Below are 144179 nucleotides of genomic sequence, written 5' to 3'. Positions count from 1 at the left end.
CTGGCTCAAGCTCCAGTAAATCATGATCCTGACACTTTTGCAGAAGCTTCAGGCCATCCACATTGGGAAGCAGCTATGAATGAAGAATATCATTCATTGATGACAAATGATACATGGGATCTTGTTCCTCTACCAAAGGGACGCAAACTTGTTAGATGTAAATGGGTTTACAGAACCAAGTATGGACCAGATGGGAAAGTTGATAAACATAAAGCTCGTCTCGTTGCTAAGGGCTTTTCACAGGTTGAAGGCATTGACTACACTGAAACCTTCTCCCCTGTTGCCAAAATGAACTCTATCCGCCTTGTTCTTTCCCTTGCTGCCTCTTTAAAATGGGAAGTCCATCAGATGGATGTTAAATCTGCCTTCTTGCATGGGGACTTGCAGGAAGAAATCTATATGGAACAACCCATTGGCTTCATACAAACAGACTCCAGCCTTGTTTGTCGACTTAAGAAATCCCTTTATGGCCTCAAGCAAGCTCCTCGGGCTTGGTATGCCAAAATAAATAGCTTTCTTTTAGAATCTGGCTTTTCTAGGTGTCATTCTGACAATACTGTCTACACCAAGAAAGTGGGCAACTCTCTTATCATCCTTGTTCTTTATGTTGATGATCTTATTCTTACTGGTAGTGATCCCAACCTTATAAACCATGTGAAGTCCAGCCTTAAAAAGAAATTTGAAATGACAGACTTAGGACACTTACACTATTTTCTCGGTCTTCAAGTCTTGCAATCCCAAGAGGGTATTTTCCTTTCCCAGTCCAAGTATGCTTGTGATATTCTTCGTCATTTTCACATGGAAGACTGTAAGCCAGCCCCTTCTCCCTTTCAGTCTGGAGTCAAACTTTCAGTCTCTTGTACTTCTCCTGAAGTTGATGCTACCTTATACCGTCAACTTGTCGGAAAACTCTTGTATTTAACCCATACTCGTCCTGATCTTTCCTTTGCTGTTGGCCTTGTTGCTCGTTTTATGCAAAACCCCCGTGAAAGTCATTGGAAAGCAGCTAAAAGAATACTTCGTTATGTTCGAGGTACAGTACAGTTTGGGATTCATTACAGTGCCAAAGCAGCTCCTCTGTTAGTTGGTTTCACTGATTCTGATTGGGCTGGTGACCCTGATGATCGGAAGTCTACTGCCGGTTATGTCTTCACTCTTGGTTCAGGACCTATTACATGGGCTTGTAAGAAACAGGCTGCCATTTCTCTTTCATCAGCAGAAGCAGAGTATCGTGGTGCCGTGGAAGCTAGTAAGGAAGCCTTGTGGCTTCGTCAGATCCTATCAGAGTTTGGCTTTGAGCAGCAGCATCCAACCACACTTTGGTGTGATAATCAAAGTGCCATTCAGCTATGCAAAGATCCAGTTCAGCATCAGCGCAGCAAACACATTGAACTACACATGCACTTCATCAGAAAGCTCATTCATGACCATGTTCTTGAAGTGCAATATTGTCCAACAGATGATCAGGTTGCAGACATCTTCACAAAGGCTCTCACAGAGGCGAAGTTCACTAAACTTCGATATATGCTTGGAGTTCAGGAAGTTGTCACTAAGGGGGGATAGGCTCTAGTGCCTCCTTCCTTCTCCTATTGTGTCATATTTGTAAATCCTTCAATCCTATCCCAAGTTGTTCTTAAGGGGGGATGTTAGGATATTCCGACACATAGGATATAGTTAAGTTCAACTTGGTCTAGTATAGAGTTAGGTTAGAGTTAGGTAAAGTGTGTTTCTTTACCGTTGTACATTTTGTAACTTACAATCCGACGGTCACGGTATGTAGTGATCCGACGGTTCACTCTCACCTCGGTATTACCGACACTTGATCCGTGGCTTGACACCCGATTGGTCCATGAGTTCTATTTAAAGCGCATGGAGGGTCATTGTTCGGGTAATCCGTGCATGAGAGAAGCTTATGTAAATTTTCATTCTTTGATTAATAAATTGCCTGTAGTACCCACATTGGGACAGGCCGTGGACTGTTTCCCTCCTTGCACTTTGAGGGTTTTAACCACGTCAAAAATACTGGTGTATTGATTTGAGATCTGGTTGTGAGCGGTGTCCTTTTGGTATTCTTTCTGAGGAACTTACCCTGTAAATTCCTACATGATGTATGGTGTAACGATGTGTCTTGGAACTTTTTCTTAATTCAAAAGCCTGCTAATAGGCCAGCACATTTTCGCACATGTATTGTAATTGTTGTAAGACTAATATTTAACACTTGTGATGCATGTTTCTTTAACCTGTGTTCTACATTTGAACTATTTCACTTTTTGTAATACATAATCCATTAATGAAAATTTGTTGTATATGCTATTAACATTGTCTCACCCATGTAGACTATTCTCCCGGACATCAGACAGACCTTTCGCATAAAACTTGTTGTAAAAAACCTTTGCACTTGTGTGGACTAATCCACTGAGTGTTATATGTGTTATCTTCCCTTATGTGTTGTGACTGTCGCATCCGTGTCGACTGCTCCGCCGGAAGCTGTGCACATCCTGTTGTGTCGTGTGTTCTTAACAGTGTTGGGACTACTCCCAATCGACTTGGGACTCACTTTCATCCTCTCCCTCAACAGTGAAAGAACCATTGACACAAGTGACACTACACTCACCAGGCATGCAAACCTCACTTCTCTAAGACAAAGCAGACCACTCTCTTGTGCTAACAAGCAAGAGTTTAGGAAAATCCTTAAGATAATGGCAACCGGGCCATCGTACTGGATGGGACTCCCACACCAAATGATGTGAGGTCTAGTTGGGACTTCATACCGGGGTGATCCCCTGAATGTTAGCAGGTCCAGCACCGTCAACATTTCTGGTGCTAGAAGGAGGGAAACCAGTTGTATATGGCTGAATATCCCCTCACACTCATTCATCAACCATCTGGTCAAGGCAGTAACTCGCACTCTCTCTCACCTAGACGTGACTCTGCGGTTGGTTACTCCTCACCTCCGAGGATTGAACACGAGATTCTGTATCATCAACTTCGCTCCATCTGTCCCATCACTCACCAATTCACGAAAGTAGTCGGACTAATCCCAGACATACAACATCTTCCATACACGTCAAGGAAGCCAAAAGCCACTCCTACAGGAGTTGTTGTGTCATCGATGGAAGAAGCAGTCCTTACCACACTTGAAGGTCTAGAAGAAGCTATTGAAGGTAGAGAGGAACCTCTGGTCTTCTGGCAAGGCGAACAGGACACTCTTGTGATCTTGAGATCAGAATCCGGTACAGGAGGCAGAGGGGAAGATTGTGGAGGAGGCGGAGGCGGAGATGAACCAACAGACTCAGAGTCGTAACCATCAAACTTTGAAGGAGAGGAGAAGGACAAAGAAGAAGAAGAGATGGGTGACCCAAATTTGGAATGGATGACTCAGGGACCATTAGCTCTCTTGGCCGTTTTGCACAAGATGTCGAAGCGAGCGGAGAGAATGAACATCAAGTTTAACCTTGACAGCATTGTGAAGGCAGAAGATCATTTGGACAAGTTCTACCTGCAGTTGTAGACCCTTGAGGTACGGTATGACGACGTAGCATGTAGATTATTTCCATGTACCTTGGACGGTCGCGCAGCTGCATGGTATCACAACCTTCCACCGAACTCTATAAAGAACTGGGGTGCATTTAAACACATTTTCCTTAAGAAGTTCGCTGATGACAAGATCCCAACCATGCTACTCAGAGAATTGGGAAGCCTAAAGATGGAGGTAAAAGAAAAGGTGAAAGACTTCAATCAGAGATTTACATGCATATTGAACAAGTTTGCAGCGGACACTAAACCTCATGACTTCATCATTGTTGATTACTACACGTCCACATTTTCGATTAGCATTGTGCAGTTCGTCAAGTGAGCTGCAAAACCAACACTTCTGGAAAACTGCGAAGAGGCTATTACTGTTGAGAAAGACCTGCGCACAATTGGAGTCATCAAGGATGACGAATCAAAAAAGGACTCCAAGGATGCGAACATGAATTCCCAAGAAATGGGGAGCAAGGGTAGAGACAAGGAAGCAACTGATATTGACACCCTCACTCGCCTTGTCAAAAACTTGACTGCAGAAGTGTCCGAGCTTAAACAACGAAACACAGACACATTTGCAAGTAGTCATCCACCTAGACAGAGATAGGCAAGCAGCTCATCAGGCAGTCACTGGTCTACCTCAAAAACTATGCAGAGCTCTATCTTCCAAGTCGAACAGTGTGCAGATCCTAAGTTATGTTCGTTCATGAAGAACATTACCTAGAGAACTCTTGTTCGGACTGGAAACAAGTCGTAAACTATGTATGTAGTCATACATTTGATGCTAAATATAGTATGCAGGAGTAGTCAGAAGACACTGATGATGATGAGGAGGTTGCACTTAATGAACCATCAAGTTCTAGGCATGTGGTGAACGCATATCAGTGCTCGCAAACGATGTTGAATATGAACACCGAGAAGCAGCTCCCAAATAAAAATGACTGTTATAATCTTAGGAGTAAAGGGGCTCTCCCTACACTTGGGGAAATGCAAGAGAAGATGAGAATGCTGATGAGGAAGGTCGATCCACCGACTGCCCCAAAGAAGAAAACACAAAACAAGTCTGGGAAGACAACAGTGGATAAAAGTACATCCATGAGCAGCCAGTTGTAGAACACCCTGTTGGACAATACAAACATTCGTTCTACCCCGAACACCTCAGTGATTCTACCATCTCTGGAATACAGCATTGTAGATGACATGAAGAAAACTCGAGCAAACATCAATTTGTTCGAGTTAGCTAAGATCTAGAGTTAGCGAGACATCCTGCTGCGTGCATTGGGATAGACAGCAACGAAAAGCGCAACCTCTACCAGCAAGGGAGAAAGCACACCTCCCAGATCACTTTCTACTGTGGTCAATGCACTCCAAATGGAAGAAGAAAACGCAGGTTGCCTTCCATTCCTGCTATCATTTGAGATTTTTAACTACAATGTTCACAACTGCTCGGTTGATTCTGGCGCGGCCGCCAACGTCATGCCACTCTCCATTGCAAAAAATATCAATGCACAATGGAGCAAGACATATGCGTGAATCATCCAACTTGATCGAACATCGATACTAGCCATTGGTGAACTATGAGAGATGATCATCCGACTATCTCATGCCGGTCGAGTCCACTAATGCATCAACATAGTGGTTGTGGACATACCGGAAGCATACAATCTACTACTCAGCAGAGACTGGTCCAGCAAGCTAGACAAATATTTTCCTACAGACTGGTCTCACATGTGGCTTCTGTACAAGGGAAAAAGAAACCAAATCTGGGTAGTGTTTGAGAGGTACATGAAGCACAATTTCATTCCCATTAACGAGGAAAATGAACCGTTGGCCTTCACAAAACTCATTTTTGGCAACTTCCTCGTGGAAACAACATTGGGGTGTTATCCTGCATGGCCAGCTCCAACCCCACCAGACACACAGTTGGGACTCCTTCCTTGACTAGCTGATGGTAATGAAACATGTTCAATGCATTGTACCAATAATAGAAGTAGCAGTGGCAACAGTACTAGCATATCGAACAATCCGTGTACAGATGAGCTGTGGGCCATGGATTTTGACGAATCAAAGACACATGACGGCTCAAGGACCGGGTATATCTCAGTCACCCAAAACAATATGAAATGCATGATTTCAATATGTTTGAAGTTCGAGTGCACAAACAGAGTTGCTGAGTACGAAGCACTCGTGTTGGGCTCACAAAGGACCATCAGCCTCAATGTGGTCGCACTCAAATTGATACTGCACCCCGTAAACAATGTTAATGATTTCAAGGACATAAAAACTGATGAACGTGAGCACGAGTAGGCCCTGAAAACTACAGCTAATGGCAAGAAAAGCAACCTCATCCCCTAGGGTGTGGTTTCTCTCAACCAGCTCTATGATTTGCAGAAATTCTGTCAAGGGCTGAGAAATAGCAGAACACACAGACCCACCACTACGAATGAATAGAGAAACCTAGGAACCAACCATGATCTGAAGATGGCCAGTCTCGATACAAACCATACACCACATCAACGACAAGTCTTTGGATGCTTGATCAAACAGTATCGGGATGTGCCCGCATGCGCTAATGATGACCTCAGTTCACAGAGACGCAAATAATACAACACGATATTCCAGGTAAAGGAGGAGCCAAGCCATTGCAGCAAAAGTTAGGTAAAACACATATGTCATTTGAACTCCTCATGTAGAAAAGATTGACTGGGTTATTAGATGTTTGGATTACTGACAAATTTCGTCACCATACATGGGTTTCTAACTCAAGTTATGTATGTAAGAAATCCAGGGAAATCCGATTATGCATTGATTTCAGAAACCTGAACCGCTCCCGGAATAAAAACAAATACCCCGTGCCATCTGAACTGCTCCCGGAATAAAAACAACTACCCCGTGCCATCAACAGAGCCTATGTTGCATGCAGTATCTGAAGTAGTAGTGTCATCTTCACTTAAAGGTCTTTTGGGATATCGCCAGGTTCCAGTAGTGGAACCTAACAGTCTCATACTGGTCTACAAGAAGCTTGACCCACACACATACCATCTGCCATTGCTTGATGGGAGGATTGACAATCTTCCTATCAATGGCCAAGATCTCAAGCATCAATTCGAGTAGGTCACGCTCGTGCCATGTACATAGTCTGCTTGTTGTTTATTATTTTTTCATTTTGTGTGCTTTGTTTATTATCTTTGTTTGTTCTTCTTACTATTTTTGTTTATGTTTCTTTTGTTTCCGTGGTATATTACTATTTTCGTTTCCGGAAATAAGTGTTGCCAACTACTACGTTTCGGCTTTTGAATAGAGTATGTGGCTGAAATTTGAAGAGACTTGTGACATTGCAGCTCTTGGCCAATCTTGTGTCCTTCTTCTCTGTGCTTGGTTACAACCTTCGATCGATGAATTCTTGACGGAAAATACAAACCATCTGCAAGGGGAGTTTTGGTCCAACCATGAGCCTGTGTCCACACTGGGAAGCCCTCATGCCTGTACTTGGCCTTCTGCTCTGTGCATTCAAGCTCATTCAATGAGTAGAAACAGAGAAGGGGAAATCTAAACGAGCAAACATATGTTAGAGGTCTTACATGCTTCTCTGAAGGAACAACCTCTTCTGCTCTCAATAAGTTAGGATCCCTCTTCCGCCCCAAAAATAAATAAGTGCATATGCATAGTCCCCTTGAAAAATATAAAGGCAAAAGAAGAGAAAGGCTTCCTGCGCAGAGAGGTGAAGCATGCAACTCCATCGGGGTACTAACCAGGCTCGCTGGTAGTGGAGAAATATGTGTGTTCCTGTGTGAATCCATCGGGTTACTGTCCAGGCCTGCTGACAGCGGAGCAACACTAGAGATAAAAACTTATACTCTGAAAATCTTCTACTTGCGAGCTAAACTACACTTCCCAAATTCGAAACATTGTGATCAAGCTGAACTTTTGATTGTGTTTGACTGAGTTAGCAAACGGTGAACCATGTATGTACATGGGGTAAATGGGGAAGCCAAAGTAACCCGCACAATGATTCAATAATCCCTGAAATACCAAGGCCCTGTGTTGTCAATGAACCAAAACAGAGAAGCTGGAGTTCTACCAGTGTGTTGCCAAGTGTTGTAGCAGCTATAACCACCCTCCAAAATTCTGGCGTGCACCCAACTTCGGAGCCTCCCTTGAGAGTTACATTTGATGGTTGCACACAGTCGTGTTCACTCCATGAGCTCATGTGAGCCATCATATTCACCTTGCTTGTTCATTTCACTGAAGTTTCGCATGTTGATGTCAAAGTCATGCTTGCGACCATGTTCTGGTCATGATCCAAGTCTTTGCCTCGTGTGTACTCGTTGTGTTCGCTATGAAAACATCTATCGCACTCACACACAAGATCACATTCACTGTCGCGCAAGCGTCGTCATAGTCAATCAATGATCAATCAAACAAGTGTCGCGCTTGTCGCTCACACCGTCGGTCAGTCATGTTGAGCATGTGTCTCTGGATGGTTTGAGTCGTCTCGTCGTCAAGTCATGTAGGTGTGTGTTTATAAGATCACTTTTTCATCTTTCACTCATTCACACACTTCGTCATTTTGCTGAAGTTTTGATGAGCAGACTCCCCTCCAATAGTCGGACCATCACCCCACTATCGACTCAATTGATTGTCACCTAGAACAGTGCAGAAGCACTAAGAAATCTTTATCCCATAAGAGAGATATGGTTACCATTTTTAGAATTGGTTACTAGGCATGCTTCCTAGGTATTATGTAATGGTTTATCATATGTTATGGTCTTGGAGCATAATATTTGTCTTTTGGGGCTCATGAGTCATGTGGAGGTCCCCAAGCCATGATACATGTCTTATATAGGGAATCTTTGTCATGTAAGTTTAATATGACAGCAATTATAAGGTTTTCTGCATCATGGATGGTTTTCATGGCATAGTCCAAGGTCTTTTTAGTCATATCATTTATATTTTGGCTTCATGTACTATGCATGGGCATGTAAACCAACATGCAAGCCATGCAAAAGGGTATCTTTGACTTGTATTCAAGATTTGGTGGCCATTTTGAGGTTTGCATCATCAAACATACTAGTTTTCATAGAGTAGAACATTGTCTAGGAACAAAATCTATGGTATTAAGCCATAACATTTTCTTATAAAGATCATAGACTATGTGTAGGGATCTAAGCCATCACAAAATCTCTACATAAAAAATAGGAATGAGGAATTACAAGTTAGTGAATATGGAAATCAATCATTCAATGATTCATACTCTTTAGAATAATTTCATTCTCAACTAAAATAATTACAAAATCTCTACATAAAAAATAAAGATGAAGAATAACAAATTAGTGAATATAGAAATCAATCATTCATACTCTTTAAAATAATTATTCTCAATTAATAAATTATAGTATAAAACCATCTTATATAAATTCCTTAAATGAACAAATAACATAAATATAAGAAATATATCTTTCAATAAAAATCTAACCCAAAATAAATAAATATTAAAAACATATATACATATAATGATAATGTAAATTCCAAAATATATACCTATAATGATAATGTAAATTCCAAAATATATACCTATAATAAAAATAATATTTATTCAAATATTTTAAATAAACAATTCTAATGAAAACTACGTGTCTTCCTTTTTCTTAAGCCTTGTAACAACTTTCATCAAATGTCAGTAATATTGCTTAATAAATTGAATTAATAAAATTCCCAATGTAGTGATGGCAAATAAAATTTAGATTTTAACTTAGCCAAAGAAATACCTCACCACAATCTATTTTTAACTTTCCAAAATTAAACTTTGAATAAGTCATGTAACAATAAAATAATAAAGTAGGTTATATTTCTTTCTTAAGCGTCGTAACAATTTTCATCAAATACTAGTAATGCGGCTTAATAAATTAAATTAATAAAATTCCAAATGTAATGGTGGTGGCTAAAATCTAGATTATAAGTTAGAGAAAGAAATACTTTGACCTAATGTATTTTGAACTTCCCAAAAATAAATTTAGAGTAAGTCATATAACATTAAAATAATGAAATAGGTTATATGTGATGTTATGAAATAATTTTTGCAAGTTTAAAATCTCTTCTCCTTTCCGAGTAAAACGAATTGATGTAAATGAACTAGGCCTTCTTTGATTATTTTAATCCTAAATTAAATTTATTTTGGAGGAGGCTATTTATAACATAATGGGTATTTATTGTTATATTTATATTTATGTTATTAAATTTAATAGCATCTTCTTCATTTACACGGTGAAAGTGAGTTGTATTGTTTTGATATAGTGTAAACCATTTCAATTAGATAGCAGTAGTAGAGTTGGAATGGAGTAGAGTTGATAAAAAAAATTATATAAAAAATATACCAATTTTACATTTAAAAAAAATTTGATTTAGTGCAAAACATATAAAAAGTAAGTATTGCTAATTGATGTTGAGGAATTTTTAATATGTCAAGCATGCAGTGAAACAGTGTAAAGTTACGTGGTGTAATGATAAAAAATATTTCATCAAATAGTTAGATTACAAGGAGAAAACATGTGATAATGGGATAATTGCCATTTTTAAAGTTACTAATATTTACTATAAGGGTAATAGAGATATGGTCGCTTCTGATTTGAGATATTTCTTTATTGGGAAGATACACTCCTATATATTTGAAAATCTTCAAAGTGGTTCACACTAAAGTCAGGAGGTACAAATTGTGGTTACAAGGTGATGAAAGCATTGTTATTAATCATGGTAATGGATTTAATATGATTAATACTAATAGATATGTATTGAGTAGAGGGTATATGTCTTTTCAAGTCAATGTAAATAAGCGTTTTATTAATAGGTGCCGGTAAATCATATTGGGTATTTATTGTTAAATTTAAGTCAAGATGAAGGATTGTAAACTATGTACCAAAAAAATAAATATAGTCATGAAGAATATCAAAATATGAAAAAAAAAAAGTGTCGAGCCACACATATCCATTAAATAATTTAGGATGGATATGTAATAAAATTTATTTAAAGTTAATATTTTCGCATTTTGAATTATTATTTAGTTCTATAATTATATAATTATATTTGTCTATTGTATGTTGGCTTTAATTGTATGGTTATATTTGTTGGTTTCTTATTGCGTCGTAAGGCGCTCTATAATTTGGTATAAGGTGGATGTGTGAGCGTTAGATGTGAGATGTTAGACATTAGATGTGTAGGCCTTAGATGTGAGATGTGAGATATTTTTTAAATTCAATTTTTTTATATTGTAATTTTGTTTTTTATTAATAAAATTATACATATCACATATTTTTATTAAGAAAGTATAATATACATATCACATTAAAATATATAACACATAAATAGTACTTATAAATTAACATCCATTTTACAATATAAATCAAAATAATGATTGCATAACCATTTTTAAATTTAATTAATAAGCCAATAAAAAATAAAATTTATAATATAACAAGATCTTTAATCATGAATATTTACCATGGATATTCTTAACTTCTAAATAGGTTTTTCTACAATACCATGGGACAATAACTAGAAGAGAAATATAGAGAGAGGAAGGGATAGAGGGAGAGGAGGGGGAAAAACCATAATACCTGATGAGGCTCATCAATGGGTAAAATATATGGACCTTAATACACCTCCAGCTTACTAAAATCAACTCATCTCATAATTCTTTACATGTTTTAATTATATTTTTCTTAATGAGATGAGTAAAAGTAACATGTTATGTCTTGTGCTCTAATGTGCATTGATTGCAGGTTTTTGGAGCAAATTATGGCTAATTAGGATGCAGGAACTCGAATGAGACAAGCATGAGACATTATAGGAGATAGGATCTCCCTCCTTAACTCCTCACTCACTCGAAGATCCCTCAATCAAATCACACCATCTAGGAGTTGCAAGCAAATGAGTCATGAGGATCATTGGCAGCCAAGCTAGTGACAGTTAAGAACCAGTTAATCTCAAGATTGGGAGCCAAGCCTCCCTATATTTAAGGAAGTTGTTGGCAACTTCAATTGTATAAATAAAGAGGCCTAGAGCCTCATTAGGATTCATATTTTTTGTGCAAGATAGCTAAGCAATTTTTGAGTTGAAGGATTGCGACAAAACATTTTGATGTATGTTTGATATGTTAATGAAAATGAGCAACATTCCCTTGATCCAACACTGAGTTGACTCAGAGGGCTGAAGCTCTTGGGTTAGGTCCCAACCCTAGCAGCAGAGGTTCCTCTTACTGTACTTGTATGCTTAGGTTATCTCATAGATTAGTTGTTAAATTGATTTTGGTGTTGTTAAATTGCAAGTATTGGTAGATTTGATTAGTTTGCTTCCATTTGTGAATAGCTTTAACGGTAGCATCATAAGGATAATAAAATTTTCAAAAAGGGATTATAACAGGTGGATCTTACCTCATTCCTCCCTTCCTGGGACCATGGCTTGAGGAACAATTCCCATTTAGCCCAAAAAAGACAGAATTCTAGTTTCTTATGAAATTTAGGGTTTTTTCTGCTAATTAGGTCATCATCTTTCAGTTTTAGAAGATAGGTTGCAATTGACATTTCTGATATCTTAGGTCTTGTATTGGATTTCATGTTGCTTTCATAATGGTTTCAAGCATTCCCATGCATAGACTTGGCAAATGAAAGATGAAAATTTTGTTCTATTCTATTTTACCAACCCTTCTTATTTTGAGACGAATTTATGGACAAATGCCAACAATGATGTGTATGTTGCAGGAGTTTCTATATTGCATGAAGACCTCATATCATTAGCCTCAGCCTAACCATATCCACCCATGATTGCCAAAAGACACGAAGTTCTCAATTTGGATTCTTGTTTTACAAGGAAAACTTACCATGCTTCTTGAGCAAATCCAACCATCGTAAAGCTTTGGTTTGAGTTCCGAGTGAGTGCCTACCACTCCCTTGCCTTATCTCCTCCTTACTCACCTTCTCCAAGCCCCATACCACCTTTTCAAGAAACTCCCTATGCTTTTAGCCTATTCCTGTAGGAAAATAGGGGATCCTGTTGGTGAACTAGGACATCCAGTAGGAAAACCTGTAGTGGCCTATTTTGAACCCGAATTGTGAAAAAAACATCATGAAAGCCAGGAGTAGACCCCTGCTTGCCTCCCAAGCCATCGAACCCATTTCACTCATCTCCCTCCACACCTATCTCACTTGCCATGCAACCAAAAAGGTTTAGCATTCACATTTTTACAAAAAGATAAAAAGAAAAAGTCTTTATATTCATTCATGCACACAACAGTTAAGTGCTTGTTTAGATCATATTTCATGCTTAGGTTAGTTAAGACTTCACATGTGTTAAATTAGAATTATTTTGAAAGCAAGGTATATTAACAAATAGCTAGATGAGTTATGTGTTTTGTAGGCATTTCTTTCAGTCTTTCATTACTACAGTAAGTAGCATTTCAATTCTCTCAATTAGGGTAAAATTCTTCTCTCTCAATTGGTAATCAGACTTCTTCTAATCAATAGAAGGTTGGTTTGAGAAACCCTAGTGGTCTATTGCCCCAGCTCAGCAATGACAAAAAGTGGACCCATTACATCTATTTATGTATACATCACTGTCACCTCCAAGTTTGTATGAACCTCGGGTTGATGAAGTAAAGTTGGTAGCCCAAGAGTTGCATCCTTGCTGCAATACTGGTGCTCATCGCTTTTTTGCATCATTACCGGGGAGGTTTCTGAGCAGATGCGATTTCTGATTTCTTTCTTTCATTTCTTATCTCTTTCATTCTGTTATTAGTTCCATTCTACAAAGTAGTTGTAAGTTGGTTTGCTTTCTTTTCCATTCTGCAATTGATTCTATTTAGCAGTTAGTTTCAATTTAGTTTGTATTTTCAATTTTGCAATCAGTTTTAAAGCTTGAAAAACAAAACAAAAAAAACTCCTTTCATGCCTCGTAGGAATAGGGATAACTTAGGAAAATTTCTACCAAATACCCCCACCACTTCAAACATCCAGCCTCCCCTATTCTTCGGTGGCTGTGAATTACAGGACACCTTAGGTGAACAACCAGATATTTTTGAAGAGCCTATAGGGGAAGAAGAAGAAACCATTCCAACTAACATAATGGATGAAAATAGAAATGAAAGGGGAGATAGAGAAGAATTGAGGGTGCTTTTCCCATCAAAGAAACCAATGGGGATGCCAAGATGAAAAACATAAGCCCCTATGCTCTTCGTCACTTCCATGGCCTGACCTTAGAAGATCCAGAATTTTTTTTTTGAATTTGTTTTCATATGTAGAACTTATGATTACACCTTTGATGATCAGAAATTAAAATTATTCCCATCCACTCTCAAGGATGCAGCCCTACGCTGTTTCATGGGTTTACCTGGGGATAGTATCACCACCTAGGCTCAGATGCAACAAGCTTTCAACAACAAGTATAGGGATTGCTGCAGGTCCAAAGATACTAAAGAGGAAATTTTTAGAATGACCTTGGGACATGATGAGTCCGTAGAGGATTATGAGGAAATATTCCAGCTCAGTTATAAAAAGGCCAGGTGCACACTTGATCCTAAGTCACTTAAGTTAGTCCTTTTCATGGGGATCAGGGAATATCTTCTAGAAACCCTAAAAATTCTATCAGGAGGGGACATCTACCAGCTACCCTATGAGGATATCAAGACCATTTTTGAGAACCATTCCATGGAAGCTAGAAAAAGGGGCAGGGTTAGTCAAATAGTGGTCAGATCATCCTCTTCCAACACATCGATAAAAAGTGAAATTGGGAACATGTTGGAAGATTTTAAGAGTGAAATGATGCAAACCATTGCCCTGCAGATGGACACTATGCAAATCAAGAGGAAACAAGAGGAACCAGAGGGAGCATTGGCCATCTTCTACCCTAGATGCACAAGGAGGCACCCTAGGAATGAATGTTCATTGAACCTTATAGAAATATGCTCGGTCTATGAGGAAAACCACTCCACATACAAGTGCCCTTCTCTTCCTGGACTAAAAGTTGTGTATCAAGGAACTGAAGGGGTGACTGAACAGCTCTGCTACATAAATCAAAGGACGCCTCATGGGCCTCGACCATACCTGCAGGGCATGCAAGGGTCATCCTATTCATATTAAAACCCTAATCAAAACACATCCATTCCCTCTTGGTGACCCCCAGCTCATCCCTCCTATTCTACACCTTCTCCCTGATCTTTTGCACCTCAATACCATCCCCAGCCAACCAACCAACCATTTCAACCATATACTCTTCCATAACCTCAGTGGAATGCACCAACCCAGGGGTGGAGGCCCGCATACAACAACGCTCTAGATTTATTGCCTTCACCTACATCTCAACCATAGCTTTTACACCTTGCTCCACCTAAACAACCTCAAATTCCTGCCCAACCAAACTCGAACCCGAACAACAGACAGGCACAACAGTTCTACAGTGGAGAGACATCCTACCCCGTTTATGCTGTGGAAATTTAGGAAATCAACCTTAGATCTGGAAGAGTACTCCCAGATAACCAACCTCCATCTCCACCTAGGGAGAGTGAGGAGGAAAGAGAGGAAAGTATGCCTAAAGTAAATCCACCACCCTTTCCTCAAATATTAACCCATCTAATTCAACATACATTAGAAGAGAATGAACTTCTGGGTGAGTTGAAAAATCTATGTATCAAAATCCCACTTCTCCAAGATATTAAATATATGCCCATTTACAGCGAGCTGATTAAAGAGAAGTGTTTCAAACATCCAGGGAGGCAAAAAAGAGACACCCCTACCATTAATGTCATTCGATAACTGTTCGACTTAATGTTGGAGTAGGTAATTTGCCCAAAGTATTTAGACCCTAGGAGCCCTTTAGTAGATGTACACATCGATGGCACCATTGTTCCCCATACGTTGATTGATCTTGGGGCTGCCATCAATTTAATGACTAAGGACACTATGCTCAAGTTGAATCTCCAGGGATCATTAAGAAAGACTGCGACAATCTTGCATCTTGCAGACCGATCCACAGTAGCCCCTAAGGGGATTGTTGAGGATGTCATGGTCTCCATTTATTCTTGGGAATACCCTGCGGACTTCTTAGTTCTCCAACCTAAGACCAAATTTAATGGTTATGCTCTCATCCTTGGGAGGCCTTGGTTAGCCACTGTCGATGCCTACATAAGTTATAGGGCTGGAAATATGACTATCAAAAATGGACATCTATCCAAGTAGTTGGTCCTGTACCCTCCTGCTTAGCCATCTCTAGAACATGAATTACCTTTATGGATAGAAGAGGAGGAAGAATATGAATTCTACTCCTCCCAAATCTATACCCTAGAAACTACCATAGGAGGAGGGAAGCTTGATGAAGATGATTTGATTGAACACATCCTCCAAAATCCAACTCCCAACACCATGTATCTGGAGGAAGTAGTGAAGGAAACCAAGGACCACCATTGGGTTGATCTATGCTTAGTTGACTCAAACCATTCTCGTGTCAAGACAATAGAATTCGGCCCTGAAAGAGCATTGACAATCAACCCCTCTCTCTGTACACCAAGAAGAAGAGTTATGTAATATGCTAAGAGATAATTTGGATGCCTTTGCTTGGAATTACAAATAAATGAAGGGAGTGCAACCCTTGGTTTGTACTCGCCACATTTACATCAAAGAAGGTTGCAAACCAGTCTGATAACCCCAAAGGAGAATGAATCAAACTCTCAAGGATATAGTCAAAGAAGAGCCGCAGAAACAGTTGGATGCGGGAATTATTTACCCTATCTCAGATAGTGAGTGGGTGTCTCCTCTAGTTCTGGTTCCAAAGAAAAATGGAAAGTGGAGGATTTGTGTTGATTACAGAGAGTTAAACAAAGCAACAAAGAAGGACCATTTTCCTCTACCTTTCATTGACCAAGTGTTATATGGTCTAACAGGCAAGAAGCTCTTCTCTTTCTTAGATGGGTTCAACGTGTACAATCAAATTCAGATCAGCACAGAAGACCAGGATTAAACCACCTTCACCTGTCCTTGGGGTAATTTCACTTATAGGGTCCTTCCTTTTGGTTTATGCAATGCCCCTGCCACTTTCCAGAGAGCAGTCCTGAGTATCTTTGCAGAGCTAGTCCATGATGTGGTACAAATTTAGATGGGTGACTTCACACCCTATGGGTGTGATTTCTAGGAGGCTCTCTCTAACCTGGGAAAGGTGCTAAAAAAATGCATTGAAATGAACTTATCCCTTAGTCCAGAAAAATGTGAATTCTTGATGACTGCAGGGACTGTTCTAGGTCACTCAATATCCCAGGAAGGATTGCAGGTAGACCCAAACAAGATAGCCATCATCAAAAGGGTACTGACTCCACAAAAACAGAGAGATGTCAGAATCTTTTTAGGATTAGCCGGATACTATAGGAGATTTATAAAAGATTTCAGCAAGTTAGCTTCTCCCTTATTTGGGTTATTGGCCAAAGACTCCGAAAGTTTATGGTAAGAAAGCTTCCAAGAAGCCCTAGACACCCTAAAGGACAAGTTGACTACTGCACCTACTCTCCGAGGCCCAAATTAGGTTCTTCCTTTTCATATTCATGCCGGTGCCTCTCACAAAGCTATAGGAGCTCTAGGCCAAATAAATGACAAACTCCCTTAAGCCATCTACTTCATCAGTAAGAATATGTCAAAGGCCGAGCTAAACTACACAGTGACTGAAAAAGAGCTCCTAGTTGTTGTGCATTCATTGAATAAGTTTAGACATTACATTACTGGTTACCAGACATTTGTACATACTGACCATGCTGCAATTAAATACTTGATGAATAAACCTGATGTAAATGCCAGATTATTAGATGGTTACTTTTACTGCAACAATTTGATTTAACTATTATTGATAAGCCTGGCAAGGAGAATGTTGTGGCAAATCTTTATCCAGATTGACTTTGCTTATAGGGGATGAAGGAATGGTTGATGATCAGTTACCAGATGAACATTTATTCGCCATTTTAGTTCTCTCTCCATGGTTTGCTGACATAGAAAACTACTTGGTATCTGCACAGTTTCCTCCAAATTTGTCCTCTAAGGAAAAGAGCAGAATCATAAGGAAAAGCACCCCATTCACTTGGATTGGGAGCAATCTCTTCAAGCTAGGTCCAGATCAAATTCTGAGAAGATGTGTCAGGGAGGAGGAAGTCTTTGACATCCTTCTGGCCTGTCATGATGGGCCTTGTGGAGGTCACTTTGCAGCCAAAAGAACAACATTCAAGGTACTACAAGTTGGTTATTATTGACCCACTCTTCACCAAGATGTAAGGAGGTATACCAACCAGTGTGATCGGTGCCAAAGGATGGGGAAACCTACCCCAAGGGATGAGATGCCTCTACAACCTCAAGTGACTTTCGAGCCATTTAACAAGTCGGGCATGTATTTCATCGATCCCATTGACCCTCCATCCAAACAGAAGCAGTACATCGTTGTGTGCACTGACTACTTAACAAAATGGGCTGAAGCCAAAGCCATCAAAGTAGCAAAATAAGAAAAAGTGGTTGAATTCTTAAGGGAGAATGTGTTTTATAAGTTTCGGTACCCTAGAGAGTTGGTCACTGATCAAGTCAGTCAATTTACATCTCACATGATTGAAAATATGTTAAGCCAACACATAATCAAGGACAAAAAATCCACCCCTTACCACTCACAGAATAATGGGCAAGTGGAAGTAACCAACTGAGCATTGGAAGGCATTCTGACCAAGATGATTAGCAACAACAGAAAGGATTGGGCAGATAGATTAGTTAAGGCCACCTGGGCCTACAATACCACCGGGAAGACCACCACTAGCTTCACTCTTTATGAGCTAGCCTATGGGAAGAAAGCCCTGTTTTCCATTGAATTTGAATACAACACCTTGAGGATGGCAACACAACTGGATCTAGATATCATAAGGGAACAACAAGAAATATTGCTCCAGCTGAATGGGTTAGATGATTTTAGGATGCAGTCCCTCTTGCACACAGAATTGACTCAAGTTCAAAGGAAAATCTGGCATGACAAGAATATAAAAGATAAACAGTTTCAAGAAGGCGATTGGGCTTTGCTATATGATTCCCAGTACAAAGATTTAAAAGGAGAGTTAAGGACTGGATGGTTAGGGCCTTATGTAATAGAAAAGTGTCATGATAATGGTGTTATTCAAATAAGAATCGTTGATGCAACGACTATCTCTTTACTTGTCAACGGGTACAGATTAAAAATCTACAAAAGGCCCTTATCAGAGCAGGAATTCATCAATAGCATCAGTAAGACAATGATGGTGGTCGAGCAAGTATTAGATTCCACACCACCAAGTCCCTGAAGAAAAAAAAAAAAAAAAAAACACAAAAAGACAAAAAAATAAAAATAAAGAGACTCAGGTGAAAACCTCCATGAGGCACCTGAGTACCACTGTTGGGTTGAAAACCTCTTGAGGCGGCCCAAGAGTGTTAAAAAAAAATAAGAATAAAATATATCTAGGTGAAAACCTCGTTTGAGTCACCCAGGGTAGGCAACTAGGATAAAACCTCCTTAGGGGAAGATAAGTTGTTTTTCAAAAAAAAAAAGAGAAAAAGATACAAAGATGAAAATTCTATTTTGCAGGTCTGCAAGAGGAAGAGAAGCACATCATGTAGAGGAAAATAGGACCTACAAAAGCCATGTTTTACTTCACCCATCTCATATCCTCCATTATCCCCCTACTCCATTATCCTCTATACTCCACTCCAGATCATTTCAAACAGTTCTGTGTTTTCTACAGGATTCCCTGTAATCCTACAGGAGTTTCCAGTAGAAATTACAAGAGGTCTTGAAAAACACAAGAAAAGAAGTCCAATGGAAAGGTGGCGACACAAGCATGTGTTTGAATGTGAAAAAACCATTTACCTCACCACACCACATCCAATACCTTTCATAACCATGTCGCCCCTATATCCATCAAAGAAATCAAGTTCAATTTTTTTTTTTTTTATAAAAAAATAACAAAAAAAAAGAGAGAGAAAAGAAAAAAAGGAAAGAGGAGGCATACCAAGAGAAACATCCCCCACCTTCCATTCCATAACCCCATTCTCCACTCATTTCAACACCCCTTCTACTTCAAATTTGAGGAAAATGCGAGATTTTATGGGAAAGGCAACTATAGGACATCCTATAGAAAATCCTGTAGCAACATATCCCACAAGAGAGACTACAGAGTTTGCAGCCATATTCAGCACAAGGACTACAAGGATGAGAAAGCTTCTCCAGAGCCTAGCAGTAGCAGGAAGATCAACAGCAACAAGGTCCAACACCTGTACATCATCAAAAGGAATAAGGCATCAAAAAAGGGAATACATAGTGAAAATATGCAACTCGAAAAGAAAAGCAAATTAGCACCACGCTCCAGCATGCATCATCAACAAATCAAAGGACCCACAGGTATGTTATCTTACCAATACTCTCTCATAAGTACGATATGATCAAAACTGTAAAGATTATGTGGGAGTTGATTTTATAAGTGAAGGTGGCCAGTTAACTTGGCCACCCTCGGTTAGATAACGAGAAGAAAAGGGTTAGACCACTACACACGTGGCAAGGTCAAATCAAAGGAAAAAGGGAATGAATCCAAAAATGGTTAAGTTATGGAAGATAAGAGTGGCAGATGATTACGAGGCAAGGAGATATGATGGAGTGGTAGTGGGACCAATGGTCCAAAAGAAGGTGCTCGTACTCCATCAGCCAGAACACCACCCAACACGATCATCCATAAATACAAATAAAACATTGACTCCCATAAGAGAAAGGTAGAGGCAACTTCAAGGATTCATCAAACGAAGAGGTTAATCTCGGCATTCCTGAAATAGCACCTACAGGATACAGTCAACATCTACATCAAGCAGGAAACCTATAGGATATAGGGAGATTAGCCTACAGATCTATTAATGGACACTAAAGGCAATCGAATCAAGGTTTATCATCACTAGAACATAGCAAAGTGAGTTAAGTGCCATACCTTCTATATTTTCCATTTGAAAAGAAGAAACCCTCAATTTGATTAAGAATTCACAGTGCATATGTTGCATTGCATTTCAATCAAAGTTACATTCCAAAACTTCCTCACCTACCAGAAGTCTTGAACTGTATCAACCCAAACCTCAAGAATTACCAGGGAAATATGATAGGAGGTTTCAATAAAAGAGAACCCACCAACACAGCAAAGATCCACCAACACCATCCAGTGGTGGAAATGTTTACAAGGAATTAATGGATGGGGTTCTTTGAGAGGATGAGAGGATACGATGATGATGTGGCCAGAGAATTTTCCCTGTCACTCATACCCCTCACTAGAGCCAATGCCACTGTTGTAGTGAAGGGTTTATCAGTAGCAATTACCCATGATGCTATAAGCAGGATAACTACACTTCCCCTAGGGTTACCATGGATAAAAGAGGACAAGACTAACAACACCCTTGCAAAGAAAAGTTTCTTTTTGGAAGGAGAAGAGCCAATTGAAGACAAAAATGGGGTTAGAAGGGAGAGCATTCCATACCCTTGGAATGAAGCCAATTAGCACATCATCACATATATTTCATGTGAAGGGAGATACAGTGTAGTTTATGGATACCACTTCAGACTCCTCCAAGAACTGAGATTTGGAGAGAAAATACCCCCTCATAACAGACTGAATATACCCTATTTTCTATTACAATCCATGATAGACATAAGCATCGAGCTGCAAGAGGGAAAAATTAGCAACTAGCCCATCATGGGTTGATCAAACTCATCCTTGAAGATGCTCTACACAACTTAAGAATCCATATTGCATGGACAACATTTGGAGACATGCAGGAAGAAGGAGAAATTAAAGCCATTGAATATGACAAAAGCCCTAATTATAGTGAGGGAGAAGAAGAAACAAAGGATGTCAAGGAAGAAGAAACAGAGGAAGAAAATGAAGAAGAAACAGATAAGAAGAATGAGGAAAAAGAAGAGGAAGAAGGAGACAAAGAAGAGGATGAAAAAGGAAGTGGAAAAGAGGATGACGGATAGAAAGATGAACATAAGTCTGCAACTTAGAGCAGAGAGGAAGAAGAATCACCAAGAGTGTCTCTAGAGCCTACAGAGAAAGAGGCAGCAGCTGCTCTAACTGCCCTAAGTACACCTGTCAAATCAAAGGGAAAGAGACAAAGACAAACCCCACTTTACTTCAGGACAAGAAAGAGCACCAGGATTAGACAAGGGAGACCTCAAACCCCTACCAAAACTCTAATTGTCATAGAATACTCACCAAAACAACAAGAGAAAGCAGTCCCTCTAAGGAAAAAGGAAGGATAAGGAACATCAAAACAAGCTTCTCCCAAGTCTCCAATCACCTATGTTAGGAGGCCTGTCACCAGGTCAGCCTCATCAAAAGGAAAAGGTCTCCTATAGGAGACACAATCAGACCTACAGGAGACACAGTCAGACCTATAGGAAGCAGAGACAATCCTACAGGAAACTCTGTCAAACCTACAAGAAACACAGAAAAGAGACCAGGAAGGAATTACTCAAGAAGAAATAGAGGAAGAGGGCCAAGAACTGAAGGAACCTAGCCCACAGCCAAACCTCAGCTCCTACTACAGGTTCATTGAAGGAGGTAGGGTGATACCACAGAAGTTTTCCATTCCTCTATTCTTCGAACTTGAAAAAGAGAGGGCAAGGACACACAGGTGGATGAAAATTGCTAAATCAAAAGGGGTAGAGGATGTAGGCCACATGGAAGAGAAATTGCAGGAAATGGGCAGAGAACTAAGTAGCATGAGAGACAGAGAAGCAATAATGAAATCTCAGTTAGAGGTTGAGAACACATGGCTAAGGAAGCAACTACAAGAAAAGGAAGGGCAATTAGCAACTATGGCCAACTTATCCATGGAGGCAATCCAGTGCAGGATGCCAACAAAGTCATATGCCTTATACCTCAAGGAGCAATGGCTACAATTCCAGATAAAGACCCTAGCACAAAGAGGAACTATGCCTTTCCAAGACTACAAACAATTCATTTACCTCTGTGATCAAAGCACCCTGGAGGATAGAGCAAAGATATCTGAGTTCTACCTACACAATTTAGCTTTGACAAATTTAAATGTGTGGGACCCAAATCCAAAGCTAGGGGACTTGCAATTAATGGCCTTGACATCTTGTATGAATCATGAGGAAGCAAGAGCTACAAAGATGAAAAATGTATTGGCAAAAGAAGAGGCAGAACCCCTTATGATCAGAGTAGAACAGTCTAACCCAATGGCTATTATCAACACTCACAACTTCATTGCAATTGATCCAAGCTTGCACCAAGGTACCTTGTTGTACAAGAACAAGAAGTCACACACTTTGAAGACATGCTAAGATTGCTAGGAGATGAAATCTAGCAAGCCTGCCAAAGGAGATGGAACACCTTACCTTACAACCTAAAAATAAGAGAATATCATTCTCCTGACAGAATGAGCGGGGCACTAAATAGAACCCCAATGTATAAGAATGCATTACAAAGACTCAAATTCAATTGGATTGGCTCGAGGCTCAGCCCACCATTTCTTTTAGAAATGCTGGAAGGAAGAAAAGAAGAAGAAGAAAGAAAGCAGTGGGAGGAGATAGAGAAGAATGCAAGGTTTTATTCACAAGAGGAAGAGACTACAATAGAAGCATGGGATGTCAAGGAAGCCACCAAAGAAATGAAGGACATGGACATATATTGAGTTTCTCAGAGGATGAGCAACACTTTCAGTAGGGGGTGATGATGAGGCTCATCAATGGGAAAAATATATGTACCTTAATACACCTCTAGCTTACTAAAATCAACTCTTCTCATAATTATTTACATGTTTTAATTATATTTTTCTTAATGAGATGAGTGAAAGTAAGATGTCATGTCTAGTGGTATAATGTGCATTGATTGCAGGTTTTTGGAGCAAATTATGGCTAATTAGGATGTAGGAACTCGAACAAGACAAGCATGAGAGATTATAGGAGATAGGATCTCCCTCCTTAACTCCTCACTCACTTGAATATCCCTCAATCAAATCACACCAGCTCGGAGTGCAAGTAGCTGAGTCATGAGGACCATTGGCAGCCAAGCCAGTGACAGTTAAGAACTAGTTAATCTCAAGATTGGGAGCCAAGCCTCCCTATATTTAAGGAAGTTGTTAGAAAATTCATTTGTATAAATAAAGAGGCCTAGAGCCTCATTAGGATTCGGATTTTTTGTGCAAGATAGCTAAGCAGTTTTTGAGTTGAAGGATTGTGACCAAACATTTTGATGTATTTTTGATATGTTAATGAAAATGAGCAGAATTCCCTTGATCTAGCATTGAGTTGACTCAGAGGACTGAAGATCTTGGGTTAGGGCCCAACCCTAGCAGCAAATGTTCCTCTTACTGTACTTGTATGCTTAGGTTATCTCATAGATTAGTTGTTAAATTGATTTTGGTGTTGTTAAATTGCAAGTATTGGTAGATTTGATTAGTTTGCTTCCATTTGTGAATAGCTTTAACAGTAGCATTATAGGGATAAGAAAATATTCAAAAAAGGCTGATAACAGGTGGATCTTACCTCATTCCTCCCTTCCTGGGACCATGGCTTGAGGAACAATTCCCATTCAGCCCAAAAAAGACAGAATTCTGGTTTCTTATGAAATTTAGGGTTTTTTTGCTAATTAGGTCATCATATTTCAGTTTTAGAAGATAGGTTGCAATTGACATTTCTGATATCTTAGGTATTGTATTGGATTTCATGCTGCTTTCATAATGGTTTCAAGCATTCCCATGCATAAACTTGGCAAATGAATGATGAAAATTCTGTTTTCTTCTATTTTAGTAACCCTTCTTGTTTTGAGATGAATTTATGGACAAATGCCAACAATGATGTGTATGTTGCAGGAGTTTCTATATTGCATAAATACCTCATATCATTAGCCTCATCCTAACCATATCCACCCATGATCACCAAAAGCCATGAAGTTCTCAATTTGGATTCTTGTTTTACAAGGAAAACTTGCCATGCTTCTTGAGCAAATCCAACCATCGTAAAGATTTGGTTTGAGTTCTGAGTGAGTGCCTACCACTCCCTTTCCTTATTTCCTCCTTACTCACCTTCTCCAACGCCCATACCACCTTTTCAAACCACTCCCTATGCTTTCAGCCTGTTCCTGTAGGAAAATAGGGGATCATGTAGGTGAACTAGGACATCCTGTAGACATCCTGCAGGAAAGCCTGTAGTGGCCTGTTTTGAGCCCGAATTGTGAAAATAACATCATGAAAGCCAAGAGTAGACCCTTGATTGCCTCCCAAGCCATCTGACCCATTACACTCATCTCCCTCTAGACCTATCTCACCTGCCATGCAACCAAGAAGGATTAGCATTCACATTTTTACAAAAAGATAAAAAGAAAAAGTCTTTCTATTCATTCATGCACACAACAGTTAAGTGCTTGTTTAGATCGTATTTCATGCTTAGGTTAGTTAAGACTTCACAGGTGTTAAATTAGAATTATTTTGAAAGCAAGGTATATTAACAAATAGCTAGATGAGTTTATGTTTTGTAGGCATTTCTTTTAGTCTTTTATTACTGCAGTAAGTAGCATTTCAATTCAATTAGGGTAAAATCCTTCTCTCTCAATCGGTAATCAAACTTCTTCTAATCAATAGAAGGTCGGTTTGAGAAACCCTAGTGGCCTACCGCCCCAGCTCAACAGTGACAAAGAGTGGACCCATTACATCTATTTGTGTATACATCACTGTCACCTCCAAGTTTGTACGAACCTTGGGTTGATGAAGTAAAGTTGGTAGCCGAGGAGTTGTAGCATCCTTGCTACAATATTGGTGCTCATCAATACCATGGGCTAATATCATGATTTATCAATACCATGGTCCATATAGGCTTTTTATTATTATGTTATGGATCTAGGATTTTAATTATTCTATTACAATACCCTAGGCCAATACCATGATCGTTGTCTTATCAATACCACATGCCCAAAAACCATAACGTATTTCAAAATCAAAAGTGAGAGGATGGAGAGAGAGTGTGTGTGTGATGGAGAGGAGAGATAGAGGGAGGTGGGAGGGAAAGGGAGAGAGAGGAAGGAAAAGAGAGGGGAATTGAGAAAGAGAGAGAGAGAGTTGGGGGGGGAGAGAGGGAGGGAAGAATAAAGACATTGAGAGATAGAGGTGGACAGAGAGAGGGAGTGATAAGGGAGAGATGAAGATGGAATGAGGAAGAGAGGAGACGAGGGAAGGGAAATAAAAGGAGAAGATAGAGATAAGGAAATAAGGGGAAGAGAGAGAGAGAGAGAGAGAGAGAGAGATATGGAGGGGGGAGAGAGGGGTAGAGCAAGAGAGAGAGAGAGAGGGAGATAGTGACAAAGTTGGAGGGTGGAGAGAGAGTGTGTGTGTGTGATGGGGGGGAAAAACGAAGGGAGGTGGGAGAGAAAGGGAGAGAGAGGAAGGAAGAGAGAGAGGAGAGAGAGAGGGGGAGAGAGATATGGAGTTGGAAGGAGAAGAAATACATAGAGAGAGAAAGGTGGAGAGGGAGAGGCGGTGACAAGGGAGAGATAGAGAGACGGTGAGGGAGGGAGAGAGAGAGAGAGGTAGGGAGAGGGAGATAGATAGATATGGAGAGAGAGTGTGTATGTTTTTGGGGTGAGAAGGAGAGACAAGGGGAGATAGAGTTATAAATGGAGAGGGTATAGAGGGCAGAAGAGAGAGGCAAAGAGAGGGAGGGAGGAAGAGAAATAGATATGGAGAGAGAAGGGGGAAGAGAGAGAGAGGAAGAGGGAGAGAGAGAGAGAGAGAGAGAGAGAGAGAGAGAGAGAGAGAGAGGAAGAGAGAGAGAGAGAGAGAGAGAGAGAGAGAGAGAGAGAGATGAAGGTGGAGGGAGAGATATAGAGAGATAGATAGATATGGAGAGAGTGTGTGTATGTTTGGGGGTTGAGATAGAGATATAGATGGAGAGAGAGAGAGAGAGAGAGAGAGAGAGAGAGAGAGAGTGTGTGTATGTATGTAGGCCGATATAGAGATATAAAGAAGGAGAGACATAGGAGATAGAGATATAGATGGAGGGGGAGAGAGAGAGAGAGCATGGCATGTGTTTAGGGGGTTGAGATAGAGAGACATATAAGGAGATGTGGTGGGAGGTATAGATATAGATGGAAGGGGGGAGAGGGAATAAGAGAAAGATAGAGAAAGGGAGGGAGAGGTGGAGAGAGAGAGATAGAGGATAGAGGGGGGGGGGAGAGAGAGAGAAGGATAGAGGGAGGGAGATAGACATTGAATGGAAGGTTGAGAGAGAGGTAAGAAGAAAGAGACACACAAAGACAAATACAGATATAGAAGTTAGATCTAGAAAGTCATGAATATTTTGGCTTTTCACTAAAATAGATGTATTGCTTTCAATGTAGTTATTGATTTATAATCTAATTTGATCGCTTGCACTAGATGCATTGATTTCAGTGTAGACGTCAATTTCTAATCCTATTTAATACCTTACACTAGATGCATTGATTTCAGTGTAGATTTTAATTTCTACTCATATTTGATTATTTGCACTAGATACATTGGTTTCAATGTAGATATTGATTTATAATTTTATTTGATCGCTTGCACTAGATGCATTGATTACAATGTAGATGTTGATTTCTAATCCTATTTAATACCTTACACTAGATGCATTAATTTTAGTGGAGATGTTGATTTCTACTCTTATTTGATTGGTAGCACTACATGCATTGTTTTTAGTGTAGATATTGATTTCTAATCCTATATGATTGCTTGAACTAGATGCATCTATTTCAGTGTAGATGTCAATTTCTAATCCTATTTAATACTTTACACTAGATGCATTTATTTCAGTGTAGATGTTGATTTCTACTCCTATTTGATTGCTTGCACTGAATGCATTGGTTTTAGTGTAGATATTGATTTCTAATCCTATTTGATTGCTTTCAATAGATGCAATGATTTTAGTGTAGATGTTGATTTCTAATCCTATTTGATTGTTTGCACCAAATGCATTGATTTTAGTGTAGATCTTGATTTCTAATCCTATTTTATTTTTTGCACTAGATGCATTGATTTTAGTGTAAGAACATCTCTGCCACCTCCATATATATCTCTATCTCCCATTGTCTCCCCTTCTTTATATCTCTATCTCACCCCCTAAACATACACACACTCTCTCAATATCTATATTTATCTCTCTCTCTCCCCCTCCCTTTTCAGCTCCCTCTCTCTCTCTCTTCCCCTTCTCTCTCTTTCTAACACTCCTCTCCATATCTATATCTCTTCCTCCCTCCCTATCTTTTCCTCTCTCTTCTTCCCTCTCTCCCCCCCTCCATCTATATCTCTATTTCACCCCCAAAACATGCACACTCTCTCTCCTTGTAAGCACATAAATATTATTCATGACGTGAATTGACTTCCATGTTACAGTAATTCAACCATAAATACAATAATTGAATTTTCATCCTAAATAAAATGTTCACTTACCCGAAATGTCTTCTTCATGAAACTGTAAATTATTTGTAATCTTCTTATTATTCCCATTTTCCATCATTCAACATTGTTAATCACTTTGCATTCAAATGCGGTAATAGAAAATAACTAATAGGTGTGACAATAAGAACAATAGAATAAAATAGTTTCATATTGATCACAATGAAGATTGTTTGTAATTGACTATATTCTTATTATTCACATTTTCTATCATTCAACATTGTTACATTGTCACTTTGCACTTAAAATTTTTATTTCATCATTTTTCATCATTCAAGTTACTAACAGTCTCTCTCATCTCAACAAATTGAGGTAACTAAGCAAAGTTAAAATTAAATTGACCAAATTAATTTTAGACATATTTATCATATTTAAAATGATCAAAATAATTAGATGTTCAACAAATTTTGTATGACCCCACATGATTGAAACCAACCTAGATCTATCTTAACCTCGGATCTATCAAGCACCGAGAGGGATCAAATCTATCGAGGTGCAAACCTTTCCTCAAGTTTTGCACTAAAAAACGAGGTTTGCACCTAGAGAGATTTGATACCTCTCGGTGCTTGAGAGATACGGGGTTAAGATGGATCTAGGCTAGTCTTATATTAGCTCATGAAGAGTGAGCATGCCAACAATGCGATTTGAACCCTAGTTGGGAGGATAACAACTTTATTTCTCTATCACTAAAATTAGACCTAATTAACTTGATTACTCCTACTTACTCTAATTTGACCTCTAATTAACCAAAAAAACACTTAATTAATATCTAATTCCCTATAATTACCCATAAATAACCCCTAATTGACACTAATTACTTACACTTACCCCTACTTACCATAAAGTATCCATAATAATCCATCAATTACCCCCTAATTACGTCATACTAGTTTGTGAACTAGACAACTAATCACAAGCTAATTCAACTAATTCATACACATTTTCCAAAAATAAGTTGCGATAGTTCTTACAAATAAAAGACAAATATGTGAATCCATCGTGAATGGATTTATGTTATATTCCTATTTTGCAAAAGAACTTCCTTTTAATCTTTATGCCAATTCATCCTAGTTCCTCATCATTTTCATCAATCATGGCAATGGAAACATAATGTAGACATGATTTTAAATGCCCAATGCTCTAATACATTCATAATTAAAGGATGTGTCAAGTCCACAATGAAATGCTTACCAAGTTCCTTGATCTTAAGACTAAAGAGAAATAATAAACACAACACAATCATGAGAGAATGGTTTCCTCTGGAAAACCTTATGGGTGAAAAGACTCACGCTCCAAAGAAAGGTTATTGTATTTTGGAGTGACTAAAAATGGTGTTACAATATAATTTTAGAGTTGTGTTTAACAAGAGTAATGAGTGGTAAACTCATTCTCTTGGCTTACACCATACACTCAAGATTGCACTGGCCACCTTGCCAATAAAGGTATTGGTGGCTAGTGCAATTTCATAGTGCATGATGTAAGTGAAGAAGAATGATCTAAGTGCCCATTACTCCTATTTAGAATAGATCTACAAATGTATTGTAATCATTGTTAGTTTTTGAGAATTACATTCACCTTTCTTTGGAGCGTGGGAGTTTTCTGCGAAAAGGGTTTACCCAAGAAATCTTTGTCTTATTATTGTGTGAGTTGTTTAAGTTGTTTATCATTTCTCTTTAGTTTTAACATGTGGTATTAGAGTCTCGAATGCCTAGACTCTCACTACCCCAAATGCTGAGAGAGTGATTTGGATGTTTTCTAAATAGAGGATTATAAATTGGTAGCTAGATAGAGAAATTAAAGCAATGGTACATGTGCATATGAACCATGGTGAATAGCAGCTAGGAATCCATCAGAAGGAATGACATGGAGCATGGGAAAAAGCACACGAAGGAATTACTTATTGAATGATCATAGATATATGAACCATGGTTAATAGCAATTAGAAATGCATTTCAAGGATTGACATGGAGCATAGGTAGAAGGGTATCAAGGAAGAAGTATTGACTAAATGATCGATTGATTGTATTTGGAGTAAGAGGGGTACTCTAAATAAGTTGCATAGCACTATGTGCTTTGGTATACAATAATAAATAATTTTGTGGAATTGGATTTCATCACATATAAATAGACATATGGTTGTAAGACCTATTTATGCGTAACAACACTTGATAGTTCATGGGTGAGAGCATAGACATAGACCTAGGTGATGGCGGGGTCGGGGAGGGACTCATGTTGTTTTCCGATCCGTGAATAAATTTTGAAAGATGTTAACCTTGACTTGGTCAAAAAATAGTTAAGATAACCATGATACAATTAATAACAAGTTCATCATTAATGATTTATGAGCCCATGGTATTGGATATGTTGTTTTCCGATCCGTGAATAAATTTTGAAAGATGTTAACCTTGACTTGGTCAAAAAATAGTTAAGATAACCATGATACAATTAATAACAAGTTCATCATTAATGATTTATGAGCCCATGGTATTGGATAAACCACGGTATTTACCCATTGTATTACTAATAATGAAACATATTTAATAACTTTATACTTTTTTCCAATGAAACAAAATTGGAGCCAATTCCATGGCAGTAACCTTGTCAAATAAAAAAAAATAGCTTCAACTCCTTCCTCATAACTTGGAGCTTATTAGCATTAGCCTGTTCAATTTTGAAGCTTCCATAACCATCAACCATGTTTCATATTGAAATCACCATAATTATTAAGGATATACTGTAACTCAATCCCAGAATGTCATTGTGTGTTAGTGATGTACCATCCCTAAAAACAGTACAAACAATTGTACTATGATTCATCTCCACAGTAGTGCTGGCAATTTCAGCATCTGTCAATCTCAAGTCTCCTCCGCCAGGTTTTTCTCTCTTATGCTCAATTATAAATGCTCGTTCAATTTTATTTTAGTTTTTTTCTTCTGGTTTGTCATGGACTACATTATTTATGCTCAAATAAATTTTGTGGGTTCTATCTGACTGAGTACATGCAATTGCTCTAATGGATGAAATGACAGGGGAAAGCGTTCTTTTACCGTAACAAAGGTATTTAAGCAAAACTCTCTAAATAATATGGGAAGGACATAGGTATTTAAACAAGACTCTCTTGATAATCTGGGAAAAACCCAAATGAAAGTGAGGAAGGAGCTGAGATTTTCGCGCTTAATATCAACATATCATCATCTGCTACACTTTCAGGCTAGAATCTTCCTTTGCATTGCCAGAATTCACCATAAAGATTTTGGGATCTGAAAATTGGTTGGTTGGAGAAGAGTAGGGTTTGAAGGACACAATACTAAGCAAAGAGACGATTGGCTTCTGTGCCATTCACTTGGACACAAAGACCCATTCTTTTGGATCCTCAGATGGTTCCATATTCTGTAAAACCAAAAGCCCTAGGCAATCGAAAGTTCAAGTTGCTGCAAGGGGGTTACTTAGATTCAATGGTTGGTGCTTTTGAGTACCAAGGTGAATTAGGTTACCATCCTTCTGAAGAAGTGTGCGAAAACCCTAGTGGAGGACACCTGAGATTGACCATTGCTGAAATTGCTAAAACTTTTGTTGAGGCAAATCATAGTACAATGGTACCATTTTGGGGGATGGTACATTGTGAACCACATAAGAACATTTCCAAGATTGAGTTACGGTATATCGTTGATGACTTTGGGGACTTCTATACTGAACTTAAATAAGATGATGCGAACCAGAGCAGAGTGTTGCAGAAGGGGCTAGAGGATATTCCCAAAGGCTATGGTGGAGTTGGCTACTGAGGAAGATGCCCCTATTTTTCTTCACAGATCACTGGAGTGCTACCCATTGCATGTTGAGTTGTGGTCTGCATTGACAAGGCTTGAGACATATTGCCAATGCACAGAGTCCACAAATCATTGCATGTTGAATTGTGGCCTTCGTTGACAAGTGCTGAGACATATGTTTTCAATGTCGCGGAGCTGGTAAGGCTCGGGCGTGCTCACTGCTGTGTGAAGTATGGTTTGGAGTTGTTTATAGATACATAGTCTGTATCCGACCAAGAGAGATCCATACTTTTTTACAAATTAATGAATTTTGTTTAGTTGTATGATCTTTGTTTATATTTTGGTTTTTTTTTTTTATATTATTTGTGAGTATAAATAGAACTGATGAGTTAGTTTATTATTTGATGGAGTAAACTTATTAAAAACTTTGACATACTATGGGAAAAATGATTGATTTAAAAATATATAAATATATATTTTGTGATGTGTTTTTATGTCTTTATTTAGTTATTATTATTATTATTTTTTATTTTTTTTACTTTTAATATTTATTTGTATTTCTAATGAAAAGGTGTGTTTATAAAGAAGATGCTTATGGTGGAATGACGACATAGGATCTAGGATCTATTCTAACTAATGAACATGGTATCATGCTCTAATTGAACCTATATTGTAGGATGAACATGGTATCATGCTTTAATTGAACTTATATTGTATTATGAACAATTTCCAACAAATTGTACATGTGAAAATTTTGGTTGTGTCCATTTTGATAATGTTATTTAGCAAAATAATAAAAGTATTATGTAATTGATATTTTTAGTACATTTCATAAATATGAATAGATTTTTAAATATTTAAATATTTTTATATTAATTTTATAGATTTTATAGATTTTTAAAAATCTAAATATTTTTATATTAATTTTTTATTTCATTTTTTTAATAGAGAGTACTAAATAATAATATTTATATCAATTTTTTATTTCATTTTTTTTTTTTGTAAGCTAGTGCGGTACTCGATTTCCATTACTATAAAAACATTGGACAACTACATAATATGGACAGGTCATCGCCCGCCCTTAAGGGAAACCAGGCTAACCATCTGAAATGTTTGAAAGCCATCCAAAAACAAAAGATGACCAGTATTTCTATCCATGCGATATAAACAACTAAGCTTACTACTAAGTCAGAGTCCTTGTCTTTCAGCATATATATAAACAAAACAGGAAAGAACCAACCAGATTAAAAAACTGCTGCACTACTGCAAACATGGTTGTTAATACTGGGTCTCCTGCAACGGAACCTCTTGCTCCTTCGTCGGCAACCTCTCCTTCTCCAGCTTAACCCCCAAACCGCCCGTCTGTAACAGCGCCACAATGTCATCCATTTTCTTTTCTTGCATCATAAGAATAATCTGAATATTTTTCAACTCTTTCTTCATGGTGGGAATGCCCTGAATCAACTCTGCCATCTCAAGAGCCACCTGTTCCATGGCTTTAGCTAATAACCTCTTCATCCCCCAGTACACATGCAACGACTGTTTGTAAAGTGACCGTCTGCCACGGGTATGCCCAGGATCAGGTAAGTATTGTTCCCAATCGCCCATCTCAGGCTCTGAATAACCCTGCAAAGCTTCATCTTCCATTTGTTCAATCATCGTGCGGATATCCGGATGAGTATCTGTGACATACGCAGCTTCTGCCTCCTGCAGTCGATGCCTGATATCCTTCTTGCCCCGTTTATATCGTCGGCCCTCAGTGGCAGCCCCCTCGCCAAGATCATCCAACTGAGTTGCGCTTCTACGTCCCCCACCACCACGACCTGCTGGGCGACCTCTCCCTCGCTGTGACCCTCTTCCTCGCATTACCCCACGACACCCTCGTTCAACATCACTCCACTCTTGACTGTCATCCTCACTATTCTCCACAGTGGAGTACTAAATGATAATATTTATATTTCACATATGTTTACTTTTAAATGTTTTGATTTATAGCCAAAAATAAATAAGTATTATATTGTTCATAGTATTTTATAACTCTTTTTTTCATAAAGATTTATTATAGGGACATTGTTGAGAAACCTTTTAGAATGTGTTCTTATTTTATGGGCATTTGCTTTAAAATATGTTTTTACTTATTTTCTTAGGTATTATGTAGGTCTTTTATTACTAATGAGATATCTCCTAAACCTTATTTTGATTGGATCAAATAATAATTTCTTTTATTAATCAAATAATAAGAGGTCCCTAGGTTGGAAATATGAGGGAGTGTATAGAGTAGTACTTTGTTAGATGTTAATTTTTTAATCCATTTATTTGGTTATTGATACTAAATAAGAGTCTTCAATATTCATAATATTTTTCTCTTTATAGTATCTTAATCAATAAAATTGGGATTAACCTTAACTTGTTTTTTAAAGTGATTATTAGGAGCTAGTTCAAGTGGGCATTAGTCATGCCCAAACCAAACTCGTCCAATCCGTTAGTAATGTTATAAAAATCTCATTACACTAATCAACTATTTCACTAGCGAAATGCTTCGAAAACACACATTATAAGTTAGTTCTCATTTCCATAAACATTAGTTACACTACTAAGGCTTCAATGGCATAAGCATGCTATTATATATTGATAGCCTTTAGTAATTGGAGTCTTTGTTGTTAATATGGAAATGGGTATTGAAATAAGTTAGGGATTTAAGTGCAATTGGGAAAAATATCACTGAGTAATTGAGGTGTATAGTTCCCTAATAAGAGTTAATCTTATGAAGGTTCAAATGGAAAAATGTATCAATATTGAAATCTTAGGTGTATTTGCAACATAAGTTAAGACTACTATGGAAACCTAAAGAATCAAGGGTTAAAACACCTGCACAAATCCTCATAGATTAAAATTATGAGTGATTGTAGAGATGGAAATAGGTTTTTTAAGTGTCATTGGGAAAAATATTGATGAGTAACTATGGCATATTATTAGGTAATCATAGTTCATAAGTTATCACAATGAAATATAAGGATTCAAGGTGATAAAATATTACCTAATTCATTAAGCATGTAAAACAATTGAAATATATGCTTCGTCAAGTTCAAATCATAGGAAGTGTACCCTTATGATTGTTATCTAAAAGATAAAAGTATGACTTACAAAATTGTTAGGTGAATCGTGTAATCTAAATATTTATATGAATGTTGAAATGGATCACTAATATGTGCCAATTATTTTTATAACAAAATTGATCATTTAACCACTATGTGCAAAAGCAAAATTTTGATTATAAACTGTCAGGCCAGGGTAACTCCTCATTGAACGAGAGAAAACACTGATTGATTTTTATTCATTAGCTAGCACTTTATTTATACAAATACAAAACGGATCAGTTCATCTTCTAGATGACTGTCCGGCTTCACCTCATCCATTTCGGATTAGGTGTCAACATTCCCCCCCTTAATCTGAAGGGATGTTGGTCAGTCCAAGCATCATTCTGAATCTTTCAAGCTTTTCTCTTCCAAGCGCTTTGGTGAAGATGTCTGCAATTTGCTCGTTTGTGGAACAATGACGGAGATGGATTGTTTTGGCCTCAACATGATGTCGGATCAGATGATATTTAGTATTGATGTGCTTAGTACGATCATGGAACTTTGGGTTCTTGGCCAACTTTATTGCAGATGTGTTATCAATCATGAGTGGAGTTGATTGTATTTGTTTTACCTGCAAATCTTCAAGAATTTTCCTGAGCCACACAATTTCTTTCGTTGCTTCAGCTGCTGCCACATATTCTGCTTCTGTTGTGGAATTTGCTGGTACTAATTGTTTGCGTGATCTCCAGGAGACAGCTCCTGATCCAAGACTCATAGTATATCCTGAAGTAGATACCCCTGTTTCTTTGTCTCCATCGAAGTCTGAATCAGAGTATCCAATCAAGTTGAAGTCGTCCACCTGTGTATACTTGATTCCAAGGTCTTGAGTTCCCTTCAAGTACCTTAGAACTCTTTTTGCAGCAGACCAATGTCCCTCACAAGGCTTTTGCATAAACCTGGAGAGGATTCCAACAGCAAATGAAATGTCTGGTCTGGTAGTAGTGAGGTAGATGAGACTTCCTACAAGCTGTCTATACTTTGTTGCATCCTCAAATTATTTTCCTTCAATAGATGTGAGCTTCAAGTTTTGTTCCATTGGAGTAGAAAGGGGATTGCACTCTGTCATGCCAAATCTGTTTAACAAATCTCCAATGTATTTCTTTTGAGAAAGAAATATGGACTTTGGATGTTGGGTTACTTCAATGCCAAGATAGTAATGAACATAGCCCAAATCAGTCATTTCAAAAAATTTCCTAATTCTTTCTTAATGGATGCAATATAGCTTTCATTGTTCCCTGTAATTAAACGATCATCTACATATACCACAAGATATACAACTGTTTTGCCAACTTTCTTGACAAATAAAGTTGCATCATCAAGATCAAAATGTTTGAAGTTGAGTTTCAGAAGATGCTCAGTTAGTTTTTCATACCAGGCTCGTGGTGCTTGTTTGAGGCCATACAAGGACTTCACAAGTTTGCATACTTTGTGTTCATGTCCTTTCACAACAAATCCTTCAGGCTGGGACATAAAAACATTCTCTTTTAGATCTCCATTCAAGAATGCAGTTTTTACATCCATTTGATGGACTTTCCAACCGTTCTGAGCAGCTAGTGCAAAGAGTGTCCGGATGGTGGCCCATTTTGCTGTGGGAGCAAAAGTTTCCTCATAATCGACCCCTTCCTTCTGTGCAAAACCTTTTGCCATAAGCCTAGCTTTGTGCTTGTCAAGTGAGCCATCAGCTTTGTACTTGTTCTTGTAGACCCACTTGCAGCCAATTGGTTTGGTTCCAAATGGAGGATCAACCAGCTTCCAAGTGCCATTCTTTATGAGGGCATCATACTCCTTCTGCATCGCTTCTTTCCATTCATCATGAGAAGCAGCTTCTTTGAAGGAAGTTGGTTCAAAATCTGTAGACAAGTTCAATTCACAATCATAAGTAACATCCATATCAACAGGTGAATTAGAGTTATCTACATCACCTCCATCTTGTCGGTTTGAATTTCTGGTTCCTGTTTTTCCAATTTCATCAGGATGAACACTTTCAAGTGTCTTTGTCAGCCACTTTGGGGGACCTTTCTGAGATGGTCCAGGCTGTTCTGTTGATTGAGTTGGGTCTGAATCAAGATTGAGTCTCCCAATTCTATCAATTACATCACTTAAAGCATCATCCGTTGTTGGAGTGTCATGCAAGGGAGATTGTTCTTCAGAAGAAGATTCCACATGTTGATCTAGTATAGGAATCCCCCCTTCAAGATGTGGAATCTGATTATCAAACTCTTGAAATGATTTCGGTTTTGTGAATCTATCCAAGCGATCAAGTTGCCGCTCAACAACACTGTCAGATTTGGATGATTCAAGAAAAATGACATCTCTAGATAAAACAAACTTTTTATTTACTTCATCATAAAGGCGGTATGCTTTAGATGTGTTTGAATACCCCAGGAAGATACACTTATGACTTCTAGCACCAAGTTTGTTTCTATGTACCTTTGGTATTAAAGCATAACAGGTGGAACCAAATATCCTGAGATGTTTTACCGAAGGAACATGTCCATACCACAATTCATAAGGAGTCTTGTTTCTTATAGCACTAGATGGACATCTATTCTTTATATATGCAGCACATAGAACATCATCAGCCCAAAACATTGTCTTTACATTTTTGAAGAAAAGCATGGATCGTACCATATTCAAAATTGTTCTGTTCATTCTTTCAGCTACACCATTCTGTTGAGGATTATAAGGCACAGTTGTTTGATGTTTAATCCCATGTTGGCGAAGATAGTGTTCAAATTCATTTGATGTATATTCTTTTCCATTATCAGTGCGAATAGACCCAATATGAGATTGTGCATCATTTTCAATCCACTTATGAAAATTCTTGAATGTTTGAAAAGCATCAGATTTGTTCTTCAATAAGTAAACCCAACACATTCTGGTGTAATCATCAATAAATGTCATGATATATTTATTTCCATTTGCAGAAGGAACAGGCATTGGACCACATAAATCTAAATGAATAAGTTCAAGCTTCCTATGTGCTCTTGAATGTGAATCATGAAAAGACTGTTTGCTATGCTTTCCTAGAATGCAAGCATCACATTGTTTATGTTTTCTAGGAATTGTAGGCAAACCAGCAACACCATTTTTCTTCAACAAGCGGAGACTATCATAGTTTAAATGTCCAAATCTAGCATGCCATAATAAACTTGATGGAAGTGTACTTTCATCATGATGAGAAACATATGAAAAATGTTGTGCATGAGCAGAGGTTCCTTGCAGTTTAAGGAGTCTTTCTTCTTCTATACCCCTCATGACAAGTGAGTGGTCAGATGCCTTTCTTACCTCAAGCTTTCCATCAAACATGTGAATGGAGTGACCTTGCTGGCGGATGTGGACCAGGGACAGCAAGTTTCTCTTCAGCTGTGGGAGATATAGAACATGATCCAGAAGAAAGTCTGGAAGACCAGGCAGTTTAAGCCTGATTGTGCCAAGCCCTGATGGCTTGATTTTTGACTGATCTGCAAAGTATACTGCTCCATCAACATTGTCAGTGAAATCTTCAAAGAAATCTTTCCTATGAGTCATATGACAGGTTGCTCCTGAATCAAGCAACCAGTCATTTTTTGAAGAAGCAAGTGAAGCATTAAACAAATCTTCATTTACTCCAATGTTACATTGTGCCTCAATATAGTGAGCGGATTCAGGTGCTTTACCTTTGTCTGTGTCATCAGTTTTACCTTTCTGCTGGTTTCTTCTCTGCTCAACCTTGTCCCATGGTAGCTTGCATGTAGAAGCATCGTGTGATCCATTTCGTTTGCAGCGAATGCAATGCAGATCTGACTTTTCTGCTTGAGAATGTCTGCCCCCCCTGCCTCTGAAGTATCTTCCTCTTCCCCTTCGTCCACCTCTTCCTCTTGCAGAATCTTGAGCAGGATGCTTTTCTTTGTGAGCAAGGCAAACAGTCTCTTCAGAAGATTCAGGGACTGTTTTATTTCCAAAGGCTTTCTCTCTTTCAGCAAACTTTTTCACAAGAGAGTCAAAGGGTATATCTTTAAGGTTTCCATTTGCTTGTAAAGACTCAAGATAATTAGAGTAGGTAGGATAGAGTGCTTTGAGAAAGGCAATAAGAGAGATATCCAGCTCAACCTTAGTGGATTTTATATCATGCATTATAGACTTTATTTCAGATGCAAGAGCAAGAGGATCATTATTTTTGAGTTCAAGAGTGAAGAGTTTAATCATGAGCTGAACAACTTCAAGTGCAGAATGTGTATCATAGAGTTCTTTCAGCTTTTGTAAAGCTTCAAAGAAAGTGGAATAGCATGAAATATGACGACTTACTTCCTCATTTACAGATGCTGCGATCAATGCAAAGGCTTTGCTGTTCTTGTTTTCCCAAATGGCGAGTTCTTTGTCTGATGTGGGCTGCACAGTGTCTTTGTCTTCTTCTCCGACACACACTCCTTTCCATAGCTCATTGTAGATAAGGGTGTGTTTTACCATCCGGGACCATTCAGAATAGTTCTCCTTGCCAGTGAGAACTATTCCGACCATAGAAATGATTGAATGCATTCTGTAAAAAAAAATATCTCTGCCAAAAACTTCTGTAAACAAAATCCTTCTGAAAAAAATATCTCTGCCAAAAACTTCTGTAAAAATATCCTTATATCATAGCCTTATGCATTTTATTCTTCTTCTAACATTTCATCAGCATGTCATGAGCATTTCTTATATCACCATCACTTCCATAATATTATGTTTTTTTTTTTTAAAATACGAGGGCGCTCAAATATATATCACTGTTTTTGAAAAAAAAGAGAGGGCGCTCAACATATATCACTGTTTTTGAAAAAAGAGAGGGCGCTCAACATATATCACTGTTTTTGAACAAAAGAGAGGACAGCATAATATATATCATTTCAATATATATTATTGATGTAAAAACTGCTCAAGAGGACAGCGTAATAAAAACTCGGCTCCATTTTTATTTGTCAAGCCATAACTGTTCCGCTGCTATCTCAACGCTAGTTACAAATAACTCCTCCCGCTCACCACTGGCCTTCTTCCCTACAGGAATAGTAAACAATACGCAGCCAATACCAATAGCATTCTTTTTACAAACAATACGCAGCCTCTATCAATAGCATTCCTTTTACAAACAATATGCAGCCATACCACCGTATGTTGCCTTTTCTTATATTTGCATAAAGGTTATACCACGTATGCAGCTTACAAACTTTTCTTGCAATACCACAGTCTTTACAAAAACAACGCGGTAATAGCATTTAAATGTATATCCACAGCTAAAAAATACGCAGACCACAGTTTACAGTCTTCAAACGCAGTCACAAAAAACGCAGTTCTTTATAACAAAAAACGATACCACTGGATTGCTGGATTGAACGCAGTTCTTTATAATAAAAAACGATACCACTGGATTGCTGGAATGAACGTAGTTCTTTATAATAATTTCACAGTTTACAGTCTTCAATAAAGCAGTGTTTTTTTTTTCTTAGCGGATGAAGGACTCCGCACCATTAAAAAACCGATACCACAGTTCTTTACAAAAAACACAGTGCAGACTTCAATATGACACAGCGTAATTTCAACATAGTCATAAAAAACGCAGTCACCAGCGTAATTTTGGAGTGAGATAGGTTTTACCTAACAGTGGAAACGCATATACCATTTTGCTGGAATGAGGTAGGTTTTAGCAGAAACGCATCAACGTACAGTTCCACGGACAGAGGGCGCAGTCTCCATGTCAGAACAGAGGGCGCAGTCTCATGAGAGGGCAGTGTCAGGCCAGAGGCGTTCAGGACAGAACAGACCAGGAGTTACAACCAATTTTGGGACCTGTGCTCTGATACCATGTCAGGCCAGGGTAACTCCTCATTGAATGAGAGAAAACACTGATTGATTTTTATTCATTAGCTAGCACTTTATTTATACAAATACAAAACGGATCAGTTCATCTTCTAGATGACTGTCCGGCTTCACCTCATCCGTTTCGGATTAGGTGTCAACATAAACCAAGAGATAATCATGATGAATACATGTTAATGGGAACATGTATAGGTGCCAAATTAATGTTAAGAGTGTACCATGGATTAAAAATTAGGAGTGCACTATTAAAATAATATTGCATATCTCGCTTATAAACTTGTGAGAAGAAATGTTGGCCATGCTCATCATAGGATCATGCACTTAATATCAAACCTTTAACCACTTTACTCACACTTAGTTACCTTAATGAGTGAGAACTGATGTTTTAAAGGTGAGGATTGTTGATGAGAGGATTAAAGTGGAAGTTTCTCACCTTTTTTATTTGCATGCAGGTTGTCATAAGCAATAAAAAAGTCATAAACTCTTTTTTTTTTTTAGTTCCATCATTGTCTCAGAAAAACTCAAATTTGTTTGTCCATTCTCATTTCTTATGCATAGACAAGTTTGAATACTTAAGATTGACTTGCATCCAAAAGGTAATGTCATGAATGAAACCTTTCCTCATTTGAACATATTTTATAGTCATAGATGAGAATCTAATATCCCACAATATAGGCATATCCCATTGTTGTTTGACATAGACACTCCCACACAAGATGCTCTACAAATAAGGAAGGAATGTTGTGCAATAAATATTCACCCCACAACCAATCAACCTTTATGCAATTAGGAGATGTCATTTGTTGTTATGTTATTAGGAGACATGTTATCGATTTATAAGAAATTAGTTGTTTCATAACATATATGTTATAACATATATAAAATGCATGTTCTACACATATTTCCACTTAACCCAATTAAAAACAATACCATCTGCTAGGAGTATCATTCATGTGTTTCATATATGTTATAACATATATGAAATATATTCCATAGACATATATGAAATTAAACTTATCCAAATAAAATAAAAACTTCATTCTCCTTTATTGACACTCATGTCTAGCCCAACCTCAAACCCTAACACTCTGATAGAGACATACCCAAGCCCCAAATTTTCCTATGTGGACATTCGTATAAGGTTCAATGTAAAACCATGGCATTGTAGTAAAGACAAACTAGACCCATAGCAAAAAAGCGACATAGTAACTCATGATGACTTAGAAAAATCCCAGAGACATGGAAATGAGGGATGACTAAAGGAGAAGAATAAGCATAGCAAAGGACCCATATTAAATTCAAATCCAAGAAAAAAAAAATGCCACCTAAACAAGTAAGCAATGGTTTAATCCCAAGGGTTTCACTCTTTCATTCCTCTTGCAAAAATGTTGATACAAAACACATCGCCTTCCAACAATTTTTTTTACCATATAAGGGTTTTGGTCATAGTTCTATCAATGTCCTCATGATTATCTTATCCGCATTTTTTTCATCTTCAATAAACCCAATGACTCCATGACCAATAATGACCATTTTACAATGATATTGTGTAATGGCAGCAATCTCATGGAAAGGAAATATTTCTTTAGTAGTTTCATATTAGATTCGGTATAAATTCTATTTATTGTAAACCAAAGTAGACATCCCAAAATATGTTATGTCAAATAAGTTTGGTTGTTTCCTTATATTTTGTTGTATACTTTCGCATATGAATTGTGGTGCATGATTTATTTCATACGACATTTGTATATGGAAGTCAACAATTAAGATATATATATGCCCATCCCTATGATGCCCATTTTTTTTTTTACAAACAAGAGTAGCAATCAAGTTACCAGGTACATGGAGCAATTCATATTTAAGTTGTGATATTATAATAATAAGTAATCATTTCATTCAACTAGTCATTTGTTAGCCACGCCCATTACGAAGTCATGCACTACTAAAAATTACATCAATATTGAAAACACATAAAGTTGATATGCGTATGTCAATATCCATAAATTGCAATTCAACTATCAAAACATTCCTTTTACAATCTAGTCATTATAAATGCATCGATAATCATAAAATAGAATTTATGAATACACAAGGTATTGTTCACCAAGGAGAGGAGTTTCGGTTCTCAAACTTGTTGTTGCTTGCACTCCCTTTTTGTCGTCTACGTCCATGTGTGGATGTTGATGCATCTCGATCGAATGTTCGTGACTTATTGGTTGAACTCCCAACCTACTCCTTGGGTACTCTTCTTCCCCACGGACCTCCGAGCTGCAATGGGGTTGTAATAGCCATAAATTTGAGATGCATACTCTGGTTCGAAGACACACACACAGATATATATATATATATATATATATATATATATATATATATATAGATATATATATATCTTCGAACCAAAGTATTGATTAAATGGGATGTGTAAGAGGAATTCATGTTTCAATGTCAGAGGTTGTGGGAGGTTGTGATTGTTAGGGACATTCCCAATTTCAAAATAATATTCTATCATCTAGGCTCAACCCGACTCGATTTTACCACACAATCATTCATTAAGGTACTTAAGTAACAACAAGGGGATCGGGATATGTAAAATAATCAAGCAAAATAAGAAGCTAACAAACAAATTAACTAAAAATGTAATAAAAATGTAAATAATTACCAATTGCATTCTAATAATGTACATGATGCATCCATTATAGTAAGAGTATTGCTTGAAAAGTGAAAATGCTATATTGGTCAAAGTTTTAAAAAGAGTTGTGAAACCAAGTCTCATTGCAATAAGATCAAGTTATCAAGAGCATAATGTTCAAATAAAAATTATTAAGATTGCAATGAAATTTTTTATTGAAGGGAATTTACTTCTAATGGCTTTCAACTATGATAAAGTAGCAGTGAAATCCTAATTATTCAAATTCTTGAATGGATGATTCAACTTCTTTCTAATGTTGAATTTCTACACCAAGACCATTTTCTAAGGCTTGAAAGGAAGCTTGTCAAATTAGGACATGTATTAGTGTCAATCAATGGTACATTATCCATTTATGGCTTGCATTCAAAACATGAATGGTCTATAAAGTTCTCTCTTGTCAAAAAAGACATATAAAAAACACAACAATCATAAGTGCAAGTTAATTTTCTTTCCTTCGTTTTTGTCCGGATCACATTTGCATCATAAGAATCCTCCTTGGCACTCACAATGCCACATGCTTTAAAATTTCTTTTTCTTGTGCCAAGGGTGAAAATCTAATGCAACTATATGAATTGGAACATTTTCAATCAATGATGTTTCTTAAAGCCTACTTTATCCTAATTCATATGCTTGATGAGAGATTCACCAGATGGACCTAATACAATTCAAACAAGAGTTTTGTGAGATTATTTTGCACACGTCCAGTTCCCTCCACTCACTACCTATTCTATATTGAATCATATATCATTGATTAGCATGTATTGATATTATTAAAGTTCCACTTTATTTGAATGCCTAAATCCATTACTCACTAGTTCACTTTGGTATTTAAGTTAACTTTTTAAAGGTTGTAATATGTTCATGGATTATATATGATCATGCTTAGTAATTGATCTATAAATTGTCGTGGATAATCCATTGTATATTTTGTCACCATTGGATAGTTTGTCACAACAAATCTAATATAATATATTCAAAATCCAAAATCTATACTAGGAGGGTTAATAAACTAATGACTCCCAAACCATAATTTCTCTCACCTTATTTGGTTAAGATAAGTACAAATTACTCAAAATTAGAAAACATTTAGAATATTCTTTAACCTCATTTTCTCATGCCCAAATTAGATTGGGAAATTTCATAATTTGGGTTAAATTAATTCTCTCAAACAATCCAATTGTGTGTCTCATTGCACAAGCATGTAATTATTATAGCCCCAAGAATTAGTTCAATCATTTGATACCATTGTTTCCCAGATGTCAATGGTAATCCAACGCAATGTGTAGGTCCCAAGTTAGATCCCACAAGGTTGGGAACACTAAGTCTCCATAGCCTATCTTATAATGTTTACCATCCTCAAAATGGGGGAAGTGATCAAAAGTTTTTCAAAGAGTTATTTCCAAGAAAAAAACATGTGATTATTCTTCATTCCACATAGTGGATTCATGTTCCAAAAGGTTTTTCTCACTGTTATCAAGGAATTTCTCTTTCCATGCTCTTCCAATATTAGATTTCTCCCCTTTATATTTTTTTCAACAAATGCAAAGTCTTTAAATGATAGTTTTTTCTATTTTTACTTTACATGTTACACTCGATAATGTACAATGACCTTTTCATTCTTGGGTCAAATGTTGATAATTCTACTAGTTGATCATGTAATGGTTGACTTAGTATTAAAAGTTTCACTAACCTAGAAGTGATACCCTTGCAATTCTTCCATGTTCTCATTAAAAACAACATTTATGTTGTCATCGTGGATTTATTAATCTTTAAATTAGACAAATTATATCATTTTAATATACCTGAGGGTTAGCTCAGTTGGTCCCTGACATTAAAGCACATGTGTTATTGAGAGGTCATGGGTTCAATTTTATCAACACTCTCAGGGTAGGCTCCTCAGTTGAGCCAACAAAAAGTGATCCTTTCGGGTAGATATGTCTGGTACAGATATTTTGTGGACTTAATGGTCATTGATCTCTAGGGGCCATGAACCACATAGAAATAAAATATCATTTTAATCCTCTATCGTAGCCCATAAATATACACTAAATTTTGAGTTTATCATCGAGCTTGGTTCACTTTTAAAATGAATCAACTTATAAGTATCACATTTAAACACCATATATACGAACATGTTCATGCATCTCTAAGATTCTTTCAAGATGTTGTCATTTAAAACATGTTTGAGTAATCTATTATTATATTGTTAAGTTGTATAATCAAGCATCAAAACCTATTCATGCAATCCTACACAAAGCTTTTTCTTATAATGCCATCATGTATCAATTTGTAAATTCATATTTTATTGTCTAAATAGAGATGTCCTCTTCCTAAAATGTCCTTTATTCATTCTTGTAAAGACACTCAAACCAATTCCTTTTGAGAAATCATTGATAAAATTAACAAATTACTCATTCCCTCCTTTTACATACGGCTTTGGCTAATCTTCATACATTTCTATGCAATATCTATAACACGTGCATTTCTATGCAATATCTATAACACATTTCATGCGCTTTAATTTTGTTGATAAAGGGTTTGAAAGACTTTTTTTTTTTTTTTGTGTGTGCTGAAAAGCCCCGTCATAGCCGTACATAGAATCTACTTTTCAACATAATCATCATGTCTAGTGAATGGAACTCGGGTGGGGAAGTTATCATTAAACCGTCCCAACCACCTGGGCTATACATCATTGACCAAAGACATTTAAGTTCCTATTATCAAACAACTCATGGAACCTCATATCCTAACTGGTCTCAATCGAATTCAATACTATGATAATCATATTTTGACTCAATTATTATAAGATTTGGTGTAATAAATGTTTAAATTGTTAATTTAGGAAAGCATAGGAATTATTAACCTTTATTTTCACATCAAACACTTCTCATTCATGGACTAAATCTATCCTAAAATATAATGATCTAACCTCATCTCCAACCTCTACAAGCCAATATTGCTAAGGTTATCAATGAGTAACATCGCTTTTAGAGTGTAAATAGCGACACTTTTTTTCTAACCTCATCTCCCACCTCTACAAGCCAATATTGCTAAGGTTATCAATGAGTAACATCGCTTTTAGAGTGTAAATAGCGACACTTTTTTTCTAGAGAGCTTTCATCCTTCCATCATTAAACATTACATGTAAAGCAATACTTCAAAAGATGAGGATATTAAACAAAGAAAGGAACATTTATATTTTTTTGAATAACAACAAAAACACCTGGCAGTAATGTTAAGAGTGTTGGTAGGTAGGAACATTAGTATAAATTCTCAAAATTTGGACATTTTTCCACCATATTATAAAAGGGGTGGTAAGATAATTGTATTTTAATTTATTCCCTCTTACAAAGACGTTTTTAATGAGAAAAGAGTTTAAGCTCATGGAAATAGATGAACATGCGAATGTTTTACATATATTTTTGTATAAATGTAAAATCTCACTTAAAAACACCATATTATAAAAGGGTCGTAAGAGACCATAATTATATCTTAATTTATTCCCTTTTACAAAAATTTAAAAGTTTTTTATTGAGAAAAGAGTTTAAGCTCATGGTAGTGGATGAGAATGCAAATGATATATATATATATATATATAATAAATGTAAAATTTCTCTTAAAAACAAGTTTAATTTGTAATATTGTTATTTAGTATTTATTTTTTATGAAAAAATTAAAAGTTATTAATAGCAACCATATATATATATATATATATTAAAATTTTGTTAGCTTCAAATTAATAAAGTAACAAATGGATTTTTATTAAAATTATAAAAATATAGAAAGTTTATAGTTATTAACATTTTATTATGTGAAAGTTTTAACATAGTTTGAAATTTATTTGCAACTAGTAGACATATGGTGAAAAAGTAACGAATGGATTTTTATTAAAATTATAGAAATATAGAAAGTTTATAGTTATTAACATTTTACTATGTGAGAGTTTTAACTTATTTTGAAATTCATTTGAAACAAGTAGATGTATGGTGAAAATAAATGTAATTAGGAATTTTTTTACAACATAATGCATATTCATTTGCAATCTATTTCAACCAGTAAACATATGGTGAAAATAAATGTAATTAGGATTTTTTTACAATATAATGCATGTGGGCAGCTATCCACGTATCATTCTGTTGTGCAAAGTTAAGAATGTTTTTAGATTTTTTTATTTTTTAATATAATTTTTATATCTTATAATTCAATTTAAAACCACATAAAAATAATCATCAACTAATTAAAAAAAAATTACATTTTAAAAAATTACAATTTATTTTTTTAATTTTCCAAATATTCTATTTAATATTTATTTTTTTCACAACTTTAATAAATTTCATAAACTTCATCAAATCTGTTTAAAAAATTTAAAACTAATTGAAATTCAAAAATATTTTATTAATAACTTTTTAAAATAAGAATATTTTATTTTTATATTTAATCATATTATATTTAATTAATTATTATATATATATATTTATTTTTTTATAAGAATTAAAATAGTTTTGAAATGATATTAAAAAATATAGGCTTTATTTGAAATGTTATTCAAAAATTTAATGTTCACGTTTTTTTAAGTTAGTTTTAGATATCAGTGATGTCTTTTTGTATTTTAAATAAAAAAATAGTTGTTTTCCAAGTCCACTAATTGCCATTACAAATGATTTCAGAGGGGTATTTTTATGTTGATTATTATTCTCTGAATATTTGGGAATCAGACGGACATGAGCATAGGCACAGTTAATTATTTAACTGAACCTATATCTTTCTGATTACTGAATATTTGAGGAATCAACAATCAACATAAACTCAAAGCTTCAAAAAAAACCGAACTTCACACACACTATCAAAATGTTTATATTTCCACCAAATTTGTGTTCACATTGTCATAATAATATTGACCAAATTTGTGGATTCTCTCCTTTGAGAATCTGTACGAACAAATATAGAAAATGAAATAAGAATGAATCGTTGCAGTGAAATGTTGACTTTGTTGTAGGCTCAACCTTACAGAGAGTAGACTCAATCTTGACTTTGTTGTAGGCTCAATCTTCAATTATTATATTCGCTTCCATTAAAATAGGATTTATTCTAACCAGTGAAAATGGTGTCATGCTTTAATTGAACCTATATTGCATTCTGGAGAATATTATTTGACTTAATTATCATATTCCATTCGAGAGCAAAATGACAACATATCCATTAAAATAAGATATATTCTAACTAGTGAAGATGGTATCATACTTTAATTGAACCTATATTTCTATATAAACTATCAATCTAGATTATACATGTGAAAAACTCGATTATATATATTTTGATAATGTTATACAGCAAAATAATACAAATATTTTTTAATTAATATCTTGATAATACTCCTTAAATATTATTTAATAGATTCTAATAAAAACCTAGATATTTTTCTAATAATAATTTATTTCATTTTTGTTACTCGATTCATTTGAAGTATTGAGTACTAAATGGCAGTACTTATATTTGGCCATGTAAGTTTTCAGAGATGTTTAAGTCCGGCTCCTACATACAATTTATATTCCAAAATAAAGGTAAGCATTACTTATAATGTATTTTTTTATTCTATAAAAAAAATAGAATAAGGATTTAATATAAGGATATTGTTGATAAACCCTGTAGATGTCGTTTAATTTTATGGGCATTTTTTTAAATATGTTTTTTTTTAGGTAAATGGTTCTCTGGTTGGAAATATGAGAGAGTGTATACAATATTATTTTATAATAGTAATTTATTAGATATTAATTTTTTAATTGATTTTTTTTGGTTGTTGAAACTAAATAACATTCAAGTTTTTTTTATAGTATCTTAATGAATAAAATTGGGATTAATTTTAACTTGTTTTTTAAGATGACCATTAAGATACTAGCTTTATCAAGAGGGCATTAGTCATACCCAAACCAAACTCATTTAAGCCATTAGTAATATTATAAAATCTCATTGCAGTGATGAACTATTTCACTGGTGAAATGTTTTTGGAGAACACGCATGATAAGTTGGTCCTCATTCCCATAAACATTAGTTACACTACAAAGACTTTAGCAATATAAGCATGCTATTATATATTAATAACCTTTAGTAATTGGAGTCTTTGTTGTTAATATGGAAATAAGTGTTGAAATAGGCTAGGGATTTAAGTGCAATTGGGAAAAATATCAATCAGTAACTAATGTGTATAGTACTACCCTAACAAGAGATAATCTTATGTTCTGGTTGGTAAGCTTCTCTTTCTATCTATTACTTCTATCTTGAAGATGGATCCACGTTGGGATTCGAAACGTCGACAACAAGAGGCACACAATATTGTGGATAATCCAAATAAAAAATCCCTAAATGACAGCGATAGAAGCTTAAAATCTAACAAAGAGATAATCTTATGAAGGGTCAAATGGAAAAATGTATGGATGTTTGAATCTTAGTTGTATTTGCAACATCAAGCTAAGACTAGTGTGGAAACCTAATGAATCAAGGGTTAAAACCTCTCCACAACTCCTCATAGGTTAAAATTATGAGTGATTGTAGAGATGGAAATAGGTGATTTAAGTGACATTGGGAAAAATATTGATGAGTAAGGCATATAATTAAGTAATCATAATTAATGAATTGTCACAATTAAATATAAGGATCCAAGGTGATAAAATGTTACCTAATTCATTAAGCATGTAAAACAATTGAAATATATGTTGCGTTAAGTTCAAATCATAGGACATGTACCCTTATCAATGCTATCTAGAGGCTAAAAATATGAGTTACAAAATTGTTACATGAATCACACAATATTTATATGAATGTTGAAATGGATCACTAACATGTGCCAAATAATTTTAGAATAAAATTGATGATTTAACCACTATATGCAAAAACACCATTTTAATTAAGCTAATAGATCATCTTGATAAATACATGTTAATGGGAACATGTATAGGTTCCAAATTGATGTTAGGAGTGTACCATGGATTAAAAATTAAGAGTGCACCATTACATAAGGATTGTATATATTGCTTATAAACACATAAGAAGAAACGTTGACCATGCTCACAATAGGATCATGCACTTAATATCAAACCTTTAACCACTTTACCCACACTCAATTGCCTTGATGAGTGAGAATTGATGTTCTAATGGTGAGGATTGTGGCAAATAAGATTAATGTGGAAATTTCTCACCTTTTTGTTTTGTATACAAGTTGCCATAAGCAATTAAAAAGTCATAAAGTCATAGAGTTTTTTGTACCTACATCACTACCTTGGAAATTACCAAGAATTACCCTAATTCACCATTATTTAAGCATTAATCGACCCTTAGATAAATTATTTAGTTAATTTCATGATGCTCCACAAACATTTTTTAATATATTTCAAGGGCAAGATTTTTTAATATATTTCAAGGGAAAGATTCTAGTAAAGACTTGGATATCTTTAGACTCATGTGTGTTACTTCCTTCTTGTAATCACTTGCATTGAAAAATATGAAAGCCCCTAATTTATTTTATGTGTTTATGACATGGCCACTCTTATAATGAGATAACTAACTCATTTTTCTTTTCCTCATTTTTGTTGGCTCACTCATTCTCATTTGACTAAGTATTTGGCCATTCCATCATGCAAATTTATGTTCAAAACCTCAACATTTTAGGGGGGTGGCCTATTTTGTACAAGGCAAAGAACTAAAGTAAATGGAAACCCCAAATTTGGTTTAATGTGTTTCCTTTGGTTACTATGACAATTATTTATGAAAATGTGTGCCATACAATAATTATCTTATAAATATTACGTTATTGCTAACAATATTAAAGACAAGGGGAAAGTATGAAGCCCTAATTTTAGATGACAAGATATTTGTCACAATAATAAATTTTTGAATGGAACAAAGAGTTGTTGGCTCAGACAATCCCTACCATTCAAAGAACTATAGTTTGTTGTTTAAATTGAAAATGATAAAACATTGTAATAACTATTTGATGTCAAAACATATTCATGTCAAAACCTATATAGAGTACTAGTGATAGTTAGTTTGGGTTCTCTTATCCATTTAGTCTCAACACCATGTTTAAAATTCAATATATTATCATTCCTAAGGCTATAAATCATCATCCTATGTTATGCTCCAACAATATGCTACACATCTCTATTATTGTACCCTTGAACATTTTTTTATGAGACTATAAATTATTGTCTCTAAAACCCCACCTTCATTCATCACAAACTACTTAGGTTTAGTTCTCCTATCCAAATATAAGTTTATTTCCATGCATTTTAAACAAATCGATCATTGTTTTCTTATTGACTACACTTCGTTGGTTCACTAGGTCTTGTTGCGTTTAGCATTTGGTAATGTCATGGAACAACTTGCCTTACATACCCCAATATTTTGAGAGGTAAAATATAATGGCCCAGTTTGACAAGCCAGAGAACCCAAAAAAACGAGAAACCCAAATTTGGTTTGTTTCTCTTCTTGATTTTGCATAGAAGAGTGTAAAATCTAGACTCGACTCACCTCAAATCAGTGACATCATGAACAATATCTCTCCTTATTTGACCTTCTACTTTCCATATCATCAAACTAACTATTGTTGTGTTGTTTCCTCCACTATGTCAATTCACTTATCCACTTAGCCTCCTATTTTGACTTTGGACTTTGGTTGTCTTGTGGTGCAACTTAGCTTAGACACCTCGATCTTAGAAGAGGGGAATATGAAGGTTTTTTTTTCTTCTTCCAATCTACGCCAAAGGAGCTAAACAAAATGGAAACATCAAATTTGTTTGTTCATTCTCCTTACTTAAGTGAAAATGGGTTTGAAAAATTAAGATTGCCTTACATCCAAAAGGTAATGTCATGAATGAAACATCTCCTCATTTGAGTAGGTTTTATAGTCATAGATGAGAATCTAATTTCCCACAATATGTGCATGTCCCATTTTTTTTAACTAAGCACACCCATACAAGATGTCCTACAAAGAATATAGGAATGTTATGCAAGAAATATTCACCCCACAACCAATCGACCATTATGTAGTTAGGAGATGCCACTTGTTGTTATCTTATTAGGACACATTATATTGACTTAGAAGAAATTAGTTGTTTCATCACATATATGTTATAGCATATATAAAATACGTACTATGCCCATATATTTCCACTTAACCCAACTAAAAACAATACCATCTAATGGGAGTATACTTCATGTGTTTGATTTATGTTATAACATATATCAAGTATATGTTATATACAAATAAAATAAAAACTTAATTCTCATTTATGGACATTCATGTCTAGCTCAACCTCAAACCCTAACATTGTGATATATACATACCAAGCCCCAAATTTTAATAGGTGGACATTCGTGTTAAGTTTAATGTAAAACCATGACATTGTGATAGAGAGAAACTAAACCCATAGCAACAAAAGGAAGGATAACTCATGGTGACCTAGAACGATCCTAAAGACATGGAAATGATGGAAGAGCAAAGGAGAAGAGGAAATGTAGCAAAGGACCCATATTAAATTCAAATCCAAAACAAAACAAAAAACAAAAACAAAAATGCCACCTAAACAAGTAAGCAATGGTTTAATTCCAAGGGTTTCACTCTTTCATTCCTCTTACAAAAATGTTGATACAAAACACATCGCATTATTACAGTTTTTTTAAATCTTGTAAGGGTTTTTTTCATACTTCTCTCAATATCATTATGATTATCTTATCCACCATTTATTTCATGTGCAATAAACCCTATGACTCCATGACTAATAATGAGCATTTGACAATGTTATTGTAGAATGGCATCAATCTCATGGAAAGGAAATATTTCTTTAGTAGTTTCATATTAGGTTGGGTATAAAGTCTATTTGTTGTAAACTAAAGTAGACATTCCAAAATATGTCATGTCAAAAGAAATTGGTTGTTGCCTTATATTTTGTTGTATACTTTCACGTATGAACTGTGGTGCACGATTTATTTCATATGGCATTTGTATAAGGAAGTCAGCAATTAAGGTGTTCAAACCGAAGTATTAATTAAATGGGATTGTAAGAGGAATTCATATTCAATGTCAGAGGTTATGAGCGGTTGTGTTTGTCAGGGACATTCCTAATTTCAAAATAATATACTATCATTTTGGCTCAAGAAGACTCAATTTTACCATAAAATGATTTAGGTGGATATTGGGGGCTACCCACCTATTCCACTTGGAACCCCAACATTGTTTCTTTCAGTTTCCTTAATTGTAGCACAATTTACTATTTTTGGCAATTTTCCGAATCTTGGACTTTTAGAGCCATTTTGAGGCCCTAAATGATGTTTTTTTTTTTAAAACGGGAAGACCTACAAGTTTTCAATCGAAAGTTGTATTCCTCAGATATATATTTCTATTAAGTTATCATACGCATCAAATGGAGATCATATGCCAAAGTTACAACCCCGGCAAATTCATGTACCAATTTACCCCAATGGGGCCCTCATATTTTTGGTCCTTCATCTCCTAGGGTTAGGTTTTTAGATGTTTGGGGTTTTCCATTATTTCCCAATAATAAATAGGCCTTTGATCCTCATTGTAACACATTTTAGAAGGCATGTAGTCACATATCTCTTCTCAAAGATAAGCTACCATCGCTCGAGCTAGTCTATTTCCATTCTGCATGTAAACAGTTTGCAGTACTTTGTTATTAATGAATCGAAGTTTTGTATTAATTATAGATATGTGTTTCTATCTATATTTGTATTTCATTTCATTCCTTCATAAATTTTGGCCAGTGGTATCATAGCGGTCTACTCTTTCTATATTTTTTTGTGCATGTCCCCAACGAGGTCAGGGTATAAGGAGTTAGGGCTTGAACTGGTTGAATCTTTGCAAGGCCAACCTCATTGGCCCCAACGGATTCCCATGGAGGAAGGAAAGAAATATGAGGGATCAGGAGATCCTTTCAATATATTGCTTAAGAAGCCCTTGAGCAACAAAGGAACAAGATTATGGACAAATTTTCCGAGATCCTTCGACAGATGCCCACAGGCAACACATTTTCATCCAGATGCCACCTTGGAAGTGCCACTCCCTTTAAGGTACAAGTCAACTTTGAAATTCCTTTATTTGAATGTCAGATAGATGCAAATGCCATAGATAAATGGTTAAATCTATTGGAAGCATATTTTTTTGTTCATGATTTTTCCAATTGGGAAAAGATCACTTTTGCACTCCTCAAAGCAACTCCCCACGTCAAGGACTGGTGGGAAACCTATTATGAGCATAGGGACGAGAGGAAACCCTCATTTTTTTTAGCTGCACCCACTTGGAATTCTTTCTGGGATGCCATTAAGGATCAATATTACCCTGTCAGGAGATATGAAGATAAGTACATAAAATGGACCACATTGCGGCAAGGAAGGGACCAAGACGTGTCGAAGTTCACAAATATCTTTCATACCCTTTGCACAAAGTTGGATATCAAGTATTCTGAGTGGAATTTGGTACACAAGTACCATGGTTGTCTGCACAAATACATCCAAGATGAGATGGATTTCCTATACCTCTCCTCGCTTGGCACCACATATTGATACACTGTCAAGATCGAGAAAAAATTTAAATAGAAGAAGTGAGACTTTGGATTTGCAAATTTGAAGCAAGGAAAATGCACCCCCAAATTGTAGAACAAAGGAAAAATCCAAGGCAATGTGACCCGGGACAACCCATCGAATCCGCTAGCAAATAATAGCACCATGAAGATGAAGAAGGACACAGGGAAGTGGTATGAGTTCCACAAGAGCCCCACTCATAATAAAAGAGAGTGGCGCACCAAGCAGTCACTAGTGGCCGAGTTGAAGGCTTCAAATTCATATGTATGTCCCGACTCTGAGTTAGACCCCGAAAATGGGAACGAAAAAGGGAAGCAAATTATTGATGCAGATCCCAACGCCACTGTTACCACCACCTATGTGTAGAAGATCGATATCGAAGATCTAGAGGAAGGGGAGTGTCTCTTCCACTCACATATGTGTGTGAAGGGGTATCTGTTGCAGTTCATTGTCAAGAGCGGGAGCCAAAATAACCTCATCTCAGTAAATGTCATTAAGCATTTGGGCCTACCGACCATACTACACCCACATCTATACACCATCGGGTGGCTCCACCAAGGACGAGATCTTCGTGTCAGCCAACAGTGTCATCTTCCCTACAGCATCAAACCCTTCACGGATGAGGTATAGTGTGACATTGATCCTCTTGAAGTTTATGATGTATTATTAGGCTAACCATACTTGTGGAAGTGTCATGTTGTGTATGAGTCTATGCCTCACACTATTCTTATTACTTTTGGAAATAAGTTAAACAGGATACTAGAGGTAGCCGTGCCTATTTCCATCTCTTTGATCTCTGCTAAGAAATGTAGTAAGATCATCTCCCTGAATGCAAATTTTTTTTCTTTTTTATTCACTCTCAAAGTAAGGGGAAGATTGTGGCCACATCCATGGCCCTCAGCAAGGGTTTCTCCATGAAGCAGAAGTAGGTGGATAATGTTGTGGAATAATATAGGTACATCGTCCCCTCACCCACAGGGGTGCCCTTGCATTGTCAGGTCAAGAATTTATCGACCTAATCCCCGAAACACTTCTACCCAATGGGCCAATATACCGTCGCTCCATTCTGGAAAATGAAGAGATCAAGCAACAGATCCAGGAGCTGCTACAAAAAGGGAAAATATGACTAAGTTCCTCACCTTTTGGGAGCCTGATTATACTTGTACAGAAGAAGGATGGAACCTAGAGGCTTTGCATTGATTATCAGGCACTAAAAAAAATCATTGTTAGGAACAAGTATCCAATCCCGCAAATTGACAACCTTCTTGACTAGCTCAAGGGGGCCAAGTATTTCAGGAAGATCTATCTGAAGTCTCACTATCACCAAGTTCTAATAGATCCCACAGATATATGGAATACCACCTTCAAATCCAAAGAGGGACTTTTTTAATGGTTAGTCATTCCTTTCAGGTTAACAAATTCCCCTAAAACTTTTATGAGGTTGATGGATGACATATTACAGCCCTTCACCAACTCATTTGTGGTTTTATATCTAGACGACATTCTTATCTTTAGCAAGAGTTGGGAAGAGCACTTACAACACATTCGATAGGTCCTTCAAACCCTGTGACATCAAAAACTATGCGCCAACCTGGAGAAATTCACCTTTGGCATGAATCAGGTCCAATATCTAGGTTACATCATAGATGGACAAGACGTGCATGTGGATCTTGCTAAGATCCATGTCATTCAGGATTGGCCAGCCCTGACCATTCTAACAGAGCTTCGCAACTTTGTTGGACTTGCAAATTTTTATTGGAGGTTTGTGTTGGGATCCTCCCATATCACTTGACCTTTGAGTTAGGTCACCAAGGGTGGAGCGAAAGAAAAGTTTTCCTAGTCTGAGTCCCAACATAATGCGTTCATTGAGTTGAAGCATTGCTTCTTCCCTGCACACGTAATCACATTTCCAGACCTACAATGATCATTTGAGATCAAGACAGACGCATATGACTATGATATTAGTGTAATTCTCACCTAGCATTGAGCATCTACTGACCTATCACAGTGAGACACTTTCTGATACAATTTGGAAGTACCCCACCTATGATAAAGAGATGTATTTTATCATGCAGGCTTGCTGGTAATGGAAACATTATATTCCTGGGAAGGAGATGATCATCCACATAGATCAACAACCTCTTCAGTTTATACAAACACAAGGGAAGATGTAGAATGATTTCCATTAAATATAAGAAGGGAAGCACCAATCATGTTGCAGATTGCCTCAGTCGGCCCCCAGTTGCAACACTAACTACTATTCTCAACTCTTGTGGCCACAAGACATTTGGATGGTCGCAACTGTACAAGAAGGATCCAAATTTCACCACCACGTACCAGATGCTAGTGGATGGAAAGAAAGTTCCATATTTCCACCTCCAAGACGCATTATTATGCTACTTGTGCCACCTTTGTGTTCCTTCAAGCGAGCACGCAAAACTAATTTGTGAGGCACACTACAGTCATGTCACAGGACACTTTAGTGTGGAGAAAACTATGGTCGTACTACAAAAGTATTTTTATTGGCCAAGACTCCAACAAGATGTTGGAAAATATATCAGATCATGCACTGTATGTGTCATCACCAAGCCAACAATCAAGAAGAAAGGCTTGTACACTCCTTTGCCTACTCCCTCCCAGCCTTGGGAATCCATCTCCATGGATCACCTATCTGGCCTCCCTTCTACCAAGCATGGAAATGACTATGTATTTGTGGTTGTGGCCAAATTTTCTAAAATGGCTATATTGGCGGCTTGCAAGAAGAGTATCATAGTAGGGGATACTTCCAAACTCTTCTTTGAAAGAGTGTGGGTACATTTTAGGATCCCATAGACCATTATAAAATATCGGAATAGCAGGTTCCTCAACACATCTTGTTCGATCCTCTATACTTTATTAGGCACCAAGCTCACCAAGTCGACTGCATTCCATCCCTAGACTGATTGCCAAATAGAGGTCATCAACAGGATGATAGTACCCATACTACGCATGTACAACTCTAAGAATCCATGAACCTTGGATGAGAGCCTTCCATATGTGTAGCCCAATTATAACAGAGCTCTCCATAGTTCGATTGGTCGTAGTCCCTTTCAAGTGGGTTTGGGATTTCAACCATTGTGTCTTATTGATGTTGTCATGCCTCACGTGACTACATAAACAGATTCTACAAATGTGCAGTTTGAGGTTGATAAAGCAACCAAGTTTATTGAATGCATCCATCACATCTGACAACATGCGCATGAAATCCTAGATAAGTCCAATACCAAGTACAAGTAGCGACATGATCAACATCAGGTGCCACATAAGTTTCAGGTGGGTGACAGAGTTTGGTTGCATTTACAGAAAGAACTCCTTGCAGCAGCCCATTGGAAACTAACACTTCAATACATGCCTTAAAACATCACCAAGAATGTGGGATACATTTCTTTTGGGCTCAAAATCCCCCAATTCCTCAGCCTACACCCAATGTTCAATATGGATTGCCTTCAACCGCACTTTCCACCAGTGTTGGACACATCAGACATTGCATAACAACTAACGCCAACAGAGATCAAGCCAAACTGCGTGGAACAAGACACAACTAATCAAATCATGGACACACAGATCAAGAACACTCGCCAATAGAAGATCCAATTGTATCAAGTTGTCAAAGTTGGCAAATTCCTGCACCAAGGCAAGTGGCTCACGAGGGACCAAGTTCAGCAGAAGTTTTTCCATCTCATGGAGGCACTCAACGCAATGGGAACCATTGCTTCCTAAGGGGGAAAGATTGATCTAGGTGGATATTGGTGGCCACTTACCTATTCCATTTGGACCCCCAACATTGTTTCTTTTAGTTTCCTTAATTTTAGCATAGTTTACTATTTTTGGCAGTTTTTCGAGTCCTGAACTCTAGAGCCATTTTGAGGCCCTAAACGATGTTTTTTTGGAAAACGAGCAAACATGTACTTTATGATAGAGATTTTCATTCTAAAGTTTAGTCCTCAAATAAATATTTCTAATGAGGTATCGTAAGTTTCAAATGGAGATCATATGCCAAAGTAACAACCTCGGGATTCAAGTTGATGTACCAATTACCCCAACGGGGCCCACATACTTTTGGCGCTTCATCTTCTAGGGTTACGTTTTTGGATGTTTAGTGTTTTACATTGTTTCTCAATAATAAATTGGCCTCCAAGCCTCACTACAACACAGTTTAGAAGGCATGTAGCCGCACATAACGTCTTAGATATAAGTTACCATCACCCGAGCTAGTCTATTTCGATTCTACAACAGGTTTTAGTACTTTGTTATTAATGATTTGAAGTTTTGTTTTCGTTGTAGCTATGTGTTTATGTTTATATCTATATTTCATTCGTTCCTTCATAAATCTAGATCAGTGGTATTAGAGTGGTCTGCTCTTTGTCTTTTTTTTTGTGCACGTCCCCAACGAGGTTGAGTTATAAGGAGTTAGGGCTTGAACTGGTTGAACCTTTGCAAGATTGACCTCTCCGACCCCGACGACATCCCATCGTGGAAGAAAAGAAATATGAGGGATCAGAAGATCCTTTCAAAATGTTTCTCGAAGAATCCCTTGAGCGACAAAGGAACAAGATGATAAACAACTTTGCCCAGATCCTTCGGCAGGTGCCCACAGGCGACATGTCTTCATCTAGCAGCCACCTTGGAGGCACTACTCATTTTAAGGTACAATTCAATTTTGAAATTCCTATATTTGAATACCATATAGATTTTGATGTCATAGATAAATGGTTAAATTTGTTGGAAGTATACTTTTTGGTTCATGATTTTTCAAATAGGGAAAATATCACTTTGCACTCCTCAAAGTCGGCCCCCACATCAAGGACTGGTGGGAAACCTACTTTGATCAAAGGGATGAGAGGGAACCCTCACTATTTTTAGCAACACCCACTTGGAATTCTTTCTGGGACACCATCAAGGAACAATATTACCTTGTCAGGAGTGATGAGCCTCAGTATTGCAACAAGAATGTTGCAACTCCCAAGGCTACCGACTTTTAATTATCAACCTGGGGTTCGTACAAACTTAAGAGGTATCGACACTATATGTGCAGCATACAATGTGTCCTTCCTTTGTTGTCATGATGTAATGGAGTGCATGTACTGAAATCAAACCCTAAACTAATTGCAAAAAATGAACTGAAATGGAAACCCTAACCTATTGCAAGAAATAAAGTACAAGGAAAGAAACATATTCTAATTGCATAAAGATCATGAACTAAATGTAAAAGAAACCTAACTTAACCCTATTTATCACATGTGATGATTTAAACTAACTGAGCATGGAATCTGATCTAGAGAGTGCTAACTATTGTGTGCATGAATAAATATAAAATAACTTTTTCCTTTTTATCTTTTTGCTTGAAAAATGTAAATGCTAATCTTGCTTGGTTCTTTGGCAGGGGAGACAGGTGTGGAGGAAAAGGAGTACAATGGTCAAATGGCTTGGAGGGAAATTATTTTCCTAATCCTGGATTCTAGTGATGATTTTTCTCAATTCGGTCTCAAAACATGCTACTACAGGTTTTCCTACAAGATGTTTACATGAAGTACTAGTTCCTACAGGATGTCTACAGGATCCCCTGTTTTATTACAAAAAATAGGTCGAAAGCTTAGGAAGTGGTCTAGAAGGTGGAATGGAGCTTGGGAAAGGTGGATAATGGAATAATAAGGCATGGAGGTGGTGGACACTACCCAAAACTCAAGCAAGGGCTTCAAGATGGGTAGATTTGCTCAATGGAAATGGCAATTTTTGCTTTGGCGACATGGGTGGATGAGGCTTGGATGAGGCGAATGAGATGAGGTATCCCTGTAATGTAGAAGATCCTATAACAACACACATTATTTTCTTCATCTATCCACAAATTCATCTATACATGGGAAAGATTTATTAAATAACGGAAAATTACTTAGTCTAAAAATCAGAAATTTGAGAACTAGTGAGCTAGTAAATCTATCAAATGTCTAACCTAATCAAGTGAAAATGCAATGGGGTAAATTTTTTTATTAAATAGATTTTTTTTTTATCTAATTCAAGTGGAACCAACTCGATTGAAGCTAGTTAGCATGCTATAAAAAATAGCATAAATTTATTGTTCTTTGCTAAAAAGGAGTTCCAGAAATCTAGATTTGGGAATAAGAATACTAATCCAAGTAGCTCAATGATTAATATGACCTTCCAAAGATTTTAAAAGGATGAAATGATGCTTATGATCCTGAAAAAGAACTTACATCAACCATTTAACCCAATCCCACAACAATAAATCATTAATGCTAAATGCATAAATGGAAAGAAATAAGAAGAGATGCATGCGAATAAGAAGTGAAAAGAAGAAAAGAAAATGATACAAAAAGGGCTCTGAGGCTCCTGGGATGGCAAAGCCTAAGGAAACTTAGAGACCTATGGAGGAGAACAAGATTTAGAAGCTAAACATGACACCAATCTTCATTATTTTCATCAATACAATTACATCCCTGCAAGAAAATACAATGGAGCTGCAAAAATACGAGTTCTCTCCACAAGAAGACTAATCAAAATCTCTACCTAGAGGAAAATTCGACTTGGTACTTATAAAAAATGATTAGGAATCATTCCCCATGAAAGGAGGAAGCTTTCCCCACCAAAATCCCTTGATTAGTGGATTTGGTTCCCAATACTAGGAATATGCATTAAATGGCAGGGAACACATTCCTAGATTTTCTCAATCATTGGAGTTTCACAATTTGTGCCATAATTCCATAATATCTTGTTGATTTATTATTTAATATTGATCCTCCTGTAGTAGGGAGCAAGTCCCTAAATTATCTCCTCCTCAAAATCTTCATAATCTGCCCAATATTCTCATAATATTCCACAAAAATAAATAATATTAGGCACAAATATGCAATTATTCATAAACCTTCCTAATGAATATATTAAAGCTAAAAATACATTATCTAATGCAAAAAGAGAGGTTTAATATGCCGAAGGATGGTCAGATGGACCTTAGTTTACATTTAATTTAGAAGCATGGGCCTTAATTTATGTCTAATTTAGAGGCCCATCAAGGAGCTATGAAGATAAGTACATAAAATGTACCATACTACAGCGAGGAAGGGACAAAGACGTGTCACAGTTCACAAATATATTTCATACCCTTAACACGAACTTGGGTATCAAGGATTCTAAGTTGCATCTGGTACTCAAGTACCACGACTATCTGCGCAAATACATCCAAGACGAGGTAGATTTCTTGGACATCTTCTCACTTGGGGTTGCATACCAATACGCTATCAAGATCGAGTTGAAATTTAAACAAAATAAGTGAGACTTTGGATCTACAAATCTGAGGCAAGGAAAAGGCACCCCCAAACAGCAAAATAAAGGATAAATCCAAGGCAGGTTGACCCAGAAAAACCCATCAAAGCCATCAGTAAAGAATAGCACCATGAAGATGAAGGACACAGGAAGTGGTGTGAGTTCCACAAGATCCCCACCCACAACGCAAGTGAGTTTCACACCAAGCAGTGACTGGTGGTTGAGTTGAAGGCTTCGGATTCAAATGAATATTTTGACTCTGAGTTAGACCCCAAAAAGGGGAATGACAAAGGGAAGCATATTATTGATGCAGATCCCAACACCATTGTTGCCAACATGAAGGTGTAGAAGATCGAGCCCAAAGATACAGAGGAAGGTGGGCGTCTCTTCCACTCACAAATGTGGTTGAAGGGGTTGAACCTTTGTAAGACCGGACTCATCAACCCCAACGACCTCCCATGGTGGAAGAAAAGAAAGATGAGGGAGTAGGAGATCCTTTCAAAAATTTGCTTGAAGAATCCTTCAAGCGACAAAGGAATGAGATGATTGACAACTTTTCCCAAATCCTTCAGTGGATTCCCACAAGTGACACATCTTCATCCAGTAGCCACCTTGGAGGCACCACTCCCTTTAAGGTATAGGTCAACTTTTACATTCCTATATTTTAATTCCAAATAGAAGCAGATGTCGTATAAAAATTTTTAAATATGTTGCAAGGATACTTTTCACTTCATAATTTTTTCAATAGGGAAAATATCACTTTTTCACTCCTCAAAGCCGCTCCCCACGTTAAGGACTGGTGGGAAACCTATTATGAGCAGAGGAACGAGAGGTAACCCTCACTGTTTTTCAACTACACCCACTTGGAATTCTTTCTGGGACACCATGAAGGAACAATATTACCATGTTGGGAGCTATGAAGATAAGTACATAAAATGGACCATACTATAGCAAGGAAGGGACCAAGATGTGTCGAAGTTCACAAATATATTTCATACCCTTAACATGGACTTGGGTATCAAGGATTCTAAGTTGCATCTGGTACTCAAGTACCGCAACTATCTGTGCAAATACATCCAAGACGAGGTAGATTTCATGGACATCTTCTCGCTTGGGGTTTCATACCAATACGCTATCAAGATCGAGCTGAAATTTAAACAAAATAAGTGAGACTTTGGTTCTACAAATCTGAGGCAAGGAAAAGGCACCCCCAAACAGCAAAATAAAGGACAAATCCAGGGCGGGTTGACCCAAAAAAACCCATCAAATTCGTCAGTAAAGAATAGCACCATGAAGATGAAGGACCAAGTGATTTTCGCACCAAGTAGTGACTGGTGGTTGAGTTGAAGGCTTCAGAGTCAGATGAATATTTTGACTCTGAGTCAAACCCTGACAAGGGGAATGACAAATGGAAGCATATTATTGATGTTGATTCCAACGCCATTGTTGCCAACACAAAGGTGTAGAAGATCGAGCCTGAAGATCCAGAGGAAGGGGGGTGTCTCTTCCACTCACAAATGTGGGTGAAGGGGTTGAACCTTTGTAAGACTAGACTCACCAACCCCAATGACCTCCCATGGTGGAGGAAAAGAAAGATGAGGGAGTAGGAGATCCTTTAAAAAATTTGCTCAAAGAACCCTTCAAGCGACAAAGGAATGAGATGATTGACAATTTTGCCTAGATCCTTCAACGAATTCCCACAAGCGATGCATCTTTATCTAGTAGCCACCTTGGAGGCACCACTCCCTTTATGGTAGAGGTCAACGTTGACATTCCTATATTTTAATTCCAAATAGATGCAGATGTCAGAGATAAATATTTAAATATGTTGCAAGGATACTTTTCACTCATAATTTTTCCAATAGGGAAAATATCACTTTTTCACTTCTCAAAGCCGCTCTACACGTTAAGGACTGGTGGGAAACCCATTGTGAGCAGAGGAACGAGAGGGAACCCTCATTGTTTTTCACTGCACCCACTTGGAATTGTTTCTGGGACACCATGAAGGAACAATATTACCATGTTGGGAGCTATGAAGATAAGTACATAAAATGGACCACATTGTAATAGCAAAGGGACCAAGACGTGTTGAAGTTCACAAATATGTTTTATACCCTTCAAATGAAGTTGGGTATCAAGGATTCTAAGTGGAATCTCGTACTCAAGTACTGTGGTTTTCTGCACAAATACATCCACGAAGAGATGGAGTTCCTGGACATCTCCTCGCTTGGTACCACATATTGATACACTGTCAAGATCGATCAAAATTTAAACAGAAGAAGTGAGTCTTTAGATATATGAATCTGAAGCAAGGAAAAGGCACCCCCAATCCATAAAAAAAGGACAAATCCAAGGTAGGGTGACCAAGCCGCTAGAAAATAATAGCACTAGGAAGTCGAAGAAGGACATAGGGAAGTGGTGTGAGTTCCACAAGTGCCCCACTCACAGCACAAGTGAGTGTCGCACCAAGCAATCATTGGTGGCCAAGATGAAGGCTTTGGATTTATATGTATGTTCTGACTCTGATTCAGGCCCTGAAAAAGGGAACAAAAAAGGGGATCAAATTGTTGATGTAGAGCCCAGTGCCACCATTTCCACCACCAAGGTGCAAAAGATCGAGCACGGAGATCTAGAGTGTAACAACCCCTCCTCCCAAGTCCACCCAAGCATCCAACCAGTCGAGAAAACATGTGATGAGAGAGGTTACTATAAGGAATTCAATCTCCTTAGTGAACTTAATGAAATGGAATCGATGGAACATCACACATAGCCATCCAACATCATCAACAGAACCCTCAGGAGACAAGTCAATCAGTCATATAGCCTGTCCTTGGGTCCCATTGATGTTATGTATCTCTTAGGAAATATTCACTCTCATGATATGGGCAAGGGAGTGACCAGCAACCTAAAGTCGCTCTCATAGGCATGGCTGCCAACGACTGTGGACCAAAATTGCTAGTTTTGTGCCAAAAACCCCGAGATAGCCACTTTTCTAGCCCAGAATCCCAACCTTTTCCTAGAACTTGCTACAACCTTTAGAATTCATTAAAGACATGATAACAATGTTGATCAATCAAAATCAACCTCAAAACTAGTCCTAAGCATCCCCAAGCTGGATTGACATTCTGTCAAACACTTGGCATCAATGCAACCTACAGGTCTAAGATATAAGACAGAGCATAAATGATTGAAACAACTTACAAAACTTAACCAGAAGGATCACCTCCTTCTCCATTGAACTAATACCTCATCAATTAGGTCTTGCATCCATCCATTTAACAGTTAAAAGTAAATACATGAAATAACCATGACATGAACCAGTCATTTAACCTTGCTTATAACCAGAATAAATGATGTAAATATCAAACCTAAGATAACCATTAAATCCACATATAAATCAGTGCAAAAGTAAGAGAACTTAGCTTTCATTAATAATAGGAAAATCTGACCAGGTGCGGGACTTCCACGTACCACTCAACGATAGACATGGCTTAACCAAATCTCTCTTTCATCTAGTCACCCTTGTGCCATATTCCAAGCATGAATGTGGGATCTCATAGAACAACCAATCCAAGAACAGCCAAGGGAATCCAGAGGTTAAACCACCTCCACCCTCATCAAACAACGATCACACCAAAACTGGTACTTTGATCACAACCAAATAGAAATTCGAATGCCATCTGAAATCCATCACTATCTTTGAGGAATTTTTTGTCTCCTTGTATCTCAGGTTTTACTGCAATCCAAACTCGGATCATTAGACCCTAAACTGAGACATCTCCCTTAGGCTTTGCCGTGTGTCCTACCAAAACCAATCAAGGGATTCCTAGGCCTTTGGGAATGGAACCTGAGACCACCTCCACCCTGGATTCTGAAATCCATGTGGCAAACCAAAGCTCAAAAACCAAAATAAGCATCCCAACATACCATGGCATCCAAAAAAATGCAAAGCTAGGCTAAAAACCACTGTCATAACCCGAAAAAAACCATGCCACCGACATCAAGATAACCATACACAAAAATGCATGTCCAAACTAGCTAGGAAATCACACATGAAAAAGGTTACCTGCAAGTATTCCTGTTGAAGTTTCTTGATCCTTCTTTCCTTTCCTTGACCCTTGCTTGCCTTCCTTTCCCTTTGCTTGCTTTTCCTTCCTTGGTCTAAAGTTAGAGTGCTCCAAGAAAACTCTAAGTGACCAAGAGAGTGAGAAGAGATGTAATAATGAGAGAGCTCCAAACTTGAACTTGACAAAAGCCATGAACTAATCCTTAGAAGCATTTTTATGAATGAGGTCTCTAATTTCTTCATTTTCCATTATTTTCCTTCAATTTCCTCCTCACATGCAACCTGTGACCTTTCACCTTACTTTTCTCCTAATTTCCTTTATTTTCATAAATAAATGTGCCAAAAATGTCTTTTTTCTTTTAATTCCTTTACCTTAGTCTTTGTTAATTTCCCTTAGCCAAAACACACATCCAGTGATGCCCACTAGGATATATTTTCCCAACATTCAGCTAGGAATAAGTGTCCCTTAACCGTGGCCTTATTTTTCCTTTACTAACTTTTATTATATGAACTTTTCACCAGGGTTGTTACATAGCCCTCCCCCTTGGGGAACGCCATCCTCAGTGTTAAACCACACCATGACCTCAACAAAACCACTGAAAAGCAAACATACTACCCATGGAGATTTATAACTGAGCTCGTTGCAGTATTTGCAATGAAAGACCTGCTCAAAATCAAAACATCATGACAACATGACAATATAACACCCATAATAATATGACACCCATACCTCTTATTGGAGCTTTATAACTTAGCTCGTGGTGTTACTTACACCTATATACATATACATACATATACCAAAACATCAGAAAGACATATGCCAAACACAAACCAATATCAAACCAAAATTTATTTGCCTCAACCGGTAAACAATGAAGGATACAGGGCCCGCATATGATCTGCCATCTCCCATGTAGCTTCTTCAGGCCCAAATTTCTTCCATTGCACTTTAACTTTCTCTATGGCTATGTTCCTTAGCATAAGATGTTTCCGCTACAATATGCACTGAGGCTCTGGCTGGAACTCTCCTTCTTGCTCCACCTGCAATACAGACCACTAAGTAACATGATCAACGTCCTTTGTATACTTCTTAAGCAATGAAATATGGAAAACATCATGGAATTTCACTGTTGGAGGCAGTGCAAGTCGATATGCCACCTGTCCAATCCTCTCAAGGATCTCAAAAGGCCCACAATACCATGTTGCAAACTTGGCACATGAACCAATCCTCAAAGAGATTTTCTTGGGCTTGATGTGCAAATACATATGCTCCCCAACCTAAAACTCCTTGAACAACATGTTCTTATCTGCATAGCCCTTCTGCCTACCCTACGCTTCCTTTAGATTCCTCTTTATAACCTACATTTCCTGCTCCATGTCCGCCAACATATATGTTCCAATAAGTACTTTGTTCACTGGATCACTCTAGTTGATGGGAGTGTTACAACTCCATCCATACAATGCCTCAAAAGGTCTCATCTTCAATTATTCATGATATCCATTGTTGTATGCGAGCTCAACCAAAGGAAGATACTCCTCCCATTTCCTCTGTTGGTGCATCAAGTACATCCTCAACATATCCTCCAAAATCCTATTGACCCTCTTTATCTATCCATCTGTCTACGAATGATAAGTTGTACTGAAGGCAAAATCTGTACCCAAGCCTACAAATAGCTCCTTCCAAAACTTTGAAGTGAAATTTGCATCCATGTCTGACACAATCTTCTTTGGAACACCATGCAGTCTAACTCTCTATCTGATGAACACATGTGCTACCTCACTGGCTTAATATGTAGTCTTCACTGGAATGAAGTGAGATACCTTTCTCAACCAGTCAACCATGACCATAATAGAATCATGTTGCTTCACTGTCCTCAGAAGACTTGCAATGAAATCCATGGAAATGAGCTCCCATTTATATTCTGGAATTAAAATATGTTGTAGTAAACCACCTGGATGCTTGCATTCCATATTTACCTATTGATTATCTAAACATATAGCCACAAACTTTGCCACTTCCTTCTTCAGATTTGGCCAATAGTAGAACTTATTTACCTCCGTCAATGTCTTATGATATCCTAGATAACCAGAGTATGGCTTGATGTGAAACGCTCTCAAGTTAAGCTTCTTGATCTCACTGCAATTAGGCACATAGATCTTGCCTTCAAACCTCACTAAGTCATCTGTCATGAGACGATAGTTTGCATCCTGATCACATGTACCTATACCTGCACCTATACCTATACTCTATTGTAACATGTGCATGATCTCCATGTATTTTTCATGTTGTCCTGCCTCCAAGATCCTATCATATAAATCTATCCCATAAGAGCTCATAGCTGCTATATGATTTACTTGTACCTTCTTGCTAAGAGCATCTTCAACCCAGTTCTTCGTCCCTTTGATGTATCTGATCTCGAAGTCAAACTCACTAAGGGTAGCCAACCATCTAGCTTGGCTGGCATTCAGATTTGGTTGGTCAAAAAAATACCTCAACCCACTGTGATCGCTCATCAGTACAAATATCCTGCCAAGAAGATAGTGCCTCCATATCTTCAATGCATGTATGATTGCTGCTAGATCAAGATCATGCATCGGATGATTCTTCTCATGCTCATTCAATTTTCATGACTCTTATCACACTAGTTGTCCTTCTTGCATGAGAACTCCACCAAGTCCTCTCTTGCAATCATTTGTACACACTACAAATGCCTGGTCTGGGTCCACAATCTTTAGCACTAGTGCATGTTTCAACAATTGCTTAAGATTCTCAAAACTATCCTCACATTCCACTATCCATTCAAACTTCTTAACTTCCTCTACAATGATGTGATAGGGTATACAATGTGTGAGAAGTTCCTGATGAACCTCCTGTAGTAACCTGCCAATCCCATAAATGATCTCACCTCATCTACATTCTTAGGAGTTGCCCACTCCATGATGGCCCTTATCTTTTCTAGATCTATTGTAATGCCTTCCTTGGAGACAACATGTCCCAATTAGTGTACCCCAATCTGAAATAAGTTTCACTTGTTAATCTTAGCATAAAACTAATGCTTTCTTAGCAACCTTAATGTTGTTGCTAAATGTTCACCATGATCTTCCTCATTTTTAGAATATACCAATATGTCATTAAAGAATACAATAAAAAACTTGTCCAGATTAGGATGCAACACACTATTCATCAAACACATAAATGTATCTAGAGCATTATTGAAACTGAATGGAACAACAACAAACTCATAATGCCCATACTTGGTCCTGAACACAATCTTGAAGATATCCTCTTCCTTGATGCATACCTGATGGTACCCCGATCTCAGGTCGATCTTAGAGAATATTGTTTCTCCCTTTAACTAATCAAACAAATCATCAATCCTCGACAAAGGTTATCTTTTCTTGATTTTTACTTTGTTCAGTTTCCTGTAATCAATGCACAATCTAAGAGTACCATCTTTATTCTTTACGAACAACATTGGTGTGTCCCAAGGCGATACATTTTGCCTAATGTATCTCTTGTCAAGTATCTCCTTGAACTTGAACTTTAACTCTACCAACTCAGGTGTGCTCATCCTGTAAGGTGATTTTGATGTTGGAGCCGCCCCTGGGACTAACTCAATAGAGAAATATAACTCCTTGTGAGGTGGAAAATTTTTAATGTCCTCAGGGAATACATCCTGAAACTGCTGCAAAATTGGGTACCTTCTCAACACATCTGCATCCTAAACCTCCTTATCCTTGTCACTAGAAATGTGCATTGCAAACATCACACAATGATCTCAATGATCGATGTCTGATGATCTGCAAGCTTGTTGTCCACAGCTGCATAGATCTAAGGAATGCTATGGCCAACATCACCAATTGTATGCGCCTCCTTAGCACTATAGATATGGGGTCTACCACCACTCGTATACTATGGACAATCCTTCTTACGATAATCCTTACCACATATCCAACACTGCAATGGTTCTCTACCACCACCTCTAACCTACTTCTCTCCATGTCCTTTCTCAGTTGTATTGAATCTCTTGTAAGGGACTGCATTTTCTTTCTCACATGCATATTGAGGTCTTCCTCACTTTGGTGCCCATTTTCCTTTAGCTTTTGAGTTTCCTTTCAAGTCACGCTTCGGCTCAACTTTTCACTTTGACTACTCATAAAAATGCTTCAACTTTTGGATGGCCTCCTCCAATGATCTAGGCTCATTGAAATCAATCTGGTCTATGTATGCTACTGGTAGTCCACTGATGAATCTCTGAACCCTGGCCTTCTCCTCCTTGAGGTAAGGCACATATCTCAACATCTCTAAAAACTTGCTAGTATACTCATCATCTATCATAGAACCCATCTGCAACTCATAAAACTCCTTAGCTCTGTCATCATAGTACCTCGCTAACAAGTACTTCATCTTGAAGAGCCTTTACAATGCATGCCAAGTCAAATCATCTTCATGAATACCCTTAACATTCTTCACATCTTCCCACCAAATATCTGTGTTACCTTTGAGATTGAAAAGGGTTATCCTTGCTTTCATGTTTTTTGAATAGTCATGCAATCTAAAGAATTTCCTCATACCAAGCAATCATGTCTCCACATCCTGTGATTTCTTCATCTCTCCATCAAAGGTAGGTGGCTTTGATTTCTTGAACTTGTCCAGAAAGTTTCCCCTATCACCTCTCCTGTAAGGATGATAGAAATGACGATCATGATGTCTATTAGAACCAGAACTATAATAGTACCTGTGTCTAGTACTTCTCCTATCTAGAGTGTCCAACAACCTGCCATCTTTGATCGTGACATATTTATCTAACCTGTGCCCACCATAAGACCTATGTCTACTAGGAGACCTACTACCATATGCCCCATTATTTTTTTCCTCTTTCCCATGGTTGATCCGAATTGGCCCCTGTCACTGCAATTTTGACAAACTCTGAAGTAGTATTGCATTCACCTCTACTGGTTTCTCTTGTGTCTACATGATTTTATCATTTCCCACTTTATAACTCCTTATTTCTTCCTGCAATCTTCTCAATGTATCTGCCAATTCAAAAGAATGCCCCATGCCACGCTTCTCATATGATGCATAGGGATACTCTATGTAGTCTACCACCTTGCTAGCCATTTGGTCTCTTTCCTACAAGGCATACTATGTTAGCTCAATCAATTACAATAAACCAACGTACCTTAGCATAATTTGGGGAGGATACCTTGTCTTCAGTATCATCAAATTAGTGTGATACATATATACCCTAATCATAATAGCATATAGACATCTATTGAATAAATGCATCAACACATAAACATCCTTCTAGGTGGGGTCCAGTCATCAATGCAAGGCCATATCAACAATGCATGCTATGACCTTATGCATGATAAAAATCGTTATTCCGTCGTACACATTGCCACATGCAACCATCAACATGCATAAGCAATTCGTAATCAACTACACATACGCATAACTGCATGTAGTTGAGCATAAGCAATCAATTATTGTAACCAACCTACAAGACTGATACATGTAATCAAACAATCAAGAGTGCAACCCAACATATAAGGATGTAATCAAGTTGCATATAATCAAGTTGTGTAAATGCTGCATATAATCAAGTAACCAGTCATTTACTTATGACGTTACATTCCACAAAATCCTATCAAGCTCCTCATGATAACCTTACTACAACCATGATTAACATGGTGCAATGAAACAAGCACATGGAACAAAAGTGTAAGAGACACACATGCAACTAACATGCATGCATGACAAACACACACAACCCATCCAGTCCGAGGGTTGAACCACGCTTTGATACCAATTTGTAATGGCCCCTCCTCCTAGGTCCACCCAAGCAGCCAACCATTCGGGAAAATATGTGATGAGAGAGGTTAATATAAGGGATTCAATCTCCTTAGTGACCTTAAGGAAATGAAATTGATGGAACATCACACAGTCATCCAACATCATCAATAGAACCTTCAAGAGACAAGTCAACCACTCAGATAGTCTATCTATGGGTCCCATTATTGTTCTTGATCTCTTAAATCATATTCGCTCTCATGCTATAGGCAAGGGAGTGACCAACAACCTAAAGTATCTCTCACAGGTCTACCTGCCAGTGACTATGGACCAAAATTTCTAGTTATGTGCCAATGACCCCGAGGTTTGAGCTACTTTTCTAGCCCAAAATCCCGGCCTCTACCCAGAACTTGCTACAACCTTCAAAATTCATTAAAGACATGATAACAATGTTGATCAATCAAAATCAACCTCAGGACTAAGCCTAATCGTCCCTAACTAGGACTGACATTATGTCAAACACTTGGCATCAATGCAACCTACAGGTCTAGGATATGAGACAGAGAATAAATGACTGAGACAACTTATGAAACTTAACCAGAAGGATCACCTCCTTCTTCATTTAACTACTACATCATCAATTAGGTCTTGCATCCATCCATTTAACAATTACAAGTAAATACATGAAATAACCATGCTTATAACCATCATAAACCATGTAAATATCATAGGTAAGACAACCATTAAATCCACATATAAGTCAGTGAAAAAGTAAGAGAACTTATATTTTTATTAATCATAGGAAAATCTGACCAGGTTCGGGACTTCCACGTACCACCCGACCATAGACATGGTTGAACCAAATCTCTCTTTCAGCCATTCACCCTCGTGACATATTCCAAGCATGAATGTGGTATCTCATAGAATAACCAATCCAAGAACAACCAAGGGAATCCATAGGTTAAACCACCTCCACCCTCATCAAACAATTATCACACCAAAACCAGTGCTCCGACCACAACCGAGCAGAACTTGGAATGCCATCTAGAATTCATCACTATCCTTTAGGAATTTTCCATCTCCTTGTCTCTCAGGCTTTACCTCAATCCAAACCCAGATCACTAGGCCCTAAACTAAGACATCTCCCTCAGGATTTATCATGTAGCCTGCCAAACCAGTCAAGGGATTCCTATGCCTTTGGGAATGGAACCTGAGACCACCTCTAACCCATATTCTAACATCCATCCAGTAAACTAAAGCTCAAAAACTAAAATAAACATCCTAACATACCATGGCATCCGGAAAAAGGCAAGGCTAGGCTGAAAACCACTGTCATAACCAAGTAAAGCCATGCCACTCACAGCAAGAGAACCAACATGCAAATCCATGCATGTCCAAACCAACTAGGAAATCATACATGAAAAAGGATACCTACAAGTATTCCTGTTGAAGCTGCTTGATCCTGCTTTCCTTTCCTTGATCCTTGCTTGCCTTCCTTTCCCTTTGCTTACTTTTCCTTCCTTGATCCAAAGTTAGAGTGCCCAAAGAAAACTCTAAGTGACGAAGAGAGTGAGAGAGAGAGAGAATAATGAGAGAACTCCAAAGTTGAACTTAACAAAAGCCATGAACTGATCCTCAGAAGCCTTTTTATGCATGAGGCCTCTCACTTCTTAATTTTCCATTATTTTCCTTCAGTTTCCTCCTCACATGCAACCTGTGACCTTTCACCTTACTTTTCTCCTAATTTCCTTTATTTTCATAAATTAATGTGCCAAAAATGTCTTTTTTCCTTTTAATTCATTTGCCTTAGCCTTTTCCAATTTTCCTTAGCCAAAACACACATCCAGTGATGCCCACTAAGATATATTCGCCCAACATTCAACTTGGAATAAGTGTACCTTAACGGTGGTCTTATTTTGCATTTATTAACTTTTGTTACATGAACTTTTCACCAGGGTTGTTACACAGAGGAAGGGGAGTTATCTTCCACTCATAGATGTGGGTGAAGGGGTCTCCATTGCAATTCATTTTCGACAGTGGGAGCCAAAAGAACCTCATCTAACCAGAGGTCATTAAGCAGTTGGGCCTATTGACCACACTCCACCCGCAACCATACACCATCAGGTGGCTCCACCAAGGACCAGATCTTTGCATTAGCCAGCAGTGTCATATTCCCTGTAGCATCAAACCCTTCACAAATGAGGTATATTATGACGTTGATCCTCTTGAATTTTTTGATGTATTATTAGGCCAATCATACTTGTGGAAGCGCCATGTTGTGTATGAATCTAGACCTCACACTGTTATTGTTACTTTAGGAAATAAGTTATACAAGATACCAAAGGTAGCCCCACCTACCACCATCTCTTTGATCTTTGCTAAGACATGTAGTAAGATTGTCTCCCAGACTGGGAAATTTGTTTTCTTTTTAATTCATTGTCAAAGTAAGGGGTAGATCTTGGCCACATCCATGGCCCTCAGGAAGGGCTCCTATACGCAGCATAAGCAGGTGGATAAGGTTGTGGAAGAATTAGAGAAATTTTGAGGTCTAAAATGGGCCTCCTAAGGAATATTATAAAATAATAGTGGAAATAATAAAATAATATTAGATTACCTCATCAAAAAGAAAAAAACTATTTTTTCGACTCGTATTTTCGACTTACATATCCCTACGATTTTACTCAAATTTTGAGCAAGAGCACTCATTGGACGCGGAATGTAATTTTTTTTCTGAGTACCCATGTTTCATACTTTCGAGGGACCATACTACACAAAAATGTGTGAAATACATGTAAAAACGTGATTGCAATCACGTTTTTCATGTATTTCACATTTTTTGTGTAGTAGGGTCCATCAAATGTATGAAACATGGGTACTCCTTGGATACAAATTAAATTTTGCATACAATGAGTGCTCCCTCTCAAAATTTTAGTAAAATCGTAGGCAAATAAGTTGAAAAATAGTTTTTCTTTTATTTTTTTTATTTTTTCATATTTTTACCTTTTTACTCCAAAAATGGTGAATCATCCCCCATGGCTGACATCATCATATTGAATCCTATTAGTTTTCATGAATTATATTTTTGTTGTACATTTTTGTTTGTAGGCCCATTTTTAACCTCAAAATTTCTCTAATGAATATAGGGACATTTTCTCCTGACCCACATGGGCGCCCTTGCACTGTCAGGTAAAGCATTTGATAGATTTGACCCCTAGATAACATCTACCCAATGTCCTAATATATTTCCACTCCATTATGGAAAATGAAGAGATCAAGTGGAAAATCTAAGAGTTGCTACAAAAAGGGCACATCCAACCAAGTTCCTCACCTTATGGGAGCCCGATTCTACTTGTACAAAAGAAGGATGGGACCTGGAGGTTTTGCATTGATTATTGAGCACTGAACAAAATCAATATTAGGAAAAGGTATCCAATTCCACAGATTGATGACCTTCTTGACCAGCTCAAGGGGGCCAAGTATTTCAATAAGATCGATTTGAAGTTTTTCTATCACCAAGTTCCAATAGAGCTCACAGATGTATGGAAGACTGCCTTCAAATCCAAGGAGGGCCTTTTTTAATGGTTGGTCATACCTTTTGAGTTAAAAAATTCCCATGTAGATTTTATGAGGTTAATGGATAGCATCTAGTGTCCCTTAACCAACTCGATTGTGGTTTTATATATGGACGACAATCTTATCTTCAGAAAGAGCTGGGAAGAGCAACAGTAACACATTCAACATGTCCTTCAAACCCTGTAGTAGCACAAACTATGTGCCAACCTAGAGATATGCACCTTTGGCATGAGCTAGGTCCAATATTTGGGTTACACCATAGGTGAGAAAGGCATGCAAGTGGATTTGACTAATATCCAAGTCATTCGGGATTGGCCAGCCCCGAACACTCTAATAGAGCCTCGCATATTTTTTCCCAATTTTTATCAGAGGTTCATGTTGGGATTATCCCATATCACTTAGCCTTTGAGTCAAGTCACCAAGGGTAGAATGAAAGAAAACATTTATTGTTCTGAGTCCCAACAAAATGTGTTTGTTAAGTTGATGCATGTTCCTCTCCTTTGCACCTATAATCACATTTCCAGACCTGCAAAAACCACTTGAGATCGAGACAAACACCTCTGACAATGTTATTGGTGTAGTTCTCACCTAGGAAGGGAATATGGTGGCCTATCATAGTGAGACACTTTTTGATACAATTTGGAAGTACCCCACCTATGATAAAGAGATGTATTATATCATGCAGGCTTGCTGGAAATGGAAACATTACATTCTAGGGAAGGAGATAGTCATCCACACAGTTTAGAAACCTCTTCAATTTATAAAAACGCAAGGGAAGTTGCAGAATGATCGTGTTATGTAACCAACTCACAAAATAGAATAAAATATAGATCAACGACTTCAAAATCATCCTCTTCGAGGGGGAAACCTCCTTTACATTACACCAATGAACAATTCTTGGATGATACAAATGACAAAACCTCCTTTCTATATATAGGATTCTAAGGGTCACAATATAATCAAATATGACATAACAATAATAATATAAGGGCACAATAATAACAATAAGGGCTACAATGACAATAGTAATGGGGAAATCACTAGTATTATAGTGACCTAACATGCCCCTCTCCTTCAAAAACCTGTTGTCCTCAACGCTTGATTAGTTATGGATGCTTTTGTATAAAATTCTCATCCTCCCATGTGGAATCTTCAGCGGGTAAGTTCTTCCACTTGATGAGATACTCTGAAATTCATCGATTTCGTAGCTGTCGATTTCTTGTTTATGTGAATTCTTCAGGTTCCAATATGATTTTTCCTTCCTTGTCAAGTTATGGAAATATTGTTTGAACTGGGATCTTGTCACCTATAACCTTCTTTAAGCATGAAACATGGAAAACTGGGTGCACTCGAGAAGCTCGGAGAAGCTCCAATTTGTATGCCATAGTGCCAATATTTTGCAACACCTTGTACGAACCATAATACTTTGGTGATAATTTATTATCCTTCTTATCTTGCTTGAGGGACATTTGTTTATATGGTTGTAGCCATAGGGATACCCAGTCACCTACATCAAAACTTATTTTGCTGCAATGTTGATATGTCTGTTGTTTCATTCTATTCTCCGCCAAAGTGAGGTTATCCTTTAAGGGTTGGAGAACTTGTTGTTGATTCTCGATGTGATCTTCCACTGCTTTAACCTTAGATATTTCTATTAAATATGATGTGATGGACGGTGGATGATATCCATAAAGTGCCATAAATGGTGTCACTTTTGTTGCAGTATGGATGGAAGTGTTATACCACCATTCAACCAGAGGCAACCATTTGACCCATTGTGTATGTTTATTAGATACAAAGAAATGAAGATATCCTTCCAAACATTTGTTTACTATCTCAGTTTTCCCATCAGATTGAGGATGATAAGATGAGCTATGGGTTAACTGAGTACAAAGACAAGAAAATAATTTTGTCCAAAAATTTAAAGTTAAAATGGGATATCTGTCACTTACAATAATCTTTGGGTTTCCATGTAGCTTTTGAATTGTTTCCATAATTGCAGTAGAAACTATACTAGCTTTAAATGGATGTGATAATGCACAAAAGTGTGCATACTTGGTAAGTTTGTCAACTACCACCATGATGACACTCTTTCCTTTGGACTTGGGTAAAACTGTGATAAAATTCATTGAAACCTCCTCCCAATGTTGGCTTGGAATGGATAAAGGTTGTAGTAGACATGGGGTCCTAATTGTTTCAACTTTATTTTTTTGGTAAACCAAAAATTCCGCCACAACTTTTGAATATCCGATTTAAAGCCATCCCAAAAAAATTCCTTAACCCTGTCACAATTTTTTAAAATCCTAAGTGCCCTCCTAAGGGAGAGGTGTGCAATTCCATAAGAATCTTTTGTTTGAGTTGGGAATTCTTACATAGGTATAAGTGATATTTGTACCATAACGAATCATTTATCTAGCTAAATGTGTCATATGTAGTAGGATCTTACTGTAACTTTTGAATGAGTGCCCACACTTCTTCGTCATTCTTCCATTCATCCCTTACTTCGTTTATCCAATCTAATTGGCTAATAGAAATAGCGCAAAACAATGATTCCACATTTTCATCCTTTCTTGAGAGTGCATCTACCACAACATTTTGATTCCTTTTTTTGTAGATGATTTCAAAGTCATAACCCAACATTTTTGTGACCCATTTTTGTTGCTCTTATGAAGATAATTTTTGTTCTAAAATGTATTTAAGACTATCATGATTTTTTTCTTACCTTGAAGTGTCTTCCCATTAGGTAGGGTCACCATTTCTTAAGTGCATGTAGTTTTGCCAACATTTCGTTCTCATAAATAGCTTTGTGTAAATACTTTCTTTTTATTGGATGACTTTCGAAAGCAATGGGTCTTTCTTCTTGCATTAAAACAGCACCAATTCCATTTTTTGAGGCATCACATTCCACAATAAATGTTTTTGTGAAGTTCGGCGCAACTAAGACCGGTGCTTGTCACATTGCCTCTTTAAGATGTTCAAAGGCCTTCGTTGCTTCTGGAGTCCATGAAAATTCATCTTTCTTCAATAATGTTGTTAGAGGTGCTGCTATTCTCCTATAATTCTTAACAAACTTGTGATAATACCCTGTCAACCCGAGAAATCCTTGCAGATTCTTTATGGATGTGGGGATTTTCCATTCCTTAATGTCATTAATTTTTCTAGGGTCTACCTTAACAGCTTCATGAGATACAATATGACCCAAATATTCCACTTCTTATACTCCAAAGAAACATTTGGAGCTTTTTGAATATAATTGTTTCTCCTCCAATAGTTTGAGCACCCTGTCAACATGTTGAACATGATCCTTCCAAGACTTGTTGTAGATTAGTATATCATCAAAAAATACTAACACAAATTTTCTAAGGAAGGGTTTGAAAATGGAATTCATCAAACCTTGAAATGTAGAAGGTGCATTGGTAAGGCCAAAAGGCATGACAAAAAATTCATAATGACCCTCATGAGTTCTAAATGTTGTTTTCGAAATGTCTTCAGTCTTCATTCTGATTTGATGATATCCTGAACAAAGATCCAACTTGGTGAAGTAAATTGATCCATGCAATTCATCTAATAATTCATCAATGAAAGGAATGGGAAATTTATATTTAATAGTGAGCTTGTTGAGCTCCACATAATATGGACACATGCACCATGATCCATACTTCTTGTGTACCAATACTACTGAAGCAGAGAAATAACTTTGACTTGGTTGAATTATACCAGACTCTGGCATTTCTACAACCATACGTTCAATTTCACTCTTTTGGGGATAGGGATATTTGTAAGGCTTGATGATTGGAGGAACGCTTCCTGGAATCAAATGAATAGCATGATCAGGGTCACAAATAGTTGGAAGGCCTTTGGGAGTCTCACATACCTTGGAATGATTACCCAAGACTATTTGGAGATATGGAGAAATAGATTATTTTTATGTGGGAACCTCTATCAGACATAATTGTGCAATTACGCCTCATTATTTTTTCTTTAGAAGGTTTTTCTTTCCGTTAGAGATTATTATCTTTCCCGTTTTCTCTGTGATACCCCTTAATTCAATTTCCTTTCCTTTCCCAAAAAAAATCATGAAAAGTTCTTGAAAATTAAAAGATATTTTACCCAAGTATTGTATCCATTAGACTCCTAGTACAACATCAACACCACCCATTGGAATGGAAAGAGTTTGGTTATTCAATACATATTATCCCATGGATAGCTTGATATTATGGCACTTTCCAGAGCAATTTATGGTTCCTCCACTTGCAACTGTCACTTGACACTCTGGTGTTGGATATAGGAAGTAATTCAATTCCTTGGCTATCTTACGATGAATAAAATAATGGGTACTGCCTGAATCAATCAACATTATTACCTTTTTCTTCTTGATATGTCCTTCTATTTTGATACTTTGAGCAGTGGTAATTCTGGCCAATATTACAAGATATGGTTGGATTCATTTCTTCTTTCTCTAAGGTTTGTTCCTGGTGTATATCCTCTTCTTTTGACATTTCTTGTTCCTTTTTTTTTCCTCCTCTTCACAATCTATGTAAAATAATTTCTTCTCAACTATAACAAATCCCCTTTTCTCTTTTTTCTTCCAATTGTTGTAGTGTCAACCTTGTAGGTTGTGGAAGGCTGGGGAAACAATACTTCCATCATTATAGTTATGAGTGGTAGGCTTCCTTGTTGCCATAATTTTTCTTTCCATTTTTCTTGCCAACCTAAATTCCTTCTCCAATGAATCAGGTTCCCAAAGGCAAACCTCATGTTGGTTTTTATCCTTTAAAGTCCCTATGAACACATTAATCCTATGATCCTATGGAATATCTTTTACCCTTATATTCAATTTTTGGAAGTCCTCATCATTGAACCTTTTTGTTTGATATTTATCAATTGGCTAAAAAAGGTGTTGCTTTTTGTATCCCCATAATGTGCTATAATTTATTCTGTAAAAATTGCCCAAGTGACAATTTGTTTACGAGAGCAAAGCCATCGATAACATGCAAAATAATTTGGTTCCAAATATAAATTTGCAATGCATACCTTTTGTTTGTTTTGAACATTATGGAGATTGAAATATTGCTCCATTTGTAGTATCCATGTTACGGGATCCTTTCCATCAAACTTCCTCATATCAATCTCTGGAACATGGTGCGTCTTCAATCCAACGTTAGAGTGTATGAAATCATGATTAACATTTCTTTCATTCTCATCATGAGTTTCCTTTACTACCCTTTCACCATTAGTAAGCATTTCTTGTAGCAACTTTGTCAAATCTGTCTTCAAATCTTCCATGTTGCCTTTAAGTTTTTCTTCTATACCATCCATCTTAGCTTCCATGTCATTCATCTTATCTTCCACACCTCTATTTAAACCATCCATCTTAGCCTCCACGCCTTTCTTTAAACCATCCATCTTAGCTTCTATTACTTTTTGTCAGAGTGAATTTTGTTGCACTAGGTCTCATAATTTTGATATATCATGTTGCATTTCTTCCTATTCTTCATGAGTCATGCTAGAGCTTCCAAGGTGCTTACTAGGTGTTTCTATTTTCTTTTTGTGGGGCATCAATTGATGATAATTATGCTTCACTGTGCCCTTTGAATTCCTTCAAACAAATTTTTCAAGCCAAAATTATGCAAAATTAAAAAAAACAACACACCTTTTTTCACTTTGTAGGAGCTCGGTATTGAATCTAATGTATCTCTGTAATTTCGGATCTCCAAGGTCTAAAATTGTGTCCTGCGGTAGCCCTTTGATTCATTTTTCCAACCCCACAAGTTGGATCAAGATTGGATTCTCCAAGAAAAAGTTATGTCAAATCTCCCATGATTACCTGATTATAGACTGGTTCAGTAGAGCGAACTTGTACGAAGTGCCATGTGTCACGGTTTCAACCTTAGGACCTGAAATGATACACTGAAAACTATGGCCCTTCCTCTTTCTGTAAATTTCATGAAATTTCCATTTGATGCTCTGAAAGAAAGTTATGACGATTTTCCCCAAGTCACATGTTTGAGATATAATTCGGGATCTTGAAAAAAACCCTAACTTCCTTGGATCCTATCTCTGAAAATATAGAAAGAAAAGAATTGAAATTCAGACCCGAGGTTCATCAAACTTTCATCTCAAATGGGTTTTAATTTCATCTTCTTAAACATCGTATAAAAAACGTTATAGCAGAAATGCCACAATGGCCTATTTAAAGCAGTGAAACCCTAGAATCCAAAGCTTTGATACCAAATGTTATGTAACCAACTCACAAGATAGAATGAAAGATAGATCAACGACTTAAAAATCAGACTCTTCGAGGGGGAAACCTCCTTTACATTACACAAATGAACAATTCTTGGATTGCACAAATGACAAAACCTCCTTTCTATATATAGGAGTCTAAGGGGTCACAATATAATCAAAGCCAACATAACAATAATAATATAAGGGCACAACAATAACAATAGTGGGATTCTATGGGGCACAATAATAACAATATGGGGAAAATAGGGACACAATAATAACAATAAGGGCTACAATGACAATAGTAATGGGGGAATCACTAGTCTTATAGGGACCTAAAAGATCGCCATCAGAAGTGGTCTACATATCTACAACAATTTCACTTGAACATTAAATACAAGAAGGGCAGCCCCAATCATGTTTCAAATTTCCTCATTCGACCCCCAGTTGCAGTGCTAACTACTTTTCTCAACTCTTGTAACCTCGAGACCTCTGGATGGTCTCAATTGTACAAGAATAATCAATAATTTTCAACCACGTAACATATGCTAGTGGATGACAAGCAAGATCCAGATTTCCACCTCCAAGACACATTCTTATGCTACCTGGCCCACCTTTGTGTTCCTTCAAGAAAGCATGTTAAAATTATTTAGAAGGAACACTACAGTCGGTTCGTAGGACACTTTGGTGTGGAGAAACTTGTGGTCATAATATGGAATAATTTTTATTGGTGAATAATCCAACGACATGTTGGAAAATATATCAGACCATACACTATCGGTGCCCTCTCCAAGCCAACAATAAAAAATTAAGGCTTGTACACTCATCTGCCTACTCCTAGCCAGCCCTAGGAATCCATCTCCATGGATTATCTGTCTGGCCTCCCTTCTACCAATCATGGCAATGACTGTGTATTTTTGGTCGTGGACATATTTTCTATGATGGCTATATTGGTAGCTTGCAAGAGGAGTATCATAGCAGAGGACACTACTAGACTCTTCTTTAAATGAGTGTGGGTACATTTTGGGATCCCACAGACCATTATATCAGATCGGGATAGCAATTTCTTGAGCACATTCTGGTTGAGCCTCTGGACATTATTGGACACAAATCTCCCCAATTTGACTACCTTGCATCCCCAAACTAATGGCCAGATAGAGGTCATCAACAAGATGATAGTGCACATACTACGCATGTAAAACTCCAAGCATCCACAAACCTTTGATGAGAGCCTTCCTTCTGTGAGTTACAGTTATAAAATATCTCTCTATAGCTTGACTAGTTGTAGTCCCTTTCAAGTGGGTCTGGGATTTTAACCATTGTGTCTGATTGATGTTGTCATGCCTCATGTGACTACATAGACATATTTTGCACATGTACAATTTGAGGTTGATAAAGGAACCAAGTTTATTGAACGCATCTAACACATCCACCAGTAGGTGCACAACATCTTGGATAAGTCTAGTGCTAAGTACAAGCAGTGAAATGATCAACTTTGGGTGCCGCATAATTCAGGTGGGTGACAATGTTTTGTTGCATTTGCAGAAAGAATGCCTTGTCGGAGCCCATTGGAAACTTACCACTCTAATACATGCCTTTCACCATCACCAAGGCTTTGGGAGAAAATTCTTTCATTCTAATCATTCCCCCAATGTTCTCTAGCCTGCACTTAGTGTTCAATGTGGAATGCCTTTGATCATACTTTCCACCATTGTTCAAGACATCAGACGTTGCAGAACATCTAACACCAACAGAGCTCAACCCAAATGGCATGGAACATGCCACAAATGATCAGATCATGGACACACAGATTAATAACACTTTCCAACAGAAAATATAACTGTATCAAGTTGTCAAATTTGGCCATCTCCTACACCAGGGCAAGTGCCTCACCAGGGACCAAGTTCAGTGGAATTTTCCCCATCTCATGAAGGCACTAAACGAAATGGGGACCATTGTTTCCTAAGAGGGGAGGACTGATCCAAGTGGATATTGGTGGCCACCTACTTATTCCACTTGGATCCCCAACATTGTTTCTTTCAATTTCCTTAATTGTAGCACAGTTCACTATTTTTGGCAAATTTTCAGGTCTTGAACTTCTAGAGCCATTTTGAGGCACTAAACGACATTTTTTTTGGAAAACAGGAAAACCCATTTTTGATGAAAAACGCTTGTTATCGAAATTTTATTCCTTGGATAGATTTTTCTAATGAGGTATCTTATGTGTCAAACGGATATCATATGCCAAAGTCACGACCTCGGGAATTTGATGCCCCAACGAGTCCCATAGACTTTTAACGCTTCATCTCCTATGATTAGGTTTTTAGATGTTTATGGTTTTCTATTGTTTCTCAATAATAAATAGGCCATTGATCCTCATTGTATGTTGGGAAGGGGTCCCCAAGGTCAAGTTTTGCTAAAATATTGTACGTCTCCGCATTTTGAGGAGCGGAACGCATAGATCGAATAGGTGTTAAGGGGTTTTAGGAAGGTCAAAACTCCTTACATTTTGGTATTGTTTTGAGATCCACCCATGGTTTGCGGACCATGTTATTGTAATAGAAAAATTTTTATAAAAGGGTGGCTTAGTGAGTCTAAGGGAAGCAATCAATAACATAACTGAACAGAATGGGATTTTTATATGCCCTGAGTTTGTACAATATTTTTGTGTTTTGGCGAAGGGGAAGGCTCTTGCAGCTGAGTGTGCGGAGACTTTGGTAAGTCTGCAACTAAGTATGTGGACCCCTGCAGCTATGTGTGTAGGGTCTGGAATGCTTGTATAAGGAATATCTAAAGTAATAAAATATATTTGAAGAAATTATGTGTCTATTTTTATGCACTTGTGTATTTTTTGTATTTACACGCAACCGAATGATATTTATTTGTATTTTATCTTAAGTAATCTGTAAATATTTGGATATACTATTATCTGTTACTTTAAGAATTATTAGACATTTACGTGAAGTTTGTAGCTCTGTTTAACTATGAATCACTTTAAGTTCAGAAATTTTATGAATAAGGGTTCGCGAAGGTCGAATTAGACCTGAAACAGAATAAAACATCTTAACCCCGTATCACATAGCCTTATGGGTGCAGAAGCTTGGTTCTAGTATCCCCCAATACTGCCTCGAGTGAGACTGCAGCCTGCGTTATGCGGGTTGCTTCCGAAAGGGTCGTTAGTGTAGGGTTTTGTTGGTTAGTGCAGCTAACTCTGAACTTGGGTCCAAGCCCCCTTCAAGCCAACAAATGGTTTTGTTGTTAGGACTGGGATCTATCTGAGGGATGTGTGATGTGGTGTAACTGAGAATAGGAATCCATGATTTTCAAAACAAAAGTGGTTACAAACGTATCTCTACACAGAAGTACACGAAATATTATTTTCAACATTCCCTTGCAATTTACACGATTGGTTGTCCAAATTAGCGGATAGCTAACCTAATTGGAAACACGACGATCCTCTTATGTGGACTCTAGAATTAATCAAACGTCTTGAAGGATCTGATGATAAGGTTGCAAGGGTTTTTGATTACTGGATTGATAGTATTTTAGGCAGTTTCATCATTGAATTTGCAATAGATACATTTGTGTCTTATAGCGAAGATAAACGATGATTCTTCAAAGGTCCAAGAGGTAAGTACATGAAATCGTTAAAAACTTGGATTAAAGTGCTTTGTGTGAAAAGGGGATTATGCATTTACCTCAATATTTAAGAGGGGTCTGAGTCGATCTACGTGAAGTGGAAAGCGTTTCAGAGTAGATCTAGACAAATTTGTCGGAAGTGAATACAGTCCCTTATTGGGAGAGTCTGAAAGTGAAGAAGAACGAACTAGCCCTAGTACATCATGAGGTGCGGTGCAGGTAGTAGGTCAGGGTACTTCAGGAATTCCACAGCCAACCACTCCACCTTCACCTTCGCATCCACCTCATAAACCTACACCCACACCTCCACCTCTTCTATTCAGTATGGAAAATTTAGTGAAAATTCTCGTATTCAGGGGTCATGGATCAGAGGATCCTGAACAATTTTGGTTCATCATAGAGGTTGTGTGTAAAGGGAAGCAGATCAACGATGATGATATCAAGAAAGCGTAACTAGTTACAATGCTATAGGTTAGAGCGCTTACCTGGTACATCAGATATAGCACAACTCATATGGTTTCTTCATTGGCTAACACAAAGGATCCACTAAATGTGGAATTTAAGAAGTTGAAGTCAAAATCTCAGTGTGTGACTGAAATCAAGGAGATAGAGAAAAGGGTTAATGAGTTTGCATGGGAATTAGATCAGCAACTGAAGTGCTTACTGATTCAAGCTAACCTTCAGATTTCAGATGAACAACATAGGGACTACTATATAGCTTTGCTATTACCTAGGGTCTCAGGCTGAAGCATTGGAAATCGTGATGAGGCTAGAAGCCTCACCAAGCCAGGATACAAATGTAGGAGTTCACCAGATCCAGGCGTAGCTAGAAAGCCTACATATGAAGTTGTAGAATGTGAAGAAGGGAAAGGAGGTTAAGTTAGAGACACATTTTGAAGTTTGGTACACAAAATGCAAGGCTGAAGGTTATGATAAGGATAAATTCCTTGTATTCTGGGATTATATAGCTACGGGAGTTCCTAACTCGCTAAAGCCAGAATATTCCACTGGATTGAGCACCGGTGCAAGTACCTGGTGTAGCATCTACCAAGTATTAGGACAGCATTCAACAGATAATTGTTCCCAATTACAGAAGTTTATACAGTCTCCAAATCAACTATTTTTCAACTTTTGTAAATCGGTTGGTCATGATGAGAGGAATTTTCGAAGCTATGAACTAATGATGGACAAAACTCCGCTGTATAGAATGCAGGTTGAAAACCATGTGCAAAATGACCAAGGCTCACCTACAACTCACAGAAGATTCCAAGGATGGGAAAGAGGACGAGGAGGAGGAGTTAGAAGAGGTTAGGGCCAGATTATTTGTTATAACTGTGGAGAACCATGACACTTTGTGCGCGATTTTCAGAATCCAACGTACCCATCGTGTTAGTAATTTCGTCAATTTGATCATGTTATAGAAGACTGCCCGATCTTAATAGCAAAGATGCAGGAGAAGAAGAACCAACAACCGATGCAGAATATCCAACTGATGATATCTAAGTTGCGCGAAGGTGATCCCAGTGTCAACATAGTCACATAAAGCGGTGTAGCCACTGGTGAAGACAAGGTCGAAGGCAAACAACCAGAATCGGATTCAAGGTTCTGAAAAGCCGATGAGAAAATTGTCAAGTCTGATTTACATAAATAAAAAGAGACATCCATGGAAGAAAGAAAGAGATTTATGGGTCCAAGTGCTTCTACATCTCAAAACCATATGTTGATAGTCTCACGAAAGGAGAAACCTAAAGAAGTTACTACGACACAAGATTCAGATCCCGCAGTGTTAAAATCATTTATGCAGACATGCATGAAGTTATTACGGGATCATAAGGTAGTAGAAGTACTGCAAGAACTGATAGATAGTTGTACCAACAAGGATAAGTCATTACCAGGACAATGCATAGTCAATAAAGTGAACCAAAGCAAGAAGAGAACTGGTAGGGAGATGCGGCTGACTGCATAGAATGGTGATTTTGAAATGGATCAGGTAATCCTAGACTTGAGATCTAATGTTAACATACTACCAAAGCAGACTTGGGAACATATGTGAAATCCTCAGTTACAGTCGTCACCAATTTAGTTGCACATGGTGAACCGGAAAAAGATAATTCCAATGGGGAACCTACATGGAGTAACTGTAGATATTGAAGGAGCAAGAGAAGTGGCTGATTTCAAAGTTATTGAGATCGTCGATGATAGTAACCCATACCCAACAATGCTCAGGATTGATTAGTCCTTTTACATGAATGCAATCATTAACTTAAAGAAGTGAAGCATGGTATTTGAAAATAATGAACTTTGAGTAATTGTCATGTTGGATCTAGCTGAAGGTATGCGATACATAGAACCAAACCATGACTATTATGAAGATGAAAACTGCACAAAATGAAGATTGGATCAATCCCACTACAGATGGAAGGATCAACTGGAAGAAGGATAGTTCCTTCCAATCAGATTCAGATGAAGAGTTAGAAAATTGGTAGAATTGGGTGCATGAGGTATTTACACTGAGATGTAATTGGCTTACCAAATCGCTACATTGTGTGTCTACTAAGGTATGTAAGTTAGCCTATTATGATGGCTTGGGTGATGTCAATATATTTCTTGACCATTTCGAAAGTGATGTACCAAAGGAACATCGGTTCCATGCTTTATATCTAGCATGAAGATCTACGCATGCAAGATGGTGGGGTATGCACAGGGATAATTTTGTTGACTGGAAGGAATATAGTAGAATGATGTGATTAATATTTGGCTACGCGAACACCCGACTCACTGAAAAATACACTAGGAAGGATGATCCGCATGAACATCTGGCACGGTGGACTAAGGTGTGGGGTGAGACACCTCAGGCTTAGTGGGTGCATATCTTTATTCATACCCTAGATGTTATCCCAAAGAACTAGTATTTAGAGACAGAGGTACGACACAGGACACTGACTGGGATGAGATGAAAGAAATTTTCTTGCTGATGTTCAATTTTGAATATGGGTTCGAATGCATTTATGGAGCGCTTCAGGAAATTAAAGCAACAATCTTTCGAACACCCATCGAACCTATAACGAGGGTACGTCCTAACTTGAGTACATAGCTACAACATGCTTTAGAATGTTAAAATGTTACAACAAAAGAAGTTGATGAGTATCCATAGAATATTAATATCCTTGAATCAGAGGGACAGTACGAAGATGGTGGACCTAATGCAGAGATCCATGATATTTCGCAACCGGTGCGCACAAAACATGTCAATATTGGCTGAGAAGCAAAACTGAAATTCATGAACATTGGCAACTATTGGGATGAATATAAATTGGATAAGGTAGTTGAATTATTATGTGAATATCATGATTTATTTCCAACCAAGTTCTCTGAATTGAAGGGGATAGTAGGAGATTTGGGGATGATGAAGATCAACTTAAAATCAAATGCAAAGCCAATTAAGCAGCGCCCATATCGGTTGAATCTAAAATACAAAGAAAAGGTACGAGAAGAACTTGATAAGATGCTCGCGACTAGAATAATTGATCCTGTAAAAGAATTCGAGTGGACCAGTCCTATTGTGGTCCAAGAGAAGAAAATGAAAGGTGATATCAGGGTCCGTGTAGATCTGCAGAAGTTAAACGTTGCATGTGTACATGATCCATTCCCTACGTCGTTTATAGATGAAGTTATCGAGAATGTTGATAGAAACAAAGACTACCTTTGCTACAAAATGGGGTCGTTCCAATACGCAGTGATGCCTTTCGGACTTAAAAATGCTCCTGCGATTTTCTCAAGGGTGGTTGTCACATCATTCAAGGAATTTATTCATAATTTTTTGGAAGTCTACCTCGATGATTGGACAGTGTTTGGGCTGGTCAAAAAGCATGTCTCTAGTCTGCACCTGATGTTGGATACATGTAGGAAGTATCAGATCTCCTTGAACTTGAAGAAATGCATTTTTTGTGTACCTTACAGAATATTGTTAGGCCATGTTGTTTGTAAGCGGGGATTGATGGTAGACCCTGCTAAGATTGTCGTAATTATCACTCTAGAGCCCCCTACGAATATAAAGCAAATACGTGTGACATTGGGTCATACTAGGTACTATAGGAAGTTTATTAAGGCATATGTGTAGATCACTATGCCCATGGAGAAGTTGTTATAGAAGGATGTTGCGTTTTGTTGGGATGATTATTGTCAGAAAATCTTTGATACTCTAAAGGAGATGGTTATGACACCATTCCTATTATTCAGATTAGAAGAATGAATTTCATGTACATGTGGATGCGTCTTTCATAGCGTTGGGAGTCGTCTTAACACAAATAGGGGCAGCAGATATCAATCACAAAATTTCCTTCGCTAGTTGGAAACTATCTAAGGCCGAGAAGAACTACTCAACCACAAATCGCGAAGGATTGGCCATGGTTTATGCACTACAGAAGTTCAGGTGTTATCTACTAAGTGCGCACTTTAAGATGTACACAGACCATTCTGCTTTAAAGTACCTAGTCAATAAACCTGTGTTGGGGAGGAATATATGTAGACGATTGCTCATTTTCCAAGAATATGATTTTGAAGTAATAGTGAAGCCCGGGAGATTGAATGTTGGACCAGACCACCTTTCTTGGATCGAAAATGGTGAAGAACCTACAAATATTGAGGAAGGATTACTTGGCGCGTAGCTCTTTGCTGTCAGGGTTGCACATGAGCATTTTGCAGACATTATTCAGTTTTTATCTACTGGTGTAGCTCCTGAAGGTTATACGATGCAAGAGAAGAAGGAATTAGTTGTCAGGGCTGCAAATTTTTCTATGATTGCAGGGAAATTATATAAGATGGGGTCGGATGAAGTTCTACGCCGATATGTACCTCATTATGAAAGACACAACATTCTAGATGAAGCACATGGTGGTGTCGCTAAAGGACACTATGCAGGTAATGCTATTGCGTAGAATACCTTATGAGCAGGATTATGGTGGCCAATGGTATATAAAGATTCCAAGGAATATTGCAGTGCGTGCGATGTATGTCAAAGGACAGGGAGACCATCGCTAAGGGATGAACTTCTGTTAAATCCACAGGTCACATTACAAGCATTTGATAAATGGAAATTGACTTTTTTGGACCTATTCAGCCACCGAGTAAGGAGACAAGAGCATGTTATAATATCATTGTGATGGAGTACTTAACCAGGTGGGTCAAGGTACATCTTGTGAAGGATTGCACATTGGACACTGTTGCGAAGTTCATATTCGAGTTTATTTTGTCAAGGTTTGTATACCCAAAGATTCTGATGAGTTACAGACGGTCACACTTTCTGAATGAGACAATTACAGCTTTAACAGAAGAGTTCCATATGTAACATCAAAAGAGTACAACATATCACCCCCATACAAATGGTACCTTCGAAGATTTCAACAAGATCTTGGAGAATGCCCTCACAAAGGTCTACAATGTTAATGGGAATGATTAAGATGTGCACATACCAGCAATTCTATGGGCATATAGGAATAACTATAAGAAATTGACTAGGAAAACACCCTTTCAACTAGTTTACGAAAACGAAATAGTATGTCAATGGAATACATAGTGCCCAACCTAAGGATCACAGCAGTAACCAAGATGGCAGATTGCGACGTCATGGAGTAACGCCTAACGCTGTTGTTGGCATTAGAGGAAGACCACTTTCTGGATGGATTTCATCAGTAGGTACAGAAAGCTTGAGAAAAGGCATGGCACGATCATCACGTTAAGCAGTGCACCTCCAAAAATGGTGATTGGTCCTAATGTATGACAACATGTTTACCAAATTTCCGGGGAAGTTTCAGATGCACTGTCTCGGACCGTATGTAATTAAGGACATTTCGGATGGTGGCACAGTTCAACTTGTGAATCTTAATGGGGAATTATTTCCTAGCAGGATAAATGGGAGTAGGTTGAAGGTTTATAGGGTTGATCCCGCCCCTGCGTGATGAGTACATGACAACAGGAATTTCTTAGTGCTTCTGGCTATTGAAAGAAAGCGCGGGAATATAAACTACTCTGCCAAGGAAAATTTTTATCAAAGAAGGAAGGTTGCGCGATGTTTTGGCAGATCGCGTAAGTGGAATCTGCGACGAGGTAGTTGTGCCACAAGAATGATTGTCGCGTAGCCTGCCCAGAAAGTGACCGTTGGAACAGCTACAATTTATTTGATAGTGATTTTTCCGTTAAAAGGAGCGAGGGAAGTGAATTTAAGGCACAAATCTGGGAAAATATGCTGCCAAATGGAATTTATGAGAAATATTTATGGGGGAATGGACAGTATGAATTCAAATCAAGTTATAAATATCACACCCTGCTCCACACTCGGACACTTTTCTTCTTAAGAAATTGTTATGTGTTTTTGCGCTTAAGGAGCCGAGTGTGTTGTTGCATGTCTGGTTACCTAAGTTGGCATAAGTTGAGCAAGAATTCTTAAAGAGATGATTAGGAAACATCGTGACTAAAACACATCCATTCCCTGCTACAACACCCAGGTCGCCAAGGCCAAAGCCTATTTCCTTCGCGGCAGGAGAGAAAGAGAAAAAAAAAGCCACAACAACCCCTGGTTCAGCAATCACTGTGGAAGATCCCAATTGAGAAAATAAAGAAGGGTAGAATGGATAAAAATAAGAAACCTATGGAACCTCAGGACCTGGATGAAGAAGAAATGAATGTGGGGGTTTATGATATCAGTGCAGAAGGGGCAGATCCCATTTCTTGGTTGTCGTCGTACATACCACCATAGAAGATGACCACCAAAGTAACTAAGGACGTTGACTCTGTAAAATTTAAGGTATTCACGTTGTTGCTTCCAGAGGAAGTACCTATTGAGGGTGACTTGTTGGCCTGGGTACCATATCTGAATATGGAAGATTGGGATTTTGTCGACCAAGAGAAATTTCCATAGCTGGAACCCAGCAAGTACTTGAAGACGATCTACTGTGAGGAGGCGGGCATTACAAGGCTTGAACCAATGAAGTGGGCGGCCGATATTGAGCACGCAGTGTTTCTCAATATGTTGTATGTCCCACATTTTAGTTGAAACATTATTAAACCTATTTGTGTTTTCCATTTGTTGGCACTAGTCCATGATGGGTGTCTCTGGTTGGGCGGGCCCATCCTAATTGATGACATGTTGATACAAAGAATCACAACGCTACCATATCGAGGCGTGAGCCCCGAAGATGATTTTTTAGGGAAGTCAGAGGAGAAAAAGCTCACGGATCAAATGAAAAGTGACTTTAGGTTGGTCAAGAAGTCACGGGGATATACCATCAGTTCCATCTCAAATGAAGTTGTGTGGTTTGCTGCACAGATCTTGATACGAAAAATCATGAGAAAGTGTCGTGTTGATGAAGTGTTAGCCCCGGTGGTATCTTTGGCAGTGCAGTGTAGCAAGGGGGTTCAATTCAATTGGTTGAAGTACCTATGCCAAGAATTCTTGGATGATTTCCATGAAGCGCAGGAGGAAGGAAAAGCATTCCACTATGCATGGCTTCTATTGTTGATCCTATTGATAGCTTGAAGGATGCTAGAGGATTCCCAGTTCCCTACGACAGATCTGGAATTGTGCGAGTCTACCAAATTTTCCTTGTTGTGGGCAACAAAGGATCTTGTCTGTGTCATTGAAAATAAGATTTTTTGGGTAATGTTTGAAATGAAATTGTGAATGGTGATTAACTAGAAGCCACAGTTGTCACCAAGTTTGTTCACAGAATATCGATGCATTGCATATTTTAAGGTCGATTTCCACCATGTCTACATCCGCACGAGGCGCAATCTAATGAAGAAATGTACATAATTGTCATTTCTGGTCACCGAAGACAATATCACGTAGCCAGTCCTTCAGTGGCTGACTGATTGGCTCCTTCCAATAGATATTGTAGAATGTATAACAGGGACTAGTCAAGAAGGCGCAGCAGGAACTAGTAAAGGGGTGCATAAGGAAAAGAAGACGGTGACCAATGACCTAGAAAAGAATATCGTGTAGGAACCAAAGCACGAGCACGATGAATCACAACATACAAAAGAACTTTACCAGGGTACTGAATACCCCTATGTATACCCAGAGGACGTTGATTCTCCCTTTTTTATCAAGAAGTGACAAAAGTCAAGTGCAGGAGGTGCACGTAAGAAGCACAAATCTGATAAGTCTGTCGGTGTGGAGGCCATGGTCCTCACTAATGGGGACCTTGATGAAATTAAAGATAATGCCAGGTCTGCGACATAAGATATCTGGGGTCACATTGAAGAATAGTACCATTCCATTTTGATGAAGGTCCAAACAGACATGAAAGAGTTGCAGGTTCACGCGAGTCAGGTTCAAGCGAGCATGGTTCAAGAGAGACGGTCGCAAGCGAGCGAGAAACAAATGACATCAAGCAGTGTGCAGTCAGTACTCACTTCAGACCTTCGCGTTGTACCCTTGCCTCATGGATCCTTACACCTGAATGATGTCGCATAACGAGAGAGTGCCCAGCCACTTAAGAACGTAAGTATTAACCTTGCGACGCTCCCCTTATCCACATTGCCTGAACTACATGGGGGTGTAGAAGATGAACTTAAGGTGCGAAAGAAACGGGCTCTCATGGTGATCAAGGATGCACAGATCACCAATCAATAGATGTGCAATGAAAAGCACAAAGCTCTTGAGGATCATGATGAGGCAGCTGTGAGAAGGGTGTAGCTAGAGCAGTCCATTTCCAGAATATGCAGTCAACTCCTTGAGATCCAAATTCAGTCCAAGGTCGCTTTTGAAGAAAAAGTGTAGTAGCTAGTAGATGTATTTAGAGAATCAAAGGAATAGGTGGATAAAGTTCAATTCAATCTACAACTGCAAATTATTGAGCTTCAATTGAAGCTACAGCCCACCACACCACCGGAGATCTGAGAGTAGCACGAGGCTTCCATCAGAACATAGAAGGAAAAGCTCGATGTTGCCGTCAAGGATTATAGCCAGTTTTTCAAAGAGACTCTAGAACTGTGGGCCTCACTGTAGTAGGATCCACAGGTGAAAAATATTGAAGTATCCATATGGGATAAGCAATTGCAGTATGAAGAGATAAAGGCAATGGAGCGCACCTTAGCCCCCGTGAAATAGTTCGCTGAGTTGAAAGAGGGAACATCCTTGAGAGGAAAAATCAAGGAGCTACGAAAGAAGATGCAGATTATCACTACATGGATGCAACCATGGGAAGAAGAAGCAGGGAAGCTCTCACAGATTGTGGAAGGCACGCTCAAGTGTGTGCAGCAAACACAGTGAACAATTGGCTTAGTAGCAGAAGGGCCAACTACAGAAAATTTGGTCGAAGAAGTTCGACAGGAAGCAGTACAATGCATGGAGGTGCTTCACCCAATGAAGTCTTTATTCACAAACCAGAAAGTAAAGATCCAGAGCATACCAACAGAGTGACTCGAGGAGGAGTCACATATTTGTGTTGGTGGCCTGTTGGGATGGGATCCCATAGGTCAAGTTTTGTTATAATATTGTAAGTCTCTTCATTTTGAGGAGCGCAGCGCTGTTACACAATATTTTGTCACTAGCCCCGCATCTCCTGATCTTGGGTAGAGTCGGTACTTGAATGGCATCTGTTTTGTGTCATATATCAAAATATGTGTCCACATCTTCCATATCACTCAAACAAGATTAACCATGCTCTTTAATCCTGAAGTTGACCCTTTTAACCTATGTTTCAAGATCGTCATAGGACATCAATATCTCGTCTGCGACGATGGACCAGAGTGAACAAGAACCTCGCGACACCGTCGAAAGAGTACATTTGTTATCTATGACGGTCAGATTTTAGGGATCATCGCAAGTCATTAGTATCCTACCTACGATGATAGCCTTGAATGCACTAACGCCTTGCGACGTCATCTCTGAGTCTCAATGTTTGACCTGCGACGACCCAGATATGGAAAATTAGTTCAAACATAATGCTTCTAGGTGGTTCTGGAACTGGTTGTTGGGTTAAGGAAGTTCGCCTCTCCTCATTTAAGATGGTGGTTATGCCTTTTGAGTAACCTCCCTTGGAGATAATCTTCCTCTCCCCTCATTTATGGAGGCTCCTCTTCTTATAAAAGCATCCTCCATGACTATGATCAGCTAGTTCGGAGTTCTGAGAGTGCCAGTTGAGTTTTGGTGTGCTAGTTCTTAGATTGCGCAATTGATAGCTTACAGTTTGGATTGCCTTTCATGTTGTGAGAGTGTTAAATGGTTTTGTAAGTGTTGGAAATAATATTGAGAGGGGGGGTGAATCAGTATTATCAAATCAATTATTTTTCATTTCACAATCAGATTTGTATACACTACTTCAGTTATAGAAAACTGCATATGTATGCTACTGTGTCTAAAGCAACCAGCGTATATCAGTAAATTTATGATTCATTAAATGTTGATCTTTAATCAGTGCATCAGAACTTCATTAACCATAAGAACTGTAAACATGTGCAGTAAAACAGAACAGATCATCACACACATGGGCACAAGATATAAGGTGGAAACCCAATGTGGGTGAAAACCACCTACTGCAATTCGTCTCTATCTTCTTTTAATAAGAAACTTATTTTTTACAATATTTTTGTACTGGTGCAATCTTATACTGGTACACAAGCTTCTACCTGCAGAAGGCTACAACCTTCTCTCGTTCTCCAGCTTCTCCTGGAAGGGACCTACAACCCCCTTAGCTCTTGTACTAGCTGATGTACTAGTACGTAGGTGCTAACCTATAGAAGGCTACAACCTTCTCTTTTCTTCCAGGGACCACGTTTCATAAATTTTCAGACTGGATCCATCAATAACAATAATAAAACATCAAATACATCTGCATCAACCAATCTCCTTTGCTTCAATCAAAACTGAATCAAACAGTTACTTCTCTGAGTGTTGTAACCAGATTACATTAATAGTAACCAGGAACCAATCCCGAACCCACAACACTACAGCAATAACCAGAAGTAGCTAAAACATATTTCATGAGACGTATGCTACTTCAATATGTATAACTTGCGTGCATACGCTTCTGTATTAAGGCCAACCAGCATATATGCTGCTTTGAATTACTGAACCAGCGTGTATACACGCCTCTAATGTGTCGAACCTGCATACAGATCTATGAAAGATAATTTACCCTTTTCACTTATTTAGACATTAGTTATACCCAGATTATCAGATTTATAGATCAATTCATGCGCCAAATATAACAGATCAAAATCACACAAAGATATTACTATTCAAGCCTTAAGATCTTGACACATCAATAGAGCTTATCCTTCTTCTAGCGCTCAAGTTCCACCTTGGTTCAGATCCAGCTATGCACCATAACCCAATTCTAGATCTTGCTCTTCATGAGATATTCAATGCTTGAGTGAATTCCTTTGCCTAATGATCTCCTTCCCCTTTTATAGTCTTAGGCCTTACTCAATACCATGGTCCAAAACCATAGAGAATCAATACCATGGACCCAATACCTGGGTTCAACACTTCGAACGAGATACCATGGTCCAAAACCATAGGCCCAAATACCAAGGACTAAATACCATGGACCAAAAAATAATTTTTCCGACATGTACGTGGTTTTCCTTGCATGAAAGTGCGTGCATACGTATACGCGCCTTTTGATCATCGAACCCGCGTGTATACGCGGCTTGTTTAGGAGGAACCTGCGTATAACTCTTTTTCCTTCATTCTGAGAGTCTAAACTGTGATCTGTCATCTGAGTGAGTTGCCATCAAGGACAACACCCGTGTCATAGTGCCAAACCTATGTCATAATGCCAACAGTAAGAAGGAAGCCTTGTTGTAATTGCCTTAGTTTCATACTTGTGCTTTTAGGTGAGAGAGAGAGTCATCATTATTTCTGGGAGACCTTTGAGAGTGAATGCTTATGGAGACATACTGATTGGACCCTTCAAGGAAGCTTGCAATGTCAAGGTGTGCTTTTAAGCTTTACTATTGTTCATATTAATACAATCAATGGTTATTTCCTATATCATGTATGAAATGTATGTTGATAGCTTATGGTTCCTTGACTCTATAAGTAGATAGTTCATTGTTGTGCTCTGTTATGTGTTTTGTAATTTTCTTATGTTGTTTCAGGTGCATCATTCATTAAGGAGAAGAAGCAATAGCTGAAGCAACATAACGAAGACTTCATCGAACACCGGTTTAACGTAGGCCTCTTCAACGAGAACTATTTAAGGAATTTACTACTGTTTTTGTCTTGCTGTGACTAGACCCACTCTAGGGCTAGAGGGGTTGTCTCTATTTGCAGAGGGAACTTACGTGCATCACAAGTTGATGACTCCACTGGGGAGTCCTTTGTGTGTTGTCTCTTGTTTTTGCTCTTGATTTGTTTTTGATTGAATTACATAGTGCCTCCTTGTTTGGGACTAAACCATTAGTGTCCTAGATCACTAGAGTAGCTCTGGTAATCCACCTCACTGTCTGAGTGATAAGCTTGGTTCCTTTCAGTTTCTTTTGCCTTGATTTCCTTATCTGTTGATCTCATCGTTGTTTAATTCCTAACAGTTGTGACAAATCGCTCCTATACTCTTTACCCAAGTTGTACGTCATGGATATCCCGTCATACAGTTGCGACGATTCTTGAAATCGGACTGTCGCTAAGAACAGGTGTACCTTGGTGATGACGATGCTCAGTTGCTAGTGTCGTGCTTGCGAAAATTTGGTGATCATCTCAAGTTGTCAGTCTTACCCCTGCGACGATTTCTGTAGGGTTTCTTTTTACAGCCCTACCTCTTAAATAGGCCAGTGCATCTTGTCCTTTGTTGTCTCTTACATCATTTTAAGCCTGTTTTGACTGTGTTTGCTAAGTTATATCCTTCTTGATTCCGTTTGTGTGAATTTTGGTGTTTGGGCTGTGTGACCTAAGTCTTTTAGGATTTCATCAAGAATTCACTTGTTTTGGGTTGCTTGTCCTTCCAAGGTTCTGCACTACATCCAAAACAGTCGTGTTGATTTGTTTGAAGCTGTTCTCTTGCTATTTGCCCATCTTCTTGGTTGATCCACGGTAGTTGGTCATCAAATTATCTTATTGTGTTGATTTGATTTCCATTCACTATTGAAGCATAGATTACGTTTGCCTTTTGATCAGTCACGTTGTGCATTAGCTTGTTTGTTATTTATTCCAAAAATCAAAAAACAATTGCACTCATATAGTATACAAAAATGAAAGCATGTTTCCATTAGTAGGTTCTTTATGATTAGGAATTGAAAAGTGAAATTTGAATCTTTCATTTTTTCATCATAGTATTTGTGAGACAAGCAGAAATCGATGCATTGTATTTCCTATTGATTGGATTACTTGCTTGCACTGTTGTTCTTGCTTTCTCTTGTTTGGAAACAAACTCCTTACCCTCATTTAGGTAGTCATTCATCGAAAAGAATGGTTTTTTCTCATTTAGTTGCATTCTAGGAGTGGTAAAGATACATTTGATAAGGCCTTCAAATCGAAACTTAATTCAAGATTAACTATTAAAATCTATTGAATGAACTTAAAAATGAATTAGAACCTAATGCTCACATATGTAGAGGTCTAGGCTAGAGACGTGTTTCGGCGTCGTTAAACCTAGTTGCTATTGTTTTCACTAAGGTTGGGTGATTCCTCCTTTTGTGATTCAATAGCTACTAGTAAGGATTTGTGCTCCCCGTAACGTCATGTATATATTGGGAGACCCCACTAGGTTATCATCCTACTATCCATAGGAAGCCGAGTCTACCGCCTTACGAGTCGTAACGCACCGAACACAACATTTGAGAAGATTGACTGTCGTGTGGAAAGTCCTTGGTCATTTCTCTTTCATTTTATTACCAAGGTGTATATGCAGTTTTACGATTTGTCTGGTAAACCTCTTGCCTAGAATTCTAGAGAAGTCACTTTCGTTCCTTTTTGACTCGTTAAAAGTAAAAGGATCATCTTAGCACTTGTCCTTTTAGGATCATTAAACTTTGAAGGCAACTAGAGTCATCTTTAGCCTCTTTTCTCGACTCTTTAAACATGAAAAGGCAAAGTTTCGTTCCAGCGTCATAAAATTTATTTGCCAAGAGAAAATTTTGCCTATTAATCTTGGCCGCATTGTGATCACATCTTGATATTTTTTTAGCAACCTTATTGATTTTCTCCTAGACCTTTTGAGCTGAGCCATCCTGGCGGACTCACCGATCTCGTCCTCTTTACCGAGCGACAGAGACTCTGCATCCCCTGTCTCTTCTGAGGTATCTACTATTGGTGGTACCCTTCCCATTGTTCCAAGTGTTCAACCTCTTGACTCTCGAGCTCCAAGAGAAGAACCTTTTGATTTCAATTGGGCTCCTCTCTGTGAGTATTTAGACGATGATCTCTCGTCTACTCCTCCTAGTGTTTCGGTTGCAATGGCATATTCCGACATGGATGAGACAAGTCCCATTAGCAATGAAGAGAACCTTGTGTCAAGTGGATAACTTCCTCTTCCTTCGGAAGGTTTCTTTTTTAGCACTCCTCTTGGTGTGTCATTACCATTACGCTATCATGCCTTGTCTGACGTCATGAGTTCCACATCTCTAAATCAGAGTTCTGTGTGGTCTCGTACTATAACCCTGACTTCAGGGCCTTTCATGGCTTCAACTTCCACACCTCAGACTCAGGTCATATTGGTCATGTATGTTCCGTCAATGCCCAATGTTTGTGTGGCTTCTACAGTTCCTTCCATTAGTGCAATTACTGCATCCTTAGTGGTTACTACTATTTTCGGTTGCTCTTTTAAGCCTGCTAACAGTGGTCCCTCATCCTTGGCGTCCGGAGTTATTCACCCTACAGGTAATATACCACTTTCTTCTGGTTCCATTCCGGCAGGGTGGTCATATGAGCAATACATGTTTGCTCTTCAAAACTTGAATCATAACCCTCTGGGCTCCCAACCACCATCCTATCTGCATAACCCGTTGCACTATTATGATCCTCAAGGGGCTCATATTTATCACATTGGGTCTCTCCCTCCAGAGCCCACAGTCGAAGTTTCTGTTCCGCTCTCGGTTGCCTAGAATCACACCACTTATCATGGCCCGCAAAGCCTACCTTTTCAAGGACAACCGTTTCAAGGGAAACCTTCAAGCCTACAAGGAAAACCCTTTTAGGGACAACCTTTGGCCGCCATAGGTGCCTCTTTTGTTTACTTAGGGCAACCTTCTGGTCAACCAGGTCAGCCTCAATTCTAGCCAGGCAACCCGGTTGCCCAGCAAGGTCAGCCTTCTGGACAACTATGTCAACCTTTGTTCCAACTAGGCCAACCCGTTTCCCAACAAGGTCAACCCTCTAGTCAAGCAGGACAACCTCAGATCCAGCAAAGCTAGCCTGTTGTCCAGCAAGGTCAACCCTCTGGTCAAATGGGCCAACCTCAGTTTCAGCAAGGTAAACCTATTACCCAGCATGTTCAACCTTCTGGGCAAATAGGTCAACCTCAGTACCAACAAGGCTAGCCTTCTAGCCAGTTGGGTCAACCTCAGTACCAACAAGGCCAGCCTTCTGGCCAATTGGGTTTGTTAGATTTGTTGGAAAATGGCCCAAAAATGGATCCAAATATGCCCCAAAGTCTTCAAATATTGCTTAAGATCATCCAAAGATCGAAATAAGTGCAAGAGGAGAGCCCTTAAAAGGGAGGAAATACACTATTGGGAGGCAAAAAACACTCCAAAACCATGAAAAACCATGAAAAATAGTCCAACACACAGCAGCCATTAGATCTGGTTGATCAACAACCCAAATCTAAGTGGAAAATTGCAATCGGCACAAGCAGGCAGCGTCAATCGGCGCAAGACATCACTGATCAGCGATCGCCGATGATCGGATCGGCAAGTCGCTATTGGTGAGGGTATCGGCACAGACTGTATGGAATGAATGATTTCGATTGGTGATTAAACTTTCACCGTCGATCGCACGTGCAGATCGACGGCCCACATTGCATCGGCGGATCGCAATCAAGGAAACCAGGGGCAGAGCCTTTACACCTTCATATGTGCGATGCAATGATGTAGACCCAACGGTATTCTAAATATTATTTGATAATATTTGAGGCCCGCAGAAAGTCCAGTTTCAATGCATTTTCAATGTATTTCATTATATAACGAAATACAAAGGGGAACTTGGCAGCGCCGATAGCGATGAAATCTATAATATTTGAAGTCCGGAGGGAGGCCTTTTTTCATGTATTTCCCGTTTTTTTCAAGAATTTCAAAATACAAACTGAACAAAGGGACCAGGCCATCTGTGATAGGCAACAGCGACCCAAAGGGCAGACCCGATAGGAGAATAAGCCATGTATGAGGACTTTTGAAGTCCGGAAGAACAGAGCATTGGCGGTATTTTTACAAGGTTGTTGTGTTTTATGTATTAAACAGAAAACAATCATCATAAACGTTTAAAAGATCACAGAGGCACGCAGACCCTTTCCATTACCTAACATAGGCTGGGAGACAGGGGTAGAGGCCAGAAAGTGATCATGGACAGCACAACACAACACAACCACAACAACAAATGATCATGGAGCAGCACAATGCAACACAGCACGTGCAATTTTCCCAAAACAGATAGAAACATCATGGGGCATCGACAACGCTTAGCCCAAAAACAACACAATCTATTATGGGGTATCTCTGGCACAAGAGAGCTCCCAGACAGTGCATCAAACTACTTTAAGGTGGTTATTCCTTTGTCAGAAGGAGAAAACCTCTGAGCCATGCTTGCCTATTCAGGGAATCAAACAGTTAAGGGACAGAGAGGATAGATTAAGACTCTGAGCCTTTGAGAGCTCAGAAGCATTGTAAAATGCCTATAAAAGGCTAGAAACTAAATGTAACAAGGGTTCAACTTCTGGATACTAATGAGACTTTGCTACTCAAGCTTCTCATCTTCATTCATTAGCAATACAAGCTTCTTTTGTTGTTATATTTTCAATGTTCATTTTCTCTTTTGTTCTAAGCTTGCACTTGAACAGGTTGTTCATTTTTCTTCTGTATCTAATGCCAGATAACTATCATCTTATCTCTGCATTGATAAATTAGATTTGCAAGCTTCTTTTACTGCCTGTAGCTAGCCATTCATATGTTTTATATATGCATCTATCTGTACAGTCAGTATTCCCATTTGCTACCTATAGCTAGCCATTCATATGTGTTTATATATGCATCTGCTGGTATGGTCAGTATTCTCCATACATTCATTGAATCTACAAACTATTGAGCATTAGTGGTCTAAATCCTTGTAAGCTGAGGGTGTTCATGCATGTCTTAACTAAAAACATAGTTGAAATGATTATCTGGCTTGATCCAAACCATCAATTATTCCAATAGTTTAGAGAACAATATTGAACATTATATGTTACCAGGCATCTCCGAGCTACAACCTAGGAGAGTTTCCTGGAGTGATAACATAATTGGCGCCATTTCCGAGGAGAGGAATCTAAAGCTCGGCTTCCCTTGGAAACAACAGAGATCCAGCTTTGATGATAGACAAAGTACGGGCACTTTTTTGGTTGTAATCATCTATCTGGCAATTCTACTGGAGGCCGAACCTCTTCGCGACTCCACTTCATAGTTTTGGCTCAATTTGTGAGGCATACTCAGAGAAATCCTCAGAAGTCACAAGCTGATCCAGTACCAGATCCTGAAAAAATCATCAGAGAAAGAAAGGTATCGCAGAAAGGAGCATCAGGTTTAGGTAAACCTAAACAATCTTCTATATCTCTTCAAGAAAATCTTGTAATAGAACAAATACATGTTGAGAGTATAGCATCTAATACTAGCAGTGAAGAAAAACTCTCAGAGATTCATAAAGCTCCTTATTCTTTAGGTTCTCCTTTTGTTATAAGCCCAAAGGAAACCTCACCTCCTATCCATCATACTCCTTTAGTCTTATCAGTCACTCCTCAACCCTCTATCATTCATATTGCCAGTACTCTTTTAGCCACCACAGCTATGGCAGGTCCACAAGCACCCACCAAAATGGAAAGAATCATAGCTTCTAGGTATGGACCTCTAATACTGCCCACTCCTTTGAATGCCATGCCTACTGGAGAGTATCATAAGTATATGCCTAAGTTCACTGGGACTGAAGGTGTTTCAGCTGAAGAACATCTTGAATCATTCTATAGCTATGTTGATAACTTGGACATTAGTGAAGATGATGTCTGGATGAGAGTCTTTGTCCAAAGCCTAGACGGAGAGGCTAGAAAATGGTTCAGAGAATTGTCCCCAAGATCTATAGCAGATATTGAGGCTTTAGATGATGCATCTCTAAAGCATTGGGGGGATTAGAAGGATCTCCTCTACTACCACACGGAGTTTGGGAAGTTAAAGAGGGAAAATGGTGAGTTGCTATCTGATTTTAATAAGAGATTTAACCACATGTATAGCAAGATACCAGCTGAAGTAAAACCCACCACTACCTCTGCTAGACTCATCTATGCCAGTGCCTTTGATTCTGACTTCTGTTTACTGTTGAGGGAGAGGCAATGTGCTTCTTTGCCTAATATGCAGGATGCAGCCTTGGAAGTAGAATCAAACATCATGGTTGTAGAGAAGCTCAAGGGAAATGCTGATAGAAAGAGACAAAGGGGCGAGTCTTCATCATCCTTTGATCCCAAGATGATAGAATCATTAGCCTCTGAGATCTCCAAATTAAAGGTTGAGCAGCACTCTAGGAAAGGAAGGGTTCCTAATACCTTTTCTCCTCCAAATCCAAATCCATATAGAAGAGAAAATAAGCAGTTGTAGATTTTGCAAAGAAGCAAAGATGCCAATGAAGACCAAAGGGTGAAAACCCCGTTCCAGAACGTAGTCATGGAAGAGGAGCAGTTTGATGAAGATGATGTGATCCATTGTTTTGAACACCTAGGTAGTGCCCCTTTTTTTACCAAAGCTACCTATGAAAATTCATTATTCAATGACCAGATCAGCCAAGAGTGGGACGGTGAAGCTGTTCTACAAACTAAATATCAGCGAAGATATAATTTGAGCTCGAAGATGAATAATGCCAAGGAAGCCCCTGTTCAAAGAGTTGTTGTCCCTATATTACATCAAGCTAATGAGCAGAAGCAACTAGCAGTTGATCCCATCATCCTCAAAGCTCCAGCTCATGACATTGAAGAATCTCAATTGGCCTCTACGCAGCTTAAACAACCAGTTTGCCAGATCACAGAGGAAGAAGGCCCATAGATTTGGGACATGTTCTTTGAAGCAGCTTGCTCTAAGGAAGTTGTAGGAGCAGGTGTAGTCCTTGTGTCCCCCACCGAGGAATACATTGATTCATCTTTTAGATTAACTTTTTAGGTCACAAATAACACAGCAAATTATGAAGCAGACCTTATCATTCAGTAGGTGTACAAAACCTTCCGAGCAAAACATCCAAGGCTGAAAGCATATAGAGATGAGGTGAAATATAAACCATCTCTATCTAATAATATCAAATGCTGGAAATTTTTTGAAGTAGATGATCAAATAAATAGGCTTTTGCAAGTCTTTCATGATTTTGCTGATATACACATTAACCAAGAGAAAGAAACCTTTGATAGAAAGGTAAAAAGGGTCAATTTTTAGTTTGGTGACTATTTTCTCAAAAGGGATGCATTAAAGGGAGGAGGAGATGTTTTTGATGGCCTAGTCAATGGGATGTTCTTCAAACTTTATTTCAGTTAAGGCTTTCAAGCCTTGGTATTGTAAATATGTGTTTTCAAGTTTTTATTTCATGCTAAATAGACTCCATGCCCAATGCAACACTAGGAGGAAGATTTGATCTTGTTTTTTATAGGAAAGGCATTGTTCTATAGTTCTTGAAACCTCACAGGGAGGCTTTCATCCCCAGAAGGAGCCAGTGTTATCTTTGTTGGAAAATGGCCAAAAAATGGATCCAAATATGCCCCAAAGTCTTCAAATATTGCTTAAGATCATCCAAAGATCGAAATAAGTTCAAGAGGAGAGCCCTTGAAAGGGCGGAAATACACTATCGGGAGGCAAAAAACACTCCAAAACCATGAAAAATAGTCCAACGCACATCAGCCATTAGATCTGGCCAATCAACGGCCCAGATCTAAGTGGAAAATCGTAATCGGCACAAGCAGGCAGCAGTAATTGGCACAAGACACCGCCAATCAGCGATCACTGATGATCGGATCGGTGGGTCGCTATCTGCGTTGATAAATTATATTTGCAAGCTTCTTTTACTTCCTGTAGCTAGCCATTCATATGTTTTATATATGCATCTACTAGTACAGTCATAATTCTCATTTGTTGCCTGTAGCTAGCCATTCATATGTGTTTATATATGCATTTGCCGGTATGGTTAGTATTCTCCATCCATTCATTGAATCTACAAACTATTGAGCATTAGTGATCTAAAGCCTTGTAAGCTGAGGGTGCTCATGCATGTCTTGAGTAAAAACATAGTTGAAATGGTTATCTAGCTTGATCCAAACCATCATTTATTCCAATAGTTGAGAGAACAATATTGAAGATTATATGTTACCAGGCATCTCCGAGTTGATAACAAGGTCAACACTAATTTCAACAAGGACATCAATCTAGTCAAATTAATCCACCCCTTAGTCAACCGGGTGTTTAAACGCTAGCTGTTTCTCAAGCCCCACCTATTTTCCAGACTCAGGCTGGACTCCAAACTCAACCCGGTCTCCAAACTCAAGTTGGATTTCAAGCCCAACCTGTTTATCAAATGCAGCCTGGGCCTCAGGTGCAATTTGGAGCTCAGGCGCAATACGGTCTCCAAGTACTTCAGCAACCCCAAGGGCAACCTTAGGGTGCTCCATATCTAAATTATCAGCAACCACAAGTCAATCCTTATCAAAATATTCAGCAGGCTTATGCTGCCCCTGTTGGTTAAGCTAGTAACCAATGGTTTGCTAGTTGGCAAAATCCAGGACAACAACCAGGTTATGACATTAACCCACCTAACTATAACCCTTATGGACAAAATCCATGAGGGAAACAAGGATCTGGTTGGAACCCTAATGTTGGCCCTTATCAAAGGCCTATGATGTCCTTTAATCCTCAATTACCTTTTCTGGCAACCTTAGAACTGCTCGATGTGTCCAAGCTAACGAACGATCCAATCCTTCATAATCCATATTGGCCACTAGTTTCAACAAAATTCCCGGTGATTGTCCTAAATTTGATGGTGAATCTGGAGAGGACCCTCAAGTGCATGTCATGACTTATCACCTTGGTGCTCATCTAACTCATGGCTTGATGATTCTATTTGCCTCTGTCTTTTTTAAAGGACTCTCACTGGTTCTGCTGCGAAATGGCATATTGAGCTCTCTCATGGAACTTTCCAAGACTTCAATTCACTTGTGATGGCATTTCTTACCCATTTCCAGTTACCGATTCGTTATGAAAGGGGAACACATCTCCTTACTTCTCTGAAACAGGACACAACTACTCACATCTTCGATCATATTCATGAATGGAGAAGGCAGTGCCATTTGATTAAATTCTGGATCCCTGATCAGCTTTTGACCTACTGGTTTACTACCTCTTTTTTTGGTCTGATAACCTGATATATTACTATGGGGGCATGTGTTACTGAAGAGAAAGCTATTGCGCGTGCTCAGTATCTTGATTTGGTTTATTCCAAATCTGGTACATTGTATGATATCTTGCCTGATGCTCCGCAACCTGGAACTTCTAAAGCTCTGTCGACGCCTTTCGTTGACGGTGTTATTGGTTTCGTTGCTTCATCTTCCTGAAAGTCTTCCACGACCCCTGCGAAGCAAAAACCTACCGCTCCTAGTGAAAATGCTTCTCAGGCCACATCTAATACTGGTAAAACCTCTGAAGTCAATGTTGTCCAATCCACCGCGGCAAATAAAGCTTTGAAAGGTAAGAAGAAGGGGAAAGGCAAAAATAAGGTTGATCCAATGAAGTAGGATCCTCCTAAGCCTCCGGCCGATGATGGTGCTAAACACAAACCTAAGTATCCTTGTCTTATCTGTGAGGAGGATCACTACACTAAAGACTGTCCTAGATGGTTTGAAGTTAGTCGTTTGCTTAAGGGGACTCAGGGAACTCCTATTGTACTTAAAGAGCCTTTTCCCTCTCAACAAACTCAAATGGTGGTCGATCAACCTCAATCCTCTTCCACTTTTGGCTCCCAAGTTTTTATGGCTAGGACTATCCCTATCCATGTGAGTAGTTGAGTGAAAGAATATCCTCCGTCTATTGGCAAGGAACCTGAAGTCCCTTCAAATGTTTCTTCATCCAGTTCTAGCCCTCTTCATATTGAACGACCTAGCACTGAGTGTGTCATTCGACCCTCCTATTAAGGGATTCCTCTGGAAATCTTCTTATAACCCCAATGCTCGTGCCACGCAACACTATAGTATTGTTGAAGACTTAGCCCAAGGTCCTTCAGCTATTTCCGCTTTGGAATTTCTCCAGAGTTGTCCCTCCCAACGTAAGTCTTTGCTATCAGCCATTGGTGGCATTGACCAGGCTGATACGGAATTAATTACATTCGATCTTGAGAACCATGTGCCGCGATTGCCTCATCAAATTGATTTTCCCATTCAATTCATCATTAACTCAAAGAATATTCATTGTACTGTTATTAATGAGGGTGCCTCCACTTGCATCATGTCTGTTGCTTGTTGGAAGGCCATCGGCTCCCCGTCTTTGAGTCAATCTCCTAATACTTTGGAAGCCTTCAATGGAAGAGATTCTTGTCCATTTGGTATTCTCCCATGCTTACCTATCACCCTGGAAGGGAAGACGGTTGAGGTTGAAGTCGAAGTTTTTGATGCTAATTTGACTTACAACCTTTTGTTGGGGTGAAGTTGGACGTATGTTATGTGTGTCGTGGATTCGTCGTTATTTCATGTACTTTGTTTTCCTCATCAAGGGAAGATCATCATGATCAATCAATTTTCTTTCTTTGCTTCCTCTTCCTTGGATGGCAATGTTCCGTTTGTGGAGCATACCAGTATTCCATATGAGAGTGTGGATGCTGGACATTTTAAAGATCCTACCCTTATGGTTGTTTTTCCACTCCCACCTCCCAATGTCGCCTCCGTTAATATGATTTCTGTCAATCCTGGTCCTTGGGTGATTCCGCCTGTCGATCAGGTAAATTCATGGGGTGAAGTTATGTTGTTGATCCCTGTTGAGCTCAACTATGTTGAAATCGTTTCAGCTTTGGTTTCATCTTCTGACTCTGCTCCTATGAGCGGATCTCTCCACGTGTATGTGCAATCCCCTTGGCTCGAAGACACTGCTTCTCCAGATCCGTTACAAGAGACGTTTCCTTCCGATGAAGAAATTCTTGAGACTATCTTTTGAGGATCCTCCTTGGTTCAATCATCACCATCGTTCCTCGTTTCTCCCAAGCCATGGGGCCATGATTGCCTGTCTAGAGAAGTTTGCTTCCTGTATTCCCTCTCAGCCACTTCAGATGCCTATCCTGATTCATGAGGTTTTTTCTGAGGGAAATATGGGGAATATTACACAAACCATGCCCATCAACATCTCTGTTAAACCAGGGATTGTTGAAAATATCCACATTGGAGTTACTTGTTCTCCAAAGGAGATCCAACTTTACACCGACCTTTTCCATGAGTTCTGTGATGTGTTCGCATGGTCATACGAAGAAATTCGCAGTATTGATCCAAGTATTGTGGTACACGAGATAACTACATACCTTGGTGCCAAGCTAGTTCGATAGCGTTTGCGCCCCGTGCACTTGAGAAAAGCCGCGACCATCAAAGGAGAAGTTGAGAAACTTCTCAAGGCAGGGTTTATTTATCCTATCCCACTGACAGACTGGGTATCTAAAATTATCGCTATCACCAAAAAGTAAGGCACTATTAGGGTTTTGGTTGATTATCGTGACATCATTCGAGCATGTCCGAAAGATAACTATCCTACTCCCTTCATTGACTAGCTTATCGATGATTATGCCAGGAGTGAGATATTCTCTTTCATGGATGGCTTTTCTGGTTACAACTATATCAATATTTCGCCTGTCGATCAACACAAAACTGCCTTCATCTGCCCGTGGGGTACTTTTGCTTACAAAAATCTCCTTTTCGGCCTAAAAAATTCTGATGCCACTTTCCAGCGAGCAATGTCCTATGCTTTTCATGACAATCGTCACATTTTTCAACCATATATGGATGATCTTCTAGCTCATTCAGCTAAATTCTTTGACCATCTGAACCACCTCCGCGATATTTTTCTTCACTGTAGACATTATCGTATTCGTCTTAATCCGCATAAGTGTGTCTTCTGCGTCGAATCTGGCAAACTCCTTGGGTTTTTCATTTCTAAAGAGGGCATTCGTCTCGATCCCCTCAAGGTCGAAGCTATACTGAATCTCTCGCCTCCTACTTCCTTGCATCATTTGTAGATATTGCAGGGAAAATCCAATTTCCTACGTTGTTTTATCCCTAACTACGCCAAGGTTGCTAAAGGTTACATGCGTCTCCTTAAGCGTGACACTCCATTTCTTTGGGATGACATCACCCAAAGGTCATTCGAGCAACTCAAGACACTTCTTGTTTCTGCTCCTTTGTTGCATCCACTAGATTATCATCGTGATTATTCACTTTATCTGGCTGCTGCTGATAGTACTATTGGTATGGTTTTGGTTCAAGATGACGACGATGGTTCCGAGTACGTTATCTATTATCTTAGCTGCAACCTTCTCGACACTGAAACTTGTTATGCTTATGTCAAGAAGCTCGCCTTAGCAGATATCCAAGATGTCCAACGCTTTCATCATTATATTTTTTTGCGTACAACAACTATGATTTCAGATTGCAACCCGATGACATACATTTTGTCACGCCAATTGTAGGGGGGAAGGTACTCGAAATGGATTGCTATCCTTCAAGAGTTCGATTTGGAGTTTACTACTGCCAAGTTTAAAAATTCACTAGTCTTCGTTGAGTTAATTTGGTCGTTACCATTTGCTTCCGCTCCCTCTCGGATAGAGGACCGCATTCTGGATGACACGCTTTTCTTGATCAATACCCTCAATCCCTGGTATGGTGAAATTATTGTCTACCTACAGACATCTTCCTTCTATCCTGATTTGTCTAAGGATGCTCGGCAATGTGTTTGTCACCATTCTTAACCTTATCATATTGTTGGAGACACTTTATATCGTCTCGGCATTGATTCTGTTCTCCGTTGTTGTCTGAATTTCGAGGAAGTTGAACGAGTCTTGAATGGTTGCCACTTTGGTGCATGTGGTGGTCATATGTCTGGTTATGCTACTTCCCAAAAAATCCTTCGTGCTGGTTACTTTTGGCCCTCCATTTTTAAGGACTACGTTCTGGCTGTCTGTTCCTATCACGCGTGCCAAATTTACCAGCAGAAGATGTGTGGGCCTCCTTCCCTTTTGCATCCTGTCATTATCGTAGGCCCTTTTGCTAAATGGGGAATTGATTTTATGACCTGCAACCCTCGCTCGGCTAGGGGGAATGGGTATATCATCGTTGTTGTCAATTATTTTACGAAATAGGCCGAAGCGCCTACGTTGTCTAACGACGGTAAGACAGCTGTGCAGTTCCTATTCAATCATGTGATTACCCAGTTCAGAGTCCCTCATGCTATAGTCACTGATCATGGTTCCCATTTCCATGGTTAGATGATGACTGAGTTCACAACCCAGTTAGGCTTGCATCATGATAGTTCAATGCCTTATTACCCTTAGGCCAATGGCCAAGTTAAAGTCGTCAACAAGGTGTTGGTTACTATGCTTTAGCGTACCATTGGAATGCACAAGTCCAACTGGAATTTAATGTTGTTTTCCGCCCTATGGGCCTACCGTACCTCGGTTAAATATGCAACCAGATTCACACCATTTCAATTAGTTTATGGTCTGGAAGCTACACTCCTGATTGAATGCAAAATCCCTTCTCTCAAATTAGCTATTGAATTGCTCCCGAATACTACTCTGGTGGAAGAACACCTTCTTTATCTAAAACAACTGGACGAGACTCGTCGGATTGCTTCTATAGTTATTGAAGCACAGAAGAAGATAGTCAAGACTCACTTCGATCAGACAGTCAATCCACATTCCTTCACGGAGGGAGATTTAGTCCTGTTGTATGATCAAGCTAATGACAAGCTGGGGGCAGGCAAATTCAAACCCATGTGGCATGGGCCCTATATTGTCAAATGAGTATTGCAAAAAGGGGCTTATGAGCTAGTTGATTACGAAGGTAACCCTTTGGATAAGCCCCGAAATGGGCTTTATCTTAAGAAATACTATGCATGAGTCTTTCGTGCATTGTTGTGTACATAAGTGTGTTTTTCATTTTGTACATGTTTGGCTTGGTGTGTAAGAATTTTCCACTTATTGTGTCCTTTTTACTTCTTATGCAGATGTCTGTCGCACCTTATATCGGTTTCACTGATGGTGCCTGTCGCAGTACCCGGAATATTTCCTCTGTGGCATGGGTTATCTACGATCCTCACGGTGAGTTAGTGGATCTTCAAGGTGTTTGTCTAGGGTGTACCACAAACAATGTCGTTGAATATAACGTCGTCATCGAATTATTGGCTGAGGTTGTTGACCTCAATATTTGTGCATTGATTGTGAATCTAGACTCCCAGCTTGTTGTTCTTCAACCTAACAGGTGTTATTCCATCAGAAATCCTCAAATTTTAAGGTTGTATTTATGGGTTCGCTTACTGGAAAGGAATTTTGATTATATCACATATCAAAACATTCCTAGAAGGCTAAATACGTTAACTGATGCATTGGCGAATCAAGTATTAGATACACATTTGCGCAATTTATAAAAATCATAAGCAAGCATTCAGACACAATAAGTAAATGTAGTAAAACATAAATAGATTTATATCGTGTGTTGCACACCATGGCACTCAAAATATATGTGTGTTTAGTTACATCGTGAGACACATGTCTCTAAAAACCTGTAGAAAAGAAACCTAGAAGTCTACTAGGCATTATGCTCTCTATAGCATACTACTACTCGGACCACACATTGAAGCAGTTAGTGTATCTTGTTCGACACACCTGCGGTGTGTCACTGGTACTGCCTTGGAATCTCCTCAAACCCTTTGTAGTCTGGGATCCCCTCAGTCAAGCCCTCTAGGTTTCAGGCTATTTCCTCCTCAGCATCTCCACCCGGAGATGGTAAGTCAATCTCTCTGGCAGCCCTCCGGGCAGTAGTAGTGAGACCTACTGGTCTCTCAAGACCAACATCTACAAATAATTGAACATAATAATTAGGGCATGTATATTTAAAATCCAAAAACAACAAAAAATTACAAAAGTTTGTCGGTCAAGCTGAGTATTTTACCTCTCTCGTCCCACTGTTCGCTAGGTGGAAGCAGCATGTCTGGATCTCCCCTGAAATCCATCCCAACGTATGGCCAATCCTCAACTACAACTTGTTGGTAGTTCATCCACTCAACAAATTCTGGACCCCATGATGTAGGTTGGCCACCACCTCCTCGCGGCATCACAAGCGCCCATCGAGTTATCTGTGTTTGTCGTGGCCCTGGCCATCCCAACATCACGTCCTGTCTCTGCAAGATTGGTACTCGCTCCAGCATGAGCAATATCAATATAGAGTCGTATCCGAACTGTTTTGCCTCACCCCGATGGCACTTGGTCAGTTGTCCCTTTATGTTGAGAGACACGACCTCTACCCAGAAAAACATAGTAGGGTTCAAGTAGTCTTAGGCTAACCATAACTGAGTTTTGGTCGCCTTGTGCTGGGCTTGGGAGCCAGGTGCTCTCGTTATGTTAAATAACAGTACAGGTAATGACAAATCATTAACAGTGACAATTTGGAGCTTGCCACTTGTTGATGATTTTCGTGCTCCTAGGGGGCACAGTCGTGCGATAAGTGTGTCCATCGAGTCTCCAGTGACCTGAGTTCCCACCATGCAGGGCATCTCTCCTCTCCTTGACAACCCAGTCAAGAAATAGATGTTTGTGGCATCAAATTCTATTTCCTGCCCACGGATGATGAACTTGCCTTCGTTTGGATTCCATGCTCGGATTAGGTACTCCATGAGATCCAACTGTGCTCTTAGCAGTGGTGTTAGGAAGAACTTTAGTAACCCACAGTTCCGCAAGATATTCAGACACTGAGGATCCGCCATTCCCATCTCATCATCGTGATCATGGGTACGTTCTTGCCATACAAATGCCATTTTTTATCCCTACATAAATAAAAATCCCATTGTTAAAATCCATCCAACCTCTTTCACCGTTTAAAAATGATTATAAATGAAGTTTTTTGGGTTCCGGCGCTCGTCGCAGTTGTTCCTAAAACAGCTGTGACGCGCTGATTTGCATAGTTCACAAATTCTCGGGTCATCGCAAGGGTACATCACTTTCCTGCGACGAACCTATTTTTTCCTTGTGCAAATTTCTCGGTCGTCACAACCCCGAGGGGGAAACTTGCAACGATCGAGCCAGAATTTTTTGTCCAAAAAACCCCTTTAAATACCGGTCTAAAACATGAAATTGCATCTAAATTAGGTGAAAAAACAAAGGTAGGGATGGGGTATTTACCTAGAGAAAGCACAAGAGGCAATGGACCACTGAGTTTCTCAGACTTGATTGTCCAGTTTCACAAGGTACACAACATTTGAAGTTTTTTGCCACGGTCAAAAAACACAAGTAAAATGGTTTTTCACCATAATGTCTCTTTTATAATCTTTTTTTCGAAAAATTTAAGGTTTTCCTTAAGGTTTGAAATTAGGGTTTTTACCTATATGAGTTTTTTTGTGAGGCAAATCTTATGCTTGCATTTTCTTGTGTAGTGACAGGTGTTCTGAGCACTGGTGATGATCGATGCATGAAGTCTATACTCAAGTAGTACTGAAAAAACATTTTCTGAGTCAACTTTAAGCTCTTTTCTGACTCTTGAAACGTGAAAATATTGTCAAGCCCTTATCGTTTCGAGCTCGTTAATGGTTACGAAACATCGTGTCCTCAGTAAGTTTTTTACTTTTTCGGGCTGGAGGCACTATTTACGAAAAGTACTCCTTGACTGAAATGGTCAAGCGGTTCTCTCGAGTATCATTTTCTACCTTTTTGAGCTTGAGAGACACAAACATACGAAAAGGGCCCCTTTGGAGTTTTCTTTTCCGTGTCTTTTTCAAACTCTCTAAACATGAAAAAGACTCCAAGTTTTACCTATGTCAGACTCGTTAAACCCTGATGACATTGGACTCGTCGCCATGATGAGACCCGAGCTTCTCCTCCCTAGGGCTCATTAAAATTTCACTAGGTTGGATTTGTCCAAAGGACAAACTTATATTGCAAGCATATGTTATCCCCTTCAAGCTTTTGTTTCAAAAATAATTGGGGTACTCGCCAGCAATGGTGGGGGAAAAATTTTGGAAATATTCTGTTGATTACCTACGACAGCTTGTTGCTCTTGAACATCGACACCTTTGTTGCTTCTCATCGGGTTTGGGATATCCTCACTTCGTCATTGGCCTTCCAGGATTTGGGTTCTTCATTTTGCCTTATTCCATTCGGTCCCTATTGTCTCTGCATGACCTTTGATCCCTTGGTACCAAAATGCTGCCACATTCCGGAGTCATGTTGCCATTATGTTCAAGAGCTTAATCCTTCTGCAGTTTACACCCTTACATCCTCCTCTGATTCTCTGTTTCATCCATCTACATCTTGTTCCTTTGTCTCGCATCATTGATGTGGGAAATGTTATGGCCCTCCTACGACGGATCGTTTCCTATCGACATCAACTCATTATCCAAGAAGTTGATCTAGAGACTCTTTTTTCCGGTACCTTGGAGCTTGCATGCCTCAATGGCAAGTTCTTCGCACTTGACGACATGCTTGCATCATTGGTCTTCGATCGGTTGATTTCACAAGTGTTTGAATCTATATCATTCTTCAAACTTTGTGGATTGTACTAGTGGTACCTTGAGAACCATTGACATTACTGGTGGTCTCTCTCGCACTTGTTAACGATTCACATCATTGGCCGATAAACAAGAGATTTTCTAGTATGCTCGACTTCAACACATTTATTCGCATATTAGAAATTGTACAATGGATAGGTCGGGATTCAAGACCCTAGGCTCAAATCACACAAGTCTAGGTTGTGTGGATTATTTATACATGACTCTTTTGATTGGATGGCTACGACCATACCTATGTTTTCATATGGTCTTTTCGACTGGATGGTTGTGCCCATACCTCGACTACATGTATTTTTTTCGCTATTAGAGATATCAGTTGTACTTGCATCTATAGGTTCTTCATGATGGTGTTTGGTTTAGTTATGGTTTCATAAAGCATTTCAACCCTCCCACTCTCTCGGCATTCATGCTTTAGGGGGCATCTGTTACACAATATTTTGTCACCGACCCCGCATCTCCTGATCACGGGTAGAGTCGGTCCCTGAATGGCATCTGTTATGTGTCATATATCAAAATATGTGTCCACATCTTCCATATCACTCAAAGAAGATTAATCATACTCATTAATCCTGAAGTTGACCCTTTTAACCTATGTTTCAAGATCGTCGCAGGACATCAGTATCTTGTCTGTGACGATGGACCAGAGTGAACAAGAACCTTGCGACACCGTCGCAAGAGTACATCTGTTATCTGCGACGGTCGGAATTTAGGGATCGTCGCAGGTCATCAGTATCCTGCATATGACGATAGCCCTGAATGCACTAATTCCTTGTGACATTGTCTATGAGTCTCAGTGTTTGACCTATGATGACCCAGATATGGCGAATTAGTTCAAACATAATGCTTCTAGGTGGTTCTGGAACTGGTTGTTGGGTCAAGGAAGTTCGCCTCTCCCCATTTAAGATGGTAGTTCCACCTTTTGAGTAACCTCCCTTGGAGATAAGCTTCCTCTCCCCTCATTTATGGAGGCTCCTCTTCTTATAAAAGCATCCTCCATGACTATGATCAGCTAGTTCAGAGTTTTGAGAGTGCTAGTTGAGTTTTGGTGTGCTAGTTCTTAGCTTGTGGGATTAATAGCTTACAGTTTGGATTGCCTTTCATGTGGTGAGAGTGTTAAATGGTTTTTTAAGAAGGAATCCTTGTTGTGATTGCCTTAGTTTCATACTTGTGCTTTTAGGTGAGAGAGAGAGAGTTATCAGCCTTTCTGGGAGACCTTTGAGAGTGAATGCTTATGGAGACATACTGATCGGACCCTTCAAGGAAGCTTGCGACGTCAAGGCGTGGTTGTAAGCTTTACTATTGTTCATATTAATAAAATCAATGGTTATTTCCTATATCATGTATGAAATGTATGTTGATAGCTTATGGTTCCTTAACTCTATAAGTAGGTAGTTCGTTTTTGTCCTCTATTATGTGTTTTGTCATTTTCTTATGTTATTTCAGGTGCATCATTCATTAATGAGAAGAAGCAATCGCTGAAGCAACATGATGAAGACTTCATCAAACACTGGTTTAAGGTAGGCCTCTTCAATGAGAACTATTTAAGGAATTTACTCTTGTTTTTGTCTTGTTGTGACTAGACCCACTCTGGGGCTAGAGGGGTTGTCTCTGTCCGCAGAGGGAACTTACCTGCATCACAAGCGCGCAGGTCGAATAGGATTCAAGGGGTTTTAGGAAGGTCAGAACCCTTACATTTTGGTATTGTTTTGAGATCCACCTATAGTTTGTAGACCATGGTATTGTAATAGAAAAAAAGTATATAAAAGGGTGTCTTAGTGAATCTAAGGGAATCAATAAATAACATAACTGAACAAAATGGGATTTTGATATGCTCTAAGTTTGTACGATCTTTTTGTGTTTTGGTGAAGGAGAAGGCTCCTACAGCTGAGTGTGTGAAGACCTTGGTAAGTTTGTAGCTTAGTGTGTGGGGCCCTATAGTTGTGTGTGCAAGGTCTGTAATGTTTGTATAAGGAAGATCTGAAGTAATAAAAGATGTTTGAAGCAATTTTGTGTCTATTTTTATGCACTTGTGTATTTTCTATATTTACGCACAACTGAGACATTTATCTGTATTTTATCTTATGTACTCTGTGAATATTTGGATCTATTGTTATCTGTTACTTTAAGCATTATTATATGTTTACGCGAATTTTATAGCTCTGTTTAACTAGAAATCACTTTAAGTTCAAAAATTTTATGAATACGAGTTCGTGAAGGTCAGATTAGACCTGAAACAGAAGAAAAATTATTAACCCCACATCACATAGCCTTCTCGATGTAGAAGACTGGTTATAGAATCCCCCAATTATTGCCTCAGGTGAGACTTCAACCTGTGCTACACGGGTTGCTGCCTAAAGGGTCTGTAGTGTAGGGTTTTGTTGGTCAACGCAACCCACTCTAAACCTAGGTCCAAGCCTCATTCAAGCAAACATTGTAACACAGTTCATAAGGTATGTAGCCACACATATTTTCTCAGAGATAAGCTACCATCACCCTAGCTAATCTATTTCCTTTCTATTTATATTTTTATTCCATTTCATTCCTTTATAAATCTGGATCAATGGTATCAGAGTGTTCTTCTCTTTCTCTTTTTTTTTGTGCATGCCCCCAACAAGGTCGGGGTATAAGGAGTTAGGGCTTGAACTAGTTTAACCTTTACAATACCAGCCTTTCCAACCCCGATGGCTTCCCATGGTGAAAGAAAACAAATATGAGAGAGCAGGAGATCCTTTCAAAATGTTGTTCAAAGAAACCCTCAAGCGATAAAGAAAAAATATGATGGACAAATTTTCCAAAATCCTTCTGTGGGTTTCCACAGGCAACTCATCTTCATCTAGCAGTCACCTTGGAGGTGAAATTCCCTTTAAGGTATAATTCAATTTTGACATTCCTATATTTCAAGGCCATATAGATGCAAATGTCATAGATAAATGATTAAATCCATTGGAAGGATACTTTTTGGTTCATGATTTTTTCAATAGGGAAAATGTAACTTGTCCACTCCTCAAATTCACCCCCCCATGTCAAGGACTGGTGGGGAACCTACTATGATTAGAGGGACGAGAGCGAACCCTCATTGGTTTTAGCCACCCTCACTTGTAATTCTTTCTGGTGTGCCATCAAGGAACAATATTACCTTGTCAAGTGCTATGAAGATAAGTACATAAAATGGACCACATTGTCGTAGGGAAGGGACAAAGATGTGTTAGAGTTCACAAATATATTTCATACCCTTCACACGAATTTACGTATCAAGGTTTCTAAACGGAATTTGGTACTCAAGTACCACAGCTATCTACACAAAAACATCCAAGACGATATGGAGTAAATGGACATCTCCTCGCTTGGTGTCGCATATCGATACATTGTCAAGATCGAGCTAAAATTTAAACAGAAGAAGCAAGACTTTGGATCTGTGAATCTAAAGCAAGGAAAATGCACCCCCAAACCATAGAACAAAGGAAAAATCCGAGAGGTGACCAAGGAAAACCCATCGAAGCCACTAGAAAATAATATCACCTCAAAGATGAAGAATGACATAAGGAAATGGTGTGAGTTTTAAAAGAGCCCCACTCACAACACAAGTGAGTGAAGTGTCAAGTAGTCACTGGTGGTTGAGCTAAAGGATTCGAATTCAGGTGCATGTTCCAAATCTTAGACACACCTTGATAAGGGGAATGAAAAATGGAAGTAGATTATTGATGTAAAGCCCAACACTACCATTTCCGCCACCAAGGTGCAGAAGATTGAGCGCGAAGATTTAGAGGACGGGGAGTGTCTCTTCCACTCACAAAAGTGGGTGAAGGGGTCTCCTCTATAGTTAATTATCGACAACGGGAGCCAAAAGAACCTCATCTTAGTAGAGGTCATTAAGCACTTGGCCCTACGAAACACACTACACCTACAACCATACACCAATGGGTGGCTCCACCAAGTACGAGATCTCTGTGTCAGCTAGTAGTGTCATCTTCCCTTCACCATTAAACCCTTCATGAATGAGGTATTGTGTGGTGTTTCTCCTCTTGAATTTTTTGATGTATTATTAGGCCAGCCATACTTGTGGAAGAGTCATGTTTTGTATGATTCTAGACCTCACATTGTTATTATTACTTTAGGCAATAAGTTATACATGATACCAGAGGTAGTACTGCCTACCACCATCTCTTTGATCTTTGTTGAGTAATGTAGTAATATCATCCACCAGACCAAGAAATTTGTTTTCTTTTTTATTCGCACTCAAAGTAAGGGGAATATCATGGCCACATCCACTTCCCTCGGGAAGGGTTCCTCCACACAGCAAAATCAAGTGGATAAAATCATGGAAGAATACAGGGACATCTCCTCACCCATAGGGGTTCCCTTCCACTGTCAGGTCAATCATTTGATTGATATGACCCACAAATCACCTCTATCCAATGGGCCAATATATCGTCGCTCCATTCTATAAAATTAAGAGATCAAGCAGAAGAACCATGATTTGCTACAAAGAGGGCACATCCAACCAATTTCCTCACCTTGTGGAAGTTCGATTGTACTTGTATAGAAGAAGGATGGGACCTAGAGGCTCTACATTGATTATTAGGCATTGAAAAAATCACAGTCTGAAAAAGGTATCCAATCCCACAAATTGATGATCTTCTTGACCAGCTCAAGGGGGCCAAGTATTTCAGCAAGATCAATATGATTTCTAGCTATCACCAGGTTCTAGTGGAGCACATAGATGTATGGAAGACCGCCTTCAAATCCAAGGAGGGCCTTTTCAAATGGTTGGTCATGCATTTTGGTTTAACAAATTCCCCTGCAACTTTTATGAGGTTGATGGATGACATCTTTCAACCCTTCACCAACTCATTCGTGGTTGTATATATGGACGACATTCTTATCTTTAGCAAGAGTTGGGAAGAGCACTTGCAACACATTCTACAGGTGATTCAAACCATGCGGCAACATAAACTATGGGCCAACATGGAGAAACGAACCTTTGGCATGAGCCAAGTCCAATATCTAGGTTACATCATAGATGAGAAAGGCACGCATGTGTATCTGGCTAATATCCAAGTCATTCAGGATCGCCCAGTCCCAACCACTCTAACAGACCTTTGCAACTTTTTGGGCCTTTCCAATTTTTATCAGAGGTTTGTTTTGGGATTCTCCCATATCACTTGGCCTTTGAGTCGAGTTTCCAAGGTCGGAGTGAAAGAAAAAATGTCTTGATCCGAGTCCCAACAGAAGATGTTCATTGAGTTGAAGCATCACCTCTACTCTACACATGTACTCACATTTCCAGACCTGCAACATCCATTTGAAATCGAGACAAACGCCTTTGACATATTGGTGTAGTTCTCACCTAGAAAGGGCATCTGGTGGCCTATGACAGTGAGACACTTTCTGATACAATTCAGAGGTACTCCACCTATGATAAAATGATGTACCTCAATGCAAACATTACATTTTTGGGAATGAGACAGTCATCCACACAGATCAGCAACATTTTCAGTTTATACAAAAATAAGGGAAGTTGTAGAATGATCGCCATCAAAATTGGTATACATATCTACAACAATTCCACTTGAACATTAAATACAAGAAGGGTAGCACCAATCATGTTGCAGATTTCCTCAATTGGCCCCTAGTTGCAACACTAACAACTGTTCTCAACTCTTGTGGTCATGAAACCTCTGGATGGATGCAACTGTAAAATAATGATCTATAGTTCACTACCACATACTAGATGCTAGTGGATGAAAATCAAGTTCCATATTTCCACCTCAAGATGCATTATAATGTTACCATGCCACCTTTGTGTTCCTTCAAGCAAGCATGCCAAACTAATTTTGGAGGCACATTACAGTCGAGTCGCGGGACACTTTGTTTTGGAGAAAAAAATGGTCGTACTATAGAAGTATTTTTATTAGCCAAGACTCTGATAGGATGTTGGAATATATATCAGATCATGCACTACTTGTGTCATCGCCAAGCCAACCATCAAGAAGCAAGGCCTGTACACTCCTCTACCTTCTCCCAACCAACCTTGGGAATCCATCTCCATGGATTATTTGTCTGGCCTCCCTACTACCAAGCATGGCAATGACTTTGTATTTGTGGTCATGTAAATATTTTCTAAGATGGATATATTGGTGGCCTGCAAGAAGAGTATCATAGAAAAGGACACTATCAAACTCTTCTTTGAATGAGTGTGAGTACATTTTAGGATATCTTATATCATTATATCATATCAAGATAGCAGGTTCCTAAGCACACTTTGGTCGAGCCTCTGGACATTATTTGACACCAAGCTCACCATGTCGATTGCATTCCATCCCTAGACTAATGGCCAGATAGAGGTCATCAACGGGATGATAGTGCAGATAATACCCATGTACAACTCCAATCATCCACAAACCTATAATGAGAGTCTTCCTTATGTGTAGCACATTTATAATAGAGCTCACCGCAGCTCAACTGGAAGTAGTCCCTTTCAAGTGGTTATGGGATTTCAACCATTGTGTCTGATTGATTTTTTTATGTGTCATATGACTACACGAAAAGATTATGCACATGTACAATCTAAGATTGATAAAGAAACCAATTTCATTAAATGCATCCATCACATCCTCCATAAGGTGCATGACGTCTTTGATAAGTCCAATTCCCAAGTACAAGTAACGACATGATCAGCATCAAATTCCACATAATTTTTAGGTGGCTGACAAAGTTTCATTTCATATGAAAAAATAATGTCTTCTAGGAGCCCATCAAAAAATATGACCAACCCAATACGGGCCTTACACTATCACCAAGGGTGTGGGAGACAGTTCTTTTGAGCTTAGAATTCCGCCATTCCTTGTCCTACACCTAGTGTTTAATATGGACTTCATTCGACCATACTTTCCACCATTGTTGGACACATCAGACATTGCAGAACAGCTAACACCAAAAGATCTCAACCCAAACAACATGGAATAGACCACAATTGATCGGATCATGGACACATATATCAATAACACTTGCTAACATAAGATAGAACTATATCGTGTTATCAAATTTGTCCAGCTCTTGCACCAAGGCAAGTGGCTCACCAAGGACCAAGTTCAGCAGAAGTTTCCCCATCTCATGGAGGCACTCAATGCAATGGGGACCATTGCTTTTTAAGGGAGGAGGATTGATCCAGTTGGATATTGGTGGCCACCCGCCTATTCCAGTTGGACCCCCAACATTGTTTCTTTCAGTTTCCTTAATTGTACCACAATTTACAATTTTTGACAATTTTTTCAAATCTTGAACTTTCAAAGTCATTTTGAGGCCCTAAACGACGTTTTTTTGGAAAATGGGAAAACCCATATATTATAAAAGGGGTTTGTGGTCAAAATTTGTATTCCTCCAATAGATATTTCTAACAAGGTATCCTGAACATCAAACGGAGAACGTATGCCAAAGCTACGACCTCGGGAATTTGATGTACCAATTTACCCCAACTAATCCCACAGACTTTTGGCGCTTCATTTCCTACGGTTTGGTTTTTGGATGTTTATCGTTTTCCATTGTTTCTCAATAATAAATAGGCATCTGACCCTCATTTTAACACAGTTCAAAAGGCATGTAGTTGCACATCTCTTCTCAAAGATAAGCAACCATTGTCTGAGCTAGTCTATTTCGATTTTGCATGTAAACATTTTTATGTACTTTGTTATTAATTAATTGAAGTTATGTTTTAATTGTAGCTCTGTGTTTCTTTCTATATCTGTATTTCATTTCATTCCTTCATAAATATATATCAGTGGTATTAAAGCAGTCTACACTTTCTCTATTTTTCTATGCATGTCCCCAACGAGATCAGGGTATAAGGAGTTAGGGATTGAATAGGTTGAACCTCTTGGGATCGTGGGGTACTCCGCTCCGATGGGTACCTCGCACGTCAAACCTCAACCCGCCTACTCGAGTATTGTATGGATATGCGGGAAAGGGTGATCCTAGGTGTGGGGATTGTGCCTGGTCGCGAGAAGTCATTCCTCGTAAAGCCTCGGATGCAGATACACTTTCGCAAATTCGGGTGACAACTACAATACTAGCCTCACTGACCCTAACGGCCTCCCATGGTAGAAGAAAATAAAGATGAAGGAGCAAGAGATCCTTTCAAAATGTTTCTCGAAGAAGTCCTCAAGTGACAAAGGAACGAGATGATGGACATCTTTGCCCAAATCCTTCAATGAATGCCCACAGGTGACGCGTCTTAATCTAGCAACCACCTTGGAGGTGCCACTCCCTTTAAGTTACAACCCAACTTTGACATTACTGTGTTTGTAGACCAAATAGATGCAGATGTTGTAGATAAATGGATAAGTCTGTTGGAAGGATACTTTTCGGTTCATGATTTTTCAATAGGTAAAAGATCACTTTTCCACTCCTCAAAGTCGCCCACCATGTCAAGAACTATTGGCAAACATACTGCGAGCAAAGGGAAAAGAGGGAACCCTCACTATTTTCAGTCGAACCCACTTGGAATTCTTTACAGGACACCATCAAGGAACAATATTACCCTCACAGGAGCTATGAAGATAAGTACATAAAATGGACCACACTGTAGCATGGAAGGGACCAAGAAGTGTCAGATTTCAAAAATACATTTTATACCATTAGCACGAAGTTGGGTATTAAGGATTTTGAGCAGCATCTGTTACTCAAGTACCGCAACTATCTACATAAATACATCCCAGACGGGATGGATTTCCTAGTCATCTCCTCGCTTGGCGTCGCAAACCGATACATTATCAATATCAAGTAGAAATTTAAATAGAAGAAACGAGACTTTGGACCTATGAATCCAAAGTAAGGAAAAGGCACCACCAAACCACAAAACAAAGGACAAAGCCAAGGTTGGTTGACCCAAGACAACACATTAAAGCCTCCAACAAAGAATAGCACCATGAAGATGAAGAAAGACACAGGTAAGTGGTGTGAGTTCCACAAGAGCCCCACTCACAACTAAAGTGAGTGCCGCACCAAGTAGACATTGGTGGTTGAGCTGAAGGCTCCAAAGTCAGATGGATGTTTTGACTCTTATTCAGACCTTGAAAAGGGAAATTAAAAAGGTAAGCATATAATTTATGTAGAGCCTAGTGCCACCATTGCCACCACTAAGGTGCAGAAGATCAAGCCCGAAGATAGCGTCTTTTCCACTCACAGATGTGGATCAAGGGGTCTCTGTAGTAGTTCATTATTGATAGCAGAAGTTAAAGGAATGTCATCTCAATAGAGTTTGTTAAGTGGTTGGGCCTACCGACCACACTACACCCACATCCATACACCATTGTGTGGCTCCACCAAGGATGAAATATTTGCATCATCGAGTAGTGTCATCTTCCTTACATCATCAAACCCTTCACATATGAGGTACTTTATGAAATTTATCCTCTTTAAGTTTGTGATGTATTATTAGGCCAACCATACTTGTGGAAGCATCATGTTGTGTATGATTCTAGGCCTCGCACTATTATTATTACTTTTGGAAATAAGTTATACGGGATACTAAAGGTATCCTTGCATAACGTCATCTCTTTGATATCTACCAAGCAATTTAGTAAGATCATCTCCTATTCTAGGAATTTGTTTTTCTTTTTTATTCACCCTCAAAGTATGGGGAAGATTGTGGCCACATCCATGGACCCTGAGAAGGGTTCCTCCACGTAGCAGAAGCAGGTGGATAAGGTCATTGAATAATATGAGGACATCTTCTCCTTACCCACAAGCGTGCTCTTGCACTATCAAGTCAAGCATTCAATCGATCTGACCCCTGAAGCACCTCTACCCAATGGGCCAATGTACCACCACTCCATTCTAGAAAATGAAGAGACCAAGAGGTAGATCCAGGATTTGCTGCAAAAAGGGCACATTTGACCAAGTTCCTCATCTTATGATAACCTAATTGTACTTGTACAAAAAAAGGATGGGACCTGGAGATTTTGCATTGATTATCGGGCACTAAATAAAATCACTATCAGGAAGAGGTATCCTATCCCACAGATTGATGATCCTTTTGACCAGCTCAAGGGGACCAAGTATTTCAACAAGATTGATTTGAAGTATGGTTAGCACCAGGTTCCAATAGATCCCACAGATGTATGTAAGATTGCCTTCAAATCCAAGGAGGGTCTTTTCGAATGGTTCGTCATGCCTTTCGGGTTAACAAATTCCCCTGCAACTTTTACGAGGCTGATGGATGGCAGCTTGTGGCCCTTCACCAATTCATTTGTGATTGTATATCTAGACAACATTCTTATCTTAAACAAGATTTGGGAATAGCACTTGCAACACATTCGACATGTCCTTCAAACCCTGTGGCAGCAAAAACTATGTTCCAACCTAGATAAATGCACCTTTGGCACGAGCAAGGTCTAATATCTGGGAAACATAATAGATGAGTAAGGTATGCATGTGGATCTTGATAAGAGCTAATTCGTTCAGGATTGGTCATCCCTGACCACTCTAACAAATCTTTGCATCTTTTTGGGCCTTGCCAATTTTTATCGGAGTTTCATGTTGGGATTCTCCTATATCACTTGGGCTTTGAGATATGTCACCAAGGGTGGAGCGAAAGAAAAAAATTCCTAGTTTGAGTCCCAACAAAAGGAGTTCATTGAAATGAAGCCCTGCCTCTTCTCTGCACCTATTCTCACATTTCCAGTCCTACAATCACCATTTGAAATTGAGATAGACCCCTCTAACTATGTTGTTGGTGTAGTTCTCACCCAGTAAGGGCATCTAGTGGCATATGATAGTGAGACACTTTCTAACACAATTCGAAAGTACCCCACCTATGATAAAGAGATGTATTCTAACATGTAGGCTTGTCAACAATGGAAACATTACATTCTAGGGAAGGAGATGGTCTTCCACATAGATCAACGACCTCTTCAGTTTATACAGACATAAGGGAAGTTGAAAATGATCATCAAAATTGGTCAACATATTTGCAACAATTCCACTTAAACATTAAATACAAGAAGGGTAGCACCAATCATGTTGCATATTGTCTTAGTCAGCCCTGAGTTGTAGCACTAACTACTGTTCTCAAGTCTTGTAGCCACAAGACTCTAGATGGAAGCAATTGTACAAGAATGATCCAGACTTCACCACCACATACTAGATGCTATTGGATGGAAATCAAGTTCCATATTTCCACCTCCAACGCGCATTATTATGTTTCTTGGGCCACCTTTGTGTTCCTTTAAGTGAGTGTGCCAAACTAATTTGGGAGGCGCACTACAGTATGGTCACATAACACTTTGGTGTGGAGGAAATTGTGGCCATACTACATAATTGTTTTTATTGGAAAATACTCTAATAGGATGTTGGAAAATATATCAGATAATGTATTTTCTGTCATCACCAAGCCAACCATTAAGAAGCAAGGTTTGTACAATATTATGCCTACACCTAGCCAACATTGGGAATCAATATCCATGGATTATCTTTCTGGCCTTCCTTCTACCAAGCATGGAAATGACTATGTATTTGTGGTCGTGGAAATATTTTCTAAGATGGCTATATTGGCGGCTTGCAAGAAGAGTATCACAACAGAGGACACTGCCAAACTTTTATTTGAACAAGTGTGGGTACATTTTTGGATCCCACTGACCATTATATCATATTAGGATAGCAAGTTCCTGTGCACATTTGCGTCAAGCCTCTGGACATTATTGGGCACCAAGCCCACCAAGTCCACATTCCATCCCCAAACTGATGGCCAGACAGAGGTCGTCAACAAGATGATAGTGGACATACTACGCATGTACTACTCCAATCATCCACAAACCTGGGATGAGATCCTTCCATATGTGCAGCACAATTATAACAAATCTCTCCATAGCTCGATTAGTCGCAGTCCCTTTCAAGCATGCCTGGGATTCCAGCCATTGTGTTTGATTGATGTTTCCATGCTTCATGCGACTATAGAGATAGATTATGCACATGTATAATTTGAGGCTGATAAAGAATCCAAGTTTATTGAATGCATCTAATACATCTGCCAGTAGGTGCATGATATCTTGGATACGTCCAATACCAAATAAAGTAGCAGCATTATAAACACCGGGTGCCACATAAGTTTCAAGTAGGAAACAAAGTTTGGTTGCATTTACAGAAAGAACACCTTTCCGAAGCCCATCGAAAACTCTGACCACTATATTTTACACAATAACCAAGGATATAGGATAAATTTCTTTCAAGCTCAGCATTCCCCCATTCCTCGGCCTACACCAAGTGTTCAATATTGACCACCTTTGACCATACTTCCCACCATTGCTTGACACATCAGACATTGCAGAATAGCTAACACCAACAGAGCTCAACCCAAACTGATGAGCCTCATCATTGGGTAACTATATGGACCTTAAGTCACCTCCTAGCTTAGTCAAATAAAATCTTCTCACAATTTATTACATGTTTTGATTATATTTTGTTTAATGAGATGATTTAAAGTGGGGTATTATGCCTAGTGGAATAATATGCATTGAATGCGGGTTTGAAAGAGAAAATCAAGGAGTTTTGGCAAGATTAAGGTTTGAAATTCAAATGGGACAAGGGAGAGAGACTGTAGGAGGTAAATCCTCCTCATTTACTCCTCCCTCATTCGAATATTCCTCCATTAATCACATCAGCTCGAAGTACAAGCAGCCAAGTCATGAAGATCAAAAGGAAGCCAAGCAAGTGACAGTCAAAGAGTTAGTTCATTTCAAGTTGGGAGTCGAGCCTCCCTAGATTTAAGGAAGTTGTTGGGGACTTCATTTTTATAAATAAAGAGGCCTAGAGCCTCATTAGGATTCAAATTTTTGTTGTAAAAACACTAGTTATTTTTGAGCTCCAAACTTGTGGAAGACATTGCTATGTAATTTTTTGTTTTGATAATGAGAATGAGCTTTTTCATGATCCAGTACTGAGTTAACTCAGAGGGCTGAAGCTCTTGGGTTAGGTCCCAACCCTAGCAGCAAAGGCTCCTCTTCTTGTATCTGTATGCTTAGATTAGTTTCATAGATTCATGGTTAAATTGTCCTTAGAAGTATTTCATTGCAAGTAGTGTAGATTTGATTAGTTTGTTTATTAGTTTGCTTCCATTTGTGCTTTACTTCAGCAGTAGGTTAGAAGGGATAAAAGGAGAATCAAAAAGATGTCAGTAGGTTTCTTGGCCTCACCTCTTCCTTCAGGGATCATGATTTGAGGAAAGGACCCCTATGCAGCCCCAAAAAGACAGATTTCTATTTTCTCATAGAATTTAGAGTTTACTGTACTTGAACCAGCATTTGATCAATTTGCAAGTGTAGGATTTAATTACCATCTCTTCCATATTCATTCTTATAGTAGATCTCACCAATGATTCCATTTCATTCTGCAATTTTCCTCATGCATGAAGTAGATAGTTAGCTCATTAAACTCTATTTTTCTAGCTTATTAGAATTCTTCTTGTTTACATGATTTTTTGGAAAATAGCAATGTTTGATGCAGAGCAGGTGTTTCAGAAGTAGAGAGAGATCCCATAGCAAGCAACCACCTTCCAACTTCATCCATCCATAATCATTCCTTGCTTTCACCAAGACCTTCACCAATTTCATCATTTTACATAGAAACTCCTCCAAGCATGTTGAGAAAATCCAACCATCTCCTAACCTTGGTGTTATAGACATATTTGGGCATTGCAACCCCAATCACATATGTCCATAAACCAAGGGCTCTCAAACCCCTAAAAGTGTTGTTTCATACCCTAAAGGATCAAGGTCAGTTGATTACATCATTTCCCAGAAGTTCTCCCAGAAAAACTACTCAGAACTGGTCAAAATTGGACCATACAGACTGCTCCATGCTGAGGGTGCGATGCATCTCACCTATTACACACAGGGGGTGTGATGCATGTTGAAAATCCCTTCTGTAGGGTGCGATGAGCGAGAGCAGACAAATGGCAGAAGCAGTTTTCTAGGTGGAAACTCAAAGAATCTTCTGGAAGTTGCTCATATGACACTTGCCTCTCTGAATTCGCCAGGGGATGAGTAAGAGATCACGAAATCTCCAAGTGGAACCAAGAACTATCAGTGAAATGACACTAATCAAAATCCCAGAAGCTGACTCACTCTCCTGCAAACATCTATATATGGATCCCTCATCCTAGAGATCCAAAGGCTGGAATTTTGTATTTTGTAAGGAAGTGATGTTGGTTTCTCTTTGCGACATTGTATTGTTGGGTGATCTTGCTTTGTATGAGGTGAAGAGGGCTTTCATGCTGGGAGGATGACGCTGGATTAGACAGCTTGGTTGTAATCCTCTCTTCTACTACTTCTATCAATAAAGCTATTTGAGTTTTCCTCCATATGTTTGTATATCTCTGAATCTTGTATTTGTATATGCATTGGTATGATTAATATACATCTGATCCTATATTGTTTATGGTTTTAGATATCTATGCTTTGATCATATTTTGCTGCTTTGACTCTACAAGTGTGCTTTGAAGCAGGACAAGTGAGAAAGGAGTGGCGAAAGCTCTATCAAAGGAGAGAGGAAACAAGCAAGGAGGCTAGCGAAAGACTGAGATTGGTACTCTTTTCTTCTCTCTCATCTATCTCTCATAAAGGAAAACACAAGTAACTTTGGTTTGTTTGCTTCTAAGATAGCTACCTGTCTTAGTGGGACTAGCAGCTCTGAATGGACACTAGTTTTCCTAATAACACTTGGTTTTGAGTTTTGAGTGACCCTAGGAATTTTCTCACTCCATTCCACCTACCAAACACCTTCCCTAAGCCTTCCATCACCTCCAACACCCATCGTTTTTCTCTCGGCTGTATCTTGTAGAAATATAGGGAATCCTGTAGGTTTTTAGGACATCCTATAGGTTTTCCTGTAGCGTCCTTTTTTGAGGCCGAATTGAGGGAAAACCTCTAAGAAGCCACACAAGGACACCTGAGGGTCTCCCAAACCTCCCAACCATCCACCAGCATCCCTAAGCCACCTACCACATCACCAAAAGAGATTAGGGTTTACACTTGATTTTCCATAAAAAGAACAAAACAGATTTATTTCAGTGCTTTACATGCACAGTAGTGATGTTTGATGTTTTGAACTTCCATGCTTTAGACAGTAGAATTTCATATATGTTAGATTGGCATTCTTGTAAAGCATAGTTTCTCAGGGGTTAGTTAGATAATGGCGTGTTTTTAGCATAGGATTTTAGTCATTTTCCTTATTGCAGTAGATAAGCTTTCTCCTAGAGTAGATTTCTCTTTCTCTCATCAGCAATCAAGCTTCTTCTTAATCCATAGAAGTATGGCTTAAAAGCCCTAGTGGTTTCTCGCCAGCTGAACAGTGACAAAAGGCAAAACCATCACTTTTACTTGTGTATACAGCATTGTCACCTCCAAGTTTGTACGAACCCTGGGTTGATAAAGTAAAGTTGGTAGCTCCAGGAGTTGCAACATTCTTGTTGCAATACTAGTTCTCATCACTTTTTGGCGCCGTTGTCGGGGAGGTATCTGAGTAATATGTGATTACTGCTTTCTTTCTTCCATTTCTTGTTTCTAATATTCTACTATTAGTTTCATTTCTGCAAAATTAAATTAGATTGCTTCCTTTTCCATGTTGCATTCTTTGCTTTCCTTTCCATTCTGCAATAATATTTCAATCAAGTAATTAATTTTTCATTCAGTCAGTAGTTTTCATTCAGTCTGTAATTTTAATTCTGAAATTACTTTCAAAGTTTGAAAAAACACAAAACAAAACAAAAACATCTTTTTCTAGCCTCGTAGGACTAGGTATAACTTCAGGAAATTTTTTCCAAATACCCCCACTAATTCAAACAGCCAACATTCCCTCTTCTTTGGTGGTCGAGAACTAGAAGAACCCTTAGGTGAGTAGCCAGACTTATTTGAAGAACCTACAGGGGAAGAAGAAGAAGAAGAAGCCATTCCTACTGAACCAATCACTGAAAACACAAATGACAGAGGAAATAGAGAAAGAGTTGAGGGTGCCTTCCCCATGAGGGAAACCAATGGGGATACTAAGATGAAAAATATAAGCCCCTCTCCCCTTCCTCATTTCCATGGCCTAACCACAGAAGACCAATACACTTTCTTATTTTAGTTTGATGTCATATGGCGAACCTATGACTATACAAACGATGAGAAAAAGTTGAAACTATTTCCATCCACTCTCAAGGATGCAACTTTGCGATGGTTCATGGGTTTACCAGGAGATAGCATCACAACTTAGGCTCAAATGTAGCAAGCCTTAAACAACAAGTATCGAGACTACTGTAGGTCTAAAGACACTAAAGAGAAAAATTTTAGGATGACCGTAAGCAATGATGAATCCCTAGAGGATTATGAAGAAAGATTCTAGCTTAGCTACAAAAGGGCGAGGTGCACACTTGACCCTAAGTCGCTGAAGTTGGTCCTACTTAGAGGAGTAAGGGAAGATCTTCTAGATACCCTACACTTGTTAGCAGGAGGGGATATCTACCAGTTACCCTACGAGGATATCAAGACTGTCTTTAGAAACCATTCTAGGGCAACTAGGAAAAAGGGTAGGGGTAGTCAACCTATGGTCAGTCCATCCTCTTCCAATTCATCCATCAAGGGTGAAATTGGAAATATGTTGGAGGATTTCAAAAGTGAGATGTTGCAAACCCTTGCCCTACAGATGGACACTATGCACATTAAGAGAAAGTAGGAGGAAGCAGAGAGAGCCTTGGCCATTTTCTGTCCTAGATGCACTAGGAGGCACCCTAGGAACGAATGTCCATTGAATTCTATTGAAATTTTCTTAGTCTGTGAAGAAAACCACTCCACAGACAAGTGTCCTTCTCTACCTAGACTAAAAGTTGTATATCAAGGAGCTGAAGGGGTCATTGAGAAGCTCTGCTACATAAACCAAAGGAGACTTCATGGGCCTAGGTCATACCAGCATGGCATGCAAGGGTCATCCCATGCTTATTACAACCCCAACCAGACCACATCCATACCTTCTCGGGGTCCCCCTGCTCATCCTTCCTGGCCTACACCTCCTCCTTGGTCCTTTTCCCCCTGCTCCTGCCACTTTTTAGAGAGCAGTCTCGAGTATCTTTGTCGATTTTGTCCATGATGCGGTAGAAATTTATATGGATGATTTTACACCTTGTGGAGGTGATTTCCAAGAGGCTCTGTCCAACTTAGGTAAGGCGCTACATAAATGCATTGAAATGAACCTGTCTCTCAGTCCCAAAAAATGTGAATTCTTGATGACTGCAGGGACCATGCTAGGTCATTCAATATCTCAACAAGGACTGCAGGTGGACCCAAACAAAATAGCTATCATCCACAGGATCCCACCTCCACAAAAGAAGAGAGATGTCAGAAGTTTCCTAGGGTTAGCTAGATACTAACGAAGGTTTATAAAATACTTTAGCAAGTTGCCTTCTCATTTATTTGGGTTATTGGCGAAAGACTCTAAGTTTGTATGGTCAAAAGGTTGTCAAGAGGCCCTGGACACCCTGAAGGACAAGTTAACCACTGCACTGATTCTCCGAGGCCCAAATTGGGCCCTCCCTTTTCATATTCATGCTGATACCTCACACAAAGCCATAGGAGCAACCCTATGCCAGATAGATGAAAATATGCCTTATGCCATTTACTTTATCAGTAAGAATTTGTCAAAGGCCGAACTAAACTACACAGTGACCGAAAAGGAGCTCCTGGTTGTTGTGCATTCATTGAACAAATTTAGGCATTATATTATAGGCTATCTATACATATTGACCATGATGCAATCAAATATTTAATGAATAACCCTGATGTGAATGCCCGGATAATTAGATGGTTAGTTTTACTACAACAATTTGATCTAACTATTGTTGATAAGCCTAACAAGGAAAATGTTGTTGAAAAATTTTTGTCCAGATTAACTTCGCCTGCAGGTGAGGAGGGAATGGTTGATGATCAGTTACCAGATGAGCACTTATTCACCATTTCAGTTCTCTCTCCATGGTTTGTTGAAATAGCAAACTATTTGGTATCTGCATAGTTCCCACTGAATTTTTCCTCCAAAGAGAAAAGAAATATTGTGAGGAAGAGTGCCCCCTTCACTTGGATTGGGGGAAACATCTTCAAACTAGGCCCGGATCAAACTCTGAGAAGGTGTGTCAGGGAGGAGGAAGTCTTTGATGTCCTTCTAACCTGTCATGATGGGACTTATGGAGGTCACTTTGCAGCAAAGAGGACAACATTTCAAAGTGTTACAAGATGGGTATTATTGGCCCACTCGTCATCAGGATGTGAAAGATATACTAGTCAGTGTGATCGGTGCCAAAGGATGGGAAAGCCTACCCCAAGAGATGAAATTCCTCTACAACTTCAAGTGACTTTTGAGCCATTAGACAAGTGGGGAATGGACTTCATTGGACCTATTGACCCTCCTTCCAAGAAAAAGTAGTATATCATTGTGTGCACTGACTATTTGACAAAGTGGGCTGAAACCAAGGCAATTAAGTCAGAAACAGAGGAGAAGGTGGTTGAGTTCTTAAGGGAGAATGTATTTTACAAATTTGGGTACCCTAGAGAACTGGTCACTGATCAAGGCAGCCAGTTTACCTCCAACATGATTGAAGACTTGTTAAGCCAACATAAGATGAAGAATAGAACCTCCACTCCTTATCACCCACAAGCTAATGGGAAATTTGAGGTGACCAACAAAGCGTTGGAGGGCATCTTGACCAAAGTGGTTGGCAACAGCAGGAAAGATTGGGCAAATAGACTAGTTGAGGCCACCTGGGCCTACAATAAAACCTGGAAGACCACCACCAGATTCACCCTATGAGCTGGTCTATGGGAAAAAGGCCTTGTTATCCATTGAATTTGAGTATAATACATTGAGGATGGCAGCCCAACTAGATCTAGATCTCAGCAATGCACAAAAAGAGAGATTGCTCTAGTTGAATGGTTTAGATGAGTTCAGAATGCAAGCCCTCCTACACACAGAGGTAACTCAAATTCAGAGGAAGATCTGGCATGATAAGAACATCAAAGATAAGAAATTTCAAGAAGGTGATTGGGCCTTGTTATATGATTCCATATATAAAGACTTTAAGGGAAAGTTAAGGACAATATGGTTAGGGCCTTATGTTATAGAGAGATGTCATGATAATGGTTCAGTGTAGATCATAACCATAGATGCAAAGGCCATTCCTTTACTTGTTAATGGGCACAGATTGAAAGTTTAAAAAAGGCCATTGTCAAAGCAAGAGTTCATTGATGGTATCAATAAAACAGTGATGGTGGTGGAGCAAGTCTCATCTCCTGCCTCATCAAGTCACTGAGAAAAGAAAAAAAGAAAAATAAGGAGACTCAGGTGAAAACCTCTATGAGGCACCTGAGTCCCACTATTGGGCTGAAAACCTCTTGGGGCAGCCTAATGGTGTCAAAAAAAAAGAGAGAAATAAAAATATCTCTGGGTGAAAACCTCTCTTGAGGCACCCAGGGCAAGCAACTAGAATGAAAACCTCTTGGAGGCAGACTAGTTGTTTTCAAAAAAAAATAAAAAAGAGAAAAGAAAAATCATGAAAAATTGTTTGCAGGTCAACAGGAGGACGATCAAAGAGAAAAGGAGAATCAAAAGGGGCCTATTCCACTCATATTTTTATTTATCCATTCATTATCCTTCATCATTCCACCATTCCTTTCATTTTTTCACTCATTTGCCTCAGTTTTTAAGGGTACTATGTTTTCTACAAGATTCCCTGTAAACCTACAGGATCCCCTGAAAACCTACAGGATGATCTTGTAGGAATTACAGTGGCTTCGGAATCCTAAGGTGAGAAACCCTAGGGCAAGGAAATGACCTGCCCATGTCAAAAAAATAAAAAAACCCTACATCACAATTCCATTACCATACCTCTCTCCACCTTGATCACCCCTGCATCCATCATATTAAAAAAAAAAATAGTTTTCAAAAATTCACAGTCTTCCAAAGAAAACATAGATAAAAGATGAAACAGAGAGCAGAGGGGAACATCACCTGAATTTATTTCTCATTATTCACACCCCTAGACCTCCTCTCTATCCATTTCATCATCATCAAGTCCCAGTAGGAGAAATGATTAAAAATTCTGAGGGAGAAGAAGCTACAAGACGTCCAATAGGAAACTTTGTAGTAGCCTATCCAACAGAATAAAAATCATGAGTTACAGTGAGCTTCCAGCATGGAGATCCAAGGGTAGAAGAAGCTCCAGAGTAGCAGAAGCACAATCATCTTCAACACCAGGTACCTGCATATCAAGGCAATCATCAAAAGGGAAAGATATATATAAAAAAAGGAGGGAGAAATAACATGCAGCCAACACACAGCAAGCACCTCATGTCCTCAACAAACTGCAGCAAGGTATTATCACCACAGGTAAGTATCTCGCTTCACTCTCTCATTTGCATAATGTAATCAAAATATGTAAATATTGTGGATGAGTTGGTTTATAAGCGAAAGGTGGCCAGTTAACTTGGCCACCTTCGTTCAGTCAGTAAGGACAAAACAGTTAGTCCCCACACACATGGCAGCAGTCAAGTCAAAGAAAATGAGAATGAGGTCAGAAGCAGTTGAGATTATGGATGCCCGAAGTGGGAGTTGATTACGAGGAGAGGGGAATGATGATGTGGTAGTGGGGACCAACGGTCCAAAAATAGAAAATCGTACCTCGGCTACCAGCACACCACCTCACTCAACTCAACCATAAGAGGAAATAAATGTTGATCCCCATGCACTCATGCATTCATCTCCTCAAGGCTCACTCTAGCAAAGTTGCTCTCATACCCAAGCAACCTACAGAAGAGAAAAATTTCATCTTTCTCCTGTGTAGGACTTCCTACAGGATCACACAGGAAATCCTACATGATCACATAGGAATCCTACAGGATACAGTCAGGCAATCTACAGGATTGGTAGAGAGCAATTTTAGAGAAGGAAACATAGGGGTTGGCTACAACAAGCACCATGAGGAGGTAGGCTCTACATTTCCTTCCATTTTTCCAAGTGAAAAGAAGATAAAAATCACCTAGTTTGATTGAATTTGCTAGATGTGTAAGGTAATAGTACCACAATTATTTCAGACCCATTTCCTCCTTCATTAAAATTTGTATCATACATCTCTGTTCCTCAAAATTCACCAGACAAAATGATAGGTGGGTTTAATAGAAGGGGGCCCATCAACACTATGAGGAATCACCAACACCCTCTTGTGCTAGAAATCTTCACAAGGAATAATTGGATGGGGTATTTATAGAAATTAAGGGGCTATGATGATGAAGTAGCCCGAGAATTTTCTCTCCCCCTCATTCCACTGATAAGAGCCCGTGCCACTGTGGTGGTGAGAGGTCTCTCCATATAGCTCACCCCTGAACTCATCAGCAAAATTACCACACTTCCCCTAGGAGTGCCTTAGAGAAAGGAAGACAAGGGGGATAGCCAAACTGCCAAAAAGGAAATATTTTTAGAGGAAGAGGATCCCATTGAAGACAAGAATGGAGTAAGGAGAAAAAGCCTACCATACCCCTGGAATGAGGTAAGCTACCACCTTATAAAATAAATATCATGTGAAAGTAGGTATAGTGTGGTTTATGTATATCACTTTAGGCTTGAAGAATTGAGGTTTGGAGCAGAAACACCTCCTCACTAGAGGATCAGCATACCATACTTCCTTCTGTAGTCACTGATAGATACAAGCATAAAGGTGCAGGAAGGAAACTACCAATAGTTAGCCCACCATGGGTTAATTAGAATCATCATAGAAGATGCCCTCCAAAACCTCAGAATTCCTATCCAATGGGAAATTTTCAGAGACATGCAGACAGATGAGGATATCAAATCCCTCACATATGATATTAGCCCTACTATCAATGAAAAGGATGAAGAAGAGACAGAAATAGATGGAGAAGTGTAGAAATTTTGAATAATAAACACATATTCAACGGAGATTATCCCAATCATGCACTATTGCGGAATACATGCACAATACATAAGCTCCTCTATGTTGATCAACAATTTAGCAGCATCAAAAACAATGAAACATCAATAGCATGCACACATTAACACAGTATGTAACCTGGGGAAAGATTACAGCTTAAAACCCCACACTATCTGTATATTAATGATTGAGAACATGTAACATTACATAGTACAATACTCCTCTCAAGTATCCAACACTATCTCCACCTATTACACACAAACCAGCTCAGACCCGAACAAGTCACAAGTTCAAATCTTCTCCACTGCTTTGCCTGCCTCTATTGCATAAACCTGCTGAGAATCACTCACACTGGAAATCACATGAGCATAGGCTATTCTACTGGGAAAATCAACGCAATACTCATTGGCATACTCAATACATTGCTTGTGCAAATCTTCATGCACAACTATAGTCACAACTGATAGCAATCTCAACCTCTAACACCTGTCCCTGTTGAACTGTACATGCACTGACATGCAACTGAGTTAACTGATGTATTCTTTAATTGCTTTATGAGTTAATAATTATTTTAACAACTCATCATTAGTCTATTTACAGTTAGACTAATTACAACTAGTTTAACCAAGTCAAACAGAACACAACTCCATCAACTCCACAATCAACTCCACCAAACTCAACTGCTTGAGTTCTAACTGAAGTCCTACATGCAAAAACTCAACTGACCCACAAAGAAAGCGTAGTTCCTTCTGACAGCTGCATGTGCCACATCTGTAGCTCAAACTAAAGTGATCCAAGAGGATAAGATAAAGTTTATAGTCCAAATATTATTATGAGACAATAATATTAGACTTTTCTATTTTTAGCCTAGCGTCTAAAAATAGACTTTGATCACTCCTGCTGTGAACTAGAAAATATAAGTCCATCTATTTTTCCCAACATGACCAATCATCCATAAACAACATTCTACAGCTCATAGACCATGATCCATATGTCTAAAAATAGACATAGTCTAAAAATAGACTTTGCGCCATAATTTTCCTACAAGCCCACTTAGTGAAGGCGACTCCTTTCCACTAAGCTCCATCATCTTGTTGCATTCTCAACACTCCCTCTCAACAAGATATGGATTATCAGCAACCCCTATCCTGCCTCAGTGGTATTCGAATTTTCTCCTGGTGAGCGCCTTCGTCAGAATATCAGCATCTTGATCCTCCATTGGAATGTATGAAAGTAACATGATTCTCCGCTACACACAATCTCTGATATGATGGTACCTGATGTCAATATTCTTAGATCTATCATGAACTATAGGATTAGCCGAGAGTTTAATGCAACTCTGGTTATCACAGTAAATCACAATAGGATCCAAGTGAGAACCGAACAAACCGACCAGAATCTTCCTCATCCATATAGCCTTGCATGCAGCCAAACTTGCTGCCATATACTCGACCTCTACTGAACTGAGTGCCATGGATCTCTGCTTCCTGCTGTACCAAGAAACATTTGTCGACCCGATACTGAAGACCCCTCCTAATGTGCTCTTTCTGTCCGTTGGGCTCCCTACCCAATCTGCATCTGTGAAGCCACATAGCTTCACCTCATCCTCCTGTCTGCACCACAATCCATATCCCGATGTGCCTCTCAAATAACACAATACATGCTTGCCCGCCTTCCAGAAGAGCTTGATAGGCTTAACCATAGCTTGTGAAAGCTAGTTAACTGCATAGCATATATCGGGTCGTGTATTGACCAGATACATAAGCGACCCCACCAACTGTCGATAAATAATGGCATCCACTTCTTCTGCCGAAGTGGCATCCTCCTTCCTCCAACCTCCAGGAAGAGGAGCATCAACAGGCTTGCAGCCATGCATGTTGAACTTCTCCAGTATCTCCTGAGCATACTTACCCTAAGAAACAAACAGTCCACCACTACGCTGCCAAATTTCCAATCCAAGAAATAATGAAGGAGGCCCAACTCCTTCATCTCAAACTCCTTAGCAAGATCATCCTTGCATGAAAGTATCAACAGCTCATCACCCGTTAGAATCAAATCATCTACATACAGTACAATGATAAGCAACTTACCCTCCACCACAATCTGGTATAGGTTAGGATCCGCCTCACTCTTGGAGAAACCAAGTCTGGTGAAATAATTGTCTATCCGTGTGTACCAAGCACGTGGTGCTTGTTTCAACCCATACAGCACTCTCTTGAGCCTGCACACATGCAACTTGCCGTTGAAGATCTCAAAACCTTCGGGCTGCTCAATGTACACCTCCTCCTCAATGACTCCGCTGAGGAACGCAGTCTTCACATCCATCTGATGAATGTGCCATCCCATCTGCGCTGAGAGAGCAAGAATCGTCCGTATGGAAGAATACCTTGTGACAGGTGCAAAGGTCTCCTCATAATCGATCCCCTCTAATCTGTGAAAAGCCTCGGGCAACAAATCTTGCCTTGTACTTCTCCACACTCCTGTCAGCTGCCTGCTTAACTTTGTAGATCCATCTCGAACCCACCACTGATTTCCCTTCCGGTCTAGGAACAATCTCCCATGCACTGTTTCTGACAATAGAATCATACTCTTCCACCATGGCGTCTACCCATGCGGTATCCTCCACAGCTTCCTCGAAAGAGGATGGCTCAGTCACAACACACTTTCTCATAAGAGCCATGTATCCAGTGTACCAATCAGGTGACTGTCTCTGCCTGCGTTGGGTTGTAGGTGGTCCTACAACTTTTTCTGCATCTTGAGCCAGTCGCTCAGCTTCTGTCAAGTGCTTTCGCCCTTTGATGGTTGGCACTGGATGAGTGGTCTCTTCCACTCCATGAACCTCATCCTGTGGTTGATCCACGTCTTGAAGCTCATCCTTAGGAACTAATAGCTCCTCATTTGCATGCAAGTGTAGCTCCCTCTCAAGCGAACACTTCATGGCTTTCTCCTCCTGAAATTTTATATCCCGTTGCACAACAATCGTACCACTGTCTGGAAAATACACACGATAGTTGTGGGGCATATCAGTGTACCCCACAAATATCCCAACCTCTGCGGTCGACTCCAACTTCTTCCTGGCATCCTTCGTCACATGCATGTAAACATTAGCACCAAAAATCCTCAAATGAGAAAGATCAGGCTTCTTACCAGAATAAGCCTCCTCGGGTGTACTCATGCCAAGTATCCTGTGAGGACAACCGTTCTGCACATAAACTATTGTATTGCATGCTTCCACCCACAAGTGAAGGGGTAGGCCCTAATCATGCAACATCGCATGTGCAGCACCCACGATCATTCTGTTCTTCTGCTCAGCAACCCCGTTCTGTTGTGAGTTATGGGGAGCTATGTGCTCTCTTCGAATCCCTTCTGCCTTGCAAAAATCCTTGAACTCGTCAGAGATGTATTCACCACCATTATCACTCCTAAGAGCCTTCACCTTCTTCCCCAACTCCTTCTCGACCAGTGCTTTGAATTCACAGAACTTTGAATATGTCTCGCTCTTCTTCTGCATGAAGAAGATCAAGCACTTACGAGAGAAATCATCAACAAAAATCACATAATACCTGTGTTTTGTTGTCGAAGCAACTGAGAAAGGTCCACACACGTCTATGTGAATTCTCTCAAGGATCTTCGTGGCGCGACTATCCTTCTCGTGAAAGGTGGCTTTCACAAACTTTCCCAAAGTACACCCCTTGCACTGATCTGACTGCACAAGAGTGCCTTTAGGAAGCCCTATAGTGATCTACTGTAGTATCTTCAAGGCTCCATGGTGAAGGTGATCCAATCTCCTGTGCCACAATTCGCCATCATCTCGGCTCACCAATCCTTCTACCTTGCATGCCATTGTTGCGCATCCATCTACATGCAACTGATAAAGGTCCCTCACTCGAACCCCTATATTCCGGGTTTCTCCAGTTGTCTTGTTGCGCAGGAAAGCCTTTCCCTCGCTGAAAACAACATCATATCCCTTGTCTTCTAACATCGCCACAGAGATAATATTCTTCTTCAATCCTGGAACATGCATCACTTCCTTCAATACGAAGGGTTCACCAGACTCCCTCTCAAAGGAAATGGTATCGATACCGGTCGCACTGTATCTACCATCATCGCCCATCTCGATGTGCACTCCAAGATATTTGTCCTCCAGATCAGAAAACAAATCTCGATCTCCTGTCATGTGAAAAGATGCACCACTGTCCAAGAACCACACCGATCCCATCACACTTGAAACCAAGCATGCGATCAATGAAAAATCAATCTCAAACTGCGAGGCTAGAGCCTCTCCTGCTGCAGATCTAGCAGCTTGCTTGTTCTTCTTCTTCAGCGGACAATTAGTGGCATAGTGTCCATGCTGGTGACAGGGAAAGCACTTCACCTTGGACATGTCCTGCTTCTTGCCTTTCGCACCAGACTAAGAATCTTTCTTGCTCTTCCCCTTCTTTTCTTTTGCAGCCAAAGCGCAATTTTCTTCATCAGCTCCCTTTGATGAAGATCTGTCCCTGGTACTTTGCCTGATCTCCTCCTGAACAAGATCTTACCAAAGTATTTCCCATCCTGGCAATTTCTCCCGACCATTGACAGAGTCCTGATAGGAATGCCAACTCTTCGAAAGACCAAGGAGAACCAAGCTCACCAAGTCCTCATCATCAATAGTAACCCCCACGCTTCCCAACTCATCTCGACACTGAGTGAACTTCGTGAGATACTTGGGCATACTGTCACCCTTCTCACATTTGGTGTTTCTGAGTTTATCCTTGAGCGCCAGCTTCCTCTGATTTCTCTTGATTTGGAATAGATCTGTTAAAGCCTTCCACATCAAGTATGGAGAAGTATTTCCATGTAGGCTGGACACAATGTGATCCTTCACGCCCTCCAACAACATCCTTTGACACTTTGTTGTCTTCTTTTGCCAAGCATCAGCTTGAGTAGCATCAGTAGGCTTTGGGACATCAACCTCTATGAACTCCTTCGGCCCGTTATCATCCAATACTACCTCCATCCTGTCCTTCCATGCAATATAGTTTGAGCTGCCCTCAAGAGCATACTCCAATCGTAATCCGTTGAAAGACATTGCAACATTGACACCAAGAAAACACTGCTGCAAATTCGAATTCCACCAGCTCCAAACTCAACCGCCTCAGATCTAAGATTCGTGAGAACAAAGTATTTCTCATACGAGATTGATTGTATGGGCTTTTATCAGATATCTCACCTTCCAAAGGAAGGATGAATCCAAAGGCTACCTGGCCCGATTACGGACTCTGCCTGAAGAAATAGAATGTAAACACTTCCTGAATAGTAGATCTGATGATCAACAGCTCTGATACCATGTAGAAATTTTGAATAATAAACACATATTCAACAGAGATTATCTTGATCATGCACTATTGCGGAATACATGCACAATACATAAGCTCCTCTACGTTGATCAACAATTTAGCAGCATCAAAAACAACGAAACATCAACACAGTATGTAACCCAGGGAAAGCTTACAGCTAAAAACCCCACACTATCTGTATATTAATGATTGAGAACATGTAACATTACATAGTACAATACTCCTCTCAAGTATCCAGCACTATCTCCACCTGTTACACACAAACCAGCTCAAACCCGAACAAGTCACAGGTTCAAATCTTCTCCACTGCTTTGCCTGCCTCTATTGCATAAACCTGCTGAGAATCACTCACACTAGAAATCACGTGAGCAAAGGCTATTCTACTAGGCAAATCAACGCAATACTCATTGGCATACTCAATACAATGCTTGTGCAAATCCTCATGCACAACTATAGTCACAACTGATAGCAATCTCAACCTCTAACACCTGTCCCTGTTGAACTGTACATGCACTGACATGCAACTGAGTTAACTGATGTATTCTTTAGTTGCTTTATGAGTTAATAATTAGTTTAACAACTCATCATTAGTCTATTTATAGTTAGACTAATTACAACTAGTTTAACCAAGTCAAACAGAACACAACTCCATCAACTCCACAATCAACTCCACCAAACTCAACTGCTTGAGTTCTAACTGAAGTCCTGCATGCAACAACTCAACTGACCCACAAAGAAAGCGTATTTCCTTCTGACAGTTGCATGTGCCACATCTGTAGCTCAAACTAAAGTGCTCCAATAGGATAAGATAAAGTTTATAGTTCAAATATTATTATGAGACAATAATATTAGACTTTTCTATTTTTAGCTTGGCGTCTAAAAATAGACTTTGATCACTCCTGCTGCGAACCAGAAAATAGAAGTCCATCTATTTTTCCCAACATGACCAATCATCTATAAACAACATTCTACAGCTCATAGACCATGATCCATATGTCTAAAAATAGACTTTGCGCCATAATTTTCTTGCGGGCCCACTTAGTGAAGGCGACTCCTTTCCACTAAGCTCTATCATCTTGTTGCATTCTCAACAAGAAGAAGCAGAGAGGGATGAGGAGGAGGTATATGAGGATGAAGAGGAAGAGAAAAAGGAAGAAGGTGATGAAGAGACAGAGGAAGATATCAAGGAGTGTTATAGACATTTTTGTGCCTTACAGCATGGAGCATGAAATGTCAATAAACTGAGGGATCCAAAGTCCCTAAACATG

The sequence above is a fragment of the Pinus tabuliformis genome, chromosome J, assembly GCF_031772625.1.
Source record: "Pinus tabuliformis cultivar Carrire ecotype Pingquan chromosome J, CPIR1, whole genome shotgun sequence".
Taxonomy (NCBI): Eukaryota; Viridiplantae; Streptophyta; class Pinopsida; order Pinales; family Pinaceae; genus Pinus; species Pinus tabuliformis.
Note: the sequence above shows the minus strand (reverse complement) of the source record.